Source organism: Pan troglodytes, chromosome 11 (assembly GCF_028858775.2).
Source record: "Pan troglodytes isolate AG18354 chromosome 11, NHGRI_mPanTro3-v2.0_pri, whole genome shotgun sequence".
Classification (NCBI taxonomy): Eukaryota; Metazoa; Chordata; class Mammalia; order Primates; family Hominidae; genus Pan; species Pan troglodytes.
This window is the reverse complement of record NC_072409.2, coordinates 74726980-74871158: the sequence shown is the minus strand read 5'-3', so window position 1 is coordinate 74871158 and position 144179 is coordinate 74726980. Positions and strand designations below refer to the sequence as shown.

Below are 144179 nucleotides of genomic sequence, written 5' to 3'. Positions count from 1 at the left end.
TGCCTAACAATACATGTTCATATATTTTGCCCAGCTTTATAATGCTAATAGCATAAAAATAAACCTGTTGCTCTGTCTTGACAAAGATTGAAAGTACTTTATAGGGCCAGGCCCATTGGCTCACGCCTGTAATCCCAGCACTTTGGGAGGACGAGGAGGGCGGATTGCCTGAGATTGGAAGTTCGAGACCAGCCTGACCAACATGGAGAAACCCCATCTCTACTAAAAATACAAAATTAGCCAGGCATGGTGGCACACACCTGTAATCCCAGCTACTCAGGAGGCTGAGGCAGGAGAATCGCTTGAACCCAGGAGGCAGAGGTTGCGGTGAGCCAAGATCGCACCATTGCACTCCAGCCTGGGCAACAGAGTGAAACTCTGCCAAAAAAAAAAAAGAAAGAAAGAAACAAAGAAACAAAGAAAAGAAAGAGCTTTGTATTTTAACACTTCAGTAATTTTCACTTTTCTAGAATAACAAAGACCTCTAACGCAAAAGTCATCAAACACCAGTTTAAAATAAGTTCTAAATTGGGAATGAGAAGACCAGGTTACTCCATGAGTTCTTTTACTGCCTAATTGTCATTTAAGCTCCCTGATCCTCAGTATTCAACTCTGTAAAAACAACAAGCTGAGCTACACGATCACTGATGTCTCTTTTAGCTCTAGTGTAATACAATTCTTCTATTCCCATTACGTACATTAGATTAATGGGTTGTACTACTTCAGGAATCAAATCAGCGGTTCCTCATTAAGGCAAATTTTTTTTTGTTTTTTGTTTTGTTTTGTTTTGTTTTTTAGAGACAGTCTCACTCTGTCACCCAGGCTGGTGTGCAGTGGCATGATCTCAACTCAATGCAACCTCCACCTCCCAGGCTCAAGCAATTCTATGCTTCTCCCAAGTAGATGGGACTACAGGTGTGCACTGCCACACCCAGGTAATTTTTGTATTTTTAGTAGAGATGGGGTTTCACCAAGTTATCCAGGCTGGTCTCAAACTCTTGAGAACTCTCGAACTCTGGCCTCAAGTGACCCAACCGCCTCAGCCTCCCAAAGTGCTGGGATTCAAAGCCTGAGCCATCATGCCTGGCCAGGCAAGTCGTTTCTAAAGTTCTCAGTTCCAACAGCCTATTGAGAAACTGTTGAGCCTCCAAGCTCTCTGGAAGTCCTCTCTGATGCTTGAACAATGGTGCATGGAGGTACAGGTTGGTACAGAGGGTGAGAGCCTGTGAGCAAGATAGAGGAGCATGGGTGATGGACTAAGTAAGACTTCAAAGCCCAACTAACCCAGCTTCCAAACTCACAGTGAGTTCCTATCACTTCTGAATCTGTTGCCTCATCTGTGAAATGGCTAAAATGATCCTGCCTTGCAGGGGTATTCTGGGGGTCAAATGAGATAATGCATGAGTTTGGGGTAAACCTGAAAGACTTTTTTTCACTGATATTTAAAGATGCATAGGAAGTCCCTTAGTGGCCTCTGAGACATGGCGACTCATACATTAAGGTTTCAAAAGTCTTCCTCACCACCTAATCTCCACCATCTCTGCTACAGGGATGGGGAGCAGTCGGTGTTCAGCAGAAACCCCCAAGGTGGCACCTTGTCACCTATCCCCTTCCTTAAGAAGTAACCAGATTGTCATGTGAGACCAAAAAGAAGAGAAGAGTTGGATCAATTAACACTATGTCAAGAAGGAAGCGGAATAAGTCTATTGGATTTTGAGGAACACAGCTGGGGTCAGGGGCATGCACCTGTAGTCTCAGCTACTCAGGAGGTTGGGGCAGGAGGATCTCTTGAGCCCAGGAGTTCGACACCAACCTGGACATCATAGTGAGCCTCTTTAAAAAGGAATAAAATAAAATAAAGATATTGAGGAATGCAAAAGAAAACATCTCAATCCTGGTCTCTTCAATCTGTCTGCCTACCCACCCAGTGTATTCTCAGAACTAAAGAGATCCAGGGCTTTGGATCCCAGGGGGAGGTCCCCTGAGCCACTTATGAGGACTGGCCCCAGAGGAGAATGACTGAGAACTCCAGAAAACGCACTGAGGAGCACCCTGGACTGAGTGAGTGTGTGGAGAATTGCCTTTCTTTGAAGGCCCCAACTTTCTGGACTGGGTCATAGGGCAAAGACCACGGGGTCCAATGGATGGATGGAGGACAATTTGTGTTCATCAGCGCCCTCAAGTGGCGGTGATGAGCAGCTGCAGAGCTTCGGACCAACAGTTTTTTTTTCCCTACTTGAAAATTGAACTTTGGAGAAATTTCCTTTTAGACTGCAAAAGATTCAAAAGGTTCACAGATGATCCTTAAAGGAGAGAGGACCGACCCCAAAAGTGTGATAATGAGCTTTTTGCCAATCTAGTGGATGGTGTGTTGTAGATAAGTTCATACTTACTACATGCATGAAGACCAGGGCTCAACACATGGTAAATACTTAATTAATCATCATTATGAATAAATGAGAGCTTAATCAAATAAAGATTAAGGTATATATGATGGGGACATGACTTCTTAGTTAAAATGCTGTCGACTAAAATGCAAGCTCCAAAAGGGTAGAATTGGGCCAGGCGCAGTGACTCATGCCTGTAATCCCAGCACTTTGGGAGGCCAAGGCCAATGGATCACTTGAGGTCAGGAGTTCAAAACCAGCCACATGGTGAAATCCCGTCTCTACTAAAAATACAAAAATTAGCCGGGTGTGGTGGTGGGTGCCTGTAATCCCAGCTACTCAGGAGGCTGAGGCAGGAGAATCACTTGATGCCAGGAGGCAGAGGTTGCAGTGAGCCAAGATCGCATCACTGTACTCCAGCCTGGGCTACAGAGTGAGACTCAGTCTCAAAAAAATAAATAAATAAAAGGTAGAATTTTTGTTTGTTTTGTCCACTGCTATACTGCCAGCATTTAGAACGGTGCCTGGCATGCTCAACTTGATGAATATTTGTTTAATTGAATGTTAAATGAACTGGGTGGAGGACAAAGTCCAGGCCTCTTGTACCATGCCACACAGCTGTGTCTCAGGCCCTTTACTGTCCAATGTATTTACCACCAGCATGAAGAAAGACTGGGAAGGCTTGTTTGCCAAACCGGCCAAAACACCAAGCAGGGAGAAATAGTCACTATGCTGGATGACTTGTAATACGGTTTGGCTGTGTCCCCACCCAAATCTCATCTTGAATTGTAGTTCCCATAATCCCCACCTGTCATGGGAGGGACCCAGTGGGAGGTAATAGCATGGTTACCCCCACACTGTTTTTCTCATAGTCAGTGTGTTCTCATGAGATCTGATGGTTTTATAAGGGGCTTTTCCCCCTTTGCCCAGCACTTCTCTCTCTCCTGCCACAATGAGAAGACGTGTTTGCTTCCCCTTCTGTCATGATTGTAAGTTTCCTGAGGCCTCCCAGCCATGCCGAACTGTGAGTCAATTAAACCTCTTTCCTTTGTAAATTACCCAGTCTTGGGTATTTCTTCACAGTAGTGTGAGAATGGACTAATACAACTTCTATCAGGATCCAAACAAAAAGAACTCAAACTAGAAAACTGGGCTGAAACCAACAAGATAAAATGTAATTCATACAAATTCCCACATACACAATGAAAGAATATCAAATGTGCAATTTCAGGATGAAGAAGGCCTGCTTTGTAGCAGTCCCTGATGAAAGGCCTGGAAGGCCGGCAGCCAGGCCTGTATTAACAACACTTGACACAGCTGTGAAAAATCCTTACACGGTGGCAGATACCTTCATTGGAAGAGGGTGTCCAGAATAGGGACAAAGTGGCAGGACAGCTCTCCAGTGCTGCCTGTAGAACGTCACATTCATCTGGGGTGTCACAGGGCTCGGGCCCAGAAATGAAGGGAGGGACACTAAAAATTGCTGTGGAGAAGAGATTAATGGAGGGACATGACTTAATGTTGTCTTCAGCTATGTATAGGGCTGGGCACGATGGCTTACAACGATAATTCCAGCACTTTGGGAGGCCAAGGTGAGAGGATCACTTGAGCCCCAGAGTTTGACACCAGCCTGGGAAACATAGTGAGACCCCATCTCTCCTAAAAATAAAATAATTAGCCCAGCATGGTAGCACTTGCCTGTAGTCCCAGCTACTAGGGAGGCTGAGGCAAGAAGATCACTTGAGTCTCAAAGGTCAAGGCTGCAGTGAGCTGCATTTGTGCCACTGCACTCCAGTCTGGGCAACAGAGTGAGAAGACCCTGTCTCAAAAAAAATGTGTGTGTGTGTGGTGTGTATGTAACTGCCCTTGGTTCTGGGCACACCCAAAATACAAGTCTAGGACTGTACTATACGGAAATTATGAGGAAGCTTTAAAAGAGCTTTCCAGGCCGGGTGTGGTGGCTTACACCTGTAATCCCAGCACTTTGGGAGGCTGAGGCGGGCAGATCACTTGAGGTCAGGAGTTGGAGACCAGCCTGGCCAACATGGCCAAATCCTGTCTCTACTAAAAATACAAAAATTAGCCAGGAGTGGTGGCGCATGCCTATAATCCCAGCTACTTAGGAGGCTGAGGCAGGAGAATTACTTGAACCTGGGAGATGGAGGTTGCAGTGAGCCAAGATTGCACCACTACACTCCAGCCTGGGAGACAAAATGAGACTCCGTCTCAGAAAAAAAAAAAAAAAAAACAGAACTTTCCAATTACCTAGAACTGTTCAGAAATAGTATTAGCTGTGTTAGAAAGTTATGGTTCCTTCTCTTTCAAAAAAAAAAAAAAAGGAGAATGATAATTTCTATTTATTAAGTGCCTGCTGTATACAGTGCCAGACCAGAAAATGCATATCATCTCCTTTCTTCTTTCTTCCTGCACGTATTATTAATACAGAATTCTTACATCCAAAACTATCTGTATCCATATCCATAGATGGGTGGTTAATTAGAAAAAAAAGTTAAGGCAAGGAATCATAAAAGATTATACATACATACCTTAAATATTTAACTTAACCCACCGGAATGCGTTTTTTTCAGCCTTGACATAGAACCAAGTCCTGTCTTTGAGAATTGACCTACTAATTGGAGTCTGCGTGGTCTCCTTTCATAAACTCCAACCATGATTTCCAGTTTCCATGTTTTTTGTTTGTTTTGTTTTTTTGTTTTTTGTTTGTTTGTTTGTTTTTGAGACAGATTCTCACTCTGTCCCCAGGCTGGAGTGCAGTGTGGCAGGATCTCAGCTCACTGCAACCTCTGCCTCCTGGGTTCAAGCGATTCTCGTGCCTCAACCTTCTGAGTAGCTGGGACTACAGGTGAGAGTTATCATACCCGGCTAATTTTTGTATTTTTAGCAGAGACAGGGTTTCCTCATGTTGGCCAGGCTGGTCTTGAGCTCCTGACCTCAGGTGATCCACCCACTGTGGCCTCCCAAAGTGCTGGGATTACAGGCATGAGCCGCCACACCCAGCTATTTCCATTTCTTTAAAGTGGAGCAAGAACTTAAACTCTGTTATGCAGCAATCTGAGAGGAGACTTTTACCTGGCTTTTATTGTTTTTCGCAGGCCTCTACAATCATCTCTTAATTTAAAAGCCAGTTTCTTATCAGCTCACAAACTTCAAGCCTTTACATTGCATTTAACCATTTCAGAGAAAGTAGAGACAACTCCATTCTTATGGCATTCATATTTCCTCAATTTACATAATGTTTGATTAAATTATATGATTCTATTATTTGGTAGAGCTGGCCTGGGCAGGCCTGGGAGAGAACATGACTGTGGCTTGGCTCCCTCTCAGCTGCTGGACAAGCCCGTGTATAGTTCCCACAGTGCCTCCTACCAACTCTGTGCTGCAAGCCACAGGCACCCATCAGCTCACAGGGTGGACGGCAAGCGAGTCAAGCTGCAGGGATGGTTCCATGGAAATCTGTTGAGAGCCTCCACTCTACCTTTCAATGCTAGAGTGTTCTGCCTTGGAGAAGTTAAGTGATTCACCAAGGGTCAGGTGGCTAACGATCCTCTCTACTCCAAACCTACTCTTTCTCCACTGGGCCACTGGAGAGCCTGAGTAAATGCTGTAACCACTCGATGGGTTCTTCCTACCTGCTGCACAGAAAAAATCAACCCACTGAGACAACAGCATTGCAGTAGAGAGAGTTTAATTGACACAAGGCCAGCTCACACAGGAGAACTGGAGTTATCACTCAAATCAGTCTCCCTGAAGGCTTGGAAGTTAGGAGCTTTATGAACAATTTGATGGGCAGGGGCTTGGGAATGGGTGCTGCTGATTGGTGGGGATGCAATCATGGGGGTGTGGAAAATGGTCCTTGTGTGCTGAATCTGCCTCTGGGTGGGGCCACAGGATCAGCTGAGTCATGAGTCATGAGTCCAGGTGGGGTCAGTCTGAAAGATATCTTGAAAGATCAGGCTGCGTTCAGTGGCTTACACCTGTAATCTCAGCCCTTTGGGAGGCCAAAGTGGGCAGATCACCTGAGGTCCAGAGTTAAAGACCAGCCTGGCCAACATGGTGAAACCCCGTATCTACTAAAAATACAAAAATTAGCTGGGCGTGGTGGCAGGTGCCTGTAATCCCAGCTACTCGGGAGGCTGAGGCAGGAGAATCACTTGAACTCAGGAGGCAGAAGTTGCAGTGAGCTGAGATTGAGCCATTGCACTGCAGCCTGGGCGACTCCGCCTCAAAAAAAAAAAAAAACAACAACAACAATCTTAGGTTCTACAATGGTGATGTTATCTACAGGAGCAATTGGGAAAGTCATAAATCTTGTGACCTCTGGCCACATGACCCTTGAGCAGCAAGGTATTATAGAAATTATGCCCTTCTTATCAGAACTCAGGCCTCTCATAATCCTAACATTGTGGACTTTTGTTAGTTTTACAAAGGCGATTTAGTTTGTAGAAGGGATATTATCATCTCTGCTTTAAGGTTAAACTATAAACTAAATTCTTCCCAAAGTTAGCTTGGCATACGCTCATGAATGACCAAGGACAGCTTGGAGGTCAGAAGTAAGATGGAGTCAACTGTATCAGATTTCTTTTTTTTTTTTTTTTGAGACAGAGTCTCGCTCTTGTTGCCCAGGCTGGAGTGCAATGGCATGATCTCGGCTCACTGCAACATCCGCCTCCCAGGTTCAAGCAATTCTCCTGCCTCAGCCTCCTGAGTAGCTGGGATTACAGGCATGCACCACCACACCCAGAAAATTTTGTATTTTTAGTAGAGATGGGGTTTCTCCATGTTGGTCAGGCTGGTCTCAAACTCCCAACCTCAGGTGATCCGCCCACCTCAGCCTCCCAAAGTGCTGGGATTACAGGCGTGAGCCACTGCGCCTGGCCTTAGATTTCTTACCGTCATAATTTTGCAAGAGCAATTTCAATACCAAATGTACAGTAGTCCTGATCCTATCAAAGGACTCCAGTACTGAGGAAAGGGTGAGCTGAATAATCTCCAAGGCCCCTCTAACTCAGAACCTGTGAGGATCTCAACTTCACTTTTCTGCAGGGCTCTGTGTGTGTTTCAGGCTAAAAAGTTGTGCTATGTTTTAAATGTCCAACCCCTTCAATGCATCTTTGCAAATGCATGTATTGGGAGACATTAGGAGATAACCTCAGAAGCCTAGACCTCAAATCAAATGTCAAAAGACATTTTTGAGCTAATTCTGGAGGAATTTGAGTATGGGTCAGAATTATATGATATTGAGAAGTTATTATTTATTTTCTCTTTTAAAAAACAATTTTAATATTTTTAAAAATATCTTTATTGAGATGGGGTTTTACTATGTTGCCCAGGCTGGTCTTGAACTCCTGGGCTTAAGAAATCCTCCAGCCTCAGCCTCCCAAAATCCTGGGATTGCAGGTATGAGCCACCATGCCCGGCCTGAGAAGTTATTATTAACATGTAATAAAGGCACAGAAGAAATGCCCCGTGTAGGCGGAAATGACTAGAAACCTGGATATTTGCCTTTTTCAAGCGAAAATTTCAGCAAAGACAAACACAAAAAATGAAAGTATGATAATTTTTCTATAGCAAAATCTTCTTTTCTCCCCCTTGGCATGTGAATAAGAGCTATGTGGCAAAATCTTGATAATTGTTGAATCTAAGTAGTGGATAAATAAGGATTCATTATACTATTCTCTTTACTTTTGTATATATTTACATTTTTCAATAATAAGAAGAGTTTCGAGTTTACATCTGTGTCCACCCCCATGGTTATGACATTAGGGTCAAAAGCACCTTTGGAGCCCTCACCCTCACTCCGCATGGGTGGTAAAGGCTGGACTGGAAGGACGGGCCTTACCGGGCACAGCATCTGCTTCCCGGCCCGGGAAGAGCCAGCAACATCTTGAGGAAATAAATGCATACAAAGATCAACAGCTTGAAGGGGTGGATTTCAGGGCCCGTGTGCTTCACAGTGAGTCATCACTTCCACAGTCACAATTTCTCACTTAGAAGGAATCCAAAAAAGCACCCCTAACCATTGGATTCCAAACTTCATTGGGTTCTTCTGGGGTTTATTAAACCCACAGATTCCGGGGCTCCCAACTAGACCCATAGAATAGATTGAGCAGTGGCGGGGCCCCGGAATCTGTGTTAATTTATTCCTCCGGTGATTCTGGGACAGCCCTGAACTGGGGGCCTGGGAGCCTCTGAAGTGGATCAACGTCCCAATCCCACAAAGGAGAACGTGGCCCAGAAGGGCTTTGTAACCGGCCGAAGGTGACATCCCTGCGGCTTCCTCTCTCACTTTTCACAGCCACGCCCTCCCTGAGAGACCCCTCAGAAAGAGTGGGCCCCTGGAAACGCGCCAGCACGGGAAAGAAGACAGCCAAACACTCTCCATGAATGCACGCCCCGTCCTTGGCCTGGGGGACTCGCAGCACCCCTGAGCACCCGTGCCTGGCAGATGCAGCCACGCTCCTTGCCTTCAGGTCCCTCACACGGTGTCAGACCTAAAGCAGCCCAGCTTCTGCCTCTGATCCGGCCTCTGTGATATTGACCCCTGTCTCCTGCTAAGCAGCTCTTAGATGGGAGATGTTCTAATGGGAAAGAAGACAGGGAGGAGCCAGAGGATATCTGTTACAGCCATTACTTTCCACTCAGGATCCTATTTTGCATCTTCACTCGAGGCCTATAAATTGAACCTTGAGGGCGGGTCCCAGAAATCCGCAGCGAGAAGTTCATAAAACCAGGTCGGGTTGCCTTGGGCCAATTAAAGTGAAACACTGCCACCAAGTGGCCATTCTAGGTCATCACAGGCTGCCAGCTCCTTCCAGAGCACCTGCCTCTCTGCCAGAGACAAACAGCATGACAGAGCAGGTGGGCATGCCCTTTCCTTCTTTTTCTTAAAATTATTTTACTTATATTAATAGAAATACATTCACATGGTATAAAACGCATAAGGTCCAAAGTGGTCCTGGTGGTTGCCTCCAGAGCTAATGTAGATCCAGCTGAATGCCTCGTTAGGGGTCTCCATTAGGTCTTTAACCCTGTTATGCCTGCCATCTCACCAGTATCGTCTGTTGCTCCTTGTCCATAGGGGTTCTGTTCCCAAGTGCCCAGTGCTAACCTGCCTCTTAGAGTTTACTACAAATCTGGGTTGATTCAGCAACACCAAAGACCTGAGGCTAAATAAATTCTGCAACTCCTACCAGCCTTCCTGGTTCTGAACAACCCTGAGTATCCACCCATGGGTAGAGTGATAATCAAATGAGCCTCAGTTATACTGAGAGCCCAGGTAAGCAAAACTGTTACAATCCTGAAATGGGTGGTCAAGGGAGCTAATAGAATCTCCTTTCAAGATCTTTGTAATTGGATTAAGTTACAAAAGTATGCCATGTATAACAGTGAATCTCTAATGCCATAAAAGACAAAGCAAAATTAATTAATATGGGAGCCTGAGGACTGCCTTGCATTTGAAACTCACTTTCCAATGTCCGTTGTTTGTGTTTTGCTATGACTAATTCATTCATATAAGGTGTGTATATTTTACACCTATTTAGGTGAGCCACATGTGCCACACTTGCTACTGCTCTTAACATAATGGTAACTTGGAGATTATTAGGCAAAATATTTCCATTAGCTGCTGTTTTGTCAACTGATAGTTTACATAATTAATTGGACCTATGGCAAGTTTTAACTTTTGTCCTTGTTACATAATGGATCATTTTGAAATCAACTAAGAAATTGTCCTTTAGATTTTAATGATGGGCAAATGAAAGTAATGGCACTCAGCAGTATTTGATTTTAAGGAATCAGTCAAACAATCGTGGTTTAGAATAATTGAAAATGGAAAAGCCAGCATGTGTACAGGGAGGATCGTAGAATGTTAGAGCTGATGTCTAAGAGATGAAACCCTAGCACAACTCCTTTATTTTACAAGATGGGAACCTGAGGCACAGGAAGCTGAAGAGGCTCACCCATGGCCCTTCACTCATGTCTCAAATCTGCCACATGCTCCCTCCTAGGGGTACTGGCCAAGAGTTCCAGGTCTCTGAGTAACTCAGCAGCTACCTGGCTGTGAAACTCCAAGACATCATCCTACTCTCTCCAAGCCTCAATTTCCTCACCAGCAAAATGAGGAGACTGGACGATACAACATCTGTGATGCACCAATTTCCAAAAGAAACCCTTCCATACTCGTAACATTCAACATTAAATATGCATGAATCAATCGATGCACACAGATTTGCGACACTATCTGTTAAACAGAAACTAGCCACACCCTGTCAACACTGGTTTTCAGCGAGACCCTGTCATCCACCATGGTCTGCACTTTCATCAGTCCAATCGGGCTGCAGCTGTAATGCAATTTCCTCCACAGCTGGGCTTGACCCCAGGCCAACTTCCTACCTGCAAGTCCAGGTTGGTGGTAAGAAGCAAAATTCTCTGCAGCTGACTGAGGCTTCTTTCCCAAGTATTTGCTTCTGGAGATCTGTGCAAACACATTCACAGCTAATACGGTCCACTGGAAAGAATAACCTATCCTGGGAACCACAGGTGCCTCCATCAGAGTGGACAGGAGAGCCAGGCAGAACCTAGGTTCACAAAAAAACTCCAAGCGGTATCACTCAGCAGTCGTAGCTCCACTGGTCAAGATCAACCTACCCTACAATTCCACTCAGCTTCACTCCACCTCTCCTCACCTTCCTCCCAGCTTCCACTGCGAAAGAAAAAGTTTGGGCCAGGTGTGGTGGCTCACGCCTGTAATCCTGGCACTTTGGGAGGCCGAGGCAGGTGGATCACCTGAGGTCAGGAGTTCAAGACCAGCCTGACCAACATGGTGAAATCCCATTTCTACAAAAATACCAAAAAATTAGCCAGGCATGATGGCGGGTGCCTGTAATCCCAGCTACTTGGGAGGCTGAGGCAGGAGAATCACTTGAACATGGGAGGCAGAGGTTGCAGTGAGCCAAGATCGCACCATTGCACTCCAGCCTGGGCAACAGAGCAAGACTTCGTCTAAAAAAAAAAAATAATAAGGAAGGAAGGAAAGGAAAGAGAGAGAGAGAGAGAAAGAGAAAAGAAGAAAGAAAGAAGAAAGAAAGAAAGAAAGAAAGAAGAGAGAAAGAAAGGGCACCTCAGCTCACACCTGTAATCCCAGCACTTTGGGAGGCCGAGGTGAGTGCATCACTTGAGGTCAGGAGTTCGAGACCAGCCTGGCCAACACGGTGAAATCCCATCTCTACTAAAAGTACAAAAATTAGCCAGGAATGGTGGCGGGTGCCTGTAGTCCCAGCTACTCATGAGGCTGAGGCAGGAGAATCACTTGAACCTGGGAGGCAGAGGTTGCAGTGAACCAAGATCGTGCCACTGCACTCTAGCCTGGGTGACAGAGCGAGACTCCATCTCAAAAAAAAAAGTTTAATATATAATATCCTAGATAAGTGTCTTTAACACTTGTCTAGGATGTTATATAGGGACCACTGCAATGAGGTCTTGCAGTGGAGAAAAGAGACTGAGCTTGAACCTGACTCTAACAAGGACAAGTGGGGATTTATAGCCAAAAAGCAAATGGATGAAAAGTTACTAAGGAAAAATCGCCGAGGAAAGGGGATTTCTGGCTAAATTGTCTTGATAGGATTATTGCGGAAGACAGTCCAGGGTGATAAGATATAGAGGGTAAGGGATAAGGACAGATACCAAGGGTAGGGGGTTGTTGCTTAATTCACTTGGCAGGTTCTTGCTCAAACTGGATTCTACAAAGACAAAAAGGGAAGGTTGAGGTCCGCCTAGTCAGAAAGGACTCAAAAGGCTAAACAAAGTTTTGGTCAAAGGAGAGTCTTTGTCCCTTCTCTCCAGGTTCTACCACCCACACCTTTCTCCCAGGTTTGACCCACTCACCCCACCTCCTGGGATTTTTGCTTAAATTGCCTATGGATAGTTGATATCCTTAAGTGCCAGCTTTTATTAATCAAGAGTCTGCATGACATGGGTTAGGAAAGCAACTGAAAAAGATGAAACAGAATGCTTCAGAAGGAGCCCACTCTCTGTCACCAGAGCCAAGCCTTCCCTGGGGAACTGGGACTTGGAAGTGCTGAGTCCTCTCCCCAAGGTCTGAATGGGCCCAGCACATCTGCGACCCCACCCAAAGCAGGGAGCAGGTCCCAGCTGCCTGTAGACTTTCGCCATAATGGAAGGTTAGGAGGTGGGAAAAGGGAAGAAAAGTGTCCCACAGAGTATGAGCACACAGCATGGGGGAGCGGAAGTCCGCCCCAGCCCCACTGAGTCCAAGCCCTGTGCCCTGCCAGGAGAGGGAGCCCTTCCCGGAAGGAAGCAACTTCTCTTCTGCTCCAAAGAGAGCTCGACTCCAAAGCCGCATGACCCAGGGCTGCAGTCGCCCTTTTGAAATGTGTCTATCCAAAGGGACGCTTTCTCCCAAATGCACACGTGAAAGCCAGCAGGGCGCTGGCTCCCTGGTGCCCCGCCCGCCCCCCCTGCAGCCTCCCCGTGGGCGCCGTGCTCCCAGCGCCTGTGCCCCTTGCAGACCTTGCGGAGGTGAGGTCGCTCCTGCCCTTCTCGCAGGCACAGGACCAGGCGCAGGGAGGTGCCAAGCAGTGACCACACAGCCCCGACCCTGGGAGGTGTCCCACAGCACACAGAGCCCCCACCCCTACCTCGATTGACAACCAGGGCATCGCCCTGGGGTAAGCCCAGGGCTCTGAGAGGTGAGCCCCTTCCCAGAGCTTAAAGACCCGGAAATGGCCAGGCGCAGTGGCTCATGCCTGTAATCCCAGTACTTTGGGAGGCCAAGGTGGGCAGATCACGCGGTCAGGAGTTCGAGACCAGCCTGTCCAACATGGTGAAACCCTGTCTCTACTAAAAATACAAAAATTAGCTGGGCATGGCGGCGCATGCCTGTAATCCCAGCTACTCAGGCGGCTGAGGTGGGAGAATCGCTTGAACCCGGGAGGCGGAGCTTGCAGTGAGCTGAGATTGCCCCATTGCACTCCAGCCTGGGCAACAGAGCGAGACTCCGTCTCGAAAAAAATAATAATAATAAATAAAATAAAATAAAAAATAAAGACCAGGAACTGAGACGTCGCCAGGCTGCAAAGGCAGTTGGTGGCCTCAGTGGGACCTGGACTCAAGTACTCCACCTACACACCTGCCTTTCCTGGTGCAGTGTGATGCTCCAATAAGGGCTGTGAAATCCGCTTTGCAGGTAACAGGAGGTAGGCTGAAAACGGGAGTGAGTCACAGGTTTCCGCCTCCCTCCCCGTCCCCACCCCATCGCAGGTTATGTTGGTCCTACCTCCCCGCTAGTCTACCTCTTCCTGTTCTTTTGCTACCTCCACCACCACCACGGTCCAAGCTACCAACAACTCTTGCTTGGAAGGATGTAGCGTCCTCTTCAGATGCAAACATATATATAAACAAATACACGTGCTCTTTACCTCTCAGAGTCATTGCGAAGTTACATGAAATAGGTATGTGTGAAAATACCTAGCCCAATATCTAGCACATTGTAGGTGCTCAACAGACGTCCTTTTACTGTAAAAGAAAGATAATGCCAAGGATTAATTAAGTTGTGATATTAATAAAGGCAATACAAATAAAAGAAAAGGCTGGGGGAAGTAGCTCATGCCTGTAAACCCAGCACTTGGGGAGGCCGAGGCAGGAGGATTGCTTGAGGCCAAGAATTCGAGACTAGCCTGGGCGTCACAGTGAGACTCCCATATCTACAAATAAATAAATTACATAAATAAAAAGGAAAGAGGCCGGGCGTGGCGGTTCACCCCTGTAATCCCAGCACTTTGGGAGGCCGAGGTGGGTGGATCACCTGAGGTCAGGAGTTCGAGACCAGCCTGGCCAACATGGTGAAATCCTATCTCTACTAAAAATACAAAAATTAGCTAGGCATGGTAGTGGATGCCTGTAATCCCAGCTATTCAGGAGGCTGAGGCACAAGAATCGCTTGAACCTGGGAAGCGTAGGTTGCAGTGAGCCAAGATCGTGCCACTGCACTCCAGCCTGGGTGAAAGAGCAAAACTCCGTCTCAAATAATTAAAAAAATATATATATTCTCCATTTGGAAGGGTGCTCATCATTTGAAGTCCCCTAATTAAGAATTCACACTCCAGAGCTGTTTGCTCAGCAATAATCAGAAGAATGGTCATCATAAATCCATATTTCTCTTAAAGAATTCCTCTGCACCAGGCTTGAGGAAGTTAGAGTGGTGATCTCCCCTTGTTCTGTGGTGTGCTGGAGCACTCCCGAGAAGCCCCCCTATCCTCATAGGGCTCCCCCAAAGGCTGTCACTAACAATTCAGGAGAAAATTGCCAGTAGTAGTTTTTAGCCCTGTAAGGTTAGAAGTTAACCTGCAGAAACTGACACATTATTTTGACTTTGTGACATGGTGGAAAAGCAAACCTCAAAGCCATGGTGGCTTCCCTGCACCTTAGCAAGTTAAAGTCGTACATCTAACCTGACAATCGGATGGAACACCTATTTCCCACGGACTACACAAATCCCTCTCCTTCCAATGCTCTCTGAATCAGTGCTTTTGTTTCCCTGCTGGTTCCCTCATTAAAGAATTAAATCAAACCTTGATGCCTGGTTACTATCTGTCTGTGGGAGAACTATGTTTCCAACACTCCAGAGGGAGCCCTGTCAAGAACTTCGAATGCTAGTAGCTAAATGTGCACCAGGAGGTTTGTGATTTTGAAACCACCTTTGCAAATTTATGACTGAGACAGTAAAAGAGATCTAACTTAATCAACTCCACCTTGCTTCTAACCTCCAAGCTGTCCTTGTTCGTTCCTGGGGGTAGGCTGAACTAACTTTGGGAGAAACTTAGTTTACAGTTTATAGTTTAAAACAAAGACGATAACAGTCCTTTCCCAAAGCAGACCTCCTTCTTGCCCAGGGACTAGATTGTCTTTGTAGGACTAAGATTAGATACAAGATTAGAAATTATGGTTTATGACCAGGCGCAATGGCTCATGCCTGTAATCCCAGCACTTTGGGAAACCAAAGCAGGTGGATGACCTGAGGTCAGGAGTTCTAGACGAGCCTAGCCAACATGGTGAAACCCTGTCTCTACTAAAAATACAAAACAAAAAATTTCCAGGTGTGGTCCCATGGACCTGTAATCCCAGTTACTGGGAAGGCTGAGGCAGGAGAATCGCTTGAACCCGGGAGGCAGAGGTTGCAGTGAGCCAAGATAACACCACTGCCCTCCAGCCTGCACAACAAGTGTGAAAACTCCTAAAAAAAAAAAGAAAGAAAGAAAGAAAAGAACTTATGGTTTAGGAGTCACGCACCTGGAGGCGACAAGATTCTGACCCTCCCTAAACTGCTCATAAGATCAGTGCTTGAGATATTTTGCAGACTCTGCACTTAATGGATCAGCTGGCACCACCCAGATGGATAAACTGGCTCATCTGATCTTGTGGCCCCCACCCAGGAACTGACTCAATGCCAGAAGACAGCTCTGACTCCCTGCGATTTCATCCCTGACTAATCAGCACTCCCGGCTCACTGGCTTCCCCCCACCCACCAAGTTGTTCTTAAAAACTCTGCTCCCCGAATCAGTCTGGGAGACTGATTTGTGTAATAATAAAACTCTGGTCTCCCACACAGCCAGCACCCCATGAATTACTCCTTCTCTATTGCAATTCCCCTGTCTTGATGAATCGGCTCCATCTAGGCAGCAGGCAAGGTCAATGCCTTGCGGGGTTACCATTTCATATAGATGTTTGAAATTATGTGTCCATGGATGAAAAAGCGCTGCCCAAGAAATGTGATTGGCAGTGTTTTTCAACCATTTTTAGTATTATTGCACCCTTTAAAGAGCCCTTTTAGACTTCTTCCCCAACCACCCTCCTTCCCCTGAAATTTTAATACAACAGATGTACTATCATAACCACTTATCTCCTGTGGCCCCTTGAAGGGCCACAACCCATTGTCATAGCTAATATTTTTTCACACCTCATTCAAGATCTATGTGTTCTCCAAGGCCCAAGGGGGGATTTTAAGTTCTACTCTACTACCCATTTCACTTTAGGGAAGTTACTTTTTTTCTCATAAGGCTGTTGTGGGATGCAAAAAGTGGGAGAAAGGTGTTTAGGTGTGAAGGTCACGCTTTCTCATACAGTACAGTTGTCCCTCAATATCTGTGGAGGATTGGTTCCAGGATCCCCTCAAAACCAGAATCCAAGAATGCTCAGTTCCCTGATATAAAATGGCCTAGTATTTGCATATAACCTAAGAACATCCTCCTGCATACTTTCAATCATCTCTAGATTATTTATGATACCTGATATCATGTAAATGCTATATAAATAGTTGTTATACTGTATTGTTTATTTGTACTATCTTTATTGTTGTATTAGTATTTTTGTTTTGTTTTTAAAGTATTTTCTGTCTGAGGTTGGTTAGACCCATGGATGTGGAACGCATTGATGCTAAGGGCTGACAGTAATTGGACTGTAACTCCACCAACGCACCACTCTCACTCCCACTCATCCTGACTTAGATTTTTTCTCTTTTTTTTCTTTTGGCATTTCAGATCAGAATACCTTGACAATCTTTTCTAAATAATGCATTTTGCTAACTATAAATTGTTCATTTCAATGTAATGCTATGCTCCTTACTGCCATCTAAAAGACCACCAGGATGACTAAACAGTAAAAAGGAGAGGTTTATTGGCAATGCCAGTTGGAAAACTAGGAAGGGGATGTCTCCAGCATGGACAAAGTTGCTCTCTCTTCAAAGAAGGGAAGGACATCTTGCGTTTTATGCCTCACAGGGTCCATGTCACACAACAGAGTCATACGTATTCAGCAGGTTTGCTGGGGGTGAGGTGGGGGACGCTGTACATATTTATGAGGGAGGCTGAGCACAAGCACGGTGGGGAAACATATGTAACGTACATCCCATGTTCACTTTGGGCCAGGGCTTTAGCTTTAAAATGAGGTGGGGTTTGACTCTTCATATCAAAAGAACTATAGGACACAAAGACTATTTGTGCATGGCCTCTAGACACTGGCTGAAACTGGCTTAAGGTCTGCAGTAGCTTATCAGAAAAATTTGTAAAGCCTGTTCTTCGTCCAATCAGAACTGTAGTGGTCTGGATTGTAAATCAGAGTTAGGAGGGATCTGAAAGCTCCTGTTGTTAGGGAGTTTAGAGCTGTAGGAATTTAGAAATTTGCCATGCCAGCCAGGCCCCGTGCCCTTGAGCAATAGGTAACTTTGTTTCCATAAGCTTAGGGTCCATCTTAGTTGATAAAGGAGCATCTATCCTCTCCAAGTGCCAGCTTCTATACACATGCTCCCTTGGACTCTCTCTGTAAGTGACAACTTCTCTATGGGAGATAATTCCAGTTCCATAACAAAACATACTGTAGAGGCTGGGCTCAGGGACTCACACCTGTAATCCCAGCACTCTGGGGGCGCCAACGCTGGAGAATTGCTTGAGGTCAGGAGTTCTAGACCAGCCTGGGCAACATAGCAATACTCTGTCTCTACAAAAATTTTAAAAATTAGCTGGGCATGGTGGTGCACACCTGTAGTTCCAGCAACTCCTGAGGCTAAGGCAAGAGGATCACTTGGGCTCCGGAGGTTGAGGTTACAGTGAGCTATAATCTCACCACTACACTCCAGCCTGAGCACAGAGTGAGAACTTGTCTCTAAAAGTAAATAAAATAAAATAGTGCTCTGTAGAAAACAAGAAGACCTCCTACTAAGATAACACTTCTACCAAATAATTCTACTAAAATAATAGTGGCCTTGTAGTGATTAAGTCAACCTCTTGAAAGATTTAGAAGGAGCAAGATTATATGAAAAAAAAAAAAAAACAAAAAAAAACAGCTTGAAAGATAATCCTCAGCTGGGCATTAATCTCAGCATTTGGGAGTTTGCAGCGGGCTGATTGCTCAAGCCCAGGAGTTCAAGACTAGCTGGGCAACGTGGCAAAACCACATCTCTACTAAAAATACAAAAAAATTAGCCAGACGTGGTGATGCATGCCAGTACTCCCAGCTACTCAGGAGGCTGAAGCGGGAGGATTGTTTGAACCTCAGATGTGGAGGCCTCAGTAAGCTGAGATCACACCACTGCACTCCAGCCTGTGCAACAGAGTGAGACCTTGTCTGAAAACATAATAATAATAATAACCCTCATAAAGCTTAGGCCAGTCACAGTGGCTCATGCCTGTAATCCCAGCACTTTGGAGGCTGAGGTGGGCAGATCACTTGAGGTCAGGAGTTCAAGACCAGCCTGGACAACATGCAAAACCCTGTCTCTATTAAAAATACAAAAATTAGCCAGGCGTGGTGGCGCATGCCTGTAATCCCAGCTTCTTTGGAGGCTGCGGCAGAAGAATTGCTTGAACCCAGGAGGCAGAGGTTGCAGTGAGCCGAGATCGTACCACTACACTCCAGCCTGGATGACAGAGTGAGACTCCATCTCAAAAAAAAAAAAAAAAAAAAAAAAGACTTAGTCAAAATTACCTACAAGTTATGTGATTTTGTCCTGGAAATGTGAAATGTTTTCTCATTCCAGATTTACAGAGCCTTAAATTTATAGATTTACCCTTATTAGGGACAAGACTTAAAGGTGTGTCAAAGGACAACATTACAACCAATTTACTTTTAAAGATCTCAACTGGCTTGTGTTTTATTTATTTATTTATTCTCCTGCCTCAGCTCCCCCAGTAGCTGGGGCTACCGGTGTACGCCACCAAGCCTGGCTAATGGCTTTATTGTGATCCTAGAATCAGGCAACATTTCATTCCGTAAAATAGAGTAAGTGTTCAGATGACCTGAGTGGAAGAGATTTGCTTTAAAGACAGAGAAGGGCTGAAAAAAGCAGAAGCAAAAAACAGAGAGTGTATTTGTTGTTTCAAAGCTACTTTTCTTATAAGGCAGGAGAGAGAAACAGAACAATAGAAAAAGAACTAATTAGCTTACATCAGGTCACTCTAAACCTTTTCCATGTAAGGGTTAGGCAGAGGGAGCTTCATTCTTATGCAACTGAAGTTTTAAACTGGCCCATTTGGGAAATTGTTATCTGTACTGATTTTATGAAAGCTCAGATAAATTAATTTAGGTTGGGTGATGTGCAACTTCAGCATGAATTACTCTGTTTTTATTTTTAGTTGTTGTTGTTTTTTTTTTTTGAAGAGATGGGGTCTTGCTATGTTGCCCAGACTGGTCTTAAACTCCTGTGCTCCAGCAATCGTCCCACCTAACCCTCCCAAAGTGCTGGGATTACAGTCATGAGCCACCACGCCTCTTCCATTTTTATTTTTAATTTGGTCAGCTGGGGCCTAGTGTAGGAACTTAGCCCAAAACAATGGCCTCCTCTGATTTTTATCTAACAGATAGATACCATTGTATGTGAGGGGAAAACCTCACCTTCGACCTCTGGTAGTTCACTAAAAAAATCAACTGACAGCAGATTAGTAAGAGAAAAAGGCATACAAATGTATAAGTGTGCACAGGAATATTACAAAATTTAAAAACTCAGAGAAATAATCAGGTGGTTGATGCTTTTATTTATTTTTTTATTTTATTATTATTATTTTTTGAGACCAAGTCTCCCTTTGTTGCCCAGGCTGGAATGCAATGGTGTGATCTCAGCTCAACGCAGCCTCTATTTCCCGGGTTCAAGTGATTCTCCTGCCTCAGCCTCCTGAGTAGCTGGGATTACAGGCACTCGCCACCACACCCAGCTAATTTTTGTATCTTTAGTAGAGACAGGGTTTCACCATGTTGGCCAGGCTGGTCTCGAACTCCTGACCTCAGGTGATCTGCCTGCCTTGGCCTCCCAAAGTGCTGGGATTACAGGTGTGAGCCACTGTGCCCGGCCACTTTTATACCATCTTGAGCTTACAGAAATAATGGGGGCTTGGCGCTTGGCTGAAGAGATCGTGGTGCCAAAACAGATTATGAGAGGGGGAAAAGAAGAGGCCTGGCTACCAAAGGAGGTCTTGTTATACAGATGAAACCTCACAGGTAGCAGCCCTCAGAGATAATAGGTGGTAAATATTCCATTCAGACATTTAAAGGTGTTAAACTCTCAGTTGATCTTGCCTAGATCTGGACAAGGGGAAAAGGCCTAGATCTGGCCTCAGAGAAAACCTGGCTGCCTCCATGCAGATTTTCTCTGCAGAGGCAAATGAGCCCATGGTGGTGTCTGCAGTAGGAAGAAAAGGATGTGGGAAAGGCTCTTCTTATCCTTCCTTATCCCCCTGGTTATCAAAGAGATGTTCTTTCCCTTACTAGAGATTAAACCTGAAAAGCTGGTTTTTAAAAAAAAAAAAAAAAAAAAGCTAGGCAAAATTTCAAACACTCTGTGAATCAATGAATTATTCAAACAAAAAGTCATGAGAATGTGACCAGTCCAGTTATCTGAACGGTTTAAATGATCTGAAAGCACTTGGAGAAAGTATGTTTTCTTGAAGTTACAAATTAAACCAAGGAATAAAAGAAAAAGAAGTCAATCCAGTCCTGACTTTCTCAGACCAGACATGTTTGGTTTTCTTCTCATTTCTTCAGTCCTGTACACTCAGGTGTCTCCCAAAAGGCTTTCTAATCCCTTTGTATCTTCTACAGTGTTCATTCTAAAACAGATCACTTTAGGCCGGGCATGGTGGCTCACACCTGTGATCCTAGAGCTTTGGGAGGCCGAGGCGGGCAGATCACTTGAGGTCAGGAGTTCGAGACCAGCCTAGCCTACATGACAAAACCCTGTCTCTACTAAAAATACAAAAAAAAATTAGCCAGGCCTGGTGGCACCCACCTGTAGTCCCAGCTACTCAAGAGGCTGAGGCCTGAGGCAGGAGAATTGCTTGAACCTGGGAGGTGGAGGTTGCAGTCAGCCAAGATCATGCCACTGCCCTCCAGCCTGGACGTCAGAGCAAGACTCCATCTCTAAAAAATAAAAATAAATAAATCAGATCACTTTAATATGGGGGATCTTCTTGAGTGGCTACTAAGCCCAACAGTAATCTACATGCATTTCCAAGACAAAGTGGAAATTGAAATCGGATTTTCTGCAATCAGGATAATGTCACTTCTAAGGACAAGCAAAGGGAAATATATAATGAGTGAAAAAGTACAGCTACTATCTGGGATCAATGATTATCTAATGTCCCTGGTGCCAAAGTTGAGAAAGTCTGGTTTCTCCTCAAAGTGCAGTTCACATGGATAGCTTGATTTTCCAAGGCTTTGACATCCAGGAACAAAGGAGTAAATGTGGGAACTGCTTTCAAACATAGTACAGGTCAGATGTATGGATTCCTGGCAACTCTAAAAGTATGTGATATGTAGCATTTTTGGCTACTGGAACCTACCACAAAGCTTAATCCTGCCCTAAACCAGGGTTCCAATGTCCTGATTTTTTCCTAAAGTAAGATTTCAATTAAGTTTTTTGTTGTTGCTGTTTTGTTTTTGTTTTGAGACAGAGTATCACTCTATTATTGCCCAGATTAGAGTGCAGTGCCGCAATCTCAGCTCACTGCATTCTCTGCCTGCTGGGTTCAAGCGATTCTCCTGCCATAGCCTCCTGAGTAGCTGGGATTACAGGCGTGTGCCACCATGCCCGGATAATTTTTGTATTTTCAGTAGAGACGGGGTTTCGCCATGATGGCCAGGCTGGTCTCGAACTCTTGGCCTCAAGTGATCCGTGCGCCTCAGCCTTCCAAAGTGCTGGGATTACAGGCGTGAGCCACCACGCCCGGCCCTAAGTTATTTTTAAATCTTAACTATAACCAACTATAAACTAACTGTAACTAAAAACTAGGAAAAATAATTGTGTATTTGGTTAAGTTACAGTCCTTCAACCTCAGTGGAAATAATCGAATGGGGTTACTTTCTCCTGATAAAGAATTAGCAGCTGTCGGGGTTGGGAATGTGGGTACCAAGAGGAGCTTTAGTCTGTGAGTGACAGATTCTCACTCCTTAAAGAGCCACTATTGCGTTTGTTATTTCTGACACAATGTATCACCTAATGATGCTTTTAAAGTCCAAAATTTTCAGCTGATTGCCTTTTGTCTGCACCCTAATACTGCTACCTCTCGGAACCTAATCAAAATCAGGACGTGCTCGAAAATTATTTCCTGGACTGTTTTTGACCAATTTACAGTGAACACAGTCCCTTAACACTCTGCACCAAATGAAAATAATAAGGCATGATTTGCTCTCAGACTTCACTCACTGCTTCAATAATGTGCTTAAGCCCTTCAGAGGGACAGATATGACCCCAGAGTTGTATGAAATAGTCTTGCTTTCAGATGAGCTCTTCAGATCCAGTCTGAGTGAACCCCATGTAATTAGAAGAGAGAGCGTCCATTGTGTCCCTCCACATTGTCGAATTCCATCGCCTTCCCTGGAGGGTGTTACAACAGACACCTGCTGGAAGGCACCACCACGATTCCACAATTCCCTCCCGTGTCAAGCAAGGGCCTGCAGATAGCAATCCCAGTATCACAACTTTGAATCATCAGTTAGATTTTTTTCATTTTGCATTGAACATCTCATCAGTAGCAGCTGCAAAGTTTATTCCCTCCCATCTTACAGATAAGGAAGACTGAGCTAAAAATAGGTTAAGTGCCTTGTACAGCAGTCATGTGATTAGTGAATGTGGCCAGTAGAAAAGTCTCCTTTCTCCTGGCTGGCTAGGTAGATACTCTCACAGACTTCCAAGAAAGAATTGTACTTCCTAAGAAACATTTTGGCAATATCTACCTGAAATGTTCCTGCTAAAATGCATTTCCTTACCCTGTTTTCAGCAGCATCCACCTAAATAACAAGTAGAGAAACACTCTCTAAAAGAAAAGATGTTTACTTGGAATAGAGCGTTGCAATGGAGATACATGTGTCATAGCAAATTGTGTGCATATTTAGGGAGGTAAGAAAAGACAAAGGTTTTTAAAGAAAAAACGTGAGAAGGATTACATAATCGTTTTGAAATAATTATCCTTGGCTGTAAAGATCAATAACAAGGGTGGCACCAGTCCCAGGCTGGACAAGCAGTTGCTGGGCAGATGTCCTCGCAGAAGTATTTTTTGTGTAAAGTTGAGATGGCCTTTGTGCAATGCTGTGGTTTTGCAAAGTCTTTTGTGATCATTTTTGCCATCAGGTATACAAGCATGAGAACTCTCTTTTCATGGCCTTCCCCGGCTGTCTGTCAGGGTTTTTGTTTTTTGTTTTGTTTTGTTTTTTTAACAACTTCCACGGTAATAAAGTAGGCAAAGAAGAATTGCCTTTACAAGTTACTGAATTTCTAATCCTAAAATTTGCTAAGCCTTACACATAACCATAAGGGTAAAGATATAATACCCATTTTGGGGGGGAGGGGGGAGGGATAGCATTGGGAGATATACCTAATGCTAGACGACGAGTTAGTGGGTGCAGCGCACCAGCATGGCACATGTATACATATGTAACTAACCTGCACAATGTGCACATGTACCCTAAAACTTAAAGTATAAAAAAAAAAAAAGATATAATACCCATTTTGTAAATGAGAAAACTGAGGTCTGGAGAAGGGACCCGGACATGTCATTTAGCTGTGGATTCAGACTCAGACCTGCCTGAGTCCAGAGCCCAGGCAATCTGTACACTCTACTACCTCCTTCTATTATTTTTGTAATTGAGACATAACATCCACATAACGTACACATGTTTACATGTCACTATCACCCAAATCCAGGGACAGAACATTTCCATAGCCCTAGAACCCCCCTGTGGGCTTCCTTCCAGGACAGCCACCCTCCTGCCTCCGGATACCATTGTGTTCTTTCTCGTCCTTCAGCAGACTGCAAGGTGCTCGAGCAGGCACCAGTTAAAATGGGCTTTAAAACCACATGCTCAGCTGGGCACGGTGGCTCACGCCTATAATCCCAGCACTTTGGGAGGCCAAGGCAGGTGGATTGCTTGAGGCCAAGAGTTCAAGACCAGCCCAGCCAACATGGTGAAACCCCGTCTCTACTAAAAATACAAAAATTAGCCAGGCATGTTGGCATGAGCCTGTAGTCCCAGCTACTCGGGAAGCTGAGGCACAAGAATCTCTTGAGCCCAGGATACAGAGGTTGCAGTGAGCCAAGATTGTGCCACTGCACTCCAGCCTAGGCTCGGAGTAAGAATGTCTCACCAAAAAAAAAAAAAAAACACACACACTCAAGGAACCTCTGCAGGGAAGCCTCAGCCTGGCCTCTTGGCAACAGCTAAGGTTGTGCCTGGCTGTTGTCAAGACAACACACACTTATTTATCAATGCCAGGCACTGCGTTAGGTGCTAGGCAAGCAGTGATGACAAAGTCAAGTTGGTCCCTGTTCTAAAGTCACTGAGAGTTCAAAGATGAGCTGATATTAAACAACCACACCAAAGTGTATGTGCACAACAGCAGTGAGCAGTGTGGCAGAGCACAGGCTAGTCTGAAAGAAATTTGGGGAGGTCAGGAATGGCCTTGCTGAGGCTGGAAAGGCCCATGGTTGGCATTGACCAGGAGCAGGACTGGGGTCCCTTGGCCAGAAGAAGTGGAATGTGCAAAGGCCCTGAGGGGAGGAGGCATGCACCAAATCACACAGGCCCTAAAAGGAGCTCATGACGGCCTGAGCATCCCTAAAAGCAAGGAAAAGTCATAGAATTTCCTTCACAAGAGGATGGGAATGGTGACACATCCCTGGGAAGTCACAGAAATGTCAAGGGGGGGACTGGAAGACCTGAAACAGCAAGTAGGAACAAGGTCAGCAAAATGTCACTGAGCAAAATGTCACCTGTGCCCTGGTGTAAGGTGGCCTGAGTAGACACAAGTTACATATGTGACCCACAATCTCAGGTCTTATTTATAGAAAGAGACTGTTCTATAAACAAAGATCAAAGAAAGAGTTTACTCTCCAGGATTGTTTATTGGGAAGAATTTCTTATAACCACATCCAGGAAAGTGTCATCCATCTTGATGCTGGCATTTGCCACCATATTGTTTTTCCTATAAAACTAGTGCTGGTAGGCCGGGCATGGTGGTTCACGCCTGTAATCCCAGCACTTTGGAAGGCTGAGGCAGGCGGATCACCTAGGTCAGGAGTTCGAGACCAGCCTGGCCAACATGGCGAAACCCCATCTCTACTAAAAGTACAAAATTAGCTGGGCATGTTGGTGGTGAAATCCCATCTCTACTAAAAGTACAAAATTAGCTGGGCATGTTGGTGCATGCCTGCAGTCCCAGCTACTCGCGAGGCTGAGGCAGGAGAATCGCCTGAACCTGGGAGGCAGAGGTTGCAGTGAGCCAAGATCGCACCACTGCACTCCAGCCTGGGTGACAAGAGAGAAACTCTGTCTCAAAAAAAAAAAAAAAAAAAAACTAGTGCTGGTAAATGTTTAACAATTGATTCTCCCAAAATAAGTCCCTATGTGTATGCACACATAAACATATGTATATACCTAAGATTATTATAAACTCACTAATATGAAAGATATATAGCACACAATTTACATAAAATAATAAAATATACATACTCTTTATTTTTTAATTTTCTTCTTAAAATATGCATACTCTTTTTTGTTTGTTTATTTGTTTGTTTTTTTGTTTGTTTTTGAGACAGAGTCTTGCTCCGGTCACCCAGGCTGGAGGGCAATGGCGTGATCTTGGCTCACTGCAACCTCTGTCTTCTGGGTTCAAGGGTTCAAGTGATTCTCCTGCCTCAGTCTCCTGAGTAGCTGGGATTACAGGCACCTGCCACCACACCGGGCTAATTTTTGTATTTTTAGTAGAGACAGGCTTTCACCATGTTGCCCAGGCTGGTCTCAAACTCCTGACCTCAGGTGATCCACCAGCATTGGCATCCCAAAGTGCTGGGATTACAGGCATGAGCCACCGCGCCCAGGCATTAAAATATACATACTCTTTATTGCAATTGCTATGTAGTCAACTGATTCCCACAGAAGGCTTTCATTTATTTTTGCCAAACTCCTCTCCATAGGCAACCTGTGGTTGTAATATGACTCTGATTTGGCAAATGGCAGCTTAACAATCAATTCATGAGATTCCTAAAAATTTAGCAATCTGTTTGGAAGAATCTGGAAGCTACAACAAGCAGCCCTCCCAAGCCCTCAGTACTGGCTTCCAAATGTTCTTTTGGTGACAAAGGCAGCAAGAGTTGGAATGGGCTCAGGAATTCAGGAATGGTCAGAGGGAAGCTCCTGATCCATAGTTCTTGTCAGTTTTCCACATGAACAAGTCCTCAGAATCACCTGAAGTACATGTCAAAAATACAGGAAAGAAAAAAGAAGAAGGAAGGAAAGAGAGAGAAGGAGGAAAAGAGAGAGAGAAAAAAAGAGACAAAAAAAGAGAGAAAAAGAAAAGAAAGAGAGATGGAGAAAAAGAGAGAGAATGAAAAATAGAGAGAGGGAAAGAAAAGAAAGAATGAGAGAAAGGAGAAAAGAGAAGAGAAAGATGCTTTTAAGTTGCCACTCCACCCCAGCTGGTAAAAAGCTGAACAAACTGAAAAATCAACAACTCTTCTTAGACCCTTAAGAGAAATGAGGTCACAAGGCAAATGGCTACCCCCAAAATTAAAGAGACAGGTGAATACAGAGGATCACAACTTACTAGAGCAGAAAAGAAATCTCCAGGTCCTGGCTCAGGATACCTAAACTGAAACTGACGAATTGCTGGAAGATCAATATGGACAAGTCTGAGAGATAAAAACTCCAGGGAGACCCAGTCTGGGGAAGTGGGGAACTTTTGTGAGTTTCACCTCCTGGAGCTCTACCAGGCTGTCTTAGTGAATATAGAAGAAAAATTCCCTCATGCTTCCACCAAAGCTAAGAAAAAAGAAAACATTTTGAAATACATCAGAGCATTCTCTTCTTAACAAGAATATCTTGCTAAACTATTTTATCGTGCCTAACCTGCTGGGGTGTTATCAGAGCCTAATCTACCTAGGGGAAGGGAAATACCCAGCCTAGCCACCCTGTCCCACTTAAGGGAGTGGGGTACTAGAGGGCACTGAGAAACACACATGAAGTTCACAGTCCAGAGACACAGACTCATTAAAAGACTACAAGGGCCATATGCAGAAGGGCAAATGAGCACGAAAGACAGAGAGAAAAAATTGGGCCATACTCATCTTTTTTTCAGGAGCCCCATTCCCAAGATAACTAACCTACTTTCACAATAGTGGCATTAATTTACTCATTACCTAATTACCTTTAAAAAGCCCCACCTCTTAATCTTATTACAATGTAGATTAAGTTTCCATACATAAAATTTGGGTAATACATTCAAACCATAGCACCCACATATTTGGTAACCTAGATGAAATGAACCAATTTCTTGAAAGACACAATCTGCCAACACTCGCACAAGAAGAAATAGACTATCTGAATAGGCCTGTAACTATCAAAGAAATTTACTCAATAATTAATAACCTTCCAAAACAGAAAGTACCAGGCCCTAATGGTTCACTGGTGAATTCTACCAAACATTTAAGGAAGAAAGTTTACTGATTCTCTATAATGTCTTTCAGAATTAGAAGCAGAGGGAATGCTTTCTACCTCATTCTGTGAAGCCACATTTACCCTAATATCAAAACCAAAGACATGACAAAGAAAACTACAGAACAATATATGTCATGAATATAGATGCAAAAATCTTCAACAAAATATACCACAACCACACGGTATTTATCCCAGGTATGCAAAGCTGGTTCAACATGCAAAAATAAATTAATGTAATTAATCACATCAACAAGATAAAAGAGAAAAATCATATGATCATATCAATAGATGCAGAAAATCATTTGATAAAATCCAATATCTATTCTAATAAAAACTATTAGTAAACTAATAATAGAAGGGAACTTCCTCAACTTGATGAAGAATATCTATAAAAAACCCACTTAGTGGTGACAAACTTGAAGCTTTCCCACTAAAATTAAAAACAAGGCAAGGATTTCCCCTCTCACCACTGCTTTTCAGCATTGTATTGTAAGTCCTACCTAACGCAATAAGTCAAGAAAAGGAAATAAAAGGTATGCAGATTTGGTAAGGAAGAAATCCATCATTCTTTGTTCATAGATGATTGTCTATGTAGAAAATCTGAAAGGATCAACCAAAAAAAATCCTAGAACTAATAAGCAAGCATAGCAAAGTTATAGGATACAAGGTTAATATACAAGAAGTTAATCACTTTTCTGTATACCAGTGATACAGTTTGGAAGTTTTTTCCCTTCCAAATCTCGTGTTCAGCCAGGTACAGTGGTTCATTCCTATAATCCCAGTTCTTTGGGAGGCTGAGGCAGGAGGATCACTTCAGCCCAGCAATTGAGCTCCTTCGTATTTATCCAGAAGAGCTAAAAATGTATATCTACACCAAAACCTGCACACAGATGTTTATAGCAGCTCTATCAATAATTGCCCAAACTTAGAAGCAACCAAGATGTCTTTCAGTAGGTGATGGATAAAATGTGGTACATTCAGACAATGAAATATTATTTAGCACTAAGAAGAAATGAGCTATCAAGCCATGAAAAGACATTAAACTCCTTAATGTGCATTTTGGCTTCTTAATTGCACATTACTAAGTGAAAGAAACCAATCTGAAAAGCCTACATGTTATTTGATTCCAATTATATGACATTCTGGACAAGGCAACACTGTGGAGATATTACAGTCCATAGATTGTAACAAGTGTACCACCCTGGTGGGGGATGTTGATAATGAGGGAGGCTGAGCATGTGTTGGGGCAGAAAGTATATGAGTAATCTCTACTTTCCACTCAAGTTTTCTGAGAACCTAAAACTGCCTTAAAAAATAAAGTCAGGCTGGGTACGGTGGGTCATGCTTATAATCTCAACATTTTGGGAGGCCAAGATGGGTGTATCACTTGAGCTCAGGAGTTTGAAACCAGCCTGGGCAGCATGGTGAAACTTCGTCTCTCCAAAAAATACAAAAATTAGCCGGGCATGGTGTCACACTCCTGTAGTTCCAGCTACTCTGGAGGCTGAGGTGGGAGGACTGCTTGAGCCCAAGAGTTGGAGGTTGCAGTGAGTTAAGATGGTGCTACTGTACTCCAGCCTGGGTGACAGAGTGAGACTCTGACTCAAAAAATAAGTAAGTAAAGTCAAGAAATTAAAAAAAAAAAAAAGAAAGAAGGGAGGGAGGGAGAGAGAAAATTAACTCAGGTGCCTCCCCAGGATATTGAGATATCATTGCCCTGGGGGGCCTTCTCGCCCCCAACAAGGACCCTCTTGCACCCATGTTTGGGAACCACTGGCTTATGTGAACAGACCCCCGTCATTTATTATCTCTGTGACCCTATGATGTTGGGAAAATTCCTTCACTCTGGCCTCAGTTGTATTACCCACAAAACAAGGGTAATCGCTTCTTCATGGAATTCTAGGAGGGATTAAATGAGGATTCAAGGTATGTAAAGTACTCAACATTGTAATTCCTTTTCCTATCCCTAAGGAATAAGGTTTTGGTCTAAGGGCATTTAGGGACTCACTTAAGATTTTTAATGAAGAAAATGATGTGACTTGCTTTATCTAGAAAAATCATTGATTATAAAAGTAATTTCATCAGCTATATGGAGATCGATGGAGGGAGGACAAGAGGGCCAGCTTGAGGCCCTGGGAAGAGTTCGTTGACAGCTTCTTGCAGTAGTCAAATGAGAGATAGTAAGACCTGAGGTAGTGGAATGGAAAAAGAAGGGACACATACATTTGAGAAAAACTTAAAAGGTAGATGGGACAAGTTTGATGACTCAGAGTCAGCCTTGATTCTTGTCTCTCCTTCACAGCCCACATCTGCTCTGATAGCAGGTCTTATCTCCCCTACCACAACACAACCAGTTCTGCACTGCTCAGCCCCGGGCTCTCAGACTGTTATGATTAGCATCTAATGTTCTTCTTGCTTTCAACCCTAATCCATTCTCTACAGAGCAGCCAAAATGTTATTTAGAAATGTAAATAAAATCACATCCACTCCCCATCTTAAAATCCTCACATTGAATAAAATCAAATTCTTTAATCTGGCTTTCAGGACTTGGCTCTGATTTCCTCTCCCACCTCATTGCCAAATGTTCCCCCACTTCTGTGCTCCAGCCTTTCTGTTTTTCACCAGCTAAGCTCAGGCCCACCCAAGAATGCCTGGAACTACCACTTTTCTATGCCGAGAATTCTTTCCCTGCCCTCCCATCTACCAAGCCCCTCCCTGGCCTCATCCCTTCCCCATGTCCCAAATATAGTGCTCCCCCCATAATTGCCAGCAACAGTGGTTCAACATCAGTGCAAAACAGTTGTCCATTATCTTAAGAAATTGAACACTCATGTCAATATCAGGCTTAATTGTATACCCCAAGAATTACTGCACATGTGCACAAAAAACATATTCAAGAATGTTCTTAGCATTGTTCATGATAAAAAGAACTGGAACAATTCAAATGTTCATCAGTGGAAGTTTGGATAAGTAAATGGTAGCATTGATACAATGGAATACTATGCAGCAATAAAAATAAATAAACCGGCAGGGCACAGTGGCTCACACCTGTAATCCCAGCGCTTAGGGAGGCCGAGGCGGGAGGATCGCCTGAGGTCAGGAATTCGAAACCAGCCTGGCCAACATGGTGAAACCCTATCTCTACTAAAAATACAAATATTAGCTGGGCATTGGCCAGCCGCCCCGTCCAGGAGGGAGGTGGGGGGCTCAGCCCCCCGCCTGGCCAGCCGCTCCGTCCGGGAGGGAGGTGGGGGGGGTCAGCGCCCCCTCCCGGCCAGCCGCCCCGTCCGGGAGGGAGGTGGGGGGCTCAGCCCCCCGCCCGGCCAGCCACCCGGTCCGGGAGCTGAGGGGCGCCTCTGCCCGGCCGCCCCTACTGGGAAGTGAGGAGCCCCTCTGCCCGGCCACCACCCCGTCTGGGAGGTGTACCCAACAGCTCATTGAGAATGGGCCATGATGACGATGGCGGTTTTCTGGAATAGAAAAGGGGGCAAGGTGGGGAAAAGATTGAGAAATCGGATGGTTGCCGTGTCTGTGTAGAAAGAAGTAGACATGGGAGACTTTTCATTTTGTTCTGTACTAAGAAAAATTCTTCTGCCTTGGGATCCTGTTGATCTATGACCTTACCCCCAACCCTGTGCTCTCTGAAACATGTGCTGTGTCCACTCAGGGTTAAATGGATTAAGGGCAGTGCAAGATGTGCTTTGTTAAACAGATGCTTGAAGGCAGCATGCTCGTTAAGAGTCATCACCACTCCCTAATCTCAAGTACCCAGGGACACAAACACTCTGCCTAGGAAAACCAGAGACCTTTGTTCACTTGTTTGTCTGCTGACCTTCCCTCCACTAGTGTCCTATGACCCTGCCAAATCCCCCTCTGTGAGAAACACCCAAGAATGATCAATAAAAATAAAATAAAATTAAAAAAAAAATTAGCTGGGCATGGTGACACACATCTGTAATCCCAGCTATTCTGGAGGCTGAGGCAGAAGAATTGCTTGAACCCAGGAGACGGAGGTTGCAGTGAGCCGAGATCGCACCACTGCACTCCAGCCTGAAGTGCGAAGCTCCATCTCCGAAAAAAATAAAAAAATAAAAATAAGTGAACCATAGCTACAAGCTTCAACATGGATGAACTGAATCTTAGGAAATAATGTTGAGGAAAAAAGTGAATTAACAAGTTTCAGAATACACATAGTATGATACTATTTTTAATAAAGTTCAAAAATAAGCAAAACAAAAAATATATTTTCTAAGGGTACATATATGGGCATCAAATCTATAAAGGAAAGCAGAGATAACTTTCTGACAAGTTTAGGAGGTCACCTTAAGGAATGGTACCCCAAGCACCTTAAGTTGGTTACTTTCAACTGTTCCTAAATGCATGATGCAAATGCCACTTGGAATTGCACCAGCCTTCTTCTAATTCTCGATGATCAGAAAGTCCTTCCTAGATTGGGTTTCAATAATGCCCAGCACAGCTTGATACTGGATTAACAAAGTATTATCATCTCCAGGCAACCAATTTGCTGCAACTTGCCAGCATTAGCAGCATTTTAATCTATAAATAGAGATTTAGATCTCAACCGCATGAGAACAAGACTTCACAAACAAAGAACTCTGCTTTGAATCAGATGTTAGAGAACCCCTTCCTGAGGTTCCTCCCCTTCAGAACCATTTTCTTCTTCCCTTGCTGTGTGACTGTCAGAACCAATCTCAAAAAGGGTTTTTTCTTGGCAATGTTTGCTTTCTGTTAATTTCTCCCACAACTCTTATTAAAATATCCTTCTTTGTTGGGAGATGGGAGATGTGAATAAGCTTGAAAATTCAAAGTGCTAGTGTTAGGCATCTGAGTGCAATTCATTCACTCATCACAGTGTTATTGCCCCCCTATGATGTGTAAGGAGCTGTGTGGGGAACTACGGAGAACACAAAGACAAACGTGACATTGTCCAATTTTTCAAAGAGTTTTTAACCCAATAGAAGGAACAGACGTGTAAATATTAATAAATTGCAATAGTACAAGGCATAATGTAACTATTCACACAGGGGCTAGGAACTTGGCTCATAGTCATTCTGTGTAAACTTGGGCATGTGACCTAATGTTTCCAGGCTTCCTTTTGTTTTTTTGTTTTTTTTTTTGTTTTTTGTTTTTTGTTTTTTTTTGAGCTGGAGTCTCACTCTGTTGCCCAGACTGGAGTGCAGAAGTACAATCTCGGCTTACTGCAACCTCTGCCTCCTGGGTTCAAGCAATTCTCTTGCCTCAGCCTCCCAAGTAGCTGGGATTACAGACACCCACCACCACACCTGGCTAATTTTTGTATTTTTAGTACAGACAGGGTTTCACCAAGTTGGCCAGGCTAGTCTCAAACTCCTGACCTCAAGTGATCCACCTGCCTCAGCCTCCCAAAGTGCTGGGATTACAGGCGTGAGCCACCACACCCAGCCTGGGCTTCACTTTTGTTATCTAGAAAATGGAATAGGCCAAGTGCCCTGGCTCACGCCTATAATCCCAGCACTTTGGAAGACCTAGGCAGGTGGACCACGTGAGCCCAAGTTTGAGACTAGCCTGGGCAACATGGTGAAACTCCGTCTCAACAAAAAAATAGAGAGAAAGAGAGAGAGAGAGGAGAGAGGAGACAGGAAGGAAGGGAAAGGAAGGGAAGGGAAGGGAAGAGAAGGGAAGGGAAGAGAAGGGAAGGGAAGGGAAGAGTAGGGAAGGGAAGGGAAGGGAAGGGACTTGTCTCATATCATTAATTAGAGGAATGAATGAAACATACATATAAGGAATATGCTACAGGACCTTACCACTCAATGATGAACCATTCCTGTCATTACAAAGTACCCTGGAAATACACTGAAGGGGCCAATTCAGAATGTCTTGTGCCTTTGAGGACAAAAGATTTTACAACACTGTAGACTTGAGTTAAGGCAGCCATTTGGAGACAGTACAGGGTGGGTTAAGAGAATTCCAAAGTGCTAAAGGGTCCACTGCACCCCACGATCAATCTGTAAAGGCAGTAGAAGACCAGAGAGGACCAAGAAGGCTGTGGGTAGGAATTCAGCCACGATTCCATAGACAAGGCATTAGCTCCTAGGTCCAGCCAGAGAGCTCAGCGAACAGTCCGCTCTGAGTAAATGTGAGCATTCTCTTTTTCTAACGTAATCCTTTCCCTCTGACCCTGTATCCCTTGTATTTGAAATAAGAGCAATCTCCAGGGCTCTGCCTGTCTCTACCCCACCTGCTCAGGCACATGATGTTAACCAGGTTCTGATTAGTAGACCATTTACCATCTTAGTATTTTATTTCAATAAATATCAATATCCTCCTCCAGTCTGGCATAAATAAATCACTGCCACCTTGTTCTTCCAGCCACATAAATTCTATTTTGCACTTTTTTTTTGAGTGACAGAGGTTAAAAAAATAGAATAAAATTACGCCTTAATTATGCTGTCAAAGTGCAGTTTTTCTCCAACATTTATCAGGCCTATAGGGGTGGAAGAGAACCAGCATGAGGCAAGGCTATGTTTTCAAAGATTTAAAGATGCATAAAATTAATCTTTCATAAGAAACAGATGTACCGTAACTAAATAGAACGAAGAGTTTTATGAAAACGACAAACCCTAACTATAACCCACCAGCAATGCTAAGTTGAAAGCTGAGAGTGTCATGGGCAAAAATAAAGATAAATTAGGGCTACTAGGGGAAACTAAAGATCTGACATCGCCTATAACCAGGCCAGACAGGGCTTGTATTTAGAGCTCATTAGTTTTGCTTAAGCTAATCCAAAGCAGAAGGTGGCCCTAGAAGCACATAGGCCAAGAAGACATGGGTTCAGTTGGTTTACTCTCAGTACAGCAGCTGAGTGCTGATTTTAAAATGTAAATTTGGAGGCCGGGAGCAGTGGCTCATACCTGTAATCCCAGCACTTTGGGAGGCCAAGGCGGGTGGATCACTTGAGGTCAGGGATTTGAGAACGGCCTGGCCAATATGGCAAAACTCCGTCTCTACCAAAACTACGAAAATTAGCCAGGCGTGATAGAGTGTGACTGTAATCCCAGCTACTTGGAAGGCTGAGGCAGGAGAATTTCCTGAACCCAGGAGGAGGAGGTTGCAGTGAGCCGAGATCACAGCCACTGCACTCCAGTCCTGGCAGCAGAGTGGGACTCTGTCTCAAAAAAAAAAAAAAAAAAAAAGTAAATTTGATCATGCCATGCCCTACAGAGTCCATCTTCATCTGACTTCATCTTCTACTCCCTCTCCCCAGCTCCTCCACCCTGACCAGGCTGCAGTACTTCTTACACAACTTCATGCTCCCACGTTAGGGCGTTTTTAGCAGTTCTTGCCAGTACTTTGACCACAGATATCTTCTTGCACAACCTCAGTGAGTTCACCCTATGAATACTCAGAAATATGAGCCCTCCTGCCCCCTGGCATTTCAAAATCCCTTCCTCTACCCAACTTTTTCCTTTTTTTCCATAGCACTTATCACTTTTAGCATAATACGGTGAACCCATTTGTTATATTTGCTGTTTCTTTTCTCTCTTAAAAGTATTTTTTTAGTTTCTTTTTTAAATTTTAATTTTTAAAAAATCTATGAGGGAAGCAGAGCAAGATGGAAGAATAAAAGGCTCCACCAAGCATCCCCTCCCCCCCCCAAAAAAAAAACTCCTTAAATGGGAAAACATTCCATGCTTATTCATAGGAAGAATCAATATTGCTACAATGGCCATACTGCTCATTGAATTTATAGATTTAGTGCTATTCCTATCAAACGACCAGTGATATTCTTTACAGAACTAGAAAAAACTATTTTAAAATTCATATGGGCTGGGTGCTGTGGGTCACAACTGTAATCCCAGCGCTTTCAGAGGCCAAGACAGGTGATAATCTGAGGTCAGGAGTTCAAGACCAGCCTGGCCAACATAGTGAAACCCCGTCTCTACTAAAAATACAAAAATTAGCTGGGAGTGGTGGCCCACTCCTGTAATCCCAGCTACTTGGGAGGCTGAGGCAGGAGAATCGCTTGAACCCAGGAGGCAGAGGTTGCAGTGAGCCAAGATCACGCCGTTGTGCCTCAGCCTGGGTGACAAGAGTAAAACTCCATTTTGGAAATAAATAAATAAATAAATCAAAGGGAACCAAAAAAAGACCTCAAATAACCAAGGCAATTCTAAGCAAAAAGAATAAAGCTGGAGGCATCATGCTACCCAACTTCAAACTATACTACTACAAACTATACATCAGGGCTACAGTAACCAAATAGCATGGTACTTGTACAAAAACAGACAGATAGACCAATGGAACAGAATATAGAGCCCAGAAGTAAGGCAACACATCTACAACCATCTAATTTTCGACGAAGTCAACAAAAACAAGCATTGGGGAAAGGACTCCCTATTCAGTAAATGGTGCTAGAATAACTGGCTAACCATGTGCGGACTATTGAAACTGGACCTCTTCCTTACACTACATACAAAAATTAACTCAAGATGAATTAAAGGCTTAAATGTGAAACTGAGAACTATAAAAACCCTGGAAGACAACCTAGACAATACCATTCTAGACATAGGAACAGGCAAAAATTACATGATGAAAATGCCCGAAGCAATTGCAACAAAAGCAAAAATTGACAAACGAGATCTAATTAAACTAAAGAGCTTCTCCACAGCAAAATAAACTATCAACAGAGTAAACAGACAACCCACAGAATGGAGAAACATTTCGCAAACTATGCATCTGAAAAAGGTCTATTATCCAGCATCTATAAGGCACTTAAATTTTATAAGAAGACAAACAACCCCATTAAACAGTGGGCAAAGGACATGAACAGACATTTTTCAAAAGAAACGTATATGTGGCCAACATGCATATGAAAAAAAGCTCAACATCACTGACCATTAGAGAAATGCAAATCAAAACCACAATGAGATACCATCTCACACCAATCAGAGTGGCTATGATTAAAAACTCAAAAAGTAACAGGGGTTGGTGAAGTTGTAGAGAAAAAGGAATGCTTATACACTGTTGGTGGGTGTGTAAATTAGTTCAGCCATTGTGGAAAACAGCATGGCAATTCCTCAAAGATCTAAAAACAGAACTACCATTTGATGCAGCAATCCCATTTCTGGGTATATACCCAAAGAAATATAATCCTTCTATCTTAAAGACACATGCACACATATGTTCATTGCAGCACTGTTAACAACAGCAAAGACATGGACTCAACCTCAATGCTCATGAATAGTAGATTGGATTAAAAAAATACAATATCTATACACCATAGCATACTATGCATCCATAAAAAAGAATGACATCATATCCTTTGCAGGAACATGGATGGAGCTGGAGGCCATTATCCTTAGCAAACTAATGCAGGAACAGAAAACCAAATCCTACATGTTCTCACTTATAAGTGGGGACTAAATGATGAGAACACATGGACATAAAGAGGGGAACAACAGACACCGGGGCTTACTGGAGGGTGGAGGGCTGGAGGAAGGAGAGGATCAGGAAAAATAACAAATGGATAATAGGTTTAATACTTGGGTGATGAAATAATCTGTACAACAAACCGCTGTGACACAAGTTTACCTATGTAACAAACCTGCACATTACCCCTGAATTTAAAAGTTAAAAAAAAAAAAAGAACCAAAAAATCACACGAGCCCTCATAGTACCCCCACCCCTCCATTCCACACTTGACCCCAGCAGTAGCATGGTGCGGAGCGCGTCTCTGGGCACTGAGGGAGGGAGTAAACAGCAGTTGTAAGGCATTGAACTCAGTGCCGTTCTGTTAGAGCAGAAAGGAAAACTAAACCAAACTCAGCCAACACCCACCTATTGGGGGAGCATTTAAACCAGCCCTAGCCAGAGGGGAATCGCCTATTCCAGCTGTCTGAACTTGAGTTCCCACAAACCTCACCACTGAGGGCTACAGTGCTCTGGGACTCTAAAAAACCTTAAAGACAGTCTAGGCCATAAGGGCTGCAAATCTTAGGCAAAAAAAAAAAAAAAGTAAATGTGATCACGCCATGCCCTACAGAGTCCATCTTCATCTGACTGCATCTTCTTTTTTTTTTTTTTTTTTTTTTTTTTTTGAGACAGAGTTTTGCTCTGTCGCCCAGGCTGGAGTGCAGTGGCATGATCTTTGCTCACTGCAACCTCCGCGCCCCACTCCGGGTTCAAGCAATTCTCCTTCCTCAGCCTCTTGAGTAGCTGGGATTATAGGCGCCCGCCACCATGCCCGGCTAATTTTTGTATTTTTAGTAGAGACAGGGTTTCATCATGTTGGCCAGGCTGGTCTCAAACTCCTGACCTCAAGTGATCCACCTGCCTTGGCCTCTCAAAATGCTAGGATAACACATGTGAGCCACCACGCCTGGCATGACTTCATCTTCTACCCCCTCTCCCCAGCTCCTCCACCCTGACCAGCCTGCAGTTCTTCTGACATGACTTCCTGTCCTAGGGCTGAACTGGGCCCAGAGACAGTGGGCTTGGTGGGGGGGGGGGGGGTGTGTGGCATGTGACATACTGAGACACCAGCTGGGGTGCCCCTCCTCTAACTCCAGGCTGCACAGCCCTCCGCTGCATAAGACACTCCTTCCTTCCTCTTGAGGAGAGAAGGAAGAGTGGGGAGGACTTTGTCTTGCATCTTGGATGCCAACTCAGCCACAGTAGGATAGGGCACTGGGCAGAGTTGTGAGGCCCCCATTCCAGGCCCCAGCTCCCAGATGACATTTCTAGACACACCCTGAGTCAGAAGTGAATCTGCCACCTTGAAGGAAAGGACCCAGTCCGGCCAGCATTCAGCATCTGCTAAATGAAGAGCGCTTGGGACCTGAACAACTAGCAGCGATACCCTGGTACTGTATCAGTGTGGGGGGAAAAGAAGAGAGATCAGACTGTTACTGTGTCTATGTAGTAAAAGAAAGACATAAGAAACTCCATTTTGATCTGTATTAAGAAAAACTGTTCTGCTTTGAGATGCTGTTAACCTGTAACTTTAGCCCCAACCCTGTGCTCATAGAAACATGTGCTGTATTGAATCAAGGTTTAAGGGATTTAGGGCTGTGCAGGATGTGCTTTGTTAACAATATGTTTGCAGGCAGTGTGCTTGGTAAAAGTCATCTCCATTCTCCATCCTTTATTAACCAGGGACACGATGCACTGCGGAAAGCCACAGGGACCTCTGCCCAAGAAAGCCTGGGTATTGTCCAAGGTTTCCCCCCACTGAGACAGCCTGAGATACGGCCTCATGGGAAGAGAAAGACCTTACCATCCCCCAGCCCGACACCCATAAAGGGTCTGTGCTAAGGCGGATTAGTAAAAGAGGAAGGCCTCTTTGCGGTTGAGATAAGAGGAAGGCCTCTGTTTCCCGCATGTCCCTGAGAATGGAATGTCTCTGTGTAAAGCCGACCATTCATTCTACTCTGAGATGGAGAAAACCGCCCTATGGCTGGAGGCGAGATATGCTGACAGTGATACTGCTCTGTCACTCTTTGCTACACTGAGATGTTTGGGTAAAGAGAAACATAAATCTAGCCTATGTGCACATCCGGGCACAGTACCTTCCCTTGAACTTATTTATGATGCAGATTACTTGCTCATATGTTTTCCTGCTGACCTTCTCCCCATCATCACTCTGTTCTCCTGCCACACTCCCCTTGCTGAGATAGTAAAAAATAGTAATCAATAAATACTGAGGGAACTCAGAGACCAGCGCCGGTGCAGGTCCTCGCATGCTGAGTGTGCCGGTCCCCTGGGCCCACTGTTCTTTCTCTATGCTTTGTCTCTGTGTCTTATTTCTTTTCTCAGACTCTCGTCTCCACCTGACGAGAAACACCCACAGGTGTGGAGGGGCAGGACCCCTTCAATCGAGGGCCTAGGGTGAGCCTCTGAAACTTGCTAGCTTCAGATACCAGCACAGCCACAAATGGGCAAAGCACCAGGCAGGCTTTTGGGGTCACATATTTCAGGACCTGGTTTGTGGATATCTCTGGACCTGCCCTGGGCCAGAGGGGAGCCCATTGCCCTGAAGGGTGAGTCCCAGGCCAGGCAGCATTCACCACCAGCTGACTTAAGAGACTTTGGGCCTTAAGAGAATATTGGCGGTAGTATGGCAGTACTTCCTGTGGAGTACTCCCCGTGGCCTACGGTGGTGGTGGCTATGAAGTGAGGCTCCTCTGCCTTTGGAAAGGGGAGGGAAGAGTGGGAAGCACTGTGTCTTATGGTTTGAGTGCCAGCTCAGCCACAGTGCAGGTAGACTTCTAAGGTTTTCATTCTACTCCCTGAGGGCCAGACAGCACCTCTGGACCCACCAAAGGCCTGGGGGAGCTTGCTGACCTGAAGGGAAGGACACAGGCCTGACTAGCCTTGTCACCTGTCGATTGTAGAGCCCCAGGGCCTTGACAGAACATAGGCAGTAGCCAGAAAGTGATTACAGAAGGTCTTGGGTGAGACTCAGGGCTGTGCTGGCTTCAGGGCTGACCCAGCACAGTCACAGTGGTGGTGGCCACAGAGGTGCTTGTGTCGCTCCACCCCCAGATTTAGGTGGCTCAGAACAGAGAGAGAGATTCTGTTTGTTTGGGAGAAAGTAAGGGAAGAGAACAAGAGTCTCTGCTTGGTAATTCAAAGAATTCTCCTAGATCTTGTCCAAGACCATCAAGGAAGTACCTCTACAAGTCTGCAAGAACCACAGTGTTGCTGAGCTTGGGGTGTCCCCCAAAGCAGATATAGCTTAGATTACAACACTCGAGACCTTTCAAATATCTGGAAACCCTTCCCAAGAAGGACAGGTACTAACAAGCCCAGATAGTGAAGACTACAATAAACACTTAACTCTTCAATGCCCAGACACCAAAGAACATCTACTAGCATCAACACCATCCAGGAAAACAAGACTTCACCCAATGAACTAAATAAGCCGACATGGACCAATCCTGGAGAAACAGAGATATGTGGCCTTTCAGACAGAAAAATCAAAATAGCTGTGTTGAGGAAACTAAAAGAGATTCAAGATAACACAGAAGGGTCAGAACTCTATCAGACAAATTTAACACAGAGATTGAAATAGTTTAAAATAAGCAGAAATTCTGGAGCTGAAAAATGCAACTGGCATATTGAAGAATGCATCAGAATCTTAATAGCAGAATTGATCAAGCAGAAGAAAGAATTAGTGAGCTTGAAGCCAGGCTGTTTGAAAATACAGTCAGTTTACAGCCATACCACCCCGAATGCACCCAATCTTTTTTTTGTTTTTTTGTTTTAAGATGGAGTTTCACTCGTGTTGCCCAGGCTGGAGTGCAATGGCACGATCTTGGCTCACCACAACCTCTGCCTCCTGGGTTCAAGCAATTCTCTCACCTCAGCCTCCCAAGTAGCTGGGATTACAGGCATGTGCCACCATGCCTGGCTAATTTTGTATTTTTAGTAGAGACAGGGTTTCTCCATGTTGGTCAGGCTGGTCTCGAACTCCCAACCTCAGGTGATCCTCCCACCTCAGCCTCCCATAGTACTGGGATTACAGGTGTAAGCCCCCACACCCAGCCTTCGAGCACACCCAGTCTTGTCTGAAAATATGCAGAGACAGTAAAAGAATAAAAAACTGGATATCCATATGCAGAAGAATGAAACTAGAACCCTATCTCTCCCCATATACAAAAATAAATCAAAATGGATTAGACTTAAATCTATGAAACTACTACAAGAAAACTTTGGGAAAAATCTCCAGGACATTGTTATGGGTGAAAATTTCTTGAGCAATACCCCACAAGCACAGGCAACCAAAGCAAAAGTGAACAAATGGGGTTATATCAAGTTAAAAAAAAAACTTCTGCACAGCAAAGGAAAAATAGCAACAAAGTGAAGTTTTGCAAACTACTCATTTGACAAAGGATTATAATCAGCATATATAAGGAACTCAAACAACTCTATAGGAAAAAAAATCTAATAATCCAAACTAAAACTAGGCAAAAAGATTTGAATAGACATTTCTCAAAAGAAGACATTTAAATGGCAAACAGGCATGAAAAGGTGCTCAACATCACTGATCATCAGAGAAATGCAAACCAAAATTACAGTGAGATAGCATCTCACCCCAGTTATAATGGGACATATCCAAAGACAGGCAATAACAAATGCTGGTGAGAATGAAGAGAAAAGGGAACTCTTGTACACTGTTGGTAGGAATGTAAATTAGTACAGACACTCTGGAGAATAGTTTGGAGGTTCCTCAAAAATCTAAAAATAGAGCTACTATATGATCCAGCAATCCTACTGCTGGATATATACCCAAAAGAAAGGAAGTCAGTATATTGAAGAGATACCGGCACTCACATGTTTGTTGCAGCACTGTTCACAATAGCTAAGATTTGGAAGCAACCTAAGTGTCCATCAACAGATGAATGGATAAAGAAAATGTGGTTCATATACACAATGGAATACTATTCAGCCTTAAAAAACAATGGGATTCAGTCATTTGCAACAGCATAGATGGAACTGGAGATCATCATGTTAAGTGAAATAAGCTAGGCACAGAAAGACAAACATCGCATGTTATCACTTATTTGTGGAATCTAAAAATTGAAACAATTGAATTCATGGGCATGGAGAGTAGAGCATGGTGACCAGAGGCTGGGGAGGGTAGTGGGGGTCTGCAGGGGAGATAGGGATGGTTAATGGGTACAAAAAAACAAAAAGAATTAATAAGACCTACTATTTGATCACACAACAGATTGACTATAGTCAATAATTACTTAACTGTACCTTTCAAAATAACTTAAAAAAGCATAATTGGCCAGGCACAGTGCCTCACACCTGTAATCCCAACACTTTGGGAGGTGAAGGCAGGAGGATCACTTGAGGCCAAGAGTTCAAGACCAGGCTGGGCAACATAGCAAGACCTTGTCTTTACAAAACAAAGGTCAGGCGTGGTGACTCACGCCTGTAATCCCAGCATTTGGGAGGCTGAGGTGAGTGGATCACCTGCCAACACGGCGAAACCCCATCTCTACTGAAAAAATACAAAAATTAGCCGGGCATCAAGGGTGCATGCCTATAATCGCAGCCACTCGGGAGGCTGAGGCAGGAGAATTGCTTGAACCTGGCAAGCAGAGGTTGAAGTGAGCCGAGATCGTGCCATTGCACTCCAGCTTTGGTAACAGAGCGAGACTCCATCTCAAAAAAAAAAAAAAAAAAAAAAAAGAGTGTAACTGGATTTTTTGTAACACAAAGGATAAATGCTTGAGGGGATGAATAGCCTATTTTCCATGATGTGATTATTACATATTGCATGCCTGTATCAAAACATCTCATGTACCCCATAAATATATGCACCTACTATGTACCCACAAAAATTAAAGATAAATTTTTTTAAATCTATGAAAAAAGATAATTTTAAAAATCAAAGACAAACTTTGGTCAGTATGGAAATCAGGCCAGTCTTGGAGGCTTACGCCTGTAATCCCATCGCTTTGAGAAACCAAAGCAGGAGGATCATTTGAGCCCAAGGGTTCAAGACCAGCCTGGGCAACATAGTGAGACCCCCATCTCTACAAAAATAAACAAATGTTAATCACCTGTGCAATTTATTGGAAACACAGTGGGACATGGGTATCCCAACTTCCCATTCTGACTCAGAATGTCTGGGGTGGGGCACAGCCATCTTTTATCTTTTCCTCTGTTAGCAAAACACTTAGATGATTCTGATAAATGCCCTAATCCCATCTACTAGTGAAAGTAATAATAATATGGATGTGACAGGATTCAATTCGTGAATATTGAGTGCCTGGCACAGAGGAAGTGATCATTATTTCTGTATTCCCAGCCCTAGAGCACCTTGCTTGCTATACCGTTTTGGTTGAAAAATAGTAGCTGAATGAACAATGGGAATAGTCCAGTAAAGAGGAATCTTAGTCATCAGTGTACATAATAAATACTTCAAGGTCATGAAGAATACAGATCCTTGATTCCTTCCCATAGACATTTTCCTGCCTTGACTTATTGATTTCTCCCCTCTTGGTTCCTCTCCTACATCACTGCCTGTGCCTTCTCAGTCTCTTTTAAGTTCCTCTACCTTCGTTCAATCTCCTAATATAAGAACATCCCAGATTAGTCCTAGGGACCCTTGTTCTTCTTTATTTACATACTAGTAGATTTCATCATGTTCCATAGCTTTAAATATCATTTAAGGGTTTATGAACTTGAATGGGAAAAAATATTCTATCTTCACTAATCTCTACCTGAAAGTTAATATTTCTTTCATTCATAAATAAAGCAATGGTACTGTCATATCTGGAGCTCTGTCACCATTCATGAACATGTTCATATTACATTACAGTTATTCCAGACATCCAAAAATATTTTTATCTTTTTTACTACTTGCAAATATGTTAGTTATTAGATTTATAAATCTGTTATTTAATGTATTAATACAAGAGTTATTATATTACTTTATCACAATTTTTTAATACCCACTTGTATTTTAATACAGTTTTCCTTTGCAATCTTATGTATTTTATTTTATGCATTTAAAAGCATCATTCTGAGAAGAGGGCTGTAGGCTTCACCAGACTGCCAAAGCGGTCCATGGCATTTAAAAAGTTCATCACCTTTGATTTAAATGACAATCAGTCCTAAATTTATTTATTTATTTATTTATTTATTTATTTTAATTTTTTTTTTTTTTAAACAGAGTCTCGCTCTGTCACCCAGGCTATAAGGGCAGTGGCCCGATCTCGGCTCACTGCAATCTCCGCCTCCCGGGTTCAAGCAATTCTCTTGCCTCAGCCTCCCAAGTAGCTGGTACTACAGGCATGCACCACCACACCTGGCTAATTTTTGTATTTTTACTAGAGACAGGGTCTCACCATGTTGGCCAGGCTGGTCTTGAACCCCTTACCTCGGGCAATCTGCCCACCTCAGCTTCCCAAAGTGCTGGGATTACAGGTGTGAGCCACAACGCCTGGCCAAGTCCTAAATTTCTATCTTTAGCTCTGACTTTATTCTAGCTCCAGCCTCCTTGGCATCTCCACTTGTGTGTCCAGTAGCATCTCAATATTAACAGATGAAGCCCTGGGGCTCTCCCCCAGACTTGCCCCTTTCCCAGTCTCTGCCTCATTATCAGCCTCCCAATTGTTAAAGTTCGAACTCTAGATCCAAGTTACTGCATTCCACTTTCACTCACCTTCAGAACAGCATCTGAAATTCTCTAGTCAACAAGCTTTAGTAACACAAAAAACACTAATAAGTCAGGTTGTCCTGGGAAAAGTCAATTTGGTTCTTTTAATTAAAATAAGGGACACAAAGTACTGGAATCGCTAAGATGCATTTCCTCAGCAAACCTCCAAACCCTTTCCCTTAGTTGTTACTAAAAATTAATTTTTATTTATTTATTTATTTATTTATTTTTAGAGACAGACTCTTGCTCTGTCGCCCAGGCTACAGTGCAATGGCGCAATTGCTCACTGTAACCTCAAATTCCTGGCTCAAACGAACCTTCCGCCTCAGCTTTCTGAGTCGCTGAGACTACAGATGTCAGCCATTGTGCCCAGCTTTTTTTTTTTTTTTTTTTCCCCCCACAGCTGAAAACTCAGAAGTTCATATTGCCTCTTTTGGGGGGAATCTACCCTAGGGGCGTACAGATCAGGGTGGGATAGGCAGATCCTCTAAGAGAGGTTTATCACGCCCAGGCAGTACGCATCCTCACAGGGGACAAAACACTCTCGCTGGAGAGCTGGGCCTGAATCTGTCATCCCGAGAGCCTTTCACCTGACAAATCAGAGAGGAGGCACGAGGGAGCACAGGGATCATCTGTGGCTTCAACGGTAGGTACAGAGAACAGCATTTCTTTTTCTGAAAACAGGAAAGACATTTTAAGTTGGCAGTCCTGTTTCCTGACTTCTTTGTGTAACTCAATAAGCATGTGATGGCTCACATTCTGAAATAGCCTGTAACCCTATTTGCATGTTTAACCTTTTTTTGAGACGGAGTCTCGCTCTGTCACCAGGCCGGAGTGCAAGGGCGCAATCTCGGCTCACTGCAACCTTTGCCTCCCAGGTTCAAGCAATTGTCCTGCCTCAGCCTCCCGAGTAACTGGGATTACAAGCGCCCACCACCACACCCGGCTAATTTTTTTGTGTTTTAGTAGAGACAGGGCTTCACCATGTTGGCCAGGATGGTCTCTATCTCCTGACCTTGTGATCTGCCCACCTCGGCCTCCCAAAGTGCTGGGATTACAGGCCTGAGCCACCGCACCCGGCCTGCATGTTTAACCCTAAAAATCGTTCTGGTTTGGGATTAATTGTTGACAATCAGCTCATTTAGCAAGTGTTTCTTGAGGGAAAGAAAACTAGCATTTATGAAGTACCTACTATATTCCAGGCACTGTGTTGGTTTATTATTATTATTATTTATTTATTTTGAGACAAGATCTTGCTCTGTCGCCAAAGCTCACCATCACAGCTCACTGCAGCCCTGACCTCCTAGGCTCAAGGGATCCTTCCACCTCAGCCTCCTGATTAGCAAGACTACAGGTGCGCACCACCATGCCTGGCTAATTTTTTATTTTTAGTAGACACAAGTTCTCACTATGTTGCCCAGACTGGTCTCAAACTCCTGAGTTCAAGCAATCCTCCTGCCTCAGCCTCCCAAAGTGCTGGGATTACAATTATAAGCCACGGCACCCAGCCTGTGTCGGTATTTTAAATGTCTTATCTCATTAAATCCTTGTAATGAAATGTTGGAGCTCTTATTAATCCTGGACGTTTTTCTCTTGTTCACTCTACATATCTAACTTCCTGCCAACTCACATTTTTATCTCCTGCTTGGCTTCTAATTCCAATTATCTTCTCAACACTTTAACGACCCCATGAGAACCTCAAACATCTCCAGGGCTCCCCATGGACACCCAACAGCCAATCTGTATGGTTGGTTATCTCAGTAAGTGACAGCCAGGTTATCTTCAGTGGCTCTGTCTCTCCATCTGTCCCTGTCTTCCTTTCCATGTTGCCACAACCCGTGGCCTAGTTATTAAAATCACTGGTCTGGACTCCTGCAAAATCCTTCTAACTGGCATCCCAACTTCCAATCTGGGCCCTTGACCATATCCGTTCTCCCCTATTCAAAACCTCCCAGTGGCTTCCCATGGTTCCTAGAACACAAATGCCTTAAGGGTCACCCCTGGCACTTTAACTTTATTTTCTGCTGGTCTGGCCACAAAGCCTTACAGGTTCCAGGTTGCTTCCCATGTCAGGGTCTCCTCCACACTCACAGAGATTTAACAACATTAGTCGTAAGACTTCTTTTTTTTTTTTTTTTTTTTTTTTTTTGAGGCAGAGTTTTGCTCTTGTTGCCCAGGCTGGAGTGCAGTGGTGCCATATCGGCTCATTGCAAACCTCCACTCTCCTGGCTCAAGCAATTCTCCGGCTTCAGCCTCCCAGGTAGCTGGGAATACAGGCACGTGCCACCATGCCCAGCTAATTTTTGTATTTTTTGTAGAAACATGGTTTCACCACATTGCCCAGGCTGGTCTCGAACTCCTGGGCTCAAAGCAACCTGCCAGCCTCAGCCTCCCAAAGTGCTAGGATTACAGCCGTGAGCCACCACCCAATCTAGTCTTAAAACTTTCTTGATATTTAATACTTTATCTTTTCTTAGGCTCCTACCTGTCTTGTAGCTTTCAGTTTAGTCCCAAAGATGTTTAAATTTGGTAATCCTTTTTTAAACTTTGATTTGTATTTATGCATGCTTTCTCCCTAATATGCCCACAAATGGGATAGTAGTATAAATACTGTTCTGTACCTTTTATTGCCTCAATATTTTCCAAAATACTTTTGTGTCAGTTCTTACAGATGTGCCTTATTCTGTTCCTTACTCCCTCGTGGTATGAATATACCACAATTCAACAATTTCTCTATAAGCTATTCTAATGTTTTTCTTTTATTAATACTACAATGAACATCTTTGTAGCTGTGTGTTTAGGATTTGTGTATTTCTATAAGACAGATTTCTAGAAGTGAAATCTTAGATCCCACAAGTCATGCATTTTTATAAGATCATCAGTTTGTCAGGTACAGTTGCCCTAAACCAAATCCTAGATTTGGGAGAGGTATTAGAGGGCTCATGGCCCAATGTGCTCCATAACAGAAGAGGAAAGCTTGGAGCAACAATGCCTAGGTGGCAACCGGAGATCAAAACAGAGCAAGAAGGAGAGGACGGGGCTGGAGATGCTGACTTGGAAACAGAAGGTGCTGTCATTCCAGCACTTTAGGAGGCTGAGGCAGGCGGATCACTTGAAGTCAGGAGTTCGAGACCAGCCTGGCCAACATGGCAAAACTCCATCTCTACCAAAAATACAAAAAATTAGCCAGGTGTGGTGGTGCTCGCTTGTGGTCCCAGCTACTTGGGAGGCTGAGGTGGGAGGATCACTTGAGCCTGGGTGGCAGAGGTTGCAGTGAGCTGAGATTGCACCACTGCACTCCAACCTGGGTGACAGAGTAAGACCCTGTCTCAAAAATAACAACAACAAAAATAATTCTTAGAAAATGTCTTCTTTCCAGTTCAGTATTTTGCTGAATCATTCAAAAAATGTATTCTTAACAACAAAAGGTTGTTCTCCCTCACAGTGAGGGTGAACTTGTATAGTTTTCTGCATAGTGCTAGGCCCTGAGGAGAAAAATTCGAAAAGTATTTGCTTTCAAGAATTTCATAGACCATCAGAGAAATTAAGTCCATAGTAAATGCACGTGATAGCAATAGCTTGGACATACCCTTAGAAGGACCCTGTATGGCAGATGCACCTGAGTGTGTTCTGAGCTAGGGAATCTCACAGTGGCCAACCTGAAGATTCATTCCTTATCTATGAGGAACAGCTGAGCCTTCAGCCCGCACCATGGAACACAGGTCATACAGGGGATTGAGGTCCTGAGTTTCGGGTTACATGAAGGCTGCCAGGTGGGGGTTTTTGGGGGAGGGTGTTAAGTGAAAATGCTGTATAAACTGCATGCTGTTTGCAAGGAGTTGTGGCTATCTTGTCCAGCTACTTCCACTGGACTGTATGTAAGGCTGTGCAGCCCACGGCCACTGGACTCTCTCCCCTGTATGGAAGCCCCTAATAGAACCCCATGCCTCGTTTGCTGGCTCTGAATCTCCCCTGGCCTCTGAACCTGGTGCCTTCCCTACTGAAGCTAATCGGGGTTCAGCACAACAGAAAGTAGATAATTGCTGTGAAGTGCATTTAGATCTAGGAACAATTCCATCTTGCTATCTGGTTTAATCTTCAAAGCCACAACTATATCTCAGCACGTAATAGGGGAATCAATGAGGGGATGCAATGGAGTGAGCCCTCATGTGAGTTTTAGGATTCTCTGTACATCTGCCTCATTCCTCTTTAGCTTGAAAAAATTTGGATACTCAGACCTCTGCATCTAGACCTGCCTTTTGTTCCTTCTGGTGATGCCAAAGGCAGACAGGGCAGTAGGAAAAGTCCACATCTTCAAGGCCGAAAGCCCTGGATTGGGTTATCTCACTGCCATAGTTTCTAGCTGTGTGACCCACAGCTCGGTGTTCAACTTCTGAGCCTCATGGGCTATTTTAGGCCCTTACAGAGTAGGTGTCACATCACTGTTCACTGAATTTGACTCCCACTGAGTAGGACAACCCTTTTGAGGAGGCAGTGCTGCCTGGGGCTCACCCCATCTCTTGCCGAGACGGTGCTAAGCATAGTCTCCACTTCCTGCCCACTTCCCCAGTCCACTCCCAAGGATTGAGGCTCTCAGACTTGGTCGGCTCCTTTGTGATCAGCCATGCCCATTTAGACCAACAAGAGAGGCAGGCCTGGGAATCCAGATTCCTCCTTACTTCCTGTAATTAATACAAGCAGAAGAGTTATAGGAAAAACCCTGACCTTGCTGTGTCAAGTGACACATCACACATTATTACATCAGTCCTCTCTCCCAAGCTTTTGACAGCAGTTACGCTTTCCTGACTCAAAACAGTCTTGGAAGGAGAAAAATAGTATTCATTTCACAGGCTGTGCACCTAAACCCCATATTTTTACTTCTCGTGAATGAAGATTGTGAAATCAAGCTTAGAGCAAATTTTCATTCAGTGGACAAATCAAAACCCAAGCTTGATTTTTGAACAATTAAACTGATATCTAGTAACCCCTACCCATGCACCAGGACTGCTGTACATGCTTGAGCTGTGTCAATGAATAAAACAAAGTTCCCGGCCTTCATGAAGCTGACAGTCTAGCAGGGAAGACAGGAAACCAATGGCATAAATGAATGCACTATAGTGTTTTACAAGAGGATGTGTGCTATGGAATCTATTCTGGAAGAATTACGATAATAAAAAATGAAAAAATTGTATTTATCCTTTATAGGATTCAGTAAACAAACATTTGTTCACTAATTCTGGGAAATAGAATCAGGGCGGGTCTCAGTTTCATTTTGATAAATTTATTTTATTTTATTTTATTTATTTATTTTTTTGAGACAGAGTCTCACTTTGTTGCCCAGGCTGTAGTGCAGTGGCGTGATCTCAGCTCACTGCAACCTCTGCTTCCCGGGTTCAAGTGATTCTCCTGCCTCAGCCTCCTGAGTAGCTGGGATTACAGGCACATGCCACTAGGCCCAGCTAATTTTTTGTATTTTTAGTAGAGACGGGGTTTCACCATATTGGCCTGGCTGGTCTCGAATTCCTAACCTTGTGATCTGCCTGCCTTGGCCTCCCAAAGTGCTGGGATTATGAGCGTGAGCCACCTTGCCCGGCCTCATTTAGGTAAATTTAAGAAAAATAGGATTGGTGTATTGTCTACTGAGAATGGGAACCATCACATTTTATCTTAGCTGCATGGAGCCCCAGGGATTTAGCAGATAGTCACACTGAACAATACCTTCCTGCCCAGGTGTGCATCACCTTTCTCCCCATAGGCCACAGATTTGAGGCCCTGCCCACTTTTCTTCCAAGTTCATGAGGAAGCCCAGTTTCAGAGCCCTTAACTGACTTCCTCAGGCCTTGAGGATGGGTTAGTGATGAGAGGAGGGCCTGAAACTTTGGTCCTGATGCCTTGATGGGTCTCAAATTATCCCATGCTGAAAGTCTAGAATCCCATGGGCTGAACTGGGTGGAAGGGAGAGGTGAGCTATATAGCTATCTATGGCTATTATGACAATAGTATGCATTTATTCAAGAAATAATAGGTGCTGGGTGCAGTGGCTCATGCCTATAATCCTAGCACTTTGGGAGGCTGAGGCAGGCGGATTGCTTGAGCCCAAGAGTTCGAGACCAGCCTGGGCAATATGGTGAAACCCCCATCTCTGCAATTTTTTTTTTTTTAAATTAGCTGGGTGTGGTGGGGTGCACCTGTAGTCCCAGCTACTTGGGAGGCTGAGGTGGAAGGATCACCTGAGACCAGGGAGGTCAAGGCTGCAGTGAGCCATGTTTGTACCACTGCAATCCAGCCTGGGTGACAGAGTAAGAACCTTTCTAAAATAAAATAAAATAAGAAAAGGAAGAATAGGGCACTTACAATGATAATAGCTAATGTATTGAGTATTGAGTGTTTTAAGTACCCAGCCCCATTCCAACAATTGCACAAGTATTCTCGTTAGATCCTCACAAAACCCTAAGAGGCTCTGAGAGTTTGCATAAACTGCTCAAGATCCCAATCTAGAAATAGGGGAATTAAGATTAGAACCAGGCAGTCTGACTTCAGAGCTCTTACAAAAAAAAGAAATCAAAATATATATAGACCAAACCGGAAATGACAATACGTACTTTTTATCACCCCACATCAGAAGTTCATGATATCTGGTGGACCCATGTATAGTAAATTGTTGATTTGGATTAGTATTGGCCTGACGTGTTTTTTTCCCCCCAGACATGGTCTCACCCCATCACCCAGGCTGTACTATAGTAGCACAATCATAGCTCATTGTAATCTTGAACTCCAGGGCTCAAGCAGACCTCCCACCCCCGCCTCCCAGTTAGCTGGGACTACAGGCATGCACCACTGTGCCTGGCTATTTCTTTTTTCAGAGGCAGGGGTATCACTATGTTGCCCAGGCTGATCTCCAACTCCTGGCCTCAGGAGATCCTCCTGCCTCAGCCCTGACATCTTTATTATGCTGTTTTACTGTTTCCCCTGTGGCAATATGTCATCTGCACACTGTGAATTTGGCTCCATACGATGGCCAGCACCCCATAAGCTACCCAACCAGTGATTTAATTCCAATTGATTATCCCTGCTCAAAGGATCACAAAATCATGCTTTTCAAATTCTATCATTTTTATATTTGTTGCTGGCATTGATATATAAGGTATAGCTTCTTCTTAACAACTGGGGCTATTTAGTTACCCTGAATGCAATTCCTTATGAACAATATAAATGCTTATTTTCTCCCTTTTTAGGTTTTTTTCAGAGTTTCCTTTTTTCTTTCTTTCTTTTTTTTTCTTTTTTTCTCTTTTTGAGACAGGGTTTCACTCTATTGCCCAGGCTGGTATGCAGTGGCACGATCTAGACTCACTGCAACCTCTGCCTCCTGGGCTCAAGTGATCCTCCCACCTCAGCCTTTTGAGTAGCTGGGATTACAGGCACACGCCACCATACCAGCTAATTTTTGTATTTTTAGTAGAGATGGGGTTTTGCCATGTTGCCCAGGCTGGTTTCTAACTGCTGGGCTCAAGCCATCTGCCTGCCGCAGCCTCCTAAAGTGCTGGGATTACTGGCATGAGCCACTGTGCCTGGCCTAGAGTTTCCGTTTTTAAGTGTCATTATAGACTCATGAATTTTTGAAGGTTTTATGTGTTTCAATCGATTATAAACATTGTTCTTTCCCAGGCCACTCCTATATCCTTTGGCTATAAACTTAGGTAGGTTTAAAAACTTCCTTGTTTCTAGCACAAGAAGTCCTAGGTGTAACCTGTGGGGTTCCTTTTAGGGGGGATGGTATTTACCAGCCAGGCTTTCAGAGCTCTTAGATACCTACCCTCTGCATTGCCTCCATGCCCAGCCCTATGCCCCATGCAGGAGAGCCCATGGTTCACAAAACAGTGTCCTCTATGAGGGTTGGCCTGGCAACAGGACAGCGTGGCCTGGGACAGCCTCGCTGAGGAGCTAAGATCTGAGCAAAGAGAAAGAGCCAGTCCAGGGGCCAGTCCAAATTCAAGTGAAAATGCCCTGTGGCCAGAACAGATCTGGAGGACTTGGAAGATTTGTGAGCAAAGAAGAAAGAGAACAAGATGAGGTGAGAGCCAGGCATTGAGCCACATTCCTATACTAACAAAGAACAGTGACACCAATATCTCAGTATGTACAGCTATCATAAGAGGAAGCCGATAAGTAGGATTTTTTCTTTCAGTAATTACAATTTGTATTTTGAGTGAATGAATGGGATTTACCTGGAATGATTGGTTTTGATAAGTTTTGAATCATGCTAATGAATGCTAACAAGGCAAATAAGTAAAACTAAAATTAACAGGAAAGCATATAAACTGAAAGCATATAAACCTACATAGGTTTACATAGTTTGGTGTATTTGTGATTGTGATTGTTACATTACATGTGTAGGACATAGTTCTTTTCTGTTTATAATTTTTGTTTTTGGAGACAGAGTCTTGCTCTGTCACCCAGGCTGGAGTAGAGTGGCTCAATCTCGGCTCACTGCAAGCTCCACCTCTCGAGTTCAAGCGATTCTCCTGCCTCAGCCTCCCAAGTAGTTGGGATTACAGGCACGCATCAACACGCCTGGCTAATTTTTGTATTTTTAGTAGAGATGGGGTTTCACCATGTTGGCCATGCTGGCCTCGAACTCCTGACATCAAGTGATCAGCCCACCTCAGCCTCCTAAAGTGCTGGGATTACAGAAGTGAGCCAGTGTGCCCAGCCTGTAAATTGTTTTTAGTGCAGTAGATGGAATAGAATTCAATATCATTATTTCCCTGTGTTCCCAAGTTACACTTCAACTTACAGATGTTTTACCATGTTGTTTAAGAGCCAAGACACCTCAAGCTTCCACCAGTATATGAAATAACTGAGTAGATGTGAGTGAGGCTTAAAATATGTAAACTCAAGATGTGATTTGAAATCTTTACTTTTGGATTTACAGCAAATGTTAAGGACAACTTACATTTGAGATACATATTTGGGGTACATACCTAAGTTCTTTTTTTTATAATGTCAGACACTGATAATCTTTAAATTTAATGTCACTAATAATTACTCAGCATTTTTATAATTCTGACCCAATGGCTTGACCTGATAATGACAAATCTCATTGTTGTGTCAATAAATAACAAGAAACCCCTAAATACTAAAAAATCTTAATCCTAATAATCCTCATCAATAGTTAAATCTTAATCTTCATACTAAAAATCTTAATAAACTCATCATCTTAATAAGGTGTTTTTTTTTTTTTTTTTTTGAGACAGAATCTCACTCTGTCACCCAGGCTGCAGTTCAGTCGTGCGATCTTGGCTCACTGCAACCTCCACTTCCCAGGTTCAAGCAATCCTTGTACCTAAGCCACCAGGGTAGCTGGGATTACAGGAGACTGCCACCATGCCCCACTAATTTTTTCTTTTTTTTGATTTTTAGTAGAGACAGGGTTTCACCATGTTGGCCAGACTGGTGTCAAACTCCTGGCCACAAGCGATCTGCCCTCCTTGGCCTCCCAAAGTGCTGGGATTACAGGTGTCAGCCACCACACCTGGCCATAATCTTAATAAATTTAATAATCTTAATATACCAAAATTTTTAATCCTTATCAATAGCAGAATTATGTGTGTGTGTGTTATATAAATCCATCTCAACTCTGAGCTGAAATAGCAACATTTTGGCTGGGTGCAGTGGCTCACGCCTGTAATCCCAGCACTTTGGGAGGCAGAGGCAGGAGGATCATGAGGTCAGGAGTTCAAGACCAGCCTGGCCAACATAGTGAAACCCCGTCTCTACTAAAAATACAAAAAATTAGCCAGGCGTGATGGTGGGCGCCTGTAATCCCAACTACTCAGGAGGCTGAGGCAGGAGAATCACTTGAACCCAGGAGGCAGAGGTTACAGTGAGCCAAGATCACGTCATTGCACTCCAGCCCAGGCAACAGTGTGAGACTCCGTCTTAAAAAAAAAGCAAAATTTTTTGGAATCTGTACTTAACCACGTAGAGGGAAATTTGCAGGATAATATATAGTTTGAGACCATTTCACTATCCACATACATAACTTATTTAAAAAATGCTAAATGTATATGTTTACATATATGAATAATTCAAAAAGCATCTCTTTTTGTAACTTTTTGTTTTCATATAATGTTAAATTTATAGAAAAGATCCAAGAATAATGCAAAAAACTCTCATTACAGTTTCACCATTAGCGTCTTGCCTCATTCGTTTTATTTATTCTCTCTCATACTCATATACATTTACATGTTTTTTTTTTTTTTTCCTGAACGCTTTGGGAGTAAAATCACAGACATTATATCCCTTTATTCCTAAATACTCCAACGTGTATTTCCTAAGGACATTCTCTTACATAACCACAATACAATTATCAAGATCAGGAAATTTAACATTGATACATTACTTTTACCAAATTCAACTTTCGCCAATTGTCCCTACGTTGTCTTTTTTTTTTTAATTTAATTTAATTTAATTTTTTTTTGAGATGGAGTCTCACTCTGTCATCCAGGCTGGAGTGCAGTGGTGCAATCACAACTCACTGCAGCCTTGACCTCCTGGGGCTCAGGTGATCTTCTCACTTCAGCCTCCTGAGTAGCTGGTACTACAGGCGCATGCCACAAGGCCCAACTAATTTTTTCCATTTTTTAAGATTTGGGGTTTTACCATGTTGCCCAGGTTGGTCTCAGACTCCTGGGCTCAAGCAATCAGCCCATCTCTGCCTCACAAAGTGCTGGGATTACAGGCATGAGCCACTGCACCCAGCCTCTGCATTTTCTCTGAACATTGCAGGCAGATACTAATACAGTCATGTACCTTGAAACATCATTTTAGTCAACAAGAGACCTCATATACAATGGTAGTCTCATAAGATTATAATGGAGCTGAAAAAATTTTATCACGTAGTGACATCTTGATGATCCTGACCCTGTGTAGGCCTAGACTAATATGTGGGTGTTTATGCTGTAGTTTTTAGCAAAGAAGTTTAAAAAGTTATATATATGCTAATAGAATAAGACTATAAAGAAAATATTTTTGTATAGCCATACAATGTATTTCCATTTGCATTTTAAGCTAGGTTTTATTACAAGAGTCAAGAAATTTTAAAAATGAGAACATTTATAAGGTAAAAAAGTTGACTGGGCACCATTGCTCACGCCTATGTAATCCCAGCACTTTGGGAGGCTGAGGTGGGAGGATCACTTGAGGTCAGGATATACCAGCCTGGCCAAGAGGGTGAAACCACCTCTACTAAAAATACAAAAATCAGCCAGACGTGGTGGTGCGTGCCTGTAGTCACAGCTACCTGGGAGGCTGAGGCACAAGAATTGCTTGAACCCAGGGAGGTGGAGGTTGCAGTGAGCCAAGATCGCACCACTGTGCTCCAGCCTGGGTGACAGAGCGACACTCTGTCTCAGAAAAAAGTTATGGTGAGCTGAGATTAATTTCTTATTGAATAAAGAAAATTTTTAAATAAATTTGGTGTAACCTAAGTGTATAATGTTGATATAAAGTCTACATTATTGAACAGTAATGCCCTAGGCCTTAACATTAACTCACCACTAACTCACTGACTCACCTAGAACCTAGTCCTGTAAGTTCCATCCATGGTAAGTGCCCTATAGAGGTGTACCATTATTTATTTATTTAATATTTTTCATTTTTTATTTTTATACCTATTTATTTATTTATTTTTGAGACCTGGTTTCACTCTTGTTGCCCAGGCTGGAGTGCAATGACGCGATCTTGGCTCACTGCAAACTCTGCCTCCTGGTTCAAGCGATTCCCCTGCCTCAGCCTCCAGAGTAGCTGGGATTACAGGCATGCACCACCACACCCGGCTAATTTCTGTATTTTTAGTAGAGACGGGGTTTCACCACATTAGTCAGGCTGGTCTTGAACTCCAGACCTCAGGTGATCCACCCGCCTCAGCCTCCCAAATTTGCTGGGATTACAGGCATGAGCCACCATGCCGGGCCTACCATATTTTTTACTATACCTTTTCTATGTTTAGATATATTTAAATGCACAAATACTTACCATTTTGTTATAATTGCCTACAGTATTCAGCACAGTAACATGCTGTACAGGTTTGTAGTCTAGGAGCCACAGGCTATACCATATAACCTAGGTGTGTTTTAGGCTATACCATCTGGATTTGTGTAAATACACTCTGTGATGTTCGCATGATGAAAAAACTGCCTAAGGACTCATTTCTCAGAATGTATCCCCATTGTTAAGTAACACATGGCTGTGTTATTAAAAAAGATTGTCATCTCTGGAAATCTTCCAGACTCAAGAATGCACTTCCTGGAAGATTCTTGTTTATCCATAAGTCGCATGTTGCCATTCTGCCATTCCTGTAACCCATATCAATGTTTGTTCTTTGCTCCCTTCGTGAACCTCATTCAACCACATGTAATGGTAACATACTTACCCTACTGAACACTGACAGAGCCCTAGAGGCTCAACTCAAGGTTTTCAAAAAACTGGCTACCGACAGGTTTCCCATGGACCCGTGAGTGTATGGATGCTGTCTTAGTCTGTTTTCTGCTGTCATAACAGAATTCTACATAATGGGTAATTCATAAAAAACAAGTAAGCCGGACGTGGTGGCTGATGCCTGTAATCCCAACATTTTGGGAGGCCAAGGCAGACAGATCACTTGAAGTCAGGAGTTCAAGACCAGCTTGGCCAACATGGTGAAACCCCATCTCTACCAAAAATACAAAAATTAGCCAGGCGTGGTAGCAGGCACCTGTAATCCCAGCTACTCAGGAGGCTGAAGCAGAAGGATCCCTTGAACCCGATATCAGGCCTCTGAGCCCAAGCTAAGCCATCATATCCCCAGGGACCTGCACTTATACATCCAGATGGCCTGAAGCAACTGAAGATCCACAGAAGTGAAAATAGCCTTAACTGATGACATTCCACCATTGTGATTTGTTTCTGCCCCCAAAACATTGCTCTTAACTCCACCACCTATCCCAAAACCTGTAAGAACCAATGATAATCCCACCACCCTTTGCTGACTCCTTTTTTGGACTCAGCCCGCCTGCACCCAGGTGAAATAAACAGCCTTGTTGCTCACACAAAGCCTGTTTGGTGGTCTCTTCACACTGACACGTGAGACACCCGAGAGGCAGAGGTTGCAGTGAGCCAAGATCGCCCCACTGTACTCCAGCCTGGGCAACAAGAGTGAAACTCCATCTCAAAAAAAAAAAAAAAATACAAGTTTATTTAGCTCACAGTTCTGGAGACTGGGAAGTCCAAGAGCATGGCACTAGCCACTGGAGAGGGCCTTTATGCTGCATCATAACATGGTGGAAAGGCAAGTGAGCACAGGAGAGAGACAGAAATTCAGGAGAAACTCATCCTTTTTATCGGGAACCCACTCTTGGGATAACTAACCCACTCCTCAGATAACCACATTAATCCATTTATGAGGGCAGAGCTGTCATGACCTAATCACCTCTTAAAGATCCTACCTCTTTATACTGTCACATCAGTGATAAAGATTCTAACATACGGACTTTGGGGGACATATTCAATCCACAGCAGATGCTTACTGCATGATGCTAGACACTCTCCTTGTGGCACCTCAGTTTATCCTCATGACAGACCCATGAGATAGCTGTAAACATAAACCTCATTTTGCAGGCAGCAGTAGATGATTACAGGGGTTACTAGTAACTAGCCCAAGCTTGCAGCTAGTGAGTGTAGAAGTAAAGCCTGAATTGGAAGCTAATCTAAGTTCAGAGCCTGCATTTTTTTTTTTTTTTTTTTTTTTTTTTTTGAGACGGAATCTTGCTCTGTCACTCAGGCTGGAGTGCAGTGCTGTGATCTCGGCTCACTGCAGCCCCCACCTCCCAGATTCAAGTGATTTTCCTGCTTCAGCTTCCCAAGTAGCTGCGACTACAGGTGTGAGCCACCATGTCCAGCCTGAACCTGCATTCTTAACAGTTATGTTATATTCATCTAAGACAAGCCCATAGATTATTCTTGGCCAGGCCAGGAGTAGGGTGAGCTAGGCAAGGTGCTTATAATGCAAACTTTAAGGAGGAATTTATTTTCAAGTGCCAACCCTGCACTTGGTCCAGAGAGTGCCCCCTTAAATTTTGCACCCTGGGCTCTTTACTTACCTTCCCCTGGTCCTAGTGTTGGCTCTTGGGGAGAGCTGACCAGTGCAAACTTGTGCTCCCTAGAAACTCATTTTTGAACTCACACACATTCCCTGGGACACATGGGAATGTAGGAATTTCAGTTTTCTTCCTTTGTGTACCTTTGGTCAATGAACAATCTATTCAGCCTTGAGCTGACATTGTTCCAAGCACTACGCTAAGCACCAGGAAAGAGCAGAGACTAAGATGGGTAAAATTCCTGCCCTTCTATAGCTTTCAGTTCTATGCATTCATTTCCGGTGGAATCAATATGGCAGCCCGACACCTGTGCCTTCTCAGGAATCCCCTCACCTAAGCACTGGCACACTTTTTGAGGATTTCAAAGTGCACAGAGGGATTAAACTCTGTTTTCCTGACAACCCCATATTATTAGCCTTTCACCATTTTATTAGCCTTTTTTGCCTATACTTTGCTTGTGGTTTGTTTTCCTCACTAATAGAGTGAGCATGTTGAGGTATTAATTCAGTTGTGCTTCCCCTGGGTTTCATTTCTTTCCAGAACTGGGCTCTTGACAAGACTAGGTTTCACAGGCATGGGCTCAAATTATGGCTTTGCCACTTATGAGTTGTGTTGCTAGAAAAGCCACTTTATCTCCCTGAGCTTCATGTGTTTCATCTGCGAAATGGGGATATTAATACCTCATGTGAAGACTTGTTATGAGGATAAAATGGAAACAATATAAGTATCTTAAAGGTATGTTGCAGCATTCAACAGTCACTAGTTCTCTTCCCTTCTTCCCTTCTTTTTTTTTTTTTTTTTTTTTTTTAGACAGAGTCTTGCTCTGTTGCCCAGGCTAGAGTGCAGTGGTGTGATCTCAGCTCACTGCAACCTCTGCCTCCTGGGCTCAAGATATTCTGCAACTGTGCTCCTGGGTTCAAGCTATTCTCCTGCCTCAGCCTCCTGAGTAAATGGGATTACTGGTGCCCACTACCACGTCCAGCTAGTTTTTTGTATTTTTAGTAGAGACAGCATTTTACCATGTTGGCCAGGCTGGTCTTGAACTCCTTACCTCAAGTAATCCACCCACCTTGACCTCCCAAAATGCTGGGATTACAGGCATGAACCACTGTGCCCTGCCCTTCCCAAGATTCTCACAAAAGTGATACAGACAGCCAAATCATCCTTTAATTGCAGACAGGTATTACCTATGTGGCAGATTCTATGGCCAGTCTTTGGCTGTGTTAAGTGCTCTGGCTGGCCTTTCCTGGTATATAGTGTAAATGTCAGGGAAAAAACCTAACTGCAAGGAGAATTTTGTTGAAAAACAAATCCTGAAGCATTTCCTATGTCAAATACACATTTTCATTGCTTTCCTTTTTCCCCTCTTGGATGATCTGAACAATTGACAGTTAATTAGACTAAGCCTTATAAACCTCCCAGGATTACATTTTTTATTATTAACATTAATATTATTTGATTTATTTATTTAACTACTTCAAGTTGTATAGACAAAGGTTAATCTGCACTACATGAAATGTTCTTCAGGGAGGAAGACAGGAGTCTGGAACATATAACACATCATGCTCAACATAGGACAAGCATTATACACAATTTTTACAAATTTTCTCTTTACTCCTTTTGGAAATACCGTCACCAAGAGTGACTTCACTATAGAACTGCATGCATAAGGCAAGAAAAACAATCTATTGCCATGTAATTACTTATTTTTCCTTTCATATTTTAATGAAAATGGAGGACTTTTGTGTTTTGGTTTTCTTTAATGAGCTTGTGCGTAGACAGTCCATGCGTTTGCAAATTTTTATAAGCTGAGTTTTAGAGAACAGAACGGGGTATAGGAATTATTTGACTGAAAAGTCTAGTGATTTGGTTGCTACACAATGGTTTCAAAGTTTAAAATTGAGTTTGAGTGACAATGTGATGAAAATAATTCTGAGGAGTTAAGAGACAGTTTTTTAGTTCTTGGCACAAGCTATTTCTCACAAATAATGACTTTGCATGACTGGGGAACTGTTTTAAATGTAGTCTTGTAAAACTGAAAAGGCCTTTCATCTCATTTTCTGATCACAATTTCTATTTCCTAATTGGACAAAATGAGCCATAGCTTCTACCAAGGTGTTACCACTTTAAGTGATAGCCCCGTAAATCAAACTAATTCTGGTGCTGCAAGGAGTCAGAATTTTTACTGGTTCTGAAAGCTCCTTAAAGATAGGCTTCAGAAACATACAATTTTAAATTACAAGTTCTCTGGATATGACCATTGTTTTGGCATTTTAGTATCATGGTTGTATATACAATTTACTCTAATTAGGTGTCAATTTTTCCTGCTGGCAGGTACAGTTGGAGAATGGATGAGGGAGGTCACTGTATCTTTTAATCAACACTGTCTAGTGTTGTGGCTTGCACAATGATATGCTCCCCCAAATGTTGTTGCATTCTTTTCAAATTTTGTCTGCAGCCAAGGAGAAGAAAACACATCGTTACATTTCTAAAAGTTCCTAAAGCAGTATCTGCAAGAATGTCAGGCATTGGAGTCACGTTTCTGCAATTAGAGGCTTTAAATGATAGAATGAAGATGTCTGTCTTTTGCTCCAGAAAGTAAGGATCATCCATAACCTTCAACTAGATTGAGTCTTGAGTTGGTGAAGGTTTTAATATCAGGTTGCACCAACTGGTTTCTTCCAACTAACGATTTCTCAAGGAAAGTTTCCCAAATATTTGCTGTCTATTTATCTGTACTTCTCTTGCTCACTTCCACTTGGATTTTTTTTTTTTTTTTTTTTGCCTTTGGTAACACAATGACTACTACTTATGGCACATTGCAATGATGGGGAAGAACTAATGAAAATCCCCAAGTCTCATCAATAAGAAGCACTAAAGAGCTAAATCATAAAATTTGGATGATGTTGAATTATGTGTCAGGCACTATTCCCTGCGTATATTAACTCATTTTATCATCTCAGCACTGTTTCTAAATGGGTATGTTGATGAAAAGAGTTGAACTCTGTTAAATATTTGAAGATATTTATTCTGAGCCAAATATGAGTGATCATGGCCCATGACACAACCCTTGGGAGGCCCTAAGAACATTTGCCCAGGGTGGTCAGGGCACAGCTTGGTTTTATACATTTTAAAAAGGCATGAGACATCAATCAAATACATTTAAGAAATACATTGGTTTGGTCCAGAAAGGCAGGACAACTCAAAGCAAGGGGAGGAGGGGGTTGGGCTTCCAGGCTATAGGTGAATTTAAACATTTTCTGGTTGACAATTGGTTGAGTTTGTCTCAAGACCTGGGATTCATAGAAAGGGAATATTCAAGCTAAGATAAAGATTGTGGAAACCAAAGTTCTTCTGAAGTTTTATAGTGGCTGCCCTTAGAGACAAAGGATGACAATGTTTCCTTTTCAAAATATGTCAAAGAAACATGTTTTGGGGTAAAATATTTTTATTTTCTTCCTTGTCTCATAATGTTATGCGAGTCAGGATTGAAAGTAAGTCATGATATATAGGGTTAAATAAAACCCATCTGGGCTGGGTGTAGTGGCTCACACCTATAATCCCAGCACTTTGGGAGGGCAAGGCAGGTGGATCACTTGAGATCAGGAGTTCAAAACCAGCCTGGCCAACATGGTGAAACTCTGTTTCTACTAAAAATGTAAAAATTAGCCAGGCATGGTGGCACACGCCTGTAGTCTCAGGTACTCGGGAGGCTGAGGCAGGAGAATCACTTGAACCCGGAAGTCGGAGGTTGCAGTGAGCTGAGATCTGCCACTGCACTCCAGCCTGGGCAACAGAGCAAGACTCCGTCTGACCAAAAAAAAAAAAAAACCCATATGATGAGAATTTATGATTTGTAGGGCATGACTCCCCAGACCCCTTAGATCATAATTTGGGCAAGATAAAAAAAAAAATCAGAGCTTAGTCCTCAGGTACTGTTATCTCCATTTTATGAAGGAAGAATCTGAGATACAGAGAACTCAGCTACTTGCCCAAATTCCCATGGCCAGTAAGTCTTCCCACCTCAGCCTCCCCAGTAGCTGGGACTACAGGCACGTACCACCACACCTGGCTAATTGTTGTATTTTTTGTAGAGACGGGGTCTTCCTACATTGCCCAGACTGATCTCAAACTCCTGGGCTCAAGCGATTCTCCCATCTTGGCTTCCCAAAGTGTTGGGATTACAGGCATCAGCCAGGTGGTGGATATTTTGTCTTTGAGCCGTGTGGTATTTGTCACAGCTACTCAATTCTGGCCTCATGGGATGATAGCAGCCTTAGACAATACATAACTCAATGGCCATGTTTCTGTTTTGACAAAACTTTATTTATAGACACTGAAGTTTGAATTTCATATAACTTTAATGTGTCATGAAATATTCTTCCTTTTAATTTTTTTCAACCATTTAAAAATCTAAAACCCATTCTTAGCTCTTGGGCCATATAAAAGCAGCAGAAGGCTAGGTGTGACCCTCAAGCTGTGGTTGGCTGTAGTTATGAGGTAGAGTCCAGGATTTGAACCCAGACCACAGGTTCCTGCAAGCCTTTAATCATTATGTATACACTGTACAGTCTGTATCATGATAACAAGAAAAGAAAAATAACTCCCACAGTCTGAGCTATGTGAGATATGCAAAATCTATCAGGCCCAGAGAGACTGGGCCTCAGTCACTGATAAAGAGAAAACAAAAATAACTCACACAGTCCCAGCTATGTGAGCAATGCCAAATCTATCAGGCCCAGAGAAACGGAGGGTTGGACTTCAGTCACCATTCAACCCTGTGCCCGGGGGCAATTTTTTTTTGCTTTTGTTTTTTGTCTTTTGGTTTTTTTTGAGATGGAGTCTCGTTCTGTTACCCAGTCTGGAGTGCGGTGGCGTGATCTCGACTCACCACAACCTCCACCTCCTGGGTTCAAGCAATTCTCCTGCCACAGCCTCCCAAGTAGCTGGGACTACAGGCATGTGCCACCATGCCTGGCTAATTTTTGTAGTTTTTAGAAGAGACAGGGTTTCACTATGTTGGCCAGGCTGGTCTCGAATTCCTGACTTCATGATCCATCTGCCTCGGCCTCCCAAAGTGCTGGGATTATAGGCGTGAGCCACCGTGCCTGGCCAGGGGCAATTGTTTTAAAGGCATTTTGTTCCTGACTGGCTGCCTTTCTGTTCCTAGAATGTGTGATACAAATAGCAATGTGTAGCCAATCAATAGCTTATGTTATTTTAATGTAAATAATTGGTAAACAACTCAGAAACTCCTTCTTTTCCTTTAAAATTCACTTGTGGCCAGGCACAGTGCCTGTAATCCCAGCACTTTTGGAAACAAAGGCAGGTGGGAAGATTGCTTGAGCCCAGGAGTTCAAGACAAGTCTGGGCAACATAGTGAGGCCCCCAATTCTACCAAAAAAAAAAAAAAAAAATTTAGCCATGGGTGATGGCACCTGTCTGTAGTCCCAGCTACTCGGGAGGCTGAGACAGGAGGATAGCTTCAGCCCAGGAGGTCAAGGCTGCAGCAAGCCATGATCATGCACTCCAGCCTGGGCAACAGAACACACACACACATACAAGAATCTACTTGTAACTGCTACTAAGTGTATATTCAGAGCAACTTGAATATGTGCTCCCAAGTTGCAATCTCAAACTTAGACCAAATAAACTCTATACTTACATTAGGTTTGTCTCAGTTTTTTCCTTTAGGTTAACAATAATAAAAGTAAATCATTCTCTTTATAGAAAACTCAGCAGCATTTGAAGGAGAAAAAAAAAAACACCAACTGCCCATAAAATTAAAAACCGAGAAATAACCACTCATAATACTTGGTATTTTCTTACTTTTTCTTTTTCTTTTTCTTTTTTTTTTTTTTTTTTTTTTTGAGACAGGGTCTCACTCTGTCACCCAGATGGGAGGCAGCAGTGCGTTTTCGGCTCACTGCAATCTGTGTCTCCTGGGTTCAAGGGATTCTCCCGCCTCAGCCTCCCGAGTAGCTGGGACTACAGGCGCATGTTATCACTCCTGGCTAATTTTTGTATTTTTAGTAGAGATGGAGTTTCGCCATGTTGGCCAGGCTGGTCTTGAACTCCTGGCCTAAAGCGATCCACCCGCCTCGGGCTCCCAAAGTGCTGGGATTACAGGCGTGAGCCACCGCGCCAGGCCTTTTCCATTCTTTTGTCCACAGTTTTGCAGTATTTTAAATTGTACTAGGGGGGAAAATCCCTATTTTAAAAGAGTTCTACAGCTAATATTTTCATAAAGCAAAGTGAATTGCTTTATGAAAACAAAGCACTTCTATTCACTTTTGATAATTGAATAGCTGGTCACCTTTCATTTACTTGTCACATATCGGCATTTCTGTAAGCTGGATTTTTGAAAGCAGCCCGGTCTGAAGCAGGGATGTAATAAAAGATTTTGGAATTAACCAAACTTGAATTTGAATTCTCATTATCCCTTTATTAGCTAAATGACACTAAACAAATTGTTAACTTTTCTGTACTTCAGTATAGAATTTGGAGTTGTTTGGAAGAAGAGCCAAGACCCTTACCTACCTACCTATCTGTCTATGTATCTATCCATCCATCCATCCCTGGTATACAGTAGGTGATCACTGAAGGCGGCATGACCTTATGTCCTGTGTTCACTCACCCTCCACCCCACTACCACTCCTAGTCTTTAACACCACCCACAGGAAAACAGAGGATTTCACTAAGCACTATAGAGAACGTGTCCTTTTCTGGCTGGGCACGGTGGCTCATGCCTGTAATCCCAGCAATTTAGGAGGCCGAGGCAGGTGGATCACTTGAGGTCAGGAGTTCAAGAACAGCCTGGCCAACATGGTGAAACCCCGTCTCTACTAAAAATAAAGTCAGCCAGGTGTGGTGGCATGCACCTGTAATCCCAGCTACTTGAGAGGCTGAGGCAGGAGAATTGCTTGAACCTGGGAGGCAGAGGTTGCAGTGAACCGAGATTGCATCACTGCACTCCAGGCTTTTTTTTTTTTTTGAGACTCCATCTCAAAAAAAAAAAAGAAAGAAAGAAAGAAAAAGAAAGTGTCCTTTTCTGTTTTGTGCACCACAAGAGTTTTCTCCCCAGGAGTGCAAATAGGATGCCAAAAATGGGGATAAAGGAAAAGATTAATAAGGTGGGCGGGCCAGCACTAGATGCCTCCACCCCGCCAACCCGCCCGCCTCTCTGCCCCACCCCCACCAGGTGTCGGCCCTAGTCATTCAGGAGATTATTGCAGAAGTTTCCAGACTGAAGCAAGCCGTGCCCAGGTCCCTGTAACAGCAGGTGGCTTTCTGACATCAGCAGAGACTGGTGCTTTTTCCCAGGTACAAAGGACCTCCAGACCAGAGCCAGCCAGCAGCAAAAAGAGCATGGAGCTGAGGAGTACAGCAGCCCCCAGAGCTGAGGGCTACAGCAACGTGGGCTTCCAGGTGAGCAGAGCTTTCCTCTTCTGTTAAAGGCCTTCAGTGGAAAAGCTGCCCTTTCCTTAGCCCCTTGGCAAGTTTCTTACCTAAGCAGGGAGATTATCAGGACAATAAGATTTTTAACGGCACACTTTAAGCCCATTATTTTTTCTTCTTGGGCTCTTCTGGGTTGACAAACCTGAAAAGTCTCTTTTAATTGATGTGTTGTGATCCCTATGGTCACTTAGAAACAAGACAGCTTTCTTCTCTTGCCTTTTTTCCCTTCTGGCTCACAGCAGGGGTCCATTATTTATCTTCAGGCACCTTTCCAAAGAACTGGTGAGAAGGGAAGAATGGGGGAATTTAGATCCTGGCTGGGGTAGTGTCTCAGGGTTCCTTTTACTCAAGCCAAGTCCTGGAGCCCCTGTCAGATGGCCCCGGTACCTGCCCCAGAGCAGCTGGATTACGCAAATCGGTCTCACTTCATCAACCAAAACTCACTGAGTGATTAATGCTGCTCAGCCCGAGGCTGGGTGCCCGCAGAGACATAGAAGGAGACCTGTCAGAAACACCAGGCTATTTTGACTGGGTCTGGGATGGGGATTTCCAGGGCTGTTTTTAGGTGTGCTTCCTTTCCTTAGCTGACACTCAGCATGGGCGCTCTGGAGAAGATGGGAAGCCTGCACCAGCAAGTGTCAACAATCCCTTGGACTTTATGGTCTGCTAGATGGGCAAAACAAAACTTTGAGGTGCTAGCCAAGAAACGAAAGAGGGAGGTAAAAGGGCTTTAACAGGAGTCCAGACTCCAGCACCCACAAATTCCTGTAACTTCCCAGAGCCCAAGTTTGATCGTCTGTCCCATGGTCACAGTGATGCCCATCTCCATGAGTAGGCATCGGGTTACCACTTATAGGTCACAAGTGTAGGAGAGGAAACAACTTCATCTACCCTCTTAGGTTGAGTGCCTGAGGCCTGCAAATTAAACCAACATAAAACAGATTAGCAGGAGAAAAGGCACGCAAATTTTATTCGTATTTAAAATCTCACATGTGGCTGGCAGTGGTGCCTCATGCCTGTAATCCTAGCACTTTGGGAGGCTGAGGCGGGCTGATCATTTGAGGTCAGGAATTTGAGACCAGCCTGGCCAACATAGTGAAACCCCATCTCTACTAAAAATACAAAAATCAGCCGGGCGTGGTGGTGCACGCCTGTAGTCCCAGCTACTCGGGAGGCCGAGGCAGGAGAATCACTTGAACCTGGGAGGCAGAGGCTGCAGTGAGCCAAGATCGTGCCACTGTACTCCAGCCTGGTTGACAGAGGGAGACTCAGTCTCAAAAATAATAATAATAATAAAATAAAATCTCACATGTATGAGAGCCTCACAGAAAAGAAACGGAAAAACCTAATAGACTCAGGAGCTTATATACCATTAAAACAAAGCGCGGCAAATAGTGAAATGACTAGACAAAGGAAAAGAGGGTTATGCTTTTAGGGACAATAAACTGGGGGTGGGAGGTGGAAATAATGGAAGATAAGGGTTAATTTATTGAGGTTTGTTCATGCAGATTTATCTCAGCGGCATCTCTGTCTTTGGTGATAAGGGTTGCTCTCTTCCTTGTATGAGCAAGCGGGACACCTGTGCAAGGGAAATATCAATAAATGTGCTGCTTTTAGGAAGATGGGGGATGGGGGAGGGCAGAGAGCTCTTTCTGTGTCTGCTTTCTTTTTCATAGCCTTCAGTTCAAAATATTCTTGTGCCAAAATGTGGGCATTTGGAGGGTGGCACATCCTGATCTCTTCTCTAAGGGCTAAGTGGGGGAAAAGCATAAAGCATGGGCCCATTCTGATTCCAGAGAATGGAAGGGATGGAATGGGATAGAGTCAGAGGAAGTATGGCAGCAAGAAAATATATCTGCAATAGAGAAGGTCCATGTCACAGCAACTGGCTGCTCCCAGGGAGGAGGGCACACAACGGTGGTGATCCCTCACTGTCTTCTAGCAAAACTGCTGTTTTGTGGGGGAAACATCCCCCTACACCTGCCCCAATAAAAAGAAGGAAAAATGAAAGGAAGCTTCCTCCTAGTTCTGTAAAATTTCCTGTCATCCTTACTCATTTGATTGATTGAAATTTGAATTTCTACATTTCAAAATCAAAATAGTGAAGACAATTTGTCTTTCAAGAGAATCAGAGGCCTCATAACTCCTACCAAGTTAATAAGTATGAGTCTTACCTTGTTTGACATTCAGTTCTCCTGCTACATTATCTTCTTCAAGGAAAATTAATTGATTGTAAAATATGTGCTACTTCACTCACATTATTAAATATGCATTAACATGCCACAAGGACTTCCAAAGAAGTTAGGATGCTTACTTATTCATCTTGTCCTAGTCTGTGAATTGTGCTAGAAATTCATTTTTCTTCTTCAAATATTAAGAGTGCCCTTGGTAGACCAAAGTTCTAATTTTACTAAGTAGAACTACTTTCACAGCTTGAAATGCTGATATGGGTTCCCAAAAGGCCTGTGCCTGTAAGACCTGGTGCAGGTGCAATGGTTATGCATGTCTATGGATTACCTGGACAGGCTCTCATCTGGACTGTTCCTCAAAGAAGGGAGCACCAATTGCTGTTTTCATGGAGCTAGTACTCCAGTGGGAAAGGTTAAACAGGAGCACAAAGTCAGTGATATGGGTTATAAGAGAGAAATGATCTCACCTCCAAGAAAGGATTTCACAGCTAGAGCACATTTCATACATGAGAGTGGATTTTGTAACCAACGATAGAAATGAATGTTAGGGTTTTTTTTTTTTTCAAATCTCATTTTATTGTACCTCTAAATGTTTTCTATGAATAAGTAACTTATTTCTCATATGGCTGAGGATGGAAATGACTTCATTCAACAATAGTTGCAAATAAGATGTTTGCTATTTATGAAGGAAGTTCGGATTGGCATTTAAAGTATTGCGTGTATGTGGAATATCTAAGGATTTCTTATTTTATTTTAAAATATTTTTTAAACCTTAAAACAGTCAACAAACTGGCTCTTGATTTTGTGCAAGATGTTCCCATCAGTTCAGGAAAAATAACTGCCTGAAAGGACAAAATACACACACACACGTGTGCAAACACTCACACCCACATACACATACACACACACACACACACACACAGGCTAGCATCCCCAGGCCTCAAGGTTCTAAGCAGGGCATCTCAAACCCAGCAGAGTATCATACCAACAACACCCACACCTAAAAACAGTAACTGGGTTATTTCTTCCAATGCTTGCTTTTCAACAAGAATTTCTGAAGGCATGTATTTATTCAGTAGAATCATCAACTGCCCCCTAGATATGGCCGCCTCTAAGAAGGGATACCAACTCAAGAAAGAATAATATGCTCTTCTTGCCCTCAAGGAGAAGGACAGGCAGAAATAAGCATGCAATTACAATATAATTGATGTTAAGGAAAATGGCGGAGGTTTGCACCAAGTGCATTGTATTCTTATATTTATTATTTTTTATATTTTGTCTTGCTCTCTTACCAGGGCTGGTCTGAAACCCTGGCCTCAAGCAATCCTCCTGCCTTGGCCTTCCAAAGTGCTGGGATTACAGTCATGAGCCACAACACCCAGCCAGCACCAAGTGCATTGTAAATAATATATAGTTGGAGCTGAGCTGACTGAGGAGTCTGTGACAGCATCACCAAAGGAGGGAGAATTTGATTAGGGCTTTAAGGATGGGCAGGTCACAGTAGGAGCTGGGGTGGGCAGAGCACTGCAAGCAGAGAGAACTATCTGTACAGACTCAGAACCCTAAAGGAGAAGAGCACATGAGCCTGGGATGGAGGAAGGGAACACGGTATAGGGAAAGGGGGCAGGCTGGCATCAGGTCAGGTGGCCTCTGCATGTGCTAAGGCATTTTAGAAGGAATCACTCAGAATTTACGCAGTCAAATTGTGATTTTTTTTTTGAGACAGGGTCTCACTCTGTCACCCATGCTGGAGTGCTATGGTATGATCTCAGCTCACTGCAGCCTCAACCTCCCAGGCTCAAGCAATCCTCCCACCTCAGCCTCCTGAGTAGCTAGGACTACAGACATGCGCCACCACACTTGGCTAGTCTTTGTTTTGTTTTGTGTTTTAGAGATGAAGTCTCACCCTGTCGCCCAGACTGGAGTGCAGTGGCATGATCTTGGCTCACTGCAACCTCCACCTCCTGGGTTCAAGCAATTCTCCTGTCTCAGCCTCCTGAGTAGCTGAGTTTACAGGCATATGCCACCACACCTGGCTACTTTTTTGTATTTTTAGTAGATACAGGGTTTCACAACGTTGGTCAGGCTGGTCTCAAACTCCTGACCTCAAATGATCCGCCTGCCTCAGCCTCCCAAAGTGCTGGGATTACAGGCGTGAGCCACCGTGCCCGACCTAATTTTTGTATTTTTTTTGTAGAAATCGGGTTTCACCATGTTGCCCAGGCTGATCTCAAACTCCTGAGCTCAAGTGATCTGCCTGCTTCAGCCTTCCAAAGTGCTGGGATTACAGGTGTGAGCCACTGCACCAGGCTGATTTTTTTTTTTTTTTTTAAATATTACTTTGGTGGCCCCATTGAAAGTGCTTGGAAAAGGAGAGCGATTTGTGTGTGGCTGGGACATCTGTTGGGAAGTTACTGTCATAATCCAAACCAGGCTAAAGGCAGTGGATGCAGACACTGGGACGGAGGTACTAATACTGATGAGGTGACCCCTCCACAGTGAAATTCAGGAGTAAAGATGAGGGCCTAAATGCTGCTCTGGCTCTGAAGATTTCTGTTTTCTCCTCTGTAAAATAGCATAATAATGGTACCTATCTTGGGATTGTTGAAATAATTAAATAAGCTAATATTATATATGTATAATGGACATTTTATATATATATACACACACATACACACACACACACACGTATATACATACTTGTGAAAACAGTGCCTGGCACATAGTATGAACATAACAATAGCAGCTTTTGATGCTGAGCAGCTTAAGGAAAGTGTGGAGTCAATGTTTCCAGCTTGGGATGTCAACTTGGAAGTGATTCCCTTTGTTTATTTATTGCTGTTGTTTTACATAGAGACAGGGCTTCACTCTGTCACCCACGCTGAAGTGCAGTGGCACAATCATAGCTTATTGCAGCCTCGAACTCCTGAGCCCAGGCAATTCTTTGACCTCAGCCTCCTGAGTAGCTGGGACTACAGGCACGTGCTACCACAACTGGCTAAGTTTTTTTATTTTTTATATTTGTAGAGACAGGGTCTTGCTATGTTGCCCAGGCTGGCCTCTAGTGATCCTCCCATCTCTTCCTGGGTTTCCCAAAGTGCTGAGATTACAGGTGTGAGCCACCTCACCCAGCCTCAGGCAAGGCTTTATTTAGGTAGAAAATCTAGGAATAAAGTTAGAGCAAAAAAGAGAGTGAGTTCTCTTTGAGGCCTGTCGGTTGAAATTAAGTTGACTCCAGGCATCTTCATGAAGGGGTAGATGAAGTAGGAAGCTTGTAGCATACGTTCACCTGGAGCTCAGAAGAGGACACACATTTGGGAGCTGTTAGCATAGATATGAGCGTGGATAAGACCACTGTGAGGGAAGCCTGGGAAACAGTAGCGCTTAAGGAGTGGGGAAGTTAGAGATGTCAGAGAATGAAGCAGAGGGCCGCAGGGAGAGAAAGAGCAGCAGAAACAGGAGAGGGGTGATCTGGAGAAGTCAAGGGAAAGTAGAACCACAAGTCAACAGAAAAGACTCCAAAAGGACAGAGGAGTCTATAGAGTGAGGCCACGGGTTCACTTGACTTGCCAGCTAGGAAGTTACTGGTGACGCTAGGGTTGGGGAAGGAGGAGAAGTTTGTGTTATGAGTGGGAGTTAGGCTAGGAAAAATGGTAGCAGAATGAACGCTCTTCTGGTGCAGTGGTGGTGCTAGGGAGGGGCGGGGAAGGGGAAGACCTAGGGCAGGCAAAGGCAGTTGTGGGGAGGTGTTTTTATGTTAAAAAAAAAATTCGTTGTGAAATACAACATACAGAAAAATACTTAAAAACAAATATACAACTTACAAGGCGAACTGTCACTCAGGTCAAGAAACAGGATATTGCCATCCCTCAGGGTCCAGCCCTACACATTTCATCACTGCTGCCTCCCTTCCCTGGGGTAAACCCAACCAGGGGTGACTACTGACCCAAATGTGGGGCAATTACTTCCTTGCTTTTCTTTATACCTTAACTTCTAATTATGAATCCCCAAGCAGTACTTTTGCCTGGTTTTGAACTTTATATAATAGAAACATAAAATGTATTCTTTGCTTATATTGAAACTTTTTTTTTTTGTTTTTTTGAGACAGAGTCTCGCTCTGTTGCCCAGGCTGGAGTGCAGTGGCGTGATCTTGGCTCACTGCAACCTCTGCCTCCCCAGTTCAAGCGATTCTCCTGCTTCAGCCTCCTGAGTAGCTGGGAATACAGGCATGAGCCACCAGGCCCGGCTTGTATTTTTAGTAGAGACGGGGTTTCACCCTGTTGGCCAGGCTGGTCTCAAACTCCTGACCTCACGTGATCCACCCGCCTTGGCCTCCCAAAGTGTTGGGATTACAGGCGTGAGCCACCATGCCTGGCCATCAGCTCTCTAAGATTCACATGGTGTTGCATGTAACTGCAGCTCATCCCATTTCATAATGCACAGGATTCTGCCATGTAAATATTCCACAACTTATACATTTTGCTGCTAGTGGACATTTGCGTTATTAAGTTTGGGGTTTTTGGAGCTTCTACAAACATTGCAGCTAGGGTCACTGTTATCCATGCCAGGGGGAGTATCTGTAATAAATTAACTCTGGGGTTGTACTTAGGAGTGGAATTGCTAGGCCACTGGAATAAACATATACTTTCAACTTTGCTGATAGTGTCAGATTGGTTTCCTAAGTGATTTTACCAATTTACACGCCTATCAGCAGAGTGAGTATTCCCATTTCTCATCATTATTCAGCTGACCTTTTAATGTCAACCATTCTGGTGGGTGTGTAGCAGTATGTCATTGAGTTTAATTAAAATTTTCCTGTTATTGGTTGTTAGATGCCAACTTTTTAAATATTTGCTCAACTTTCTTGCCCATTTTCTCTACTGGATTTTTTCCATTTTTATTTGAAAGAGTTCCTTAGATGTTCTGGTTACAAGCCTATGAAAGGAAATTAAATTTTGGGACCCCAAACTCATTTAACCAAAGGGAAAACTCAAGCTGGGAACTCGGTCACACATACCTGTCTCCCCCTTTTGGTTCCTAAATAAGATGGCTACAAGATGAAAAGCTACACGCTTCCTCCATGTTTTGCCCACAAGGAAATTCCTGGTGAGCTATAAAAACTTCACCATGGCAATGTAATTGATAACTTATCTTTACAGGTGCAGTCACCCCAGATACAAATGCATATCTGATTGTTCCCCTACCCCATTTCATCTGTATTATCTTATGTAAAATGCAGATTCTCCACATTTTTCCTTTGCCCCCTTTGTTTACGTGAAAACTGTGTGCTTCTCACTATCCCACCCTTTCTCCTTTAAATTTGGAGCCCTCAAAATCATCTCTGGAGAAAGGGATAGACCTGTCTCCCAGGCAGTTCCTTAACTTTGGCAAATAAATCTGCTAAAATGATTGAGACTTGTCTCATCATTTTCCTCGATTGACAAGCCCTTTGTCAGTTATGATTTGTAAATACCTTCTACCACTGTGAAGCCATCTTTTACTCTAATGGAATATTCTGAGGAACAAAAGTTAATTATATTGGTCCCATTTAGGAAACATTGGGACAAAAGTTAATTATATATGGTCCCATTTAGGAAACATTGCTTCTCTTTCCTGTATCTTGTCTAAAATATCTTTTCCAACCTGCAAAATCATGAAGATTTTTTTTTGAACAAGTGTAACTCTTTATTAAAATAAAATTGTTTTTATTAAAGAAATAGATTAAAATGATTAAGTACAATCAAATGGCTCCAAAAGCCTTACAATGAAAGCAACAGTCCTGCCAGTTGTTCTTTCCAGAGGCAAGCACTTCTCATTCTCTCAGTTTTTCCTTCTGGTAGTTACCTTCATGGGTTTTTCCAATTATTATTTTTTTAGTTTTTCAAGTGAATGCATATATTAATACATGAAATTTTTAAAAGCCTCTTCAGTTTATAATGCATCCTAACAGTCCCCTGCCCTAACCCTCCTAATTCTCCAGAGCAATGACTTTTAACTCTTTTAGCAATGTCCTCTATTTTTTTCTCACGTAACTACTTAGGCATTTCTTGATTGTTTTATACATTATATAGTGATTTCTTGATATGACAGATGAGGATTTAGCTCTTACACCATCACTGTCTTCACTTTTCCTCCCATATTGTCCCAAAGTAGTTACCAGATTTAGAGGCTAAGCAGTCACCACTTCATTATGACAATGTCCATATTGCTCATTGTTGAGAACAACAGGGTATTATGCTCTAAAATCATTAGGATATTTTCTAAAAGCTTATACTTTCATTCACATTGAGGATCTCTATTCCCCCTGAAATTGAGTTTAATGTATAGTGTAAGGTAGGAGTCAAGTTTGCTTTCCACATGAACATCCGCTTATTTTGGCATTGTTATTTTTTAAATTTACTTTTAACACCACTCAGTGATCAACATTGCTTTAAAAAAAAATCTTTTCCCCACTCCACAGATATTTTGCCACGTGTCCATATTTGGGAGAGGCTTTTTGGAACAGGGCAACTGAGAGATTTTTCCAAACTCAGAGGAGATGGGGAAGAATCCAAATAGATGGAAGTTAACAGCAACAGAGGTCAAAACAGTTCAGAATTTCTAAGAGGAAAATGCAGGAATGTTTTTTAACACATTTATTAAAGGGCATCTCTTGGAATTCCAACTCAAGTTTCCTCCTCCCTATGAATAAGCAATCAATCTTGCCACAGGTGCTCTCAGAGGCACAGAACCCAAGCTTGCTCTGAAGTTAGTTGGGTGGAACCCACTTACGAAAGTCTTGGGAGAGGACTAGGCTGGGGAAATGGGCCTCACTCTGCACAAACACACAGGAAAGGCTGAGTTACTCCATGAGTAAGCCAGTCAAGCAGGTTTGGAGAGTTTGTTAAATGGAGGTCACAATTTGGGAGATCATGTAAGTGTAAGTCCCATTAGGGATCCAAACCTGCTGGAGTACAGGTGTAGACTTCTTGTCAAGCAGGTACTTTGAATACAAAAGTTCTAAGGTAGGAAGTAACTATGTTATGTAGGGAGGAAGAATATTGTTTCTCCTTAACCCACTAGCCTGGGAAGTCAACATGAATCACATTGAGTACTCTTTCACATTGCTCAAGAGGCGCTCAGCTGGAGCTTCCTATATTCAATTAAAACACACACACACACAAAAACACATGACAATAATTTGCTTTTGGGAAGGAGGTTAAAAAAGAAAAGTATATTCTCTACTCTTTCCTCAAGTTTGCATGATCACACCTAGACTTATTTTTAGGGGAAAACAGTGTAGGGGATTGTAAACCAAGTCACTTCCATGGCATCTCAGAGAGAGACGGTATAAGGATTTAGTTTTTCTTCATTCAAACACTCCTGAAGTGATTCCCCTTGAAATTGAGGAGCCACTTACTCATCAGTGTTGAGGCACTGGAAAGAAAATAGAAAATAATTAATAATGTAGATAAAGATACATTTTTGCTGAGGGCTAAAGCAGAACTTTCTAATATATAACACTAGCCAGATATGTAATTTAAAACTTTTCTGCAAGCCCATTAAAAATGCAAAATAAAGTAGGTATAACTCTTCACCGTATTTTAACTATATTTTATGGAACCTCATATATTGAAATTAATGAAATAATTTATATTTGTTTCATACCAAGTCTTTGAACATCCGGTGCATATTTTAAACATATAGTACATGTCAACTCTAATGCTACATTTTTATCAGAAATACTTGATCTGTTTTTAGATTTCATAAAATGTATATTTGTAAAAAGTAGGTTCATAATCAAGTTGTTCTAAACATGCCTGTTTTTCAATACATGGATCTAATGTTCAGTTTTTAATTTAAATTTAAATTAGTTAAAATTAAATTCAGGTCCTTAGTCATATTAGTCACATTTCAAGCACTCAGTAACCACTTGCCACTGATGGTTATTCTATTGGATCACCCACGTAAGCATGTGTTTTTGGTTTTAGAGTTCATACACACACACAGATCTGGTTATCCTTCCTCTTTAAGGACCTAACCACCAGATTTATGCCAAAAAATTAAAGTAACAACTTTACATTTATTTCTGTAATATCAGTAGTAATATCTCCTCTTTCATTCATGAATTTAGTTATTTGTCTTCTCTCTTTTTTTTCCTTGGTTTCTTTTTTCCTTGACATTTCCTTGTTGGGAGGTTTATGGTTAGTAATTCAATCTCTTCACTTGCTATTAGTTTTTTTGAGCTTTTTTTTTCCCTTAAGTAAGTTAAGAACCAACTTTTGGTTTCATTGATTCTCTCTTTTGTTTTTCTAGTCTATATTTCATTTGTCTCCACGATAATCTTCATTATTTCTTTCTTTCTGCTAACTTTGGATTTAGTTTGTTGTTCTTTTTCTAGTTCATTACAGTAAAAGATTGGATTATTGATTTGAGATCTTACTTCTTGATAATATAAGCAATTACAATTATAAAATTCCCTGTAAGCACTGCTTTAGCGATATTCATAAATTTTCGTATATTTTCATTTTTGTTATTTATTTATTTATTTATTTGTGATGAGGGCCATGCTATGTTGCCTAGGCTGGCCTCAAACTCCTGGGTGCAAGCAATCCACCCACCCCAGCCTTCCAAGTAGCTGGGACTACAGGCATGCATCACTGTGCTCAGCTTTATTTTTCTTTCTTCTTTTTTTTATGAGACAGAGTCTCACTCTAAGCTTTATTTTTATTAATTCTCTTTTTTTTATAAGACAGAGTCTCACTCTGTCACCCAGGCTGCATTTTAATTATTATCAAACTATTTTCTAACTTCCCTAATGATTTCTTCTTTAATCCATTGGTTATTTAGGAGTGTGCTTAATTTCCTCATAATTTATAAGTTTCCCCCAAATTGTGGTTGGGGAAGACACATTATCTTTCAATATTTTTAAATTTATTGAGATTTGTTTGGGCCTAACATGTGATCTAGCCTGGAGAATGTTCTACATGCAGTTGAGAAGAATGTGTATTCTACTTTTGTTGGTGGAGTGTTCTGTATATGTCTATAAGGTCTAGTTGGTTTATATACCACTGTTCAATTCTTGTATTTTCTTACTGACCATCTCTCTAGTTCTAGTCATTACTGAAGATGGGGTAATGAAATATCCAGCTATTGATGAACTGTCTACTTCTCCCATGAATTCTGTCAGTTTTTGCTTCATGTGTTTTAGAGCTCTTTTATTATATACATATATGTTAACAATAGCTCTTTGATAAATTGACCCTTTTGCCATTTAAAATGTCTTTTGTCTCTAGTAACAATTGTTGTCTTAAAACCTATTTCATCTGATATTATTGCCACTCAAGCTCTCTTTGGTTACTATTTGCATGTTATATCTTTCCCATCCTTTTCTTTCAACCTATTTAGGTCTTTGAATGTAAAGTATGTCTCTTGTAGACAGCATATATTTGGATCATGGGATTTTGTTTTATTTTGGTTTGTTTGTTTGTTGGAGATAGGGTCTCATTCTGTCACCCAGGCTGGAGTGTATTAGGGCAGTCATGGTTCACTGAACCCTCAACCTCTGGAGCTCAAGCAATCCTCTCACCTCAGCCTCCTGAGTAGCTGGGACTACAGGCACCTGTCACTGTGCCTGGCTAATTTTTGTTTTTTGTTTTTTGTTTTTAGAGTCTCACTCTGTCACCCAGGCTGAAGTGCAGTGGTGTTATTTTGGTTCACTGCAACCTCCGCCTCCCAGGTTTAAGCAATTCTCCTGTCTCAGCCTCGCGAGAAGCTGGGGTTACAGGTGCCCACCACCATGCCCAGCTAATTTTTGTATTTTTAGTAGAGATGGGGTTTCACCACATTAGTCAGGCTGGTCTCAAACTCCTGACCTCAGGTGATCCACCCGCCTCAGCCTCCCAAAGTGCTGGGATTACAGGTGTGAGCCACCACACCCTGCCTAACTTTTCTATTTCTTATAGAGATAGGGTTCCACCATGTTGCCCAGGCTGGGATCAAGCAATTTGCCCACTGTGGTCTCCCAAAGTGCTGGGATTACAGGCATGAGCTACCACACCTGGCCAGATCATGTTTTTTTTTTTTTTCCTTTTTAATTTTATTTTCAGATCATGGGTTTTTAAAATCCGTTCTTCAAATCTCTGCCTTTTAATTAAAGGGTATAATCCATTTATAGTTAATGTAGTTACTGATAAGATAGGATTTATATTTTTATTTTGTGTGAATATGTGTGTGTGTGTGTGTGTGTGTGTAGTCTTTTCCCCCTCTATTACTTCCTTCTTTTGTGTTAAATAGATATTTTCTAGTGTATTAGTTTAATTCTTAGATTGGCTTGTTGTTTTTCCCAACAGTTACCACCACCTCAGGCAGCTACCTATGTTAAACAATTGCTACCAGAGAAACAGTACTGGGTGAATTCTGAGTCCGATCAACTAAAGATGGGGGATTTTATTTTATTTTTCTTTCTTTTTTTTTTTTTTTTTGAAATGGAGTCTTGCTCTGTTGCCCAGGCTGGAGTGCGGTGGCACAATGTTGGCTGACTGCAACCTCTGCCTCCTGGGTTCAAGCAATTCTCCTGACTTCCTGACTTAGCCTCCCTAGTAGCTGGGATTACAGGTGCAAGCCACCATGCTCGGCTAATTTTTGTATTTTTTGTAGAGGTGGGGTTTCACCAGGCTGGTCTCAAACTTCTGACCTCAGGTGATCCACCTGCCTCGGCCTCCCAAAGTGCTGGGATTACAGGCATTAGCCACCGCACCCAGCCAAGACAGGGAGGAGTTTCTAAGGAAATGCAAAATAGATCAAATAATGGCAGTTATCTGAGAGTTGGACTTTGGGGTAACTCCAATCTCATTTTACCCCCTTCAAAACGGCTAGACTCCTAGTTTTCATGATTGCAGGGTTGTTGAGGCTATCATGAGTCTGTGTAGAAGGAAACAGAACTAGGATAATTTAAGACACCACAAAGCATGATGTTCTGAGATTCTGAGTCATTTTATTTGAAAAGCATTCTCTGGATTGCTGCAAGTCTTTTTTTTTTTTTTTTTTTTTCGGTGTTCTGAAAAAGTAGTTTTGACAGTTTTGTCAGTGTGGTGAATGGTACCAGCCACATTTCTAGACTAGAATGCTTTGGATGATCAGTCAGGAGTAGGACAAGAGCCAAGGTTTTCAAGATTACAGCCATCACTACTGCCTTTTACCAAAACTGGGGGAAAAAATTGAGGCCCCTAATGGTCACAGAAAAAGAAAAGGAGAAAGAGATTGAATTCTGTTATTTCTACCATAAGGGTCCCAAGAGAGATGCCCTCCTAATTTTATTTTATCTTATTTTATTTTTCCCCTCTTGATTTTAAGAGAGTTCTTTTGAGGTGCTATGTTTTTTGGGTTTTTTTGTTTTTGTTTTTTGAGACAGAATCTTGCTCTGTCACCCAAGCTGGAGTGCAGTGGCATGATCTATCTTGGCTCACTGCAACCTCTGCTCCTGGGTTCTAGTGATTCTCCTGCCTCAGCCTCCCGAGTAGCTGGGATTACAGGCGCCACCATGTCTGGCTAAATTTTTTGGTATTTTTAGTTGAGATGGGATTTCACCGTGTTGGCCAGGCTGGTCTCAAACTCCTGACCTCAAGTGATCTCCCCACATTGGCCTGCCAGAGAGCTGGGATTACAGGCATGAGCCACCACACTTGGCCTGAGGTGTTATGTTTTGATTGAACAGAGAGTAAGACCTGTTTGTTGTTGTTGTTGTTGTTGTTTTTAATCCATCTATAGGCCTAGACAGATTGCCACAAGGATGTCATGTCAGGAATGATTGGAAAATCCCCAATTCAGCCATGAAGCCACAGGCTTTAATTGGCTCACAAGGCAACGTGTTCTGCAAGCATATCCCCAAACTTCAGAGAGTAGGCTGCAGGGAGGTTTCAGAAAAATGCTCTTACTTCAGTTAGGATAGAATCAAGACTGGTTCTCAAGCTCTAGGTTTTGTTTTGTTTTTTTGTTTTGTTTTTTTCTTTTGATAACCTTGGTACCAATAGGCTCCAGTTTTATTTTTTATTACTGATGATAAAATCTCCACTCCAGTTAATTACTTTAAAACGATAGTGGTGGTCCCTGCTGAACCATCTTGTTCAGACATTGTTGATGTTGAATGGAGAAGCTGGGCCATGGATGCTTCCTGAGCTCTTATTAGTCAGATTAAAAAAAAAAAATTCAAAGGTGAGTGTATCTGGAATTTTATATAGAATAGAAATGATTGAGCATGAATTCCAAATCTGTATTATTCCACAGAAGTTTGGAACTCTCTTATGATTGCAGATACATGCAGACAAAAGCACAACACGATTTCCACTCAAAGCCACGATTCTGGATCTTTGATAGCTGCTACTTCTACCCCACACAAGGACGAGGTATTTAACCTAGTCCTTATAAGAAGCCACTTACAGCCTTGGCATGATTAGTTCTCTTCTTTTTCCTTTAAAAGGACATTTAAAAAATAAAATAAAATGGTATGCATGTCTTGTGTTGTTTGAAAGTAAAATGGAGATAGAGATTTCTTAGGAAAATGCTGTGAGTCACCTGGCTAAGGAGTCACCGGTCAGTGTTCAGAAAGGAAGGGGATGATTACCGGGAATGGGTGAGTCAGGAAGCCAGGAAATGCACCTGAAGACTTCTCAATCTTCCTTCTAATATCCTGGTTCAAAACTTTGTTTTTGTTTTCATTTTCTCTGAGGGCCAAAACTCTTTGACATAAAGTATGGCAATTATTGATTCAACAAAAATTTATTGACATTGTGCCAGGCATTATGCTAGGAGCTGGAAACAGAAAGCTAGTTTGGTTAAAATTAATTAAACAATGGCAAACCAACACAGCACAGTCTGTGAAAAGTCTCATTCATGGCAAAACGTGACCTCACCTACTTTCAGGGTCAGGGAGTCACTCCATCTTCCAAACATTTCAAATGAACATTTAAAATTTTTTTTTTTTTTTCTTTTTTATTGATCATTCTTGGGTGTTTCTCGCAGAGGGGGATTTGGCAGGGTCACAGGACAATAGTGGAGGGAAGGTCAGCAGATAAACAAGTGAACAAAGGTCTCTGGTTTTCCTAGGCAGAGGACCCTGCAGCCTTCCGCAGTGTTTGTGTCCCTGGGTACTTGAGATTAAGGAGTGGTGATGACTCTTAAGGAACATGCTGCCTTCAAGCATCTGTTTAACAAAGCACATCTTGCACCGCCCTTAATCCATTCAACCCTGAGTGGATACAGCACATGTTTCAGAGAGCACAGGGTTGGGGGTAAGGTCACAGATCAACAGGATCCCAAGGCAGAAGAATTTTTCTTAGTACAGAACAAAATGAAAAGTCTCCCATGTCTACCTCTTTCTACACAGACACAGCAACCATCCGATTTCTCAATCTTTTCCCCACGTTTCCCCCCTTTCTATTCCACAAAACCGCCATTGTCTTCATGGCCCGTTCTCAATGAGCTGTTGAGTACACCTCCCAGATGGGGTGGTGGCCGGGCAGAGGAGCTCCTCACTTCCCAGTAGGGGCGGCCGGGCAGAAGCGCCCCTCACCTCCCAGACGGGGCGGCTGGCCGGGCGGGGGGCTGACCCCCCCCACCTCCCTCCCGGACAGGGCGGCTGGCCGGGCAGAGGGGCTCCTCACTTCCCGGTAGGGGCGGCCGGGCAGAGGCGCCCCTCACTTCCCCGACGGGGCGGCTGGCCCGGCGGGGGGCTGACCCCCCCCCACCTCCCTCCCGGAGGGGGCGGCTGGCCGGGCAGAGGGGCTCCTCACTTCCCGGTAGGGGCGGCCGGGCAGAGGCGCCCCTCACCTCCCGGACAGGGCGGCTGGCCGGGCGGGGGGCTGATCCCCCCACCTCCCTCCCGGACGGGGCGGCTGGCCGGGCGGGGGGCTGACCCCCCCACCTCCCTCCCGGACGGGGCGGCTGGCCGGGCGGGGGGCTGACCCCCCCACCTCCCTCCCGGACGGGGCGGCTGGCCGGGCGGGGGGCTGACCCCCCCCACCTCCCTCCCGGACGGGGCGGCTGGCCGGGCAGAGGGGCTCCTCGCTTCCCAGAAGGGGCGGCCGGGCAGAGGCGCCCCTCACCTCCCGGATGGGGCGGCTGGCCAGGCGGGGGGCTAACCCCCCCACCTCCCTCCCGGACGGGGCGGCTGGCCGGGCCGGGGGCTGACCCCCCCACCTCCCTCCCAGACAGAGCGGCTGGCCGGGCAGAGGGGCTCCTCACTTCCCAGTAGGGGCGGCCGGGCAGAGGCGCCCCCCCCACCTCCTGGACAGGGCGGCTGGCCGGGCAGGGGGCTGATCCCCCCACCTCCCTCCCGGACGGGGCGGCTGGCCAGGCGGGGGGCTGACCCCCCCACCTCCCTCCCGGATGGGGCGGCTGGCCAGGAGGGGGGCTGACCCCCCCACCTCCCTCCCGGACGGGGCGGCTGGCCGGGCAGAGGGGCTCCTCACTTCCCAGTAGGGGCGGCCGGGCAGAGGCACCCCTCGCCTCCCGGACGGGGCGGCTGGCCAGGCGGGGGGCTGACCCCCCCACCTCCCTCCCGGACGAGGCGGCTGGCCGGGCAGAGGGGCTCCTCACTTCCCGGTAGGGGCGGCCGGGCAGAGGTGCCCCTCACCTCCCGGACGGGGCGGCTGGCCGGGCGGGGGGCTGACCCCCCCACCTCCCTCCCAGACGAGGAGGGAGGACGCTCCTCACTTCTCAGACGGGGTGGCTGCCGGGCGGAGGGGCTCCTCACTTCTCAGATGGGGCGGTTGCCAGGCAGAGGGTCTCCTCACTTCTCAGACAGGGCGGCCGGGCAGAGACACTCCTCACATCCCGGACGGGGCGGCAGGGCAGAGGTGCTCCCCACATCTCAGACGATGGGCGGCCGGGCAGAGACGCTCCTCACTTCCCAGATGTGATGGCGGCCGGGAAGAGGCGCTCCTCACTTCCTAGATGGGATGGCGGCCGGGCAGAGACGCTCCTCACTTTCCAGACTGGGCAGCCAGGCAGAGGGGCTCCTCACATCCCAGACGATGGGCAGTCAGGCGGAGACGCTCCTCACTTCCCAGACGGGGTGGCTGCCAGGCAGAGGCTGCAATCTCGGCACTTAGGGAGGCCAAGGCAGGCGGCTGGGAGGTGGTTGTAGCGAGCCGAGATCACGCCACTGCACTCCAGCCTGGGCGCCATTGAGCACTGAGTTAACGAGACTCCGTCTGCAATCCCGGCACCTCGGGAGGCCGAGGCTGGCGGATCACTCGCGGTTAGGAGCTGGAGACCAGCCCAGCCGACACATCGAAACCCCGTCTCCACCAAAAAAATACGAAAACCAGTCAGGCGTGGTGGCGCACGCCTGCAATCGCAGGCACTCGGCAGGCTGAGGCAGGAGAATCGGGCAGGGAGGTTGCAGTGAGCTGAGATGGCAGCAGTACCGTCCAGCTTCGGCTCGGCATCAGAGGGAGACCGTGGAAAGAGGGGAGAGGGGAGAGGGGAGAGGGGAGAGGGGGGAGGGGGGAGGGGAGAGGGGAGAGGGGAGAGGGAGCTCTATCTACCACACAGTCCTTCTCTGAATATCTCTTCAGAACTGTTCGAACATTTAAAATTTTATATACTTTTATGATTTCATTCATTTATTCAACAAAGTATATTGAGCAACTGCTCTGTGCTAGATGGAAGGAAAATACTAGGTAGGGCACAAAAGATATAAATCCCCAAGCTAGCATGTCAAGCATTATTTTTTTTCATGTTACATTATGTGGAAAAATCAAGGCCTAGAATGGGAAGGTAGGATTCCAAGACAGGACTCCATTAAAAAAAAAAAAAAAAGGTAGGAGAGGCATGAGCTGGGAGATAAAAAGAGTAGTAAAGAAAGGCAAACAGGAATAGACACCAGAAATCTTGATTTACCTTAGGGATCCTCATTGATTGCAAAATCTTGGTTTCTCAAATCCAAAACCAATGATAAGTTTAGCTTAAAACTACATTTGTAAATTCTGTGGACTCAGGAACATTCCAGAATAAACTAGCCAGCAACCTCATAAGGGGTTGTAATTAAAGTAATGGTAAACATTCCTCCATAAAACGTGGCCCTAAAGTAAGCCATTCATGTGAGGCAAGGTTGCTTTATACCATGGGAGAGGGTCAGCTGTAGTCCAAAAGGGGCCAAGACAGGCAAATCTGCTTATTTAATGATCCAGTAGCCTTACTCTCCTGACCTGCTCAATTTTGACAGAATACCGAAGGTTCCTAACAGCACAACCTATGAAGATGTACGGTCATTCACTGACGGGTCCTATTCCCCTGTCAGTTTCCCTGCCTTTCAATCACATTACTTTACAGTTTCACTAGCTTTTAAGACTTTTTTTTTTTTTTAAGACAGGGTCTCACTGTGTCACCTAGGCTGGATGTGGAGTGCAGTGGTGTGATCTCAGCTCACTGCAACCTCCGCCTCTGAAGCTCAAGCAATCCTCCCACCTCAGCCTCCCAAGTAGCTGGGACTATGGGTGCATGCCACCATGCCTGGCTAATTTTTGTATTTTTAGTACAGACAGGGTCTCACCACGTTACCCAGGCTGGTCTTGAACTTCTAAGCTCGAGCAATCCACCTACCTTAGCCCCCAAAGTGCTGGGATTACAGGTATGAGTCACGGCACCCAGCAAAAAACTTTTTAATTTTTCTAATTTAATTTACTGAGCCCTGATTTTCGCATCTACCAAACTCCATTGTTCAGAAACATTTGCAAGGAGGAAGTTGATTAGAGAGTACTGGCCTAATTTGTGCAGCCAGGGAGGTTTGAAAGAAAAATTGCTTAATCAACGATCTGACCCATACAGATAAAACAAGTTGGGAGCACTGGTCTATTTACATAGTGTGCTGGGTCCAGCAAGGAGAGGATAGAGAGACAAAGGTGCCCACAGTGACATGTTTAGGAGCCAGCAAATGTTAGGCTTCCTGTTGGCCCACATAATCACTTCCTTGTTCCCCTACAAAGCATGAGGTCTTTAGGTCAGAGAAGAGGAAGGATTTAGAAAGCACAGCAGTGGGTAGGAGAGGTAGCTTGTAATGCTTCTAGTAGTGACTGTACTGTACAAGGCCTAGACCTGGGCGAGAGATCAGTGGCCTCTCATTAAGGAGGACATGGGAGAGGGAGGAAAGTGATGAGCTTCTGAAGAAAGCCAGATTTGGAGGGGAGGGGGATGTCATTGGGGAAGGTCAAGGGAGGGTGATAGATGAGGGGTGTTAAAAATCAAGTACTGGGGTGGGGCACAGTGGCCCGATTATATCCTTGTTTTTCTTTCTCATGCCTGTAATCCCAGCACTTTGGGAGGCTGAGTGGGTTGGATCACGAGGTTAGGAATTCGAGACCAGCCTGGGCAACATGATGAAACCCCGTCTTTACTAAAAATACAAAAATTAGCCGGGCACAGTGGCACACGCCTGTACTCCCAGCTACTCTGGAGGCTGAGGCAGGAGAATTGCTTGAACCCAGGAGGTGGAAGTTGCAGTGAGCCGAGATCATGCCACTGCACTCCAGCCTGAGTGACAGAGCAAGACTCCATCTCAAAAAAAAAAAAAAAAATCATGTACTGAATCATAAAAATGACAAAACATAGGTTCTTCAGGTGAAGAGTTGAGGCTTTAGTCAGTCTGCCTGGATTTTCCAGGCCCACCATGTAGGCAACTCATCTATTTCTCTATACCTGTTTGCTCATCTAAAAATAGGTATACTAATACTCCACATCATATACTTGCTGGGAAATTCAGGTAATGTACTGGTGCCTAGCAAATGCTCAAATATCAGCTATTAATCAACCATTTAGTTGGGGATGCTGGTACAGGCCAAACCAAATCTTGAAACCTAGATGTAAAATCTGCCTCTTCCTATAGCAAATACTGCAATCCATTTATGTGAGGACTATGGAAGTTGCCAGCATGCCACTCTGAGTAGTCATCATGTCAGCAAAATATAAAAAAATAAATAAATAAAACCTCAAATCCCTGAGGTCCCTGCCAGCCCAGGAGAGCGTGGCTGTCCTTGTCTTGCCTCATCAAAGGACTTTCCAAAGTTATTTTTCTAACATCTTGAGCCATTCTGATCTATTTCCTATTTAGTCAAATGTATTTCTTAAATGTTTTATATACTGTAAATTCATTCTTTCTTTTTTTTCTTTTTTCTTTTCTACTCTGTTGCCCAGGCTGGAGTGCAGTGGACAATCTTGGCTCACTGCAACCTCCACCTCCTGGGCTCAAGCGATTCTCATGTCTCCCAAGTAGCTGGGATTACAGGCATGCAACACCATGCTGGGCTAATTTTTGTATTTTTAATAAAAACAGGGTTTTTCCATGTTGGCCAGGCTGGTCTGGGACTCCTGACCTCAAATGATCCTCTCACCTTAGCCTCCCAAAGTGCTGGGATTATGGGCATCAGCCACCACACTGGGCCTCATTCTCTGTGCTTCTAATTTGAGTAATTTACATTTATTTACTTAGCACTCTTTGGAAAGAAGAGCTCGATGGTCAAGGTGATTTTAGAAATCACCAAAAAGTAACTTTTTTCCAAATGTAGACCTGAGTTTGATTTCATAGAACAGGAAGGAAGATCCCACGTTGTGATACCTGCTGCATAAATCAATGATAGCAGAAGCAAAACATGACTTTGAATTAGCTTAGGGGCTATTCAAGATGTTCCAAGATGAAGGTGTCATTAATGATGTCCAATGTCTCTTTACACTACCTTTATCTCTCCCTCTCTTTTTCTTCTTCTTCTATCTTATTCCAACAATAGAATTTAATAAAGACCTGAAGCCATATTTCCTGTTCTTGAATTTAGAAGTCAATCATTTCATGACCACTCTGACCAAATTGCTTCACGGACAGGTGTTGTTAGCCTCTTAATATCTTTTACTGTGCTGTAAATAATATGTAGTATATAATGTTTCTTCTTGTTGTTGTTGTTGAGACGGAGTCTCGCTCTGTCTTCCAGGCTGGAGTGCAATGGCATGATCTCAACTCATTGCAACCTCTGCCCCCTGAGTTCAAGCAGTTCTCCTGCCTCAGCCTCCTGAGTAGCTGTGATTACAGGCGCTCACCACCACACCTGATTAATTTTTGTGTTTTTAGTAGAGACCGGGTTTCACCATGTTGGCCAGGCTGGTCTCAAACTCCTGACTTCATGATCCACCCACCTCAGCCTCCCAAAGTGCTGGGATTATAGGCATGAGCCACCACGCCCAGCAGTGTATAATGTTTCTTTTTTTTTTTTTTTTTGAGACGGAGTCTCACTCTATTGCCCAGGCTAGAGTGCAGTGGCGCAATCTCGGCTCACTGCAAGCTCTGCCTCCCGAGTCCAAGTGATTCTCCTGCCTCAGCCTCCTGAGTAGCTGGGACTACAGGCGCCCGCCACCATGCCTGGCTAATTTTTTTGTATTTTTAGTAGAGACGGGGTTTCACCATGTTAGCCAGGATGGTCTCGATCTCCTGACCTCGTGATCCGCCCTCCTCGGCCTCCCAAAGTGCTGGGATTACAGGCGTGAGCCACTGCGCCCCGCCTATAATGTTTCTTAATCTCACAAATTTTGAGGATCAGGAACCCTAAAGGAAAAAGACTTCCCACTGTTGGTCTAGTGTGCCCATTGTGAAAGCATTTTTATAAACAAAAAACAATCTATAATCACCTTGCAGTCTGAAAGTTGATGCCTTCAGACTAGGAGTTTGCCTATTAAAAACAAATCAAAGAAGCAAATGAGAGTAAGAATAATCTTGGTTTCCACTGATAGATTCAATGAGATTATATCCTTGTTTATCTTCTTTCTCATCTACTGGAAGGTGTTGTGCTGGTGAGAGGATTTCCAGTTCACCATGGCTAAACAGGTCACATCTTTAGAACTTCAAACACAGTGGACTTTGTTCCAATTAACTCCTAGAAGTAGCACCTTGAACTTTTTAGTAGTCTTTAGCACAACTATAATTAAGTAATCAATTGTATAATTCATGGTTGAAAGCTTTTCTTTCTTTTTTTTTTTTTTTTTCTTTTGAGATGGAGTCTTGTTCTTGTCGCCCAGGCTGGAGTTCAGTGGCACAATCTCAGCTCACTGCAACCTCTGCCTCCCCGGTTCAAGCGATTCTCCTGCCTCAGCCTCCCACCACCACCCTCGGCTAATTTTTGTATTTCAAGTACAGACAGGGTTTCGCCATGTTGGCCAGGCTGGTCTCAAACTCCTGACCTCAAGTGTTCCACCCTCCTCGGCCTCCGAAAGTGCTAGGATTACAGGTGTGAGCCACTGCGCCCAGCCGACAACTTTTCTTCGAAACTCCCTGAGAATAGGGACCACATATGCAATCCCCTACACCCAAAGCAGTGTCCGTCCCATAGTAGGTGTGCAATAAATATTTGTTGGACAGAGCCCCAGGGAAGCACATATAACATTCAGAGTTAAGCATAAAAGGCTGATACAGCACAGGAAAGGAAGGAGGAACAGTTTAAGTGGAAGGAGGAAAATAATAAAGTGTGATATCACAAAAGTCAGGGACAGATCATTTTAAAGAGGAAGTAGTCTATGGTGCATGATGAAAACTGAATTTAGGGACATGGAAATCATTGTCTTTGGCAAGGGTGATTTCCATGGAGTAGTAAATGTGCAGGCCAGGCCAGGCACAGTGGCTCACGCTTGTAATCCCAGCACTTTGGGAGGCCAAGGCAGGTGGATTATTTGAGGCCAGGGTTTCAAGACCAGCCTGGCCATCATGGCAAAATCCTGTCTCTACTAAAAATACAAAAAAAAAAAAAAAATGAGCAGGGTGTGGTGGCATGTGCCTGTAGTCCCAGCTACTCAGGAGACTGAGGTATGAGAATCACTTGAACCCGGGAGGTTGAGGTTGCAGTGAGTCAAGATCATGCCACTGCACTCCAGCCTAGGCATCAGAGCGAGAATCTGTCTCAAAAAAAAAAAAAAAAAAAAAAAAAAAAAAAAAAACAGTGCAAGCCAGGCTGGAATGAGTAAACATAAGTAAAAAGTACAGCTAGAAGATGGACAAAGGATACTTATCTATGAATTTTTGGCTGCAGGGCAATAAAAAATTAATAAAGGTGCAAATATTAGCGTTCAAGGGGGTCAGGGGTTAAGTAATATCGTGTATGGGAAAGCACAGCACCATGGCTGGCAGAGTCATGAGTGAAGGCGTGGTCACATTGCTCTCAGGACAGCTTCTCTGTGAGTGACTTTAGACTTCTCTGGTCTCCTTCCCAAATGCATAGGAAGTTCTTATGGCAGTGTCTTTCTCTACTCAAACAAATCAGCCTAAGTCAGAAAAAGGCAAGGAACAGTAACGGGAAACTAGAGCCAGTTTGAAATAGTCACACATTAATAAACACAAATGATCAACACAAGTATCAAAAGCAACAATAAGAGTGAAAGATAACCCAACAGCTGCAAGGGTAATGGTGTCTTGGAGTGGACAATTCTGCATTTGTGACTTTTTACAAAATAATTTTTATGTTTTTATTTAAAAAAATAGAGAGACAAGGGTTCACCATGTTGCCCAACCTGGTCTCAAACTCCTGAGTCCAAGTGACCCATCTGCCTCAGCCCCCCAAAGTGCTGGGATTACAGGTGTGAGCCACTGCACCCAGTCCATGATGACTTTTAACTAGCCCCCAGCTCTGGAAACCCTGTATTTAAGGAAGAAATAAAAATATACATCAATGCATTTGGAACAATTTAACTCAGGCCTTTTGGTCTTATTCTTGATATGGTTAATATCATAGATAAATAAAGCTGAACACTCATTAAAGTGATGAAGATGGATTTCAGTGAGTAATAAACTATTGCAGTAGGGAAGAGGGCCCAGCGTGACCTGAAGTAGGAAATTGGCCTACTTATCCTACCTCCTACGTTTTCTTTTCCTTCCCCTTCAAGTAGCCTTCTAATGATTTTTTCTACATTGGCAGAGGACATAATGTTTATAATTTGTTCTAGAATCATAATCCCTGGCATCGTCTTAGATTTTATTATCAAATAGATTCAAAATGTACTAACTCTCTTTTTGTCATAATTTCTCCATTTATCATTTGTATGGCTTCTTCCTCTAGCAGTTTCTTCAAGAAAGCTCATGGAAACCATATTCTTTTTTCTTTTTTTTTTTTCTGAGACAGGGTTTCACTTTTGTTGCCCAGGCTGGAGTGCAATGGCACAATCTCAGCTCACTGCAACCTCCACCTCCCAGATTCAAGAGATTCTCCTGTCTCACCCTCCCGAGTAGCTGGGATTACAGGCACAGGCCACCACGCCCGGCTAATTTTTGTATTTTTAGTAGAGATGGGGTTTCATCATATTGGTCAGGCTGATCTCAAACTCCTGACCTCAGGCGATCCAACCTCCTCAGCCTTCCAAAGTGCTGGGATTACAGGGGTGAGTCACCACGCCCGGCCTGGAAACCATATTCTATGAGGACTCACATGTTTAAACTTTCTTAAAACTCTTATTATAAACCTTCCTTTAAGTTTTCTCCTTCGGGTACAGCACTCTCTCTCTTTCCCCTTTCCCTGACATTCCCATACATATGGGTTTCCTCTGCCTCCTGGCTCACAAAGTTCCCAAGGGAAGAATGTTAACAGTGTTCTGAAGCCATAGACATTGCTAGTGTTACAGCCACTCACAGCAGCATACAGAGACTTGACTTCTTGCACCCAATCCAAAGATCCCTCAGCATTGAAAGGTAACAGTGAGCCCCAGGCTGCCCACTGGGTCTCTTGCCACAGGTACTGCTGCTCCTTACCTGGCCTCTAAACCCACACAGGCAGGCAGGTAAAACAAGAACATCTCTGGGGAATGGTCTAGCTAGTGCCCATTAACTCACACTAAGGATTATGCACACCCGAGACTTGAGCCAGAAAGTTACATGAACCAAGTGAGTCAAGACCAATAGATAACGATCAAGGACTTCTAAAATACAGTCTTTGAAAATGCAATCATTCCTAGGCAAAATCCATGCAGTCAAAGAATAACATTTAGAGAAAGGGCCTTAAAACATTTGACATTGGTAGATGGTAAGAGTAAAAAAAGAGTTGAAGTGGGGTATGATCCCAAACAATTTTGAGAGATCAGATTCACCAAACAGATGTTGATTTTGATAAGTCTAATTTCAAATACAGAGGACAACACGACTGTAAATGCCCCAGAACAAGCGAGAAGCAAACTAAACCATGAAATTAACTTAATAGTCAATGAGCACTTACTATGTGTGCCACTGGATGGAGCCACCCAACTTTGTTAGGTAGGTACTGCCTCCATTCCCACAAGAAGCAAGACCACTGAATGAGTGCAAGACCACTCATGCAATTTGCTCTGGCAACCAGGCCAGAGCAAATTCTGTAGTGAAGAAAGGCTCTCCTAGCACAGTGGTGGTACCTCTGCAGCAGAAAAACCCCCACCACAAGAACTGAGAAATGGAAGCCAGGCTGTGTGATTACAGCACAGTGCCAGGGAGAGGCTGAAGAATGTCAAACCAGCCATGATGACAAGACATGTCCACAGAGGCAGGAGTCCCCACCGATGTTACTCAAAGGATATATTCCACTTAAAACCAGCGTACAGGGCAGGAAGACCACTATTGTGGCTTGAGAAATGACCACAGAGCCTAGGTGTACTAAAAGTGGCCACAAGCTTCTCTGGAAGTTTCAACACTTCTATAATTTATACCTTTGTCTTTTAATATCTGGAGTTCAAATCAGGCTTTCTAAATTCTAATTTCCAAACGGAATTTAATTCCTAGGCAGACTACTGTGTCTTTTGATCTTCACCAGGCCCAAAGAATCACTCCTCTATAGGCACAAGATGGTCTGGGGAGGGACAGTCTGGGCTGAGATTCTACCCCAGCCATTTCTGGCTACACAACCCAAGTCAAGTGATTTACTTATCTTTGCCTCAGTTTCCTCATCTGTGAAAATGTGGATCATGGTACCCACCTCATAGGCCTCTTGGAGTTGTTGTTGTTGTTGTTGTTGTTGTTGTTGTTGTTGTTTTGAGACAGAGTCTTGCTCTGTCGCCCGGGCTGGAGTGCAGTGATACAATCTTGGCTCACTGCAACCTCCGCTTCCCTGGTTCAAGCGATTCTTCTGCCTCAGCCTCCCAAGTAGCTGGGACTACAGGTGCCCGCCACCACGCCCAGCTAACTTTTGTATTTTTAGTAGAGACGAGGTGTTACCATATTGGCCAGGCTGGTCTCGAACACCTGACCTCATCATCCGCCCGCCTTGGCCTCCCAATGTGCTGGGATTACAGGCATAAGCCACCACGCCCAGACAAGAGTTTTACACAGTGTCTCCTGTCTACTAAATACTGTATCATTTGGTGCAAAATAAAAGCAAAAACCAAAAGTAACAAGAGAAAAGTTAGTTTCATCCCAATAAAGTTGAGGTGGATGGTACAGAGCCGGGGTGAGCCTCCTGCTCAAGGCTTCCAGGGACCCAAGTTCCTCCCAACTCAGCACCCTGACATCACAAGGATGTGGGCCTTGTATCCATGGTCCAGTTGGAACCATCCTCACACTGGGCAGCAAGACAGAGGAAATGACAAAAAGGAACAAGTGCACCTGCCAGCCATCCCTGGCGGAACATTCCCCGAGCTGCCCCCAACAGGGCACCCTTTCTACTTTCATTTCGTTGCCAGAACTTAGTTGTAAGGGAAGCTTGGATATGTAATCTTTTTCCTAGGTGACCGTGTGTCAGCTAACATTCTTTGAAAAGGGATACCACAAATAGGGGAGTCATTTTAGAAATTTCCAGTGTTCTAGAAGTTATTATATGGTTTAGAAAGTGAATGAAAGGAAGAAAATAAAAATGCCTCTGTCCATCTCTGCCTCCCTCTAATAGCCACATAGAAAGTGCAAGATCAAAGAGATGGTGGGAAACAAACCCCAGGCACAATGTACTCCTGGTTACTAGGCTGTCCCTTCAAAGGGGGCTCAATCAGGACCCTCATCTTTTAGCACACCTAACAACTAAAACTAACTAGAGAAATTAAATGTGTAAGCTGTAAACGGCCTAGACATACTCACAATGCAATTCCCTCACCTTTCTTACACATTCAACAGAGGGATAGATTTTACCATGAGAACGCAGTCGTGGTTGTAGGGCGTTAAGTGTGCAAAGGTATTTAGTAATGTGAGTTGCTAAATAAATGGAAAGAAACATTGAGCTAAGACATTATCTGGGGCCCCATATCACAGCCCCACGACTCTAATTTAAAAAGAAGAAGAAAGACAGTTGTCTTAATGGTCATTTTCCAGGTACCAGTCAATATCCACAATAACCCCACTAATTCTGTTGGAAATCCTCAAGTGGGAGATATTGTTCTTCCAGAAAATACTAAAAGGCCAAGGCGTATACTCTGTTGGGGGCAAAATAAGACTGTTACACAGTGGAGAACAAAACCACACGTGCTCTTGTTGCCACTTAAAGGAGTGCCCACTCTATCCCTCAACACACACACCTTCCGCTTTCATTAACTTTAAAAACGTAGGATCCACCCCTGTGTTCCACCAGTAGTTTTCAGATCCTGCCACCAGGTGGCAGGAGGAATCAACGTCAAGAAGCTGAATCTCCTAATAGAATTAGAAAATGTCAGGATTCCGGAAGGATCCGCAAGAACCCCAAATCCAAACTGTGTTGTATGAATGAGGGAGTTAAGGCTTGAGAGAATGTGGCCTGCTCAGTAGGGACCCTAAGGACTAGCCCCTCAGTGACCTGTGTTCTGTTACTCCACCAACTCATGCTTGGTTTTATTTTTAACTTAGTATTAAGGAACATTTTAGCATCCACCAAAGTAGGAGAATAATAAAATGATTCTCCGGGTACCTGTCAGCCAACTTCAGCAATTAGCAACATTCTGTCATCTTCCCATACTATGTATATTTTTTCTTTTCATGCTGTTTGTTTGTTTTTTGAGACTGAGTCTCGCTCTGTCGCCCAGGCTGGAGTGCAGAGTGGTGTGATCTCAGCTCACTGCAACCTCTGCCTCCCAGGTTCAAGCAATTCTCCTGCCTCAGCCTCCCAAGTAGTTGGGATTACAAGCACCTGCCACCACGCCCAGCTAATGTTTGTATTTTTAGTAGAGACGGGCTTTCACCATGTTAGCCAGGATGGTCTCAATCTCCTAACCTCGTGATCCGCCCGCCTTGGCCTCCCAAAGTGCTGGGATTACGGGCGTGAGCCACCACACCCAGCCCATGCTGTATTTTTATACCAAGAACCCAAGGGTACTACATTGCTGTGCTAATGCAACATTAAAATTACTGTGGGTCATTAATTCAAAACATTGTTAGTGTCTGCTATATGCAAAGAACTGTAGGATATAAGCAACTGTAACAAAAAAGGAAGTGTGGCACAATACTTTGATGCATGAATCTTGTACTGTAACTTTTTTTTCATGTTTATTCATTCTTGTGTTTCAGTAAGTAGAAAATGCAGTACAACTTGGAATTGCAATATTTGCTGGATTCCTGGGGCCAGTCAGAGATCTAAGTTAAAATTAGAGTCATACACTTGGTCTTTGAAGACGCAGTCATAGTCCTTGGGCTAACAGAAGGCATTTCCTGACACCATTTATCCATTACCTCACTCTAGAAAAGGGCAAGTTGAAATGAGATGGGAGAAATATTAGATACCTCAAAAAAGATAAAAGAGACAGGAGACAGGTCCGGTGTTTGTCACTTCTGGAAACAGCAGCTGAGGGGTCTGGACGGCCCTATAAGAGCAAATCTCGTTCAGTTCCTTAAAGTAAAATCAAGACAGCCTCACACACACACAAAAAAGGGCATTTTTCTTATGATCATTACTGCCAGAGATTGCTTTAAACCAAAAAAAACCCATTTCAACATTTCGTAAATCTAACATCTAAGAATAAGGCTATTCAGCCTATGGTTTACCACGTTTTAGTTCATTTTATAAGTTGAAAATCAGTGTGATGTGATAGAAAGGAGAGTGGAAACCTGCCCCTGGTCCCAACTCTGCCTATTGGAAAGTTATCAGGCCTAGATGAGGGCAATTGTCCTCATTCCTCTCTTCCCCTGAACCACTTTTGTATCAGAACAAAACAAAGCAAAAGTCATGTGTTTCTTTTCTTTACTTTCTTCTCTTTTTTTTTTTTTTTTTTTTTTTTCAGGTAGAGTCTTGCTCTGTCGCCCAGGCTGGAGTGCAGTGGCATGATCTCAGCTCACTGCAACCTCTGCCTCTGGGGCTCAAGCAATTCTCCCACCTCAGCCTCCCAAGTAGCTGGGATTATAGGTGCACAACACTACGCCCAGCTAATTTTTATATTTTTAGTAGACATAGGATTTTGCCCAGGCTGGTCTCCCCTCCCACTTCGGCCTCCCATCATGCTGCGATTACAGGCACGAACCACTGTGCCCAGCCGATCATCTGTTTCTTTACAAGCCCAGGATTTGTCAGCTGTTTGTTGAATCAGATGCTTCATCTGAACACCTAATCTTTGTTTGTCTCATCCTCCAAATTCCTCTAGGTATTTTTCATGAAAGAACATCTGTCTTTTGGCTGTAACTTTTTATTTTTTCAATCTGCACTTTTTTCTTAGAATGAAGAAAACTTTCTTGAGAACGAGAACACATCAGGAAACAACTCAATAAGAAGCAGAGCTGTGCAAAGCAGGGAGCACACAAACACCAAACAGGTACAGCAAGACTGTGGTGCATGACTCTAGTACCATGGCAACCGCTGCACAACAGGCACCTGAGAACAGTGGGCACAGAAAGCATGGCGCCCCACTGGCAAGCAGAGGAACAGATTAAGTGGTAATTAAAGTGTGTGGGGGCATAGTCGTAAAGAAAACACACACGCCCAAACAAAGAGATTTTGTTTTTATCCACCTGTCCTCAGAGTTCCCTGATGGGAAGCATCACTTCACTATTAGGAGTTCCAAGCTCCATCTCAAGGAAAAAGGCATTGGCTTAGACAAAAGCATCTGAGCTTTAACGTAAATGACAGAAACAAGAGGAACCCTCTACTATGGTTCTAAATCTGGGTCCATCATGCGCTCGCATTCCTTAGTAGCTTTATACCAGTCCGAGGGATTCTTGCTTAATTTCACTTACATGTTGAATTCTGGACAGGAGTTTATTTAAAGATGGCTTCCTGTTGCAAAAAAGGTGAACAAATTACCCATGTAGGTCACCCCTTAAAAGGTAATTCAGGGCCAGGCACGGTGGCTTATGCCTGTAATCCCAGCACTTTGGGAGGCTGAGGCGGGCGGATCACTTGAGGTCAGGAGTTCAAGACCAGCCTGGCCAACATGGTGAAAACCCATCTCTACCAAAAAGACAAAAATTAGCTGGGCGTGGTGGCGTGTGCCTATAATCCCAGCTACTCGGGAGGCTGAGGCAGGAGAATCACTTGAACCCAGGAGGTAGAGGTTGCAGTGAGCCGAGATGGCACCACTGTACTCCAGCCTGGGTGACAGAGCGAGATTCTCAAAAAAAAAAAAAAGGAATTTGGGGTGCCCACTAGTGTGTCATTTTGTGAGGAGTTTTCTCGTGGTAAAAGAATCACTTTTTTTAAAGTAGACAATTTGGAAAACTTATTGTAGCAAAATTTGGAAAACCAAAAAAGGCTTATAATTCAAGAAAAAAAGTCAGTGCCTAACATTTTGGAACACAGCCTTTTTTAATGCAAACATACACCCACATGCATATGTCATCTGTATTGGAATCATACCATGCATAGTACAGTGTTTGGTAACTGTCTATTTTGCTTAATTGATTGTAAAAAATGTTCACTCCACTAAGTATTCTTCAACAAACAAAAAAGAAAACAATACTTATGTCCACATAAAAACCTACACATGGATGTTTAGAGCAGCTTTATTTGTAATTGCCAACACTTGGAAGTAACCAAAATGTCCTTCAGTAGGTGAATGAATAAATAAACTGTGGTACATTCAGACATGCAGTGTCTTTCAGCACTAAAAAGAAATGAACTATCAAGCCATGAAAAGACATGAAGGAGCCTTAAATGTACATTACTGGGTAAAAGAAGCCAATCTAAAATGGCTACCTATTGTGCGATCCCAACTATACGACATTCTGGAAAATGCAAAACTATGGAGACAGTAAATAGTGCTTTCAAGGCATCAGGGGGTGGTAGGGACAAATAAGAAGTGTGGGGTTTTTTGTTTTTTTGAGATGGAATCTCGCTCTGTCAGCAGGCTGGAGTGCAGTGGCACAATCTCAGCTCACTGCAGTCTCCACCTCCCGGGTTCAGGTGATTCTCCTGCCTCAGCCTCCCGTGTAGTTGGGATTACCGGTGCCCGCCACTGTGCCCAGCTAATTTTTTTTTTTTGTATTTTTAGTGGAGACGGGGTTTCACCATGTTGGCCAGGATGGTCTTGATCTCCTGACCTTGTGATCCGCCTGCCTTGGCCTCCCAAAGTGCTGGGATTACAGCCATGAGTGACCACGCCTGGCTATAAGAAGATTTTTAGGGCCATGAAACTAGTATGCCTGATACTACAATGGTGGATACATGCCATCATACATGCGTCCAAACCCATAGAATGTACAAGACCAAGAGAGTCTCACTGCAGACTTTGGGTGATGGTGATATGTCCATGTAGGCTCCTCAGTTGTAACAAATGTACTTCTCTGCGTTCATTTGATAGTGGGGAAGGTGAGGGTGGGTAGACAATACATGAAAAATCTCTATACTTTCAGCTCCATTTTGCTGTGAACTTAAAACTGCTCTTTTAAAAATATTTTTAAAATATTTTTTTCATAAAAACAAAAATTTAGATATTTTTCAATTATAAATGAGGATATGAAGGCTGAGGAGTAGCTACTGGATTTGATAGCAATGGGCCTTGGGTGACATTGGCAGGATGCATTCAGCAGAAGCACAATCACAGTGGGTAGAGAAGTGGGCAGGGTGTGAGGAAGTGACCTCCAAAGAGTAAACACAACTCTCTCCAGCGGCCTGGCTGTGAAAGGAAAGAGCGATGCAGATGTCCCATGATTGTGGGAGTCAAGGGAGATTTGTAGTTGTTGTTTTTAAAACATGAGAAAAGATGGAAAAATAAGAGACAACAATAGTAATGTTAGATATACCATAGATAGCAGGTAACTTGGGGTACTTTCACTGCAAGAAAATAATAATGATGACCATTTAAATCAAATATTTACCAAACATTGACTATTGGCTAAGCTGGGAATTAGATAGAAATAAATAAATAAGACTCAACTCCAGCCCCTCCTCAGAAGCTGCAGCTTGGACTCAGCTGGTCTCTCTTACAATTATCCTCGCACCTTCCTTGTTCCTAGGGTCCAGCCCAGAAAAGGAAGGTAATCTGAATCAGAAGAACAATGGAGTTTGGCCTCATGGAATTATAGGATTTTTGAGAATTCTTTCATCTCAGACACACACTAATGATTTATTTCTATGATTTCTGTTAAAGAGAATCAAAGGCCACATTGGATTTGACAGAAGACAAGTGCTGAGATTTGACATTATGCTTCTTAGAGCACACTCAAACTGCTCCACCTCCATCTATTTCCTCCCCCACCAGCTTCTGTACCATTGGTTACAAGAGCCAGGCTTATTATTTGAGACATTATTGGAGACTGGAGACAGGTAGGAAATCCTCTGCCATCCTGGAAATAGGATGGGTCATGGATATTTGAGAGCTCAAACTGTACCTAGAAAGATTGTCCATGAAAAAATGGGTCAGAGATATCCTACACTCAATTAATTAGAGCAAGGGCTAGCTGAGTAAGGGAAATAGTCCCCTTTAGCCCAACTGATAAAAGGATCCTAGTTCCCAAGGGGAGGCTTATTGGCTCTTGAAGGTGCCAAGCTAGTGTTCATATTCACAGACCAAGCCTTGGGCTGCCGGGGAAATAAATCCAGCTTTGGTCTCAGTCATTTGGAAACCGGGGCTGGCAGAGTACTAGGGGAGATTTATGCAGCTCCTGGTATTAACTTCATTTAGTACTTGGCTGAAAACAGAGATGGGGTTGATTGATTACAAGAGAGACAGGAGCAAAAAGCACAAATATGAGCCTGTTCCCTTAAGAAAAGGAGAAAATACCAACAGCTCCTTTGGAAGGAAAGGAAGAGTTCAGTATGAACCTGGCATTTTTTGTGTGAGATTATAAGCCGGGAAAAAAAATGTCTGTGCAGTAGATAATAGGAGCCATCTTCCTGCATAATAATTTAAAAGGACCTATTGAAAGTTCTTTGCCCGAGTTCTGAGCAATGAAACCAGGGTCCATTATGCCCAGGATGCTCATTATTCCATCTCTGCTCCAATGTTTGATTTCCAGGATGAAGAACAGATCACAGTTGAGCAGGATTCTCCAAGAAACAGAGAACACATGGAGGATGATGATGAGGAGATGCAACAAAAAGGGTACAGTCTTTAAAACAGGGAAATAACCAAGCCTACCTCCTGTTTGGTTTTATTACTTTGTTTTATCCCCATTTGATTTTTTTTTTTTTTTTTTTTTGAGATAGAGTCTCACTTTGTCACCCAGGCTGGAGTGCAGTGATGCGATCTCGGCTCATTGCAACCTCCGCCTCCCAAGTTCAAACGATTCTCCCATTTCAGCCTCCCGAGTAGCTGGGACTACAGGCACATGCCACCACGCCTGGCTAATTTTTGTATTTTTAGTAGAGGCTGGGTTTCACCATGTTGGCCAGGCTGGTCTCGAACTCCTGACCTCAAATGATCCACCCACCTCGACCTCCCAAAGTGTTGGGATTACAAGCATAAGCCATGGTGCCAGGCCTCCCATTTGATTTTTAACACTTATTATAATTTATTAGAGATTGTCACCACCCATCCATCTACCCTCCCTACCCAACACCCTTTCCAGAAAAATTAATGAAGCTTTAAGATGATCAATGTGGCCAATTCAAACTGCTGATGTTCTGGGAACCCAATATGCAGATTTAAATTCACCCAGGACAGTCTTCTAATTAAAAGTGTAAATTACCAAATAATTGCTCCAGTCCATACGAATGCAGTTAATTCATCTTCTCAATGTCAATCAATAGCAATTGATCGCTCAAAACCCAATCCACTTTAAATCCCGACAAACGGTTTCTCTTACCTTGTAATAGCCTCAAAGTATTCCAAGTTCTTACAACTCCGTAAGGTAGGAGACGCAAGATTAGTATCTTTATTTTTTGGACCAGAAAAATGAACCTCAGAGAAGTGACTTCCCCAAGTCAACTAGGAGAGGAAGAGAATTAGGTCACAATTTCAGCTTCTGATTCCTAGTCCAGGATTGTCTGCCACCTATCATAACACTACAGTATTTGTCCATCTTCTATATTCCTACTTAAATTTGATTTGCATTCCTATGTCTCTGAGGAAATTTTTCTTTTTTTTTTTTTAGAGGCAGGGGCTTACTCTTTTGCATAGGCTGGAGTTCAGTGGTGCTAATTTTAAATCTAGAAATAGATTTAAAATTTTTTTTTTGAGATGGAGTCTTGCTCTGTTGCCCAGGCTGGAGTGCAGTGGCACAATCTCAGCTCACTGAAATCTCCATCTCCCGGGTTCAAGCAATTATCCTGCCTCAGCCTCCCGAGTAGCTGGGATTACAGGCATGCACCATCGTGCCCGGCTAATTTTTGCATTTTTAGTAGAGACAGGGTTCCACCATGTTGGCCAGGCTGGTCTTGAACTCCTGACCTCAGGTGGTCTGCTTGCCTCAGCCTCCCAAAGTGCCAGGATTACAGGTGTGAGCCACCACGCCCAGCCAGAAATATATTTTAATTTAAATCTATTCTGTCCAGCCTGGGCAACAGAGCAAGGCCCTGTCATGAGATCTGTCAAGCTCACTGCAGCCTCGACCTCCTGGGCTCAGGTGATCCTCCCACCTCAGCCTCGCAAGTAGCTGGGACTACAGGAGGAAGTTTGTTATATGTATCAGAAGATATCTCTGGAGTTGGCCAGAATTAGGGTTGGCAGCTCTTGTCACATATACATCATCCCAAATATTTACCATATCAGAAACATAGCAAAGTTTTATCCTTCATTTTACTTTATGAGTCTCTGACCTGGAGGTACTGAGAAATTCTCTTGGGTGGTCAGAGGTACTCAGGTTTCACTAATGTTAATGAGACTGAAACAGCCATCAGGAGGTTGGGAATTATTCAGCCCAGATAACCAAATGACCAAAGTGTCTACTTTCAGCTACTCTGCTTTATGCAGAAGTCAGATTGCCACAATGGACTACACACATTCCCTGCAATTAAAGAACCTGATAGAGTCAACCTACAGTATGTGAAGGTACCCTATTAAATGTCACCCTCTGCTGCTGCTGCTTCTTAATATATCTTCAACTGAGAATAATACATCATTAGCCTTTCCTAAATCAGACCATGAAAAAATGTCTTCACTACACTTTTATTCACCCAATATTTTCTAGAGCACTGTTTCTAACTCTCAGTATACATATTCACACACATACGTAATGATGAACATTTCATGAAGAACCTATTGTTCTTATGTATGAATGATACACTATGATACTTTTGATACTTTTATTCTTTCTTTTTTTTTTTTTTTTTTTGAGATGGAGTCTCGCTCTGCCTCCCAGGCTGGAATCCAATGGCGCGATTTTGGCTCACTGCAATCTCCGCCTCCTAGATTCAAGCGATTCTCCTGCCTCAGCCTCCCGAGTAGCTGGGATTACAGGCCTGTGCCACCACACCCGGCTAATTTTTGTATTTTTAGTAGAGACAGGGTTTCACCATGTTGGCCAGGCTGGCCTCAAATTCCTGACCTCAGTTGATCCACCCGCCTTGGCCTCCCAAAGTGCTGAGATTACAGGCTTGAGCCACCGCGCCTGGCCTTTTTTTTGTTTGTTTTTTTGGTTGAGACGGGGTGCAGTGACACAATTACAGCTCACTGCAGCCTTGAACTCTCGGGCTCAAGTGATTTTCCCATGCAGCTGGGACCACAGGTTTGTGCCATCACACGAAGCTTTTTTTTTTTTTTTTTTTTTTTTTTTGTAGAGACAAGGTCTCACTGTGTTTCCCAGGCTGGTCTGAAACTCCTGGGCTCAAATAATCCTTCTACTTTGGCCTCTCAAAGTGCTAGGATTACAGGCATGAGCCACCACACCTGGCCTCCTTCTATTTTGATAGTGGTTACTATGTGGGCTTCATAACCCGCTAATGCATCCCCAACTCAGAGCTGTAAAATACTGTTTCAGATAAGCAATATTTACTCCCATTTCATTCATCTATCAATCAATACATGTCTGTTGAACATCCTTAATATCCAACGTTCTACTCATAGTGCTGTATGGCTCATAGACATCTGTTCTCCAGGGTCTCTGGCCCTGGGGGACTGAGAAATTCTCTTGTGTGGTCACAGGCACTCAGGTTTCACTAAGGTTAATGGGTTGGGAATTATTCAGTCTAGATAACCAAAAGACTGGTTATTAACCAAATAACCAATATTTCCTGCTACTGGAATGGGTCAGTAATGGGTTCATAACAAAACACAATCAAAGAAGACAGTAAGAATAAAGTTCAGAGGCATGTATCTGTCTGAGGAAATGCAAGAAGACTTTTTAGAAGTTAAAAGCTTGAGCTGTGCCCCAAAGCTTGAGAGGAAGCTGACTTGGAGGTGCAGGCGAGACTGTTGGAAGGCGGGGTAGTGGAGGCACTGGCCAAGGGGAGTGAGTGCAGGTCTCCCAGCTTCGGGCCACATCCTTTGAGGTCCTGGAGTTTGGGAATCATCTATACGGGAGGAGAAATGGTCATTTTTAGAAGTGCTATCCCGTGGCCTGGAGGGGACAATGGGGAAATGTGCAAGAAGTTCCTTCCACCCAGACTCAAGTGGGAGAAGGAGAGGCCTCCAAAGAAAGAGGCATCACACAGGAACGAGAAGATCCCCAAAGAAGGAGAGGAGAGCCATGTGGCTATGACCCTGGCCTCCCAGCTCACTCCTGGGGAACTGCTGGACACGATCCTCCTCCGAAGACATGACCCAACCTACACATTACTCACACACTACCCACCCAGCCCATAACAAAGCCCTGGATGGAAATAAAGACATTCCAACAACTCCAGAGCTTTCTGAGAAAGCTGTGACAACCCATTGGTTAATAGCCCTAACATCCAGGAAATCCTACTTTGCATTTTAAGCACACCCCATGAAGTCCATCAGTTTTGGACTAACAGGGATGGTGATGGGGGACAGAGCGCCACCAACTTGCTCAAACTTTGCCAAACCAAGAGGGATGACAGAGTTCCTTGGCTTTTTATTTTCTAACAATAAACACGTAATAACCATTGGTTAAAAGCTAACAGAGGATCTCATAGTGTGCCAGAAACACTCTCTTCCTGTGACTATTTCAGCTTTGGTTAGATATCCATCTCCCCTGCTCTGTTCCCAGGAGCATGTTGTCTGCACCTCTCTAATCCCTCAGGGCTTGGCACACTTATTCAATGATGGTGATCACTGAATGGTCATGATCATGGCTGACTCTAGTCTAAAATGAAATGAGTTTCCCATTTCTATTTTGTAAGACATACGCCTCACACATGTGTTTGTTTGCCTTCTTAGTTTACAAAGCTTAATCTAGCCTCACCATGCAGTTTATTTCATGTTTTTGGTGTTTACTTCTCCCTGCCTTTTTGCTTTTATGTTGCAGGTGTTTGGAAAGGAGGTATGACACGGTATGTGGTTTCTGTAGGAAACACAAAACAACTCTTCGGCACATCATCTGGGGCATTTTATTAGCAGGTAAATAACAAAGATGGTTAGAGATACCACTGTCTTTTTTTTTTTTTTTTCAGGGATTCCCCCAAATATTAACTTTATGTGGAAAAAGATTAAACCTTTATTTTCCCTGGGACCTCACTGAATCATCGGGGGTGGTAGAGAAGTAAATCAAGAAGACCTTTATAGGGGAAGCCTATGCAAATTGTTTCCCTACCCCGTTTATGAGGCCAGAAGCTAATTTTTTTTTTCTTTGAGATGGAGTCTAGCTCTGTCTTCCAGGCTGGAGTGCAATGGCGCCATCTCAGCTCACTGCAACCTCCGCCTCCTGGGTTCAAGTGATTCTCCTGCCTCAGCCTCCTGAGTAGCTGGGATTACAGGCACACGTCACCACACCCGGCTAATTTTTGTATTTTTAGTAGAGACAGGGTTTCACTGTGTTGGCCGGGCTGGTCTCAAACTCCTGACCTCAGGTGATTTGCCCGCCTTGGCCTCCCAAAGTACTGGGATTACAAGCATGAGCCACTGTGCCGGGCCCAGCAGCTAATTTTTGGACTCACTTACTCTCCTCATTCTTATAGCCTTTGTTATTGTCAGGTGGATTTGAGGAGGTGTGTTGGTTTACACAAATCCAGAAAACACAAGTGACTAATGCTTTATATGAATACAACATGAGTAGCCTAGGGCCATCTAGCCCACTCGCTTGCCTGAAGGCAGGACAAGAATGTCTCCTGTTTTTACTCCCTCCAAAACAAAGAGCTCCTTGGCTCACTTTATGTGTTTTTTGTTTTGGTTTGTTTTTGTTTTGTTGTACTGTTATTTTTTGTTTTTCTTGAAGCTGAGCACACTGAACTTGGCCCATTTTAAAGAACACTCCTGTCTATAAAACGTAAGCACCCTGATCCAAACCACAGACATTAATCCCAGGCTGCTGCACAGCCAAGGTCAGCAGTTTTGCTGGTGCTCAGACAGTTGGAATAGGGAACAGTAGGGTTGGTGAGCTTTCTGAGTACTGGGCCAGATAGTATTTTAGGCTTTTCAGTATTTCAGACATAAGGTCAAAACCATGCCATTCTGCCACTGTAGTAACAAAGCAACCATAAACAATACATAAGTAGACAGACATGGCTGTATTCCAAAACAACTTTATTTCTAGAACACACATACAAACTGTCAACTGAAGAATCAATCACGAGGTTCAAACATTTTGAAAGGAAAGTCATAAAGGGTTGCAGCCTGCAAGGTGGCCATTCTGACAAGCTGGGAAGCGTAGTCTCCAACAGAAGCCAGAAACAAGTACTTTGAGGGAGGGAAGAATAAGACAGGAATTTATGCTGAAAGGATTGGCTAAGCATAAGTATTCAATAAGCTATAGGGGGAGTCATGAATATTTATGAAAGGAGACACATGCACATGCACAATTGAGATTTGTGCCTCTTTATGGAGCATGTGTATTAAAAAATAGCAGTGTTACCATGACCTGAGGGTGGAGTTTTCAGCCCTGTGAAGTCAAAAGGTAAAGCAAAGAACACAAAAACCCTCACTGTGCATCCTCCAAGACTGGCCAGAACCACTCCAGAGTCAGCGGTCTCATATCAAGAGGAAATGCCTTGTAAAACTGGTGAGCTGTCACGTCAAAATTCTAAAGAGGCCGGGCACGGTGGCTAACGCCTATAATCCCAGCACTTTTGGAGGCCGAGGTGGGTGGATCACCTGAGGTCAAGAGTTCAAGACCAGCCTAACCAACATGGTGAAACCCCGTCTCTACTAAAAATACAAAATTAACCGGGCGTGGTGGCACATGCCTGTAATCCCAGGTACTCAGGAGGCTAAGGCAGGAGAATCACTTGAACCTGGGAGGTGGAGGTTGCAGTGAGCCGAGATCGCACCATTGCACTCTATCCTGGGCAACAAGAGCAAAACTCCGTATCAAACAAACAAAAACTCTAAAGAGGGAGAGGGAGTCTGGTCACCACCTCAGATGATTGGCTAAAGGCGATAGAGAAATGAGTCTTCCATTTCTTGTTTTCCAGAGCTGGTTTCTGCTGACTCCTTAGGAAGGAATTCTGGTTAAAGGTTAATAAGGAAGGGGCATACTGAGGCACATCTGACCTCCCATCCTGTCATGGTTGGGAACTCAGTTTTTAAGGCTTTTCTGGGATCCCCTTGGCCAAGACAGGCTCGGTTCAGTTGGTTGGGTGACTTAGGACTTTATTTTTATTTCTCAAAACACACAAATATAAATGTTCTTGCCACCTGCAAAAACAAGTGGCAGGCCAGATTTAACCTGCAGAACATCTTTGCAGACCTTTAAGAATAGGAAACCTTATTCTTATCCTAGAATCTGCTCTTCAAAAGCAGCCACCTTGGTAATTGCCCCTACCTCTTTTCCTTAGAGACTCTGTGTCACTTAGAGAAGTAGTCTGTTGTTGGTAGGTCTATTCCTTCACTCAAATTTAGGCCAAATCTGAACTGCAAACCCCAAGAATCAGTACCTCTTTGCCAGTCATCACTTCAACACTCGGCCTTTCTCTGATAGTAGCTCACCTGCCGAGACTGAATGCCAGTGGTAAAAATGGCCAGTACTTAGAGGCCCAATGATTGAGCATCAAGATTCAAGAACTCAGAAGGTCCTGTAAGAATAAAAATACCTAGCACCCTGTCCTCCTAGCATTCATGGTGGTAATTTTTGAGACTTGCTTTGAAAAATATCAAAAGACCCCATCAAAGAAGCCAGTAGCCATATCAAGAGCACTCCTGCATTCAGTGATATTTAATGATATTAAACCTCCCCTCACCTGCACCAGAACAAGGCTCGAGCCTGGAGGCGTGTCCCAGTGGTTAGTGATGTTCAGTGTCTGTTTTTGCTTCCTGGACAGGTTATCTGGTTATGGTGATTTCGGCCTGTGTGCTGAACTTTCACAGAGCCCTTCCTCTTTTTGTGATCACCGTGGCTGCCATCTTCTTTGTTGTCTGGGATCACCTGATGGCCAAATACGAACATCGAATTGATGAGATGCTGTCTCCTGGCAGAAGGCTTCTAAACAGCCATTGGTTCTGGCTGAAGTGGTAAATGCAATTGGTTCTCTTATTTCAGTTAAAAGAGATAGTAGTCCTTTCCAACACCGTTTCAAAAATTTGTTCTGAAATTGCTTCCTCATTTATGGGATATGGAAGCTAGAAACACCCTAGGAAGTAATCTGTTACAATGTCTTCATTTTACAAACAGGAAATCAAAGCCTAGATGAGGCAATGACTCATTTGAAATGTATCCAAATGTCCTCACAAACTGCCTTAATGTCAAGTGTATTAAATGATAAAATGTTGTCCAAAAGATGTTGAGCATATTACGTTCCATGTGCTATATTAGGAAGAGACACCTCCATGCCTACGTATTAGGAAGTAGTTAGAAATATAGGATAGAGTGAAAGTTTTGTCATAGCAGGATGGCTTTCACTCTCCCTCTGACCTGTCAGTGGGAGGGCACCATGATCAATCAGTAACGTCTGTCCTGGCACAAGATAGGGAACAACACAAATGCCATCTAATCTCAGTACCTGTAAATAAAGAATTGGGTTATAAGTACAAATTGATGGAGATTGCTGATGATGTGTCTGTAAAGAGCTTTTACTTTTACCAACTTTTTTTCTTATACAAGTTGTACCCATTCTCTTTCCAATTTATTTACAAAATGAGGATCATAGAACATGGGAGGCTGAGCACTTTTTTTCATGACCCATGGGGCTATGGTCAAAATAAAACTTGATTTTTTTCATTCATCATTCTTCCAATTTTATTCAATGGGGGATATCTACCCTATATTTTATAAAACTGCCAAAAGCCCATGACCCTTCTGAACACTCTTAGTAATAGTCCAATGTTCACAGCCTTTTCTTTTTCTTTTCTTTTCTTTTTTTTTTTTTTTTTGAGACAGAATCTTGCTCTGTCACCCAGACTGGAGTGCGGTGGCACCATCTTGGCTCACTGCAATGTCCGCCTCCTGGGTTCAAATGATTCTCGTGCCTCAGCCTCCCAAATAGCTCAGCCTCCCATGTGCCGCCATACCCAGCTAATTTTTTTGTGTTTTTAGTAGAGACAGGTGTTTCACCATATTGCTCAGGCTGGTCTTGAACTCCTGGCCTCCAGTGATCCTCCTGCCTCAGCCTCCCAAAGTGCTGGGATTATAGGTGCCAGCCACTGTGCCCAGCCTATTTTTTAAATTTTTAATTGTTGTGGGTACGTCATAGGTGTATATATATTTACGGGGTATATGAGATATTTTGATACAGGCATCATGGACATTTTTTAACATCAGAATATGCTGTCCCCTACAGTAATGAGAACTGTGAACATGACCCAGTGCCCTAGTTTTCCTCCCTAGCCTGGGCCTGAGTGTCCCCTTTCTCCTTGTTACTTGCTCCCCTGCCAGCCTCAAAGCCAGGATCAGCCTGGCTACCTGCTATGGATATGAAGCTGGCCTTCTTGGGAGGAAGGGCCTGTGAAGTGTTAGAGAGACCCTTTCCCATAGGACCCTGTGTCCTGCAGCAACTGCTCAGAGCTTTTCCTTCAGCCTCTCTCTGAGGGACCTCCTCTCCCTTCAGGTGGCCCCCTGAGCAGGACCCAAGACCAGTTCTCTCCCTCAAGACTAACATGGGATCTACCAGGAAAATTCACACATCCTTGGCCTATTAAACTGGGCTTGTGCAATCCCAACACCGCAGGCTTTCTGGCTCTGCTGTGCAAGCCGTGAGTCCTGAGTCAGACTTGTCATGCTTGCTGGGCTCCCCAGAGGAGCCAGAACTTGCCCTAACGTCTGATCTCCCTCTCGGCAGCTGGTGAGGTCCCCCAAGGGCAGATAACATATTCCAAGTTCTTCCTTAAATGGAAGCAGGTAACACCTCACCCATCCCCCAAAACAAAGGTGAAGAATCCCAGTAGCTCTCTTAAAGAAATCACCAGACATTCCTCTCCAAACATGCTTTCTCCTCTCTGGCCCCTTTATGCATCCTTGAACAGGTGAAGGGCCCAAGAGTTGTAGAGTAAGGAGACCCCGTACTTAATTTTTTAGCTATTTGCCTTGATAGCCACAACCAAAAAGATCTGTTGCAGTTTCTAAAAGCACAACCTACTGGTGCCAGAGTATATTCATCTTGTTTCTATGTTTCTTTGTTAATTTAAGCCTGATGGCTGGGAGTGGTGGCTCACACCTGTAATCCCAGCACTTTGGGAGGCCGAGGCAGGCAATCACCTGATCTCAGGAGTTCAAGACCAGCCTGGCCAACATAGTGAAACCCCATCTCTACTAAAAATACAAAAATTAGCCGGGGGTGGTGGCAGATGCCTATAATCCCAGCTACTGGGGAGGCTGAGGCAGGAGAATTGCTTGAACCCGGGAAGTGGAGGTTGCAATGAGCCGAGATCGCTCCGTTCTACTCCAGCCTGGGCAACAGAGCAAGACTCCATCTCTCAAAAAAAAAAAAAAAAAATTAAGCCTGATTATGATTCTCAAGTTAGCACAACAAATGATGCCAATGCCTCCTTTCCCCTTCTCTTAGGGTGATCTGGAGCTCCCTGGTCCTAGCAGTTATTTTCTGGTTGGCCTTTGACACTGCCAAATTGGGTCAACAGCAGCTGGTGTCCTTCGGTGGGCTCATAATGTACATTGTCCTGTTATTTCTATTTTCCAAGTACCCAACCAGAGTAAGTATCCAGTTGATCTTTTAGGTTTCTTTTTCTCCCCATGTGTAAATTGCTCAAAATACTGATTGTGAGAGAATTTAACTATTGTTCAGTACTTTTCTTACCTTGATGGGATTATTTAACGTGACCAGGGTGCCCTATCTTCCTGAACTTTCATGGTACTGTTTACTATTTCATGCTCCATTCTCAGTAATTTTCCAGTTACATAACCAGTGAGACGTTCTCTCCCTGTCAAGTCTAATTTCTTCTCGCATACCCTCCATCAAACACACAGAGAAAACTCATCCATTTTGATCCAGATTTCCCCAGACCAGTAAAAAATCTAATATTCCTCCATTGGATCCTGCAGTTCATCGAAGTCCCATGCAGTTTGGGCATTTATACTCCAAAAATTTGTCCTTATACAATTTTCTTTTTAATATTGAACTCAACTCTTATCCTAGCTCTGTCCACTGGTAACCCGTGAAATGGGCAAGAATTCTGAGACATCAAATCTCTCATATGTAACTCAAGATGGCAAACTCTGGAAGACTTTACCATTAAAAACTTGACCCAAGGAAAAAAACACAAATCAGAGACCAAGTTCAGCTAATATGATCCAAGTTCTTTGCCCTGCTGAGGGGAACATCTCCATTGTCTATGCCTCCGATGCCATAGTTCTTTTGAAGCCACTCAGCCCTGCACCACAGATAAAAGCAATTCATTCCTGCTGCACATCCTGGGTCTGCATTAGAGTTTATTGGTCTCTTTTACAATGAAATGAGAGCCTCTTGACAGAGCAATATTTTAGTTAATTCACTTACAGGTTGTCAGATCAACAAACCTTGGACGCACAGAGAAATCATGTTCTGCCTTTCCATTTTCCAGATAGGGGAAATAATTACATGTATCCAGTACTTACAGCTTGACTAGGATGGCCAGATTCTGCCTTCTTTAATGGCCCTTCTTAGACTACTGTTTCTATCCAAGTAATTTATCAGGACATAATGGTTATTTAAATACTTTCCTGGACTGAAGACTTGAAACTCAGTTTTAGGGAGAAGGAATGCAATGCTGAGTTTGTTTTTGTTTTTTTTCTTGAGATGGAGTCTCGCTCTGTTGCCCAGGCTGGAGTGAAGTGGCGTGATCTCAGCTCACTGCAATCCTTGCCTCCTGTGTTCAAGCGACTCTCCTGCCTCAGCCTCCCGAGTAGCTGGGATGACAGGCATGCACCACCACGCCTGGCTTCTTTTTGTATTTTTAGTAGAGATGGCGTTTTGCCATGGTGGCCAGGCTGGTCTCAAACTCCTGAGCTCAGGTGATCTGCCCATTTTGGCCTCCCAAAATGCTAGGATTACAGGCATGAGCCACTGCACCTGGCCTGAGTTTTTTAAGTTATGGTTCTATCAAAGGGTTCTCTGCTTATGACAGCTGTAGCCTCCCAAAGAAGGTGGGTGACAGGCCACAGCTGATAGTGTGTTCAAGGAAATAGTGATCCATTAGACATTCATGCCACGGCCTGCATTAATTTTCCTACTAAGATATATCACTTGATCTTTCTGTATAGGTTTACTGGAGACCTGTCTTATGGGGAATCGGGCTACAGTTTCTTCTTGGGCTCTTGATTCTAAGGACTGACCCTGGATTTATAGCTTTTGATTGGTTGGGCAGACAAGTTCAGGTAAGTTTGGTTCAAAAGAACGCTTTGCTTTTATGGTGCTTTTAACATTGGAGGTAATCCTCAAGACATGTCAGAAATGGGTTTATCTGTCTGCATGAGTTGTCTCAAATTTTAATTCTGCATCATGGGTTAGACAAATAGTTTTGCTTATGTTGAATATGTTAGTCTGTCTGGTTTGTTAACACTACTGCTGTTCTGTACCTATGTCATTGTTCCCTAATCCATTGCCCACATCCTCCTCCCCAGGAACTATCATACTTCTTAGATGTTTCCACAGACAGAGAAACAGGCTTCCTTTGCATCCAGTGCTAACTAATGCCACCTACAAGCCATGTATGGCTCCCAACACATTGCCACAGTTGGCTCATTCTGTAGCATTCTGGAGTCAGACTGAATGTCAGAAATGTCAGGAAATTTGTATCCAGGAATATTTCAAAAATATGCTTCTACACCATTCATTGGAGGGGGCAAAGCTGAGAACATTAACTTTCCAAGTCTATCCAACACATTTGCTGGGTCCATCCTCTGAGAGCCTAGCATTCCTGTGCACTGTCTAATTTCCAGTCATGTGGTTGGAATGAAATCTCTTTTTCTTTCTTTAACTCAGACTTTTCTGGAGTACACAGATGCTGGTGCTTCATTTGTCTTTGGTGAGAAATACAAAGACCACTTCTTTGCATTTAAGGTAAAGTCAAACCTTTTTTCTATGTAGTCGCTGCTATTTCGGCGGCTTCTGTCTTTGTAGATGTTCAGATAGAACTTAACTGACCAAAAACCAGGTATATACCTACTGGGCTGGTCAGAGGTGTGCAATACATCACTGCTCTTTTCCATTGACAATGTTATCTGAAGTTAGTGGACTGCACGCATTTTACCTTGTTACTATGGAGTTAAGGGAAACATCTAGAGGAAGTCAGAACTATTCAAATACTAGGGAATGGGGCTTGTAGCTTTATCTGAGATACTTAGGAAAAATCAAAAGGGTAATAGCACCTTGGGCCTTCAGGGAAAAGAATATTATGTTCCCAGCAACAAGTAGGCATGTGGCAGTGAATGGCTGATGGGTCCAGGATCAGTGACAGCTCTGTATTCGAAAGCCCCTCAGTCCCAGTCCTTGGGGCAGCCGGTCAACCACATCAACCTCTGTTTTAGAGCCAACCCCGTGCTAAACGTTTCTCATCTCTCCTTCAGCATAGCCTTTGCCTAGGCAGGACTAGAGGATAGACCTTCTCCTAACTAAAGAAGGAACATTATTTTACAGGGGAAAGGCAGCTTGGCCCCATGGCTGACCACAGTCAGTTCCTTCTTGAGGCTCCCACATGCCCCAGGAAGCCCATCCTCCTCTGGGAAGTCCCTACAAACACTTGTCAATGAGTCAGAAACATGCATTCGGGTTTTCCTTCAGCTTTCTTTTTTTGTGGTGTGTTGTTATTCATACACTTCTAAATTGTTTTCTCACTTAGAGACTCCAAATTTACCTCCAAATTACCCCAGCTTCAGTTAGGCCAACTTTTAGGCTGAAAAAAGATTCAGCCTAAAACGTTAAACCAGCAGTTTAGTGGCAGGCTGGAGAAGAGAACCTCTGCTGTTTGTAAGAAGCCTGCAGTTTATACAGCATTTCACTTAGCACCCTCCCCCAGCAACCTCTACCTGGCAGTTTAGCTGGTTTGATGTTTTAGGGCTGAGATAACTCAGCCATCTCTGAAAGGCCAAATGTTTATAGAGTGAGATAGAAATATACTCATATCATGAAACGAATTCAGAATTGGAAAAAATAGTCATAAAGAAGGAATAACTTGCTACCCAGACTATACAGGTGTTTTCAGGCCTTCCCCCTCCCCTCTTCCAGGGCAGTGGCCCCTATTCTTTCCTGCCAATGCAGAATCCTCTGCTAACATTCCAGAGATGAGCCTCTTTAACTCCCTCAAGCTTTCAGGAAGGCACTGCCTACCCATTAAAGCCAATAAAAGGCTCATCGTGAGTGAGCTCTGAATACTGGCACAAAATGTCTTTTAATATATATTATTAATGGATTTTTTTCTAAATTAGATCCTGTACAAATTGTCCTCGGTCATTCCGTGCCTCTGGTAGCAGCTTTCTCTGGCCAGTTAGCTGGGGAACAGTAGGGAGGGGGTACAGTAGGATGAGGCTGAGGAGGGACCCAGCCCACAGCTCTTTGTGGTCTATGCAGGGTAGAAACTGCTCTCTGTGGAAACATTGGCTGCACTGAAGGCACCCAAAGAGCATCAGGAAAATAGGATCTAGGAAAATGCAATGGTTTTTTGTTTGTTTTGTTTGTTTGTTTGTTTGTTTGTTTGTTTTTGTGAGATGGACTCTTGCTCTGCCATCCAGGCTGGAGTGCAATGGCACAGTCTCGGCTCTGCAACTTCCGCCTCCCAGGTTCAAGCAATCCTCCTGCCTCAGCCTCCCCAGTAGTTGGGATTACATGCGTGTGCCACCACGCCTGGCTAATTTTTGTATTTTTAGTAGAGACAGGGTTTCGCCATGTTGGCCAGGCTGGTCTCAAACTCCTGACCTCAGGTGATCCGCCCGCCTCGGCATCCCAAAGTGCTGGGATTACAGGTGTGAGCCACCGAGCCCGGCCGGAAAATACAATGGCCTTTAACACAGAACTAAAGTAGCTTCCAAAATGCAGTCACTTTTTAGTAATTTGAAAATCTATAGGTAAAATCACTATTATTTTAAAAGCTAGAAGAATGAATGTTTACTGCATAAGGTCATGACAGATCCCTATTGACTTCAGTAGTAGGGGGCACCATGTTTGAGCGACCAAAGAAAAGACCTGGAGCCAGCAAATGAGACATAGGGTTTATTGAGGGGACTCACATGCAGGGCAGTCCAGTGGCAGCAGGCTAGAGAGGAGAACCGCTACTGTTTGTAAAAGGCAGGCAGTTTATATAGCATTCTCACTTAGTAACCTCCCCCGGCAACCTCCACCTCCCAACCTTCATTTAACCCAAAACAAAGGGCCTGGATCCCCCATATGGCCTGCTTTCTACGGAATGGTCCAAGGGTTCAGATGTTCCTTATAGATAAGGAATGAATCTTTGGATTGGCCGCTCCCAGGTTCCTTAGTTTGGAACTCCAAACACACACGCTTAGACCACAGGGTCATTCTCAGGACATGCTGAAGTTATTGCTGTCAGGTGTGTCTGCCATCCAGTAGGAGGCACTATGTGTCAGCACCTACCATGCCTTACCTGATCTCTACAGCTACTCAGAATAAGGCTCTGAGGTTGCTCACAATTTATCTCAATTTAGGTTACTCTGCTAACTAGTGGTGAAGCCCATGTCTTTTTAGCATCAGGACAAGAATATTTTCTGACAGCCTTCAGCGTATTGATCTAGGTATTACAAATCCCCCCAAACTTCATTCCTTCTTTGAGCAAAAAAAGCTCACCATAGAAGACAGGGGAAAAAAGTCAAAGTCCTGTGACAAATTAGAATAAAAGACTGTAGATAGGGAAGCTGCCTGATTAAACTTCAATAGGAGTTTCCCATATTTTTATGATGTTTCAGAGGGAGAAAAGGAGACAGAGAGGAGGCCTGATATAAAACCTGCTGGTGCAGCTGGACCCATCATTAATCCATGTTTGTTTCTGTCCCCACAGGTCCTGCCGATCGTGGTTTTCTTCAGCACTGTGATGTCCATGCTGTACCACCTGGGACTGATGCAGTGGATTATTAGAAAGGTACTGGGGCTGGGAGGGACTGGGTTATAGGTGTAGAGCTGATTATCTCAGGCACGAAGTCCTCAAGGCCTTTTATGCAGGTATTTACGAAGTGCCTTTCTCTTCCTACCATTATCCACCATCACCACCTAAGTGATTAGATTCAAAACCTCCAATCCTAAATGTGTCCATGGAGGGAATTTTATCTCAGGAGCTTCTAATAGGGTTTTGATTTGCAAAGCACTGGATATCTTCATGAAACTATAGCAGTTACTTCTTTAGCCGAGGAATTGAGGTTAGATACTGCTGGGGGAAATGATGTTATTCCTTCATCTTGGTTATCCACCCTGTGCTTACCTTTTTTTCTTTTTTAAGCTACTCCTTAATTATATGCTACCTTGCTTAAGGAGGTTACAAAAGTAGACACTTCTGGTTTTGGAGGTGCTAGAGAAATTGAAGCAAAAAGGAGAAACAGCTTTTCACTCCTGAGGGAGTTTCATAAGCATGAGCGTGCATGCATACACACACACATACACACACACAGCTGAAGAGTTCATGTCCTTCCTGCTGCCCTAGCCTCAGTGAGTCCTATGTTCATGTGTTAGATCAGAGGACAAGGAGCTCCGTCAGCTAATTTGGATGCACCACACACGAGCACAGAGCAGTGCAGGCAGTGCTTGGGGCACAGCCACAGCCCTCCTTGATCCCAATAAATAAATCAAAATGTACAAAAAGAAAGAGAAGAGAGACAGGGAACCAGAATACAGGTAGTAGCAGAGTTCAGAACGACAGCAAGAACTCCAGGGCCCATAATTTCCTGTTTAAACCCCAAAACACTCAGAATTGTTATGCTCTTGTCTAAACTAAAAAGCAAGGAGAGAGAATGCAACAGGAAGTCCTCATCCACCATCTCTAGTTGAAAGGCCAGTACAAAAGTGGAACCAAAAACCACGTTCATTTCAATTAAGTAAAAAAGACCAAACCTCAAATACATCCTGCTACATATGGGTGACCTTTGACAAAACAACTAAACTGTTCTGTGCTTTGGTTTCCTCTTTAATAAAATGAGTATAATTATATAGGACCTCTCTCAAAGAGTTATTGTAAGAATTAATTGCATTTTCTGGACTGTCAAGGGCTTAACACAGTGCCTGGAATGCAGTAAAGCCTTCCATAAGCATGTTAGCAATTGTCATTTATTACTTGTATACAATAGACCTATAGAAATTGATTTGTATAATGTTCAAAGTATACGCAATGACTCAGACTTACTACTCCAATAAGAGGATTTGCTTGGCCTGCTCTAGGGGCTCAATAAGTTAAACTTACCTTTAGCTCCATCATTAGCTTGCTGACAAATGTTGAAGCCCTCAATATTTTACTCCAGTTTAAGGATTTTAACCCTACTTTGAAGTTTTGGGTATACAAAAAGTTCTTTGCTGACTTTGTCCCTTTCTTCCTTTTAGGTTGGATGGATCATGCTAGTTACTACGGGATCATCTCCTATTGAATCTGTAGTTGCTTCTGGCAATATATTTGTTGGACAAGTAAGTTGTAATATCAACAGAACAAAACATCTGTTGAAATGGATCGTCTCTTTCCAAAAAGCCAAATAAGAAAATAACACAATGTTCTTTTAGTGTAGAGAAAATGGTGTCAAAATAAGAAACCCCCAGTATTGGCAATGTCCAGATTCCAGAGGGAGAAGAGAGAGAGACAGAGAGAGAGAGAGACAGAGAGAGACAGAGAGACAGAGAGACAGACAGAGACAGACAGAGAGATACAGAGAGAAATTCCTTTTAACGGTCTGGGTATGGTATGTAGAATTGGGTTCTTGAGAATGTTTATGAAGAGGATGGAAGGTTGTCATTTTATTAAAGCATAGACATAGAGCTTCTCATATAGATTCTCAATAAATCTGAATTTAGTGATTGTGAGGTTTCTGGTCAACTCTTCAGAGGCTGGTAGCTCTTCCACTTGAATGGATTTCACTATCTCGAAATCTCCAAGCTACAAACATGGAACAGTCAGCCTCCCATTCTAAACTATAATGCCTGTGGCAACGGAGGAGACCAAGAAAGCCTTTCCACCAACAACCATGCAACTGTGTAAACACTTGAGCTTATTCTCAACTTGTCTGAACTGGCCAATATTCTGTCTTTGCTGAGCCTGAAGAAAAATGCTTTTAGGTTTTTCTCTTCTCATCAAAAATAAGCTTTTAGGCTTCAATTTTCACCTCCCTGTTCCATCACATGGAGAAATGCTCTTTTGCCTGAAGCCCATTTAAGCAAATAAATATCATGCCAAGGAGTGTCCCTCAAAATAGCAGCATGGCTAAGGGGTGGATCAGTAAGAAATTGTAATAAGCCCCTCATCACTCCAGATATGCAGCTTCAGGCAGAATGGAGTCACACGCCACAAAAACCAGGTATGAATGCTTGCCAGCACCACTGCCCAAGGAAACTGAATTTGAAGCAAAAATCAAGTCACTCAGAAAAACACATAGCCCCAAATCCCAGGCTTACAACTGCTCCGGGCAGGCTGAAACTTCTTGTTGGTAAGCCAACAAGAAGCACGGGCCTCTACTCTAAAGACTATGCTTATGGCTGGGCACAGTGGCTCACGCCTGTAATCCCAGCACTTTGGGAGGCCAAGGCGGGCAGATCACCTGAGGTCGGGAGTTTGAGACCAGCCTGACCAACACGGAGAAACCCCGTCTCTACTTAAAACACAAAATTAGCTGGGCATGGTGGCATATGCCTGGAATCCCAGCTACTCAGGAGGCTGAGGCAGGAGAATTGCTTGAACCCAGGAGGTGGAGGTTGCAGTGAGCCGAGATCATGCCATTGCACTCCAGCCTGGGCAACAAGAGCAAAACTCTGTCTCAAAAAAGAAAAAAAAAAACCTATGCTTACTAGCCTGGAGCATAGTCTTTAGAGTGGGGGCCCATCCCATGCTTCCTTCCCTAGGAGTTGAAATTATTATAATTACAGTCATAAAATCTCTCAGGACTAATTAGGGCACCATCTTGAGTTGATTGCTCCTACCTGCGGGGTAAGAAGGCTCCCGCACAGGGTTCCTATTTAGTTGGTAAATCGAGGCTCCACACATTCAATCTTACAGAACAATTAGAGATAATAAGGAGAAAATTGTAAAATTGCACACAAGCTTCTGTGATGTTCAATTTGATACTTAATATGCTAAAAGTACAGCTATTATCTATGGAGAGCCCCCATGCCACAGGCTGCCTGTCCTCCTTAATGGGATTCAAGCCTTTACAACTACACTCTGTCTGCTTCTTCCTTTCCACCCATCAGAGAGGGGTCTCTGATTCTCAATTACAGAAGGGCCTGCGGGCACCTGTTCTTGTTATTGCTGAGGTTGTTTGTTTGTTTGTTTGTTTGTTTTTAATGCTTGTGTCTCTATTTCTCTGAGGTCAGGAAACAGGTTTAGGGTCTGTCAAGGTGAAGTTGGAAGACAGGAAGCCACAGTGGCTTAGAAATCACCCATCCAGAAGGTCAGGCCACTGGATAGAGTCAGTTGGCCCTTAGAAAAGTGTGCCAAGTCATCACAGAGTCCAGTCTTAGGCTGGGTGGAGGCCTTCTATGTCTAGCCTCACGAATTTTACAAAATTTATACATGACCACATATGGAAACTGATCTAGAGTTCAAATAACCCAGACGTCGATGGTGTGGGTTCTCAAATTTGAGCATGCATTGGAATCACCCGGAAAGCTTGTGAAAATACAGATTGCTAGCCCCCACCCTTGGAGTTTCTAATTTAGTAAATCGAAATAATTTGCATTTCTAACGAGTTTCCAGGTGACGCTGATGGAGCTGGTCTGAGGTTCACTCTTAGAAACTGTCTGCTTTAAAGAATAAAATTATGAGTAGATTGGCATGCCTTCCCCTGCCCCTACACAGATATAAAAAGGAATCTGGTCACCCTTCTTTGTCTCCAGACGGAGTCTCCACTGCTGGTCCGACCATATTTACCTTACATCACCAAGTCTGAACTCCACGCCATCATGACTGCCGGGTTCTCTACCATTGCTGGAAGCGTCCTAGGTGCATACATTTCTTTTGGGGTAAGAATGTTTTGGAATTATGAAAACACCAACCTCTTCTTTCTTTACTATTGTTATTTCTTTTCTTTTCCATTGCTGGTGGAAAAAGGAGGCCAAGAGAGTGTCTTTTTTTGCCATATGGCAAAAGTTGGTCACAGTTGCTTTGGCATTTGAACATAGGGATCCCAAGGAGTTTCGGGGCTTCATATACCTGCTGCCTAAATGTGAGTTCTATCTGCAGAATAAAAACAGAAAAATGCAATCATATGATAAAGTTGCTTTGGTTGAAAATTTAAATCTGTTAAAAAAAAAAAAAAAAAAAACTATTACATCAGTCAAGGTGATCTGGACTGGGAGTCAGTAAACTATGGCCCATGGGCCAAATCCCAATTGCTTCTGTTTTTGGAAATGAATTATTGGAAAGCAACTACGTCTATTCATTTGTCTATGGCAGCTTTCATGCTACAGAGTTGAGTCATTGTGATCCACAAAGACAACAATATTTATTCTCTGGCCCTTTACAGAAAAACTTTTTCTGACCCCTGGTCTAGAGCAATGATTCTCAAACCTTTCTGCACGTTAGAATCACTTGGGAGCTTTTAAATTCTCTAATGCCCAGGTCCATATCTCAGAGTAATTAAACTACAGTTCGTTGGGATGAGACCCAGCCATCAATATTTTTTAAAACTCCTCAGATTCTAATGTACAGCCAAGTTTGAGAGTTCGCAGTCTGTAGTATAAGGCTAGAGAATGTTATAACTGGTGCGTGCACCCCGACCCATAGAGCTTACAAGCCACATATAGACACAGTCCCCCATATTGAAACTGAGTAACACAGCCCAGTCACTGTGTGACTCAGAAGACTAGGATTTCTTACAAAATAAGTGGGCTTCATTGTAGGTCTTCATCCAGGCCTTGGAGTACCAATTAGTAGGAAGAGTCAAGAAGAAAGGAGCAAAGGACACCTGTGGAATGAGCAGCTTGAGTGGATCATCTGGGGAATGCCATCCCCACTGTAGAAATGCTGCCTCAAAAATGTTCTGGGGGGAACAGGAACAGGGAGGGAGGTGTTGATCCTGGAATTCTGAAAATATGTGGAAGAGAATCCAGAAACCATGTGAGGGCAGGGAGGAAGGGGAACGAGTGGACCTGCAATAAAGAAAACAGAAGTCGTGTACAGATTAAAGGACCACCAGATCAATGAAGATTGTATAAAGGCACCAAGGACCTCAGGAGAGCAAAAGGAAGATGGAGAGAGGAGAATATACACATCTGCACATCCCCTCCCCATCCCCTATCTAAAATGATGTAATGAGGCTGGGCGTGGTGGCTCATGCCTGTAATCCCAGCACTTTGAGGGACCAAGGCAGGCAGATCACCTGAGGCTGGGAGTTCAAGACCAGCCTGGCCAACAGGGTTGAAACCCCATCTCTACTAAAAGATACAAAAGTTAGCTAGGTGTGGTGGTGGGCTCCTGTAATCCCAGCTACTCAAGAAGCTGAAGCAGGAGAATCGCTTGACCAGGGAGGCGGAGGTTGCAGGGAGCCAAGATCGCACCACTGCACTCCTGGGTGACGGAGCAAGACTCCATCTCAAAAAAAAAAAAAAGTTGTAATGACATACATGCTTTAGGGGCTCTCTGAACATTCAAAAGGGCAACAGAGAGGTTGAGGAATCTTCCTTGAAAGTTTCCACAACACAGGATTAATTCTTTTCTGAAACGATCAGATTTTGGTTTTATGCTTCTCCCCAGGGATGTGGTCAATTAGCACAAATGTCTCCCTTATCCCTCAGCCTCTCAAGGTGATGCCCGCGACTTGGCTCAATGAGCTAGAGTGGCTCTTCCAGACCTCCAAAGAAACATTGTCTTCTGGCATAGAAACAACCCCTGCCCTGTTTCTTCCCTTGCAGAGCTCTTGGACCCTTCCTCTGAACACAAGAAAAAAGCTAATCCCAGGTTTGCCTTCTTTCTTCTGAAATTGCAGGTTCCATCCTCCCACTTGTTAACAGCGTCAGTTATGTCAGCACCTGCGTCATTGGCTGCTGCTAAACTCTTTTGGCCTGAGACAGAAAAACCTAAAATAACCCTCAAGAATGCCATGAAAATGGAAAGTGGGTAAGTGTGACACATTCACCTAATTAATGACTACCCAAGCCAGGGCGGGGGACTCCAGATTCAATGTACAGCAAAAATTTGATAACCGGAAAGCACGGTGAATTACAATATTAAAGTTAGTCCAAAGACTATTTAGACTTCACAAAAAAAAGTCTTATTTTATTTCCTTTTTTTGAGTCTTGCTCAAAAAAGACTTTTTTAAAGTTGCTCTGTCACTCAAGCTGGAGTGCAGTGGTATCAACACAGCTCACTGCAGCCTCAACATCCCAGGCTCAAGTTATCCTCCCACCTCAGCCTCTTAAGTAGCTGATACTACAGGCATGCACCACCACTCTCAGCTAATTTTTAAGTTTTTTAGAAACAGGGTCTCACTATGTTGCCCAGGCTGATCTCCAGCTCCTGGGCTCAAGGGATCCTCCTGCCTCAGCCTCCCAAAGTGCTGGAACCTGGCCAAAATCTTGTTTAATACTTGACATAAACCTCTCTAAATACCTAATGTCAATACATTTCCATATCTGTTTGTTGTAAAGATATTTCTTTATAAATATAGCAGAGTGTTTATGGAGCCTTGGTTTAGACAGAAAGCCATAGGATGACCATTTCTGGAGGTTCCTCCTATAAGAAAGCTGGTTCCTTTTCTTTTGCTCTGTGAAAAAGAAAGAAAAACAGAGTGGAAAAGACTAAGGGATTTAGGATGTTCAAGAGTATTTCATTAAATAACAGAATTCATCAGCAACCAACATGTGCCTGAAATTCACCCATACTTGTATGTAGATAAAGTCAACCGTGAGCGAAAAAGCAAGTTACCAAAGAATACAGCGTAATTCCACTTATAAAGTTACTCAGTGTGCAGACTTGCACAATGTTGTTTTTTTGTTTGTTTGTTTGTTTTGACAGGGTCTCACTCTGTCACCCAGGCTGAGCTCAAGTGATCCTCCCACCTCAGCCCCTTGAGTAGCTAGGACTACAGGCACGCACCACCACACCCAGCTAATTTTGTACTTTTTGTAGCGACAGTATTTCACCATGTTGTCCAGACTGGTCTCAAACTCCTGGGCTCAAGCAATCTACCTGCCTCGGCTTCCCAAAGTGCTGGGATTATAGGGTGTGAGCCACTGCACCTGGACACACAATGTATTTTTTAGGGAATACAGACATGTAGGAAAACTGTATAGAAAGGGGATGATGAGTGAATTTCAGGAAGACAGATACCTCTGAGATTAGAGGGGAGGATGAGATCAAAGAAGAGTACACAGGGGGATTCAAAGTGATGGTGGCACTCCATTTTTAAATGAGGTGATGGATTTACAGGCTTCCTTGGATCATTGGTTTGTTGTTGGTTTTGAATCATTAGTTTTTATACCATTTGTATTTTATAACTATTCTCTGGCAGCTGCTTGTAATAAAAATCATTTTTAAACTTGTAATTTTTTATCATTTTTCCAATTTTTTATTATAAATGTCCCCAAATTTAAAAAGTAATGTAAGTTACCCAGAGACTCTGGAGGCTAAGAGGATCGCTTAAGCCCAGAAGTTCAAGACCAGCCTGTGCCATGTAGCATGACCCCGTCTCTTAAAAAAAAAAAAAAAAAAATTAGCCAAGCATGGTGGCACACACCTGTAGTCCCAGCTATTCAGGAGGCTGAGGAAGGAGGATCACTTGAGCCCAGGAGTTGGAGGCTCCAATGAGCTATGATTGCACCACTTTACTCCAGCCTGAGACACAGAACAAGACCCTATCTCTTTAAAAACAAGAACAAACATGGTTAAATACTCATATGCCCACTTCATGATGTCATGGGATTCAGGTGAGTATTTTGAGCAAGGCAGGGGCCTTAGAGTTTGTCTCTTATCTAAGCTCTGATTATGCTACTTCTGCACCAATGGTGTCCATCCCCTGACAACAACTTGGTAATTCTGGAATTGCTATTTCTTGATAAAGTGATTCAGGGAATCTTCTAGAAGCTGCAACACAGGGAGCATCCTCCTCCATCTCCCTGGTGGCCAACATCGCTGTGAATCTGATTGCCTTCCTGGCCCTGCTGTCTTTTATGAATTCAGCCCTGTCCTGGTTTGGAAACATGTTTGACTACCCACAGCTGAGTTTTGAGGTATAATCACATCACGCCCCTGCCCTCTGTTTTGTTTCTGCCTATCTTTGTTTAAAAATAAAATAGGTTTGTAAACAGCCCACCCTAACAACCTCAGTAGACTCTTCCACACCGTAGAAGCTTCTAATGCATCCCCCAACTTCCCACCCACCTTTTCTCTGTCTCCTATCCCCCTCCTTCCCCACAACGACAGTCAGTCTCTCCTGGCCCCTTCCCCAAGAATCCAGCTTCCTTCAAATGACCGATTTCTAGCCCTGATTCCTGATGGGTAAAGATGGGCAAGGGAAGAAGGAATTTGTGTGCCCAAAGGAGACAGAGGGGTCAGGAACAGTGTTGTCACCGAGGAGGCAAAACTGAAAGCAAATCACTATTCTAATCAAGTGTCTACTTTTGGTTTCTGTAGCTAATCTGCTCCTACATCTTCATGCCCTTTTCCTTCATGATGGGAATGGAATGGCAGGACAGCTTTATGGTTGCCAGACTCATAGGTTATAAGACCTTCTTCAATGAATTTGTGGCTTATGAGCACCTCTCAAAATGGATCCACTTGAGGAAAGAAGGTGGACCCAAATTTGTAAACGGTGTGCAGCAATATATATCAGTGAGTAAATATTTTAATTTCTCAGTACATTTCTTCATCACATACCTGCATTCGTCTATTACTTATGCCTCTGTGTGTCAAGCACTATGCCAGGCACCTGGGATAGATTAGAGAGCAAAACAACCTAAAATCCATTGCTCATGGAGCTTATAATGTACATAGCACTTCCTAACTTTCAGTTATGTTGAATTAGAGTGTGCGTGTGTGTGTAGACACAGCTAATCATTGCCATTGTAATCATCTACTTTTGAGAACTGTGGACACAGACCCAGAGTCACATGAGCTGGGACTGCAATCAATTAACCAAAATGTGTTGAATGCCTTTTATGTGCAATGCACTGAGTACTGAGGCCATAGCAAGTCATGGGGCCCCTGCCCTCATAGTCTAGTGGCTAACAGTCTAGTGATCTTAAAGCACTCTCCCTTTGAACTTAATGGATTCTGTGAGCTCTGAGAAACTGTCCAAAAGTAACATGCCTGGACATCCTCGAGAGTTAGTGTAGCATCATCACTGCTCTCCACGTGGATGAGGGAGAGAAAAGGCTCAGAGTCTGTGACCTGAAAGCCTTGAGACAAGCACCCATAATTATGTCAGGACTTCAGGTCAATAGCTTGCAAGGAGGCATTCACATCTGCCTGGCCTTTGGTGGGATGAGGAACTCAGGTGAGGTTATGTTTGTAGTTGAGTTTGCAACTTTCTTCCCTGGAGAACAGAATTGTCACACTGGAAACTCTTAAGGAAATGATGAACATTCCTGAGCACCCCTAGTACTCATTGAAACAATCCATTTGGAATTAATGTTCCAGGCATGTATTTGGTTTAAAAATGAGAGGAAAAGCAGCCTGCCTAAGGTTCTGAGTCTGCTCGCCCACAAACAACACTACCATCCTTCCCAGCTTCCCAAAGAACAAGCCTGCAGATTTACTCCCACATAGCACATCAATGTAACAGCCCACTCCTAGGGAGCACTGATTTATATTTTACAGCTGGGGCATTTTGACCCAACACATCTGACATGAGCAGGGACTCTGTAGATTTCCCTGTTCTCGCATGTTCATTCTTCAACTAACCTCCCAGTAAAGCTTGGCCAATTATCCTCATTGTTTAGATGCCACCAAAACCAGTTTGTTTCCCTGCCAAAAGTAAACAATAGGCTAAATTAAGTGAAATGTTTTCTATCCCCAATTGCCAGTTGCCAGGAGAGAATCGTTTTGTTAATGAGCAAACCGGGCTCTGCGTTCTGGCAGCACGAAGCAATTTTGTGGAAAGGTTATTAGGAGGGTAGAGACAGAACAGTAGAGCTGATTGAGTTTAGGGGTGAGCCCAACCAAAGGCAGGCACAGAGAGAACATTTGGAAACAGGAGCTCAGTGGCCTCTGCTATTGTTGAATCATGATGGGAAAGGCATTTTGTTTCTCCAAATTTCTAATTTGCAATCAACAAAATGCAGATGAGTCCCAGCAATTTTTGCTCACAACCTAGAAGTGGAGAAGGGCGTTCCAACAGTCTCCTGGAAAAGGTGCCACAGAACAGAACATACCATGTGGGTCCGTGAGGCAAAACCCCAGTGATATCCACTGAATTATGCCCATGCCGACCTCCATCTGAGATAAGAGGGAGAATACTATGCAGCCCCCATGCCCCTAGGATGAGCCCTTTATTCCATCACTTTCTCTTTCCTAAAGATAATACTTTGCCTATTTTTATTCATTTGTTTACATGTAACACATACCATAGTACAGAATTCAAAAGGTCCAAAAAAAGATAAAGGAAAAAGTAAGGCATCCTTCTTATTTCTCTGGAGCTCTTCTCCCTGGAACGTATACTCACTGTTTTTAACCTTGTCCTTTGCACTTAATAATGTGTCTCAGGTACCTTTCCACATCAGTGCCTGTGACATAGTATTCTATTGCATAGCACACTGTAATTCATCTTAATCAGTCTCATGCTGATAAGCAGTTATCTGTTTTTTCACTATCAGAGATAGATAGTGTTAAAATGACCATCCTGTACGTATGGCATCTTTGCCCGTGCAGACACAAGGAGAGCTGTGAGGTGTGTTATTAATATTTTCCTAGTACGGTGCATCTCTTTTCATCACATCGTCTTGCACATTTGTGGGCAAAGTCAACCTGGAATTATCCCAGACTCCTTTTTCTCTTCTAAAACCAATCATGGCCCCATCTGTGTATCCCCTTCTCAGTTATCCCTGGAAAGGGGAAAGAGGAGTTTCAAGCTCTTTTATGTCATCTTTCCCCCCACAATCTCTTAATAAGCATGCCTGGTTTTGAAGCCAGCTGAACTAAATGAAAAGTGCTAGAATAAAAGTGGGGAACAAGGACAGCTTTTCCAGGAAGGGTAGACTGCATACCTACTTGAAATATTTTTTTCCTGCCAGCTATATGCGCGCTGATGGAAAATATCAACAAAGGAGAGTTCTCAGAAACCATGAGAGAGAAGAGGGGCCTTGGAATCAACAAAAATCTTACCATGGCCACTTGAGTCTTGAATGAGTGTAGCATTGCTCGGTTTGTTCTTTGAACAAAATCATAGGGTTTTGAGAATATTGGAAAAGTATTGCTTCAGTCACGTGGGTACCTTTGTCAGACTGGGTGTGCCTCTGGTGAACAACAGAGTACACGGAATCTTCTGAGCTTCCTATAGTCAGTCCTCAAACTGAGGAAAAATTGTCTGGCCTAAGCAGCATCTCTTGAGTCACAGTGCCACACCCTTGCTTTCACGAATTCATCTTCCATCCTCTGACTGCCCCGTGACAGGGATGTTCCTTCTCCTACTTCCAACTGGGCATCCTAACTTTCCCACGGAGTGGTCAGAGTTGTGGTACACACACCATGGCCAGACTATAAGGAAGCTCCTGTGATAGCTGAGAATCTCATTTTTACTAACAAACATAATTATTTTTAAATTATATCCTTTTCACTGAATTATAATTTATATACCAACTTAAGGGCTCAGTTTTGATGTCACCTGTGTAACCACAACTATAATCAACATATAGACTATCTCCATCACACCTTTAAAAAAAAAGTTTTCCTCATGGCCATTTGTAGTCAACAACCCCACTCCCATCCCCATCCAAAGACCTAGTCCCAGGCAACCAATAGCCATTCTTTCACTGTAAATTATGTTTGCATATTCTAGAATTTCTTTTATTTTTATTATTATTTTTGAAATGGAGTCTCACTCTGTCGCCCAGGCTGTAGGGCAACGGTGCGATCTCAGCTCACTGCAACCTCTGCCTCCTGGGTTCAAGTGATTCTTCTGCCTCAGCCTCCCGAGTAGCTGGGATTACAGGCACACACCATTATGCCTGGCTAATGTTTTGTTTGTTTGTTTGTTTGTTTTTTGTATTTTTAGTAGAGGCAGTGTTTCACCATGTTGGCCAGGATGGTCTTGAACTCCTCACCTCAAGTGATCTACCCGCCTCGGCCACCCAAAGTGCTGGGATTACAGGCATGAGCCACCGCACCCAGCCCCAGAATTTCATATACATGTGCTCACTTAGCATTCATGTTTTTGCATGTGTTTCCTTTTTATTGCAAAGCAGCATTTCATTTTATGGGTATCCACAATTGTTTATCCATTTGCCTACTGAATGACATTCAAGTTGTTTCCAGCATGAGGCTATATAATAAAGCTGCCATATATATTTATGTACAATCTTTTTGTGGCATGTGTTTTTGTTTCTCCTAGAAAAATTGCTGGGTCGTTCAGGCAGAGCAAGTAAACTTAAGAAGAAACTTCCATACTGTTTCACAAACAGACTGTGTCATTTTACATTCCCACCAGCAGTGTATAAAAGTTCTAGTCACTTCACATCCTTGTCAACACTTTGTATTTTTTAATTTTAGTGGAGGTATAGTAGTATCTCATTGTGGCTTTATTTTGCATTTCCCTGGTGATCAATGATGTTGAACATCTTTTCATGTACTTTTTGGTTATTTACATAGCTTTTGTGAAGTATCCAAATCTCTATCCATTTTTCCTTGGCTGTTGGTCATCTTATTGAGTTATAACAGTTCTTTATATAGTCTGAATAAGTCCCTTTTCAAGTAAATGTAATGTGAATATTTTCTGGGACCAATTTTGTATCTCCAGCAACTAGTCCTGTCCCTGGCACACTGTAGCAGATGGCCAGGTCATATGGAATATTAGAAGGTATTATTGACCAGGAAGCAGCATTTGTAGAAGCCAAGGCTACCAATCGTAAGCCCTTTGTAGAGAGTCACTGAGTCCACACAGCCCCCTTCCATCTTCCCACAAAATTCAAGTGGAGATGGTAAAAGAGGTCTAGGAAGTAATGGGTATTTGATACCATGGACTGTGCATTTATTTGTCGATATTGAATTTATGGTCAAAATGAAGCCCAGTTGGATGTCAGATTTGTTAAGCCAGATCAGATTGTGTATACATATGTGTTTATGCTTGCTTACAGATTCGTTCTGAGATAATCGCCACTTACGCTCTCTGTGGTTTTGCCAATATCGGGTCCCTAGGAATCGTGATCGGCGGACTCAGTAAGTGAAAAAAACATTCTTCAACAACACAGATGTGCCACAGACATACTTGGATCCCCATTTTGCTCTGTACTGTTATGTCAGAAAAAACAAAGGCCTTTGCAATAGTCATGAGTCCTCTGGGGTCTATTTTTTTAATCTAGTCTGCAATATAGTTTTCCCTTGCACACCCAAGCTGACCTCAGGAAAAATTTTCTCAAACATACAGATGCTTCTCCCAGCCCAAGGGTGACCTGTAGGCTTCACCTTACATGCCAATGCCAATAGGTTTATGATGGGCACCTGGAGAAGGATTCTGAGAGCCATTGGAAGTCCAGTGGAAGAATGCTGTGATTTCTTAGTGGTGTCTGCCACGGGCATAGAAGTAGATGGTGACAGTTGAGTTTCATATCATCTCCTTAGTCTATGCCTCCTGCCACTCTTTTGCCTTGCCATGACCTCAATAAACAGCCCTTTGGATGAAACTTAGGAGGTTTTTCTTCTGTGGAGAATGAGCCTTTGAGCCTTTTGGCAAACAAGCCTCTTCCCTTCTTCCCACAGCAGAGAATTTCTGTGTATGTGGAGTTTATTACTAAGTTCTTGAATCTTGAATTTCCCAGCTAAGTTAAAGAAAAAAAAAAAAAAGTCAGCTGACCTGAGCCCAGCCTCAGAACAATTTTCAGAGGCTAAGAGTTTTAATCAGTACTTCAACATTGATCTCACATCCCTCCTTCCATGTTTCCCAGCATCCATGGCTCCTTCCAGAAAGCGTGATATCGCCTCGGGGGCAGTGAGAGCTCTGATTGCGGGGACCGTGGCCTGCTTCATGACAGCCTGCATCGCAGGTACTGCACCCTGTCCTTTGTGTCCCAGTGCCCACAGGATGAATGGCAGCTTTCAGGACAGGCAGTGCCTCCAGCTTGCATGTGCAGCACACGCTGCCACAGAAAGCTGAGAGTTAGAGCTGCTCTTAAGCATATTGTAAAGTTAAATGTGTGCAGTGTGGTGGAGGAGCTAAGAACAGAATGAGGGTTCAGTGACTTCCTTAATTAATAAAAGAAATGGGGCCGGGTGCAGTGCTTTACGCCTGTAATCCCAGCACACTGGGAGGCCAAGGCGGGTGGGTCACCTGATGTCAGGAGTTTGAGACCAGCTGTCAGGAGTTTGAGACCAGCCTGACCAATGTGACGAAACCGCATCTCTACTAAAAATACAAAAATTAGCTGGGTGCGTGCCTGTAATCCCAGCTACTTGGGAGGCTGAGACACTTGAATCGCTTGAACCCGGGAGGCGGAGGTTGCAGTGAGCCGAGATCATGCCACTACACTCTAGCCTGGGCAAAAGAGCAAGACTCTGTCTCTAAATAAATAAATACATAAATAAAACTAAAAAATAAATAATAAATAAACGGGACTCTGTTCCACTTCTAGGCATACTCTCCAGCACGCCTGTGGACATCAACTGCCATCTTGTTTTAGAGAATGCCTTCAACTCCACTTTCCCTGGAAACACAACCAAGGTGATAGCTTGTTGCCAAAGTCTGTTGAGCAGGTATTGTATTCTTGATTATAATTTCTTTATACTCCATTAATAATCAAATCACACCTAAATATCCACTTAATTTTTTTTTTTTTTTTTTGAGACGGAGTCTTGCTCTGTCACCCAGGCTGGAGTGCAGTGGCACAATCTCCGCTCACTCATCGACTTAATTTTATAACTTTATGACTCTATTTAAAAGTAAGAACTTATGCAGTGATTCTAACCACCTTTCACTCTGACTTTTCTCAGATAAGGCTAGCAACTATAACACTAGCTAGTGCTACTCAAGCATTTAATATGCACCCAGCTGTGTGTTACGCACTTTGTATGAATTAGCTCACTTAAACCTTGCAACCACTGTATAAGTTGGGCACTATCTTTTTTTTTTTTTTTTTTCATTCCACAAAATTAAGGCTTAGGGAAGCTATGTCTACTCCAGCAAAATTAGCACAAGTACAAGTGAGATACAAAATTCAGGTTGATCTTCCTGCTAAGCCTATGCCCTTAACTGCTACCCTCTGCTGGCTCCCCTTCAAGGGGATCCAGGCTGTCCAGACAACACGATGATCGTCTATGGTGAACAAGAAACTACCAGTGACCCATGCCAGCCACCCCCACCCTGTACAGTTTTAATTTGCAAAATCAATGTTCCCACACAAGGTGCCATCCTTAATGTGCAAGTGTTTTATAAGGATTGATTCTATCCTATCTTTGCTTGTTATGGAGGAAATAGGGAAAGTTCTTGAGGACACCCAGAATTTAGGAGCCAAAACAAATTCCCCAGTGTCTCTGTCCTTTAATCCACCCTAACCAGAATGTGAGCAAGAAAATCAGCTTCCTGCCCTGAACTATTTTTAATGTCATTGTCTGCTCACCTACTGTTTCTGCCATCTATGGCTCATGTAACTGTTTCTTTCCACTTTCCACCAGCACTGTTGCCAGGGGTCCTGGTGAAGTCATCCCAGGAGGAAACCACAGTCTGTATTCTTTGAAGGGCTGCTGCACATTGTTGAATCCATCGACCTTTAACTGCAATGGGATCCCTAATACATTTTGAGGTCAGCCACTTCTCCAGTGGAACTCTGAAGTACAGATGCTGAATTTTCTGCTTTGGAAAGAAAAAAAAACAAAGCTATTGTCCACAGATTGATGCTTCCATAATGGAATCAGCTTTAATTGCAAGGAATGAAGAAAAACAAGAGTGGACCTTCAAAGCTACAACATTTTCCTCCTCCCCTCCCTCCCCACCAGCCCCTTCCCCACCAAGAACTGCTATGATGTCCCAAAGTGAGGTGTTGTTGATTCCAGTCTCAATGGGATTTTCTGACTTTAATGTTTGCAAGGCATTTCACCCGAATACAGCTATAAATGGCAGCTCCCAACAACTGGGCTCTGACTCACCCACACCCACTTAGTGTCCACTAAGTAGTCCAGGGTGACTCAGTTTAAGCACATCTCAGGTGAGGTCACTCTGCATATACCTTGGCTTACCTGAAATAGCCTGAACTTGAATCTCACATAAGGGAAAACTAGTCATCAATCACCAACTAACTCATTGACTACCCTCAGGAAGTCCTGCAGAAATCAAGAGTCCTTGAGGAGAACATGTGGACCATACCAAAACCAGGGTTTAAATCCATTCTGCTTAAGAGTTCTATCATCAGTCAGTTTAACCATAAATTACACTACAGAAACAAACAACCCAAAAACCTCAGTGGCTTACAGATTTATTTTTCACTCACATGTTTGTAATGATCCATCTTGGTTGTAATCCATATTGCTTCAGGACCCAGTCTAAAGGAGCAGCCTCTTAGGGGGGCTTGTTGGTCTTAAGAGGGAAAAGAAAGGTGGGAACCACATGATGGCTCTTTCATCTTCCGCTAGGAAATGATACCCTTTACTTCCATGACATTCCATTAGCCAAAACAAGTCCTGTGACAGGCACGATGTCAGTCACCACAGTTAAATTATCCTGTCATAGGGAGGGATAGTGAATATTTTGCAGAAGTAATATGATACACCATAAGGGTATATAATATCCATGTCTCCCTTCAAGGAGCCATCCTGTTGTAGGCCATAACGGTAGGCCTATTCATCTGCACATTTGGTAATGTATTCCTGGTGACAAAGCAGCTACTCTTCAATCAAAAGCCGTGTAAGAAGCAGTTGAGGAAAAAAAGTCCTGGTTGAGCTCTGAAAACCTTGCGTTGATAATTTCATTGACCAGGATGGCATCAGTATCAAACTTGAAGAATGGGTGTCAGTGTCTAAGAAAAAGATTCCAGAGACAATGGTGGTGTGCTCTTTAACGAAATGCCCATCACCACTGCTCTTAATAGCATGAAGACCACATGCTGTGAGAAAACACAAACATCAATTACCAAGTCAAGAAACAGACACTGAATGTGAAAAAGGTTTTGAAATACCTTAAGTAATTTATTTTATTTCTATTTTTCCTTCTGTTTGTGTACAAGAGTAATTTAAAAGAAAAATCTATGTGAAAATAGTTGGGATTTTTTGTGTGTTTTGTTTTTTGTGGTGGTGAAGGAGGAGGCCTAATGTCCAGAGGACTGTTTATCCCTGAAGTATGATATACTAAAATATTTCTCATTATTTGTATCAATTTTCCTTGGAGCTCAATGTGCCCTTGCAGTCTTCAGACTTTATTTTAGGAAAATATATTTGCATGTTTTCCCCCCATTCTCAGTGTTTGGTGTCCTGGTTCATCATACCCCACAGAATGTTATGTATATGTATCATACCATTCCTCTGTGGACATGCATTTACTTTGTTTACAGGTTTTGGTTTGGGGGTTCTCTTTTTCCTACTCTGGACAGTGCATGTACATTTACTTTGCATGCTGGTGCTTTTTTTTCTATAGCAATGGTGTCTGATAGACATATGCAAGTCACATGTAATTTAAGATCTAGTAGCCACACTAAAAAACAGGTAAAATTAATTTTAATATATTTAACTCAATACATTGGAGATATTATTTCAGTAAGATATTTTTCATTCTTATGAAACTAAGTCTGTCTGGTTTGCATATCTCAGTTGAGACACTAAAGTTTTACTGATAATACTTAATCCATGTTTAGATTTCATAAAATCTAAATTTGCAAAGTAAATTTACATACTCATGTCGGTCTAAATGTGCTTAAAAGTTTTCCAATAACTGAAATGAGTATCAGTTTTAAATTTAAAAATTTGTTACTTGGTTACTCCATATTTCAGGTATTAATGGCTACCATATTGGTCAGAGCAGTTTCATAGGATGATTTCCCAGGTTTGAAGTGTGTGTATATTTCTGGTATTATAAGATGTCAGACTGGTTTTTGGAGAAATATGTTGTCTCAATTTTTACCTGCTTTGATATGACCTTTCTGTGTATACGTGTGACATTCCTTTATAAATGCAACATGTTCACATAGGTCCTACGCTGATTCCTTATTAGTGCTGTGCATCCTTGAACTGAGAAAGGGGGTATTATTCCTGAGCTATATTATAAGAGGATAGTAAAGGCCAAGGACCAGGAAAATGAGCTGGTTAAGCCTCTTGAGCTTGTTACCTCCAGAAACCTCACCAATATCCTGTGAACGTTGTAAGTGGCCCTTCTCCCAGTGAAACAACCTAATGGAGGTTTTTGGTGCATGGTGATGTTTTTATTCCTCTTTAGCAGACATAGAAGCTGGAGGCTGCTTGTCCTCCCCAGTTTCTCCTTCACCCACGTACATATAGTGGGCAAAGATGGCATGCCTATGTTTTTCAGCTGTTTGAGCCCGCTCACTGTTGACAGATTGTTGCTGTTGGTCTGTGCTCCCCAACCTTGCCTCAAGCCAGGGCTGCAACATCTCCTTAGGAGAACTCCGTGCTCTGTCCAGTCCACCCATGAAATCCAAAGCCCCTAGCCGCCTCTGTGTCTTCCCACTGGTAGTTTTCCCTAACCTGAAAGCCCCTTTTGGTATACAGTATTATGGTTCCAGATATGAGTGTTTCCTCATTTCAATGAAGATGGAAGTTTACTGCTGCTTATTCTCCGTGTTGTTTTCTATTGGTTTGCAAAAAACAGGGAGAGGGGCAGAAATGATATTTCTCTTCGCAATCCAGAAACTGGTTATAAACAAATTCTCTGACCCTGGAGAGGCCTTAGGGTCTCAGCCAAAAATAGATTTGAGTCATGGGATACAGAGCATTGTCTGATTTTTTTTTTTCTTCCCATTGGTAAAGTCAACATATCCCAGCAGTTATGTCTAAGTGACAGTCTCCTTAACTATGCAGATTACTAACAGGCATTCATTTTGCAAATGCTCCCACTTGATTGCTTTCATATTTCTGTAGTTTAATTAGGCTGGTAGGGCACTGTGAAGAGCTTAAGACATGCACTTGTCCAATAAGACTGATTTCCAGTTACAGAACAATTCCAAAAATCAAGTATGCTTATAAAGAAGGTATTATAAGCCAACAAGGACACAGTGTGCCAGGAAGGATTAAGTTACCCTGACTGTACGGGAGTGGGGCAAGGGGAGGCAATCACTCACATTTTAAACAGGTAGGAGCGTAGGACTCAATAACTGTCTCTGGTACAGGTACACCATGTGGTGCTAATGAACCATATGGTCCTAAGAAAGGCTGCTCTTTACAGCCTGTTACTTAATTTTGTTTTAAGCTCAAGCAGGAAGAAAAGCATAGACTTTTCTTTTTCTAGCTCTAAAAACTACACAACCTTGTGATAACAATGATATTTTCCTTTATATCACAAAGGCAATGTGACTGCTCCTTGGTTATAGAATGAGTACTTTCAACGTGTTTATTAGTGGGCTACTTTGCATTTTCATTCCAGGAAACTTTGGAGATTAAACAGTGAACCTACATCAAGTCAGCCCTTCTTAACCATTATGCATTTTGCAAAATGGAAGGACAGTGGCTGGTATTAGGGATATAGCCTATAGCCACAGAACAGAGAAAAGTACTCAAGTGACAACCTTGAAATTTAGTCCTCTGGCCACTGACAACTAACCACTTTGCCATGAGAAACCAGGATTAGGAAAAAACTGAAGTCTTACAAGCCATATGAACACGAATTAGAGCCTACCTCTTCCAAGTACTGGCCATGCTTCCAATAATATTCATAAAATAAGAGGATAGGAAAACCTTAGGTCATTCAGAAATGCTTCATCTCTCCTTCCACCTTCTGGTCATGCAGAACTGGCAAACCCACAGATCACTATGGCCAAGAGCAGAGTTGGGGCAGTATTACCTGGTCTAAACGAAATCCTTTCAACTGCAGGGTGCCTATCTCATTCCATGATTATTTGTCCATATGTCTAACCTCTAGAATACTAGTTCTTATGTATCTTCAGTACCTAGTACCTGGCATTCAGTACACATTCAGTAAATATTTGTTTAACCAATGAATGAGTGAATGAATGAGGACTGCAAAATAGCTAACCTTCACACAAGCAAGAACAGTTGACTGGCCAACTTACCGAATCTCATTAAAAATGCATACTTGTCTTAAACTTTGCAAATTGAGAAATTGAAAATCTTCCTCTCCTCTTAATCTCATTTCCTATAGTCCGTCAGTTAATATTTTGATGTCCCTGTGAATTTTTCTCTATATATGATAAACAATACAATAAGTTATAATGTCAGAGTGGATGAGTCTTCTCTCTAGCCCAATGCCTGAATCACTTTCACATTTCCCCCTTCCTCTTAGCAAAATCGGGTAAATAATTTTGCTTGTCTTATAATATCAACTGTGTTGTAAAATGATTAGCAAACAAAGTTCAGGAGATTGGCCTTCTTGATCATGTGCAATGCAAGCCTACAGTTTAGTAGTGTTGACTATGTTGACACTAAATGGAATTATTAGAAGTATCCCAAAAGCCAACATAAATAAATGCAGAAATAAGTGTAGCTGGATTCTCTCTATATGAGCAATTGTTTTGCTATCATATTTGGAAAAGCTCTGCTGGTTGCTGCTTCTAGCAGGTTTGGAAATGTGATCCAGCAGCCAAGAACCCAGCTCTGGAGCTGGACTGCCAGGGCTCAAATCTTGGCCCCACCAGTCACTAGATCCATTATCTTGGAAATTTATGTAACCACTCTGTCTCAGTTTCCCCATCTGTAAAATGCAAATAAACATACTTCTCCCTCATATTTTTGTGAGGATTAAGTACGTTCGCATGTAAAGCACTTAAAAGAATACCCCACAGAGAAAGGCTATAAAATACTTTCTTTTTCTTCATTGAGATATAATTTATGTATGTAAATGCACAGATTCTATGTAAACAGTTCGATGCATCTTGACAAATGTGTACACTCACATGTCAATCACCCCAGTCAAATGTAGCTCACTGACTTTCTTAGAAAGTTCCCTAGTACCCCAATCTCACCCCTATCCCTCCAGGCAAGCCTGATTACTTTTCTTTCCCCTATAGATTAGAGAGAATTTCATATAGATGGAATTATACAATGCATGCTCTTTTGTTCCTTGTTTTCCTCACCCAACATAATGTATATGTTTTATCCAGTAGGTTGTTCTGTCTTTATTGCTGAGTAGTAGTTCACTGTATACCACAATTTTTATATCCATTCTACTCTTGATGGACATTTAGGTTGCTTTTAGTTTTTACAGAATATTTGTTTTTGAAGAACTTCTATTTTCCACACATTCTTTAGGTGTTTCAGAATATGTTACGCTCTGGAAATATGAATTGGGATGTGCAGGTGTGATCTACCCACACGGTAGTTTGTTTCCTGTGGCCCTTTCTCTCCCTCCTAATCTTCAGAGCCTCTTTACTTATCTGTTGTTCTTCACAGGGATTTAGAAAATTGTTGGCTTCAGGCCACAAAATGGGAGACCGGTGATGACTGAGTCTCAAAAGGGAATAACAGGGCAACCAGAGCACCGTGCGGTCACTGATGGTTGAATAGGATTTGATTAGCCGGGCCCTGTGCCACATAACAGCCCGTTGCTGCATTTTGAGAAAAATCACTTGGCTTTTCTTAGTCTCCAGTAAAAGTAAGAGTTACATTCGCATTTGACTTCATATGTTCATAGTACAGGAACATGAATGAAAACATAAGAAACAAGAAATGTGAAAAACACTTGGAAGTTTGAAAGTAGTGCAAGAAAGCCTGACGTACGTGAGCGTTGAGCTCTGCTCGCTCTGAAACCGATTTTGCCTCAAGCAGCTTGCGAGTTACAGAAGCGTCCGTTGGCTGAAAATTCGGCTGAAAATTTTGTTATTCAGTGGCTACAATAAATGTAATCCCATTTATGGGAAAGGCTGGCCGGTTCTTGAAAGTACTTGTGCGAAACAAAGACCCTAATTCTCATTAGAATTCACCCATCAAAACTCAATGCCGCAGCCCGTTCTGACAAGGACATCTCGAGTTGAGGATTATTTGCTGTCTTTAATCATCCATTTATCAGTGTCCGGCCCGGGAAAATAGTTTATCCAGAAAGCGAGGGTCTCCCCCGCTACTTAAACCAAATGGAACCAAACAGAAGGAAACAATTTGTTCTCGGGGACTCAGTAGAGTCCTCCGTCGCAGTCTGATTTGACTACTCTGTTTCCATAGCAACAGACGAGGCGTCCTCGAACCAGCGAGACGTGCGGAACATGATGTGCTCGCAGGAGGCTGCAGCTGGGCGCTCAGGAACGCTGTTTTGTTTTGTTTCTCAAAAGCTACTGAAGTATTCAGAAAGAATCCAATCAAAATTGCATTTAAAATGGGTAGTGGGGGGGGGGTTGTTCTTTTCTGGCCTTTCTGATGACATGAGGATGAAATTAATTTCTGAAATGCGTTCTCCTTCCTCTTACCAGTAATACCAGGAATACGCTTGAGGGGAATTTTAATCAGGTTAAAGGTTTTTACCTGTGCCTCTGCTGAGGTGTATAGCACAGACAGCGACCAGAAATGAATGGCAAGGAAACGCACAGATCCCGATAGTCTCCCCAGCAACTGGCTGGGGATCTGTATGGGCCTGAGAGGACAAAGGCAGAGATTTGGAATCTGGAGGTGGCTCCAGAATATCCTGTGTTGTCTCGCTAACTAGATTAGGAGAGGCACTCAGGAAGGCATTTTACCTCTTCCTCTTTTTATAATAGCTTTTGCAAAATGCTTCATTGCAAATGTAATCATATTTGTTGTAGAAAAATTCATCATTTTAAGAAGAAAATAAGAACTTTACCCATGTCCCATTACAAAAATATATCTAGTGCTAATAATCCATGATGTATCGCCATTCGATGTCTGTGTGTGTGTGCGTATGTATGTGTAATACTTTTTAAATGAGATCACACTATTGTGATTTATTTTGAGGAAGCTTTTCCCCCTCCCCTTTAATATGTCAAGAACATTTTCCCACATTAAATATTCTTTTACATCATCATTTTAAAATCACTGAAGGGCATTCCATTATATGAGGAACCACAATTTAACTTATCCCCTATGGTTGGCCATCATGGATACTTCCTATATTTTATGACTATTAACAAATGAGCAATAAATATTGTAGTCAAATACTTGCACAAATTCATGACTAGTGATGTTTTTTTTCTCGCGAGACATACAAAAAGTGCAGAGACACATAGAGATTTGTCTGCCAACAGCATGTTTCCTATCTTATGCCAGGCCTCTGGTCAAAACCAAATGATCAATCATGGAATAGATAACATATTTCCAATACAAAGTCAGACTATTTCCAGTACTCAAAAGCTCAGATTCTGCTAGCAAGGAAGAAAGTCACTGACATTGTACACAACAAAGACATCCAGTTATATCTGTCCACTTAAATAAAAAGATGGTAGTTGAAACAAGTTCAGCAAGCCTGGGCTTATGTGTGATTTCATACACTAACCACTGGCATCCACTTTGTATTAATAACAACCTTTGGCAAATGACATACCAGGTTATCCTCATTGGATTAAAGATGAATTTTCTAGTTGCAGTGTTGGAACTATAAACGGTTTATGTCTTCAGTAGCCTTTTACACTGACAACACAGATGCTTTGGGTATGAATAAGACAAAAGCAAGTTTGCCCGACCATCCTTGCCCTGAGTCCAGGAAGAAAAGAGAAGTCCTAGCCCTCAGAGAATCAAAAATTATGGTACCAGTACAGTTGGATACAAGCCTGACAGCTGGGGAGGGGTGAGCACTGTGTAGATCTCTGAGGAATTAGGTTTGTTTACCCAAACAGGGGATAGCCAGCAATTTCACCAGCAAAAGCTGAATCCAGAACTGTGTGTCCTACACCATCAGCTTACCCACAGGGGCAACCATAGATTCTCCTTTGTGGGGAGGAGGGTAAACTCCCTGTACTCATGGTTCACAGACAGCAGCATACTCTATACATGGTTCTGTTCCTTGCTCTTTTTTTTTTGTTTGTTTGTTTAACATATCCTAGGGCTTTTTCCAAATCACTACATAAAAACTTTCTTCATTCTTTTGTATATATCACATGCCTCTACTATAATTTATTTCATAGTCTTCTATTTATTTAGTGTCCCATATTTTACAAATATTTAGTGTCCCATATTTTACAAAAAACAAAAACAAAACAAAAAAAAGCTGCAGTGGCCAGGCGCGGTGGCTCACGCCTGTAATCCCAGCACTTTGGGAGGCCGAGGCGGGCGGATCACGAGGTCAGGGGATTGAGACCATCCTGGCTAACACGGTGAAACCCCGTCTCTACTAAAAAATACAAAAAATTAGCCGGGCGTGATGGCGGGCGCCTGTAGGCCCAGCTACAGGAGAGGCTGAGAAGTGAACCCGGGAGGCGGAGCTTGCAGTGAGCCGAGATCGCGCCACTGCACTCCAGCCTGGGCAACAGAGCGAGACTCCGTCTCAAAAAAAAAAAAAAAAAAAAAAATGCTGCAGTGAATAGCCTCTACCTATGTCGCTTCCCACAGGTGTGACTATACGAGTATATTGCACAAGAGTGAAGTAGGCAAAATTTTCTCCTATAAAGGAGAAATTGCTAGAAATGGAACTGCTGAAACTTAGTGCATGTACATTTGTAATTCTGAAATAAATTGACAACTTGTCCTCCATGAAGATTTGACTAATTGATATTTCCACCAACCATACACAGTGCAGTATTTAACTAAACTTTTAGTTTATAAAATGCAAAGGAAATGGTACCTCAGTGTTGTTTTAATTTACATTTCTCTTGTTTAATGAGGTTGGACATCTTTTTGCATGTTTAAGAGCCATTTGCCTGTCCTCTTCTTTGAACAGTCTATTCCTACCCTTATTCATTTCTGTATTGGTAAGGTTGTCTTTTCCTCAGACATTAATAGGTGCTATTTATCTGTTAGGAAGCATAACACTTTATCTGTGGCATGAATTGCAAATATTTCCTCCATATTGCCATCTGTACTTTTATTTTTTTGTAGTTCTTTTTTGCCATGTAGAAGTTTCCACATGTAAAGTAAATTTATCTGTTTAGGCCAGGAGCAGTGGCTCACACCTATAATCCTAACACTTTGGGAGGCAGAGGCAGGAGGATTGCTTGAGTCCAGAAGTTTGAGACCAGCATGGTGAAACCCCATCTCCACAAAAAAAAAAAAAAAAAAAAAAAAAAAAATCCAGGCTTGGTGGCAAGCGCCTGTAGTGCCAGCTACTCAGGAGGCTAAGGTGGGAGGATGGCTTGAGCCCCAGAGGTGGAGGTTGCAGTGAGACATGACCCCACCACTGCACTCTAGCCTGAGAGACACAGCAAGACTCTGTCTCAAACAAACAAAAAAAATTTCCATACTTAAATATATCAATCTCTTTTATTATGGCTTCTAGATTTTGTGTCATAGGAAAGCCATCCCCACTCTAAAGTCATAAAGAAATTTTCTCATCCTTTCTAGTAGAACTTTTGTGGTTTCACTTTTCATATTTGTCTTTGATCCATTTGGGATTTGTCCTCCTAAATGGTGTGAGATATGGCTTCAGATTTTTTTTTTTTTTTTACATTTTTTTCTAGATGGTTGTCCCAATATCACTTATTGAATACTGGTACAGCTGGCCTCAGTAACCATAGGTTCTGCATCCTTGGATCCAACCTTGAATAGAAAATGTAGCTAGGCCTGCAATGGTTATGTCTGTACTGAACATGTAGAGACTTTTTTTCTTGTCATTGTTCCCTAAATGATACAGTACAACAACTATTTACATAGCATTTACATTGTATGAGGTATTGTAAGTAATCTAGAGATGATTTACCGGAGGATGTGCCTACATTATATGCAAATACTATGCCATTTTATGGCATCCTGGGGTTTTGGTATCTGAGGGGACTCCTGGAACCAATCCCCCAGGAATACCAAGGGATGACTGTCATCCCTTTTATCATTAAGTCCCCTGTATTGGGATTATGTGGACTTTCTGCTCTGTTCTATTGGTCTGTCTGTTTGCTCCAGTGAACATTAACTGTTTGATCTTTAAAATGAAGATTATAATATCTACCTGAGAGAACTGGCCTTAAGAATTAAATGAGGCAAAGCATGGTGGCTCATGCCTGTAATCCCAGCACTTCGGGAGGCCAAGGCGGACAGATCACCTGAGGTCGGGAGTTCGAGACCAGCCTGACCAACATGGAGAAACCCCGTCTCTACTAAAAATACAAAAATTAGCCGGCCGTGGTGGCGCATGCCTGTAATCCCAGCTACTCAGGAGGCTGAGGCAGGAGAATCGCTCAAACCCAGGAGGCGGAGGTTGCGGTGAGCTGAGATCGCACCATTGCACTCCAGCCTGGGCAACAAAAGCGAAACTCCGTCTCAAAAAAAAAAAAAAAAAAAAGAATTAAATGAATGTGTAATGTTTGGCCCATAGAAGAGTTCAATAAGTTTCTGCAATGAAGACAAAGAGAAGGAAAATTTTGCCTACTTCACTCTCATACAAAGAAATGCAGATACCCAGATTGTTCACAGATAATCATGGTTCAAAGATTAGCTTTTTCATTCTACTCTGAACTAAAGGCTCCTTTACATAAACTAAAGGCAGAAAATGATTTTATCAATGATCTCCATAATAGGTTTAAGGTGGTTTTAGTGAGTTTTTCACTAACCTACTTTGAAAGGAAATTCCTAGGGCCATTAATCCCCTGAAACTTGTTTGCCAAAGCAAATTACCAGACAAGACTGGGTTTGAATCCTGGTTTAGCCACTCATCTCTGAGATTCTGTTTCCTTATTATCAAAAGAGGGATAATTATATCTCCTCCTATTCTGAAAAATATTGAGATAATAATATAAGAAAAGTAGCTAGTACTGTGCTTGTCATATAGTATACGTTCAGCAAATGTAGCTTTAACAAATTTTTGTTATCACTATCATGTTCTTTGTTGTAATCATTAAAGATGATGGTTTTGGGTGGATGAAGACAAAAGGAGGGTAATAAACACTAAAACAGGAAAGAAAGAAAGAATAATCAGAATATTAAAATCAAAACTACTTCCAAAACTAAGGTGTATCGATAGAAGGAAAGAGGAATATACAACAATGATAAACAATAAGTGATAAATCAGGTAAAATGTTAATGATAGAATCTAAATTTACACTATAAAACTCCTTCGAATTTGCCGTATGTTTGAAATTTGTTATAGTAAAATATTAGGAAAAATTAAAGGCTACCATTGCTTACTCCCTCTAGTCCTAATTTCACCATAACCCCCAAAAACGCTCAAAGGTAAAGGATAATTGATTTTCCTTTAATCTTGATATTTCATATGGAGTGGAGAACTTGTCATTTGCCTCCTGGCCAATTTTTCAAGCTGTCTTTGTGAATGTGATTCACTCCCTTCCCCTAAGATTCATACTTTCTATTTCCTGCTGGTCAAACTGACAGCTCCAATTTACACACACCTGCCATGAATATACTAATGTCCCAGAATCTCCCGTCCCTTCCTGTTTCTCTCAAGCCACCAACTCCCAGAGTCCAAACAGCTTCGTACCAGGAAACCGTAGAGTGGAAGTTGGGGTTTAGAATTGAAAGCCCTGTTTCCAAGACATTTGGAAAGCGAAAGTCAACTGCAGTTTTCTCCTGTTGCTATGACACAGGTGAACGTAGAGTCGCTAGCCTGGAAACTGACAGACAGGGATCAGGATGCACTGGTTGCCATGGTGAGAAGAAAACTAAGGATGTTTTCTCCATGCCCATTGGTGCCTGGCATATCAGGTGACCAGAGCTGCCAGAGAGTGCTAAGAGCCCCTCATCAAATCATTAACCTGTAAGTTCACATTCAGTTGTGTGCAATGGGTCTGTGGGCCCAGCTTCATAAGAGATTGTGCGGGGAGAACAGAAATGCTGGACATTTCAGCATCCTAGATAAATAAAGTATCTAAACCAAACCCTGTATTTTTTAATGACTTGTTCATATTCTTTTTCAAAGGAAGGTTTAATTTACTCCATTTTGAAATGTTGTTCAACTTTGGGCAATCAGCATCCGCTAGTTCAATATTTGTCAAAACGCTGTTCCCAAGCCATCTGTTAAATCAGAATATCTGGGGTGTGGAGCCCAGGCATCTGCAGTTTTAACTACATCCCTAGGCAAACTGATGTTTGACAAGTACTGCTCTAGTCTAGCTACTTAACTTTAAAATCT

General features: G+C 43.2%; 1 protein-coding gene across 1 annotated transcript; it reads left to right on the top strand.

Moving 5' to 3' along the window:
- Positions 1-66444: 66444 nt before the first annotated feature.
- SLC28A3 (solute carrier family 28 member 3) lies at positions 66445-133276 on the top strand. The gene is made up of 18 exons (XM_528339.8): positions 66445-66635; positions 96419-96514; positions 100155-100240; positions 104505-104596; positions 107452-107641; positions 110128-110272; positions 111819-111932; positions 112540-112617; positions 115565-115645; positions 117091-117171; positions 119587-119712; positions 121677-121807; positions 123750-123918; positions 124322-124519; positions 128977-129058; positions 129784-129882; positions 130468-130588; positions 131507-133276. The coding sequence occupies exons 1-18, from the start codon at positions 66576-66578 to the stop codon at positions 131631-131633; spliced, it is 2076 nt and encodes a 691-aa protein (XP_528339.2). The 5' UTR covers positions 66445-66575; the 3' UTR covers positions 131634-133276.
- The last annotated feature ends 10903 nt before the right edge of the window (positions 133277-144179 follow it).

Coding starts and splice junctions, on each gene's coding strand:
- SLC28A3 (XM_528339.8), top strand. CDS start 66,576: ATGGAGCTGAGGAGTACAGCAGCCCCCAGAGCTGAGGGCTACAGCAAC. Junction 66,636..96,418: donor ACAGCAACGTGGGCTTCCAG/GTGAGCAGAGCT, acceptor CTTTTTTCTTAG/AATGAAGAAAACTTTCTTGA. Junction 107,642..110,127: donor CATTGGTTCTGGCTGAAGTG/GTAAATGCAATT, acceptor CCCTTCTCTTAG/GGTGATCTGGAGCTCCCTGG.